Below are 110,000 nucleotides of genomic sequence, written 5' to 3' on the forward strand. Positions count from 1 at the left end.
AACCCATACCTCCCTCATAATGGGAGACAACCAATATCAGTCATATGCGCCGACAAGACTCGGCAGCTTCCTCTCCCCCCACACCGCCAAACCCCACTCTTCCAGTCCGCTTACCCCTTCCTCTCTCCCTTCCCCTCTACTCCACCTCTCGTTTCAACCCTTTTTTTTTAATTAAAAAAAAATATATATATATATATATATTTTTTTTTTAGCCCACACTTTCTTTATTCCATCCACATCATTTTCACTTCCCATTCTACCAACCAATGTCCCCTCACCTCCAGTTATCTATCTATCTATCTATCTTCCCCTTCCTTGCAACCCCCTGTTGCCCCAATCCTCACCTGTGATACATGTATACGTCATGAAACGACACTAAAAACAGTGTCTGTAAAAAGTAATCCAGTTCGTTTTGATTTACTTGAAGCATATTTTGTCATGTCAAGTGAAATAGTGTGTGGGCGTCGGGGGGGGGGGGGGGGGGGGGGGGGGGGGGGGGGGGTTCTTTTGCTTTTGCTTCAGGGGAAAACGATGGTTTGAAGAAAGTTGTCGACGAGGAAAAAGACGATGTTGATGACGAGGAAGAAGACGATATTGTTGACGAGGACGAAGATGATGTTGTTCAAGGATGAATACTATAATTGTTGACGAGGACGATACTGTTGACGCGGATAAAGACGATAATGTTGACGAGGACGATACTGTTGACGCGGATAAAGACGATAATGTTGACGAGGACGAAGACGATGTTGTTGACGAGGACAAGGACGAAGACTATGTTGCTGACGTGATGACGACGATGTTATTGACGATGACGAAGACGATGATGACGAGGACGAAGACTTTAATTGGTGATGAGGACGAGGACGGTACTGTTGACGGGGATACAGATGATACTGTTGAGGACGATGTTGTTGACGTGGACGAATGACGATGTTGTTGTAGTGGACGAAGACGATGTTGTTTGCGAGGAAGAAGGCGAAGTTATTCATGGGGGCGATGATTGTGTTTTTCAGTGATTTAGACGAAGATAACTCTGTGTTGTTGACGTGGCGACGGCGATAGCAGTTGCTGCATGACTGACTTGGTGACACTGGCAGTTGTTGACGACGTTTTTTGTTGTTGTTGTTGTTGGGGTTTTTTAATTATTGTTTTTGTTTTTCTTTTCTTTTCCCCCTAGCCCTGAGAAAAGGGCACTTTACATGCCTTCAATACCAGCCAAAATTGTCTTAACGCTGCTTTTGAACGTGAGCGGACACTGCTTGCTGATTTTATTTGTTTATTTTGCGTGTCACCTGATGTCAGGCCGTTACGTGCCTGTAGGTCTTTCTGACGACCGTAATGTAAACTGAATGAGGTTTTTGTGTGTGTGCGTGCGCGCGCTTGTGTGTGTGTTTGTTTGTGTGTGTGTGTGTGTTTCTGTCTGTGTGTCTGTGTCTGTTTGTGGTGGTGGTGATAATGGTGATGACCATTTTGATTAGGGTAGGTTCGTTAGGCTTATTACTTGTCCAATGAGAATTGAAAGCTTGCGTGCGCGGAAGGACGCCACTAATTAACACACACACACACACACACACACACACACACACACACACACACACAGAGGTTTTATGTGTAGTTTTTTCCCCCATTTTTAACTCCAGTTCTTTTCATGTTATTCCCCGTAGTGTCACACACGCAATTATTGTTTTATGGAGTCATCCTTGGACTTCACAATAGTTTGGGCTGCTGTACGTTAGGTGTATTATCCATGTCTGTTACTCTACAGGCCCTCGATCGCAGTCACTCCATAGAATTACGTTGCACTCGCTCAACTGTATCTACCATAAATGGATTGTTGTCACAGACTGGCATAAGTTTACAGTTGGTTTCTCTATTGCAATGGGAAATCATTTACAGTTTAGTCTTTTTTGAAGGACTGTGACTCTCAAACTAAGAGGCAGCATTGCACTGGCTCTTGGTGTTGCAGCCTTGGGGGCTAGTTGGCCTAAAGGACCCACCCCAACGCCGACTGTCCCAAAACCTGATCTTCAGTTGACCGAGAGAGGGGGGATGTAACTTGAGCAAGACGCGCGCTCTCTACTATGATCAAATTCTAGCCCAGATCGTCGGGACAGCAGTTGCCTCCTCTGCTGTTCGGATGGTCACAGTCAAACACGACTGACTATCATACATTATTGTTGAAGACGCCCGATCGACAGTCACCAACCAACGTTTTAATATATGGAATCCAAATATTCGATTGAGAGGAATACGGCCTACGACTGACGATGGAGACGGGTGGGGCAGTCATTTACTTATGCGGCACCGTAGAGAAAAGACATGCCCCGTACTGACACTAAGACACATGCAACACGTTCAAACCATGGGAGGGAGGCTGTCAAGCAGAGTTTGTGTTCCGCAGTCATTGTGTCATTCACCGGCTGGCTGACCGGTCAATCTCAATGTGGACGAGTAGATACCACTGCGGCGTGTTTCCATTGTAAATGTTTAAAAACGCGAGTGCTTAACGTATACTGTGCGACCATTGACAGTGACCACAGGTACGTTTCACTTTTGTGAAAGTTCTCTTCTGTTTGTTGTATTAGTGGTCCCCTTTTACTGACCGAACGTACGTTTTAACGTTTGTGGAATTTGTTTTATAGCCAGTATTTGGTGCTGGTAGTTTCATAAAAGTTGGTTTTTTGTTTAAATGGAGTGATGGCCTAGAGGTAACACGTCCGCATAGGAAGCGAGAGAATCTGAGCGCGCTGGTTCGAATCACCGCTCAGCCGCCGACATTTTCTCCCCCTCCACTAGACCTTGAGTGGTGGTCTGGACGCTAGTCATTCGGATGAGACGATAAACGGAGGTCCCGTATGCAGCATGCACCTAGCGCACGTAAAAGAACCCACGGCAAGGGTTGTTCCTGGCAAAATTATGTAGAAAAATCCACTTCGATAGGAAAAACAAACAAAACTGCACGCAGGAAAAAAATATTTAAAAAACAACAACAAAAAAAACCAGGGTGGCGCTGTAGTGTAGCCACGCGCTCTCCCTGGGGAGAGCAGCCCGAATTTCACACAGAGAAATCTGTTGTGATAAAAAGAAATACAAATACAAATGCAATTTGAATGGTGGAGACCGTCGCATTTGGATGTCCGTGAACGAAAAGGAAAGGTAAAGTAGGTTGGTGTTTACCAATTAAAAGTAATGTGAAAATGTTGCTGTTTGGAAGAAATGACTTTTCAACAAATAAGTCAGCACTTCTATATTACAAAGCCAGTGTCATAGAACTGTGTGAATCCTTTCAAAACCCTGTTAATGAAGATAAATTGGTTGTTTGTAGAATGATCAACAATTCTCAACAACAACAACAAAATAAAAAGCATGTGTGTCTGGGATTCTATCTGTCCATATCATTTTCGTATTTTACGGAAAACATGTCAAAAGTCAAATAAGAAATTGTATCTTTCAAGTGTGCTGTCATATGTGTTAGCAGCAGACATACTTTAAGAGTATGTATATAGATTTGTTTTAGGTCACTCTGATGCATGTCTCGATGATACGGGTCTGGCCATGGACCAGAGCTAAATGGCAGAGAGAGAAAGAGGAAGACTGGACACTTTTTCTTCGCTTGCAAAGTTTTGGGGCAGTGCTGACCTTTAGTTTTGAATCTGTACTGGGACATGACGATGATGGTGGAGGGTGGGGAGAAGGGTGCTTATGGTATTCAATTTCAAATATTGTCGATTTATGTTTCCAGTCGGGTGCTTTAAAATAAGTGAATAAGTGAATAAATAGTTTGTCTTTGTTGTGTTTTCTTCACTCCTCTGTCTTTACTGTCATCTTTCCCACGTAAGCTTTACATCTACTGAAGGTGAATGTGACAGGTTGCCATGCTCATCTGCACTGCATAGCCAATTGCATATGTTGTTTTGTTTTGATGACAGTTTTCTTGAGAAACAGAGCAGATTTCATATTCTCCATTTCAGAGAGAGACTGAGAGAGAGAGAGAGAGAGAGAGAGGGGGGGGGGGTGAAAAGTGATTGTATAGGTCATGAGTGACAGAAAGACAGAGAGGGATTGATCGTATGTTTGTGTTCACTTGTGATAGTGGGGTTTTTGGAAAGGGTTGTAACTTGTTGACTAGTGGTGATTGTGGCATTGCATGTGTGTGTGTGTGTGTGTGTGTGTGTGTGTGCGTGCATGCGTGCATGTGATCATTTGCCAGTAAGGGGAGGGGTGGGTGTGTGATGAGAGGTTATGTCCTTGATCACACACACCTTGTGTCCCAAGTTCAAACTATTCAGGTGTGATGTTGAGGATCAGTAGCCATAGTACATTGACTGCTTGTAGCCACAGCTGTTTCATGTTACTACTGTTGTTGCAAAGTTCTGTATTGTTCTATCAACTCATAAATGTGTTTATGGGCCAAGCCAACTCATTTGTCACCCTTTCCCCCCACTTCAGTCATTTTCTGGACTCCGTCCCCCGTCTCCCCCCCCCCTTTCCCTTCACATGCCCCATCTCTCCTCCACCTCATCCCTTTCTTCTGTCCCTGCCAACCACTCAGGTATGTTTCCTCTGGAGAACTCTGTGAATGGTGTATATGTGGGGCGGGTGTTGAGGGTGTGTCAGATTGGTCGTCTGTGTTGGTGTCTGTGAAGCGTGCCCTCCAAACAGTATGCAGATTATTTTGCCATCTGCATAATTTGTTTGTTTGTTTGTTTTTCTTATATCTTCTAGAAATTTTGAAAATCCAAAGCTTTGTTTGCAATTGTACAATAAAAACACCTTGAGCACTGTCTAATGTGTGGAGCACAAATGATGCATCACACAGCTTGCCTGAACATTCAGTCTTGTTGTCTTGGATACCTGCGTAAGACATGTCTGAATTCAATTGTTGAACTTGGATGCTCAGACAACTTTCATGGAATTGAGTAGCTGATGAAACAACACATTACCCCCACAACCTCTGTGCTTGTTTCCAGCAGAAGACTGGACACATTGCGAGTACAACTTTGTATTGAATGCTGATGTCTCCCACAGTGATTGCTATAAATGCCAGTGTATCCTGCAGTGTTTTAAATGCCAGTACCCACTCCTCCCCTTTTACAAATAATGCTTTTTTTTCTTAATTCCTTCAGTGATTTGACTTTGTGTGCCTATTCTGCACCCTCTTAAAACACTCATTGTGGACGTTTATGAATGTGTTTCACTGTAAAAGTTTATACTGTATGATCTTACTGCATACTATTAACAAGAGTATTATATTTGGCAACCGTGAGCAAAGGTGCGTAATATCAGCCTTGAAGAGAGAATCATGGTAAACTATTGCTGTTTGTTTGAGGTTGATGTTGATGCATATGTATCTGAGGTTTTCCTTTTGTCTCTGTCATTTCAGATGTTTTGTGTCCTTCCGTAGCCGCGCCTTCCTGCCTTCTTTCTCCTGTTCAACATCCCCACACCCCGTCCCTGCCCCTGCCCCCTCTTCATCCTATATATCTGATCTGTCACCCCTTCCCCCTTTCACTGCCCATTCTGGATTTAAAAGTGATCCTTATGTCAGTGTACTTTACATATAATTATAATTATATACATGTGGGTGCGTGCAAGTGTGGGTGAGTGAGGAAGAGGTGGAAAATGGGGAAGAGGGGGTCAGTGTTTTGTGAAAGTGTTGTCCTTCTGCACATGGGTGCGCATGCATGAGAGTTGGGGGGTGAGTAGGAGGTGGGGGGTAGAAAGAGGGGGTGGGATGGAGGTTTGATGTGTGCATCCTGCCAGATAGCTAAAGCTCACAGAGATTTCGCGAAAGATGTGGCACAAAACATACCATTCCAAACATACCGGTGTTGATGTTCCAGTGTGATACCCAAGTGAGAGAGAATGTGAACCCCAACAAAAAAGGTGATGTTAACAACCCCAAGGACCAGATGAGTTCGCTAACTGATCACTTGATTCCATTCCAGTAGATGGCTTGATCCCATTATATGGATGGTGTTATATCCTAAACTGAAAAAGTGATCCTCAACCATCATTGTGATCCCAGTGAAACAAGACCTTGTAATCTCCAGCAGTTAGATCCCAAACAGGTGGTGTGATCCTAAATTAACAGTGTGATCACCAATTATTAAGTGTGATTGTCAAATAATATATGGCATGATCTCCAATCTAAAGATGGCGAGATCCCAAACTGACGGACAGCAAGGCCCCATATTTAAAAGGTTGTGTGATCCCCAATTTAACATTGGTGTGATCGCCAATAAACAGATGGTTTGGTCCCCAGTTAACAGATGGTGTGATCCCCAGTTACAGATGGTGTGATCCCAGTTGCAGATGGTGTGATCCCCAGTTAACAGATGGTGTGATCCCCAATTTAACAGATGGTGTGATCCCCAATTTAACAGATGGTGTGATCCTTGATTTGAGATGGTGTGGTCCTCAAATTAACAGATGGTGTGTGATCCCCAGTTAACAGATTCCCAGTTAGCAGGTGGTGTTATCCCCAATTAAACAGATGGTGTGATCCCCGATTTGACAGATGGTGTGATCCCCAGTTAACAGATGTTGTGATCCCTGATTAACAGATGGTGTGATCACCAATTTAACAGTTGTTATCCCTGATTAACACATAGTGTGATGACCAATTTAATAGTTGTGATCCCTAACTAGCAGATCGTGCGATCCTCTGTTAAGTGTGATCCTCAGTTAACATGAAGGGCGGTCCCCAGTCAACAGATGTTGTGCTCCTGTTTTCATGCATGAATGTTGTGACCTCCAGTTAACAAACAAGGTGATGTGAAATGTATCGTATTTAATGTTACTGTCATGTTGAATCATGAACATCTGATGTGACTGTATCAGCCTATTTCATTGATGGACAAAAAGGGCTGTGCTCAAAACAAAATAAAAATCAAGATTGTTGATATGTTATATTGATTATATAGTTATTTGTTGTGTGTATGTATGTATGTATGTATGTATGTATGTATATATATATATATATATATATATATATATATATATATATATATATATATATATATATATATGTATGTATTTATGTATTTGATGGATTTGTTAAATCATTTTGGACAATTTGCACATGAAAGAGCAGATACAGTAAACATTTATTTTGTTAATGTGTTTAAAAAAAAAAAAAAGGTTAACATTGTTTCCAAAAAGCATTTAACTTTTGCACAAAATACTTTTACCCATTTGCACAATGCGTGTTTACTCAAAAAAACAAAACAAAACAAAACTATCTATATATTATGGCATTGTTGTTCCTGCGTCCTACCCAATTTGCTGCGTGTGCGTGCATGCATGTGTATACAGTGATTGTCAGGAGTGTGTGTTTGTTTTTGTGCATGTGCATGCACCTGCGCAAGAAAGAGAATGTGTGTGTGTGCTCATGTGAGAGTGTGGATGCGAGTTCTGTTTGCTTTGTATCTTTTCATCTTTCTTACCTCTCGTGCCATTATGTTCCAGTCAAGTCCAGAGAGAAGAAGAAATATGAATACAACTGAATACCACTGCATTTGTAGTAGATACACCCCAAACCTATTTCAGAAAGAAATAAAGAAAAAAAAAGACACAATCTTGAAGTGAAGTTTTTCTGTTGATGGATCATACAGAAAGTGATGGCGTAATATTAACTTGATGTCATCTGTTTCTGAATTGGAAGAGTGAATGAAGATCTGAACTAGTGGTAGAGGTGATTGGTGTGTGTGTGTGTGTGTGTGTGTGTGTGTGAATGGCTTATCAGTTAACAGAAGGGGGCTATTTGCCAGAGGAAGAAGGAAAGGATGAAGTGAAATATCAGTTGAAGATTCCCCCCTTTTTGTGTATTTGTTTCTCTTTTGGTGTTCTTTTGCTAACAATTCTGTGAACATGTTAATTGTTCTTTCTCTGTCTCTATATCTCTCTCTTTCTCTCTCTCTCCGTGTGTGTGTGTGTGTGTGTGTGTTGACAGGATAATGAAACATATCTGATTGCTTTAAGTCTGTGATGAAGTGGTGGATTGTCTGAAGAGGTGGTTGATTGATGGAGAAATTAAGTGTTGACGACGCTACTGTTTCTAAAATGTTGACCAGAATAATCAGCATTTGACAGTAAATATACCATAATGAATTGTTGTTGTTGTTTTTTTCCTGCATTTCATGAAGTACCAAATCCCCCCTCCCCCAACTACTTTCTAATCAGATTTCCCATATTGCGTGTGTTTTATTGTCGTTTTATTCTCTGCCTCAACCCTGTTGTCTGTGACTGTATTTCCATTGTACCAACATTGATATACTGTCTTGTATACCACTCAAGTGTTGTGATACTGCGAACTTACTATGTGGAAATGTATACTGATGATATTTGAATATTTTTTCTATACTTTAACCGAAGTTTTACTTCATATTCCCCAGCCATTACTTCAACGTCAAATACTTTTATCTTTTTTACACTTGACCTTTTTTTTTTTGTCACCCCATTTTTCCTTTGTGTATAGCGATTTGATGTCAGGCATTCAAACATCCACTCAGTGCTTCAAAGTAAAATCCAATATTCAACTGCCCACTTCGTGTTTGTGTGCTTCTTGCTTTAGTGATGTGAAAAGTGTTGAAAAAGAGAAAAAAAAGATGAAGGCGAGGACTGGAGACTGAGTGGGTGTGTATGAGTACTGTCTGCAAATAGGTGTGGGTATGGGTGTGTGTGAGTGTAGGTGTGTGTGTGTAGTGTGGGCGTATATAGGGGGCAGTGACGGAGGGAGGGGGGGGGGGGGGGGTTGCGTGTGAGAGAGTGTAACAGACGGAGACTAAGAGTCAAAGAAATTAAGTTTGAACATGGAACCAGCCGCCGTGGCGAAGGGGTTAGCGTCGCGGACTGACGGCCGGGAGGACGCGGGTTCAAATCTCAGCGGAGGTGGGTTTTTCGGCCCATGGCCGGCTCCTACCCAGAGTTGAGTGTGCTGTGGGCATAAATGGGGAGACTGGTACCACACAGTCAAGTGTCATCCACTTCAAGGATGCGTCTTTGGGTGTGTTGCTCTAATTACCTGACCAACACTACAAGTGTCTGTATCTCTCGGGCCTGGTTAACGCCGGGATATCATTATGACAGGAAGCGTAGAGTACAGCCTTGTCACGCAGTCCCAAACCAAAATGGACCTCCATAGCAACATCGTCATCGTCATCCACCTCCTCCATCATCATCAATAGTAAACAAAACGGTCTCAAAGTCTGTGGCCTTTCATGCCCTGCTCTCACGGTGACCTCAGTTTCGATACCCCTCCACTTCTGTGCTTGGGGTGAGTTCCGTCAATGTCTTCAGTGTCGGCAGATTCGTTGGGGGCCGTTGTTTGAGGGACGTGGTGGCGGTCTCCACTCTGGGGGGGGGGGGGGGGGGGGGACGCTCACTCAGTCTGGCTCCGCGACTAAGCCATTATTGTCGTTAGTAGGGGGCTTAGTAGGTGGTGTCCTAAGTACGTTGAATCAGAACAGGCACCAATGAACATTACCGAAGTGACTCAACAGCAGTGCAGGGTCTCCTCTGGTGTGTGGCCTCCTGGCGACCTAACATCGATGGTTCCCTGCGAACTGCCGACGCTGGAACTGTGACGGACGAACCCGGGTGTGGCCGTGTATGGGGGAATCCAAATGAGCGGCATGGGAGCAATGCCATTGAAACGGTACAGATGATGGGGCAGCAAAAAAAAAAAAAAAAAAAAAAAGTTCGAACATGCAGAATGAGAGCAGATCATCGCATGGGAAAGTGTCTAAACTGAAGTGATCTGAGTGTGTCACCGTGTGTGTGAAAAATGAGAGCAGATCTCTGTGTGTTGCGTGCGTCTGTGTCATTCTCGTTCCGGGTCTGTGTATCAACCATGGCTGTGAATGCACTTGGAAACAAACAGTTTGAATTTGGGTGTTGAGACACAAGAGTATTCTTGTTCCACATTCATGCAAATCAGCAAAACAACAGCCATATTCAAGAAAATGCATTTTACTGACATGACAAAAACTCGTGCATATACATAATACACTTTTCAGACATGGCGCAAAATTTTGTGCATCAAATCCACTCACACACACAAATATTATTGGGATGACAGTGAGATGGTTGACAAATAGGGTACACGGTCAGGAGTGGGATCTGGAAGGCTGGAGGAAGATCACAGAAAACATATTTTTATATGCAAGCAGAAGATCAAATACGCACGTTAAAGATCCTGTAATCCATGTCAGCGTTCGGTGGGTTATGGAAAAAAGAACATACCCAGCATGCACACCCCCGAAAACGGAGTATGGCTGCCTACATGGCGGGGTAAAAACGGTCATACACGTAAAAGCCCACTTGTGTACATACGAGTGAACGCAGAAGAAGAAGAAGAAGAAGGTCTTGCCGCAGATCGCCTGCTCCATCTCCCCACAAAATGTTGAAGCGGTTGATTGAAAGAAGAAAGGAATGTTAACATTTTCACCGAAAGTAACACACTGTAAAAATAACAGCAAGAGTTAGACAAGCCGTCGAAAGTTTTGTTTGGTTTGGGGTTGTTTTTTGTTTATCTATTATTTATTCCCCTTTTTTTTTCTTTTTTTTCTTCTTTTTCTCAAGGCCTGACTAGGCGCGTTGGGTTACGCTGCTGGTCAGGCATCTGCTTGGCAGATGTGGTGTAGCGTATATGGTTTTGTCCGAACGCAGTGACACCTCCTTGAGCTACTGAAACTGAAACTGAAACTTTTTTTGTTTGTTTGTTGTTGTTGTTGTTTAAACAAAACAAAAACAAACTGCCAAGTACGAACAACGAAAGAGTGCACGTGACAGAGAGTGTGAGTTGAGTTCATTGCTGCAGCAGAACCTGTTTGTGGAAATCCAACCGTTTTCAACAAGTTCAGAATACACATATTCAAAAGAAAACAGTTTGCTGTCCTTTCCGTGGACCAAAATACAGCTAGGTGAGTCAGTTACCATTGTCAATTATGGTCATCGTCAACATGGTCATAAATGCATAATTATTATTAGTCAGTAGTATAAGGTGTTTATTAAAAAATATATCACTGATCATATCATCATTGAACAAGTGCATGCAGCACATTGGGGCATGATTTATGAAGATATTCTGTACTTAGTTCAGAAAAGAAAACCACGTTGATGTGGCCACGTAACAAGATACGATGGCGCGGGGGGTGGAGGAATCCTCAGAGGAACTGTGGAGCAGGGAGGGAAACGAAGAGGAAAAAAATAACAAACGAAGAAAAAAAAAACCGGACAACATTGCAGAATGGACTGAAAGATCGTTAGGCTTTGACACAAAACCGACATACCTGGGGGAATCTGGTGAACTGTTCTGTGCGACGCCTCAATGACTTCACACACACACACACACACACACTAGTGCGTGCGCCTATAAAACAAAATGTACACATGTAACTACGTGTGCGCAGTTACAGTCACAAGGGAGGGGGGTGTAGTCCACTCCTTCATTGTTGACTGTGGTGATACTAAACTCTCTTCTCTCAGTGACTGGTCAATCTAATCACACGACTTATTCCGACACTCCATCTTAAAATCATTGTGAAACAACGTGACTTCATTCCATACCCCTCTTCTCGAGTCATCCCTGTCAGGGAATCCACAACTGACAAGGCGTGTGTGTGTGTGTGTGTGTGTGTCTGTCTGTCTGTGTTCAAGGGAACAACAATAAACACCGCAGTCTGACGACCATCCATCATAATCATCATGGTCAGTGACACCCTCCTTCAGTACAGCCCATCCTCCCACGGCCGCTACATAGGCTCGCCCATCTCCAGACTGGGAACACCTGTTCGCTGTGGACGAGTCCATCGGGATGAGGTGATCCTGGGTAGTCTTCTCGGCACAGGAGGGTTCGGGTCAGTGTACGTGGCCAGCATTCGGGGACGGACAGTGGCGGTGAAGACCTACCACAAACGGTGCGCCAACCCAAGGGCCGTGCGACAGTCGTACAGCAACGAGCTTCTGGCGTACAGGTAACGAAATATTTTCCTTTTTTAGTTCGCTATTTTGAATTGCAGTTTTCGTGTTCATGGTTTGGGTCATTTCCCATCGTTTTAATGAGCCTAACTCTTTCTATATGGATGGGTTACATGATACATGTTATTTCTCAGATGCCTACATTGCAGAACGCACGAACATTTTCGTTTGAATATGTCCCAGAAATTATTATACTAATTATAGGAACCCAATGAACCAGTTGTTTTCAGTGTTTGGAGGAAGATATATTTTTCTTACCTTCCGCTCCTCAGTCCGGTACCAGTTTGACCCCAAATTCATCATTTAGTGCCGACTGACTGATAACGCTGCAAGTTGGTTTCATTCAACTTTCAAATTATATGTGCTTTTTGGGGGGAGCTGGTATTCTAAATAATATTACCCTCGATATGTTTATGTATTTTTTAAATGCTGTAATTAAGACTAATTCAGGAAAGAAAGGCTGCGAAAGGATATTCAGTTCCCTCAGTGTTGCATGCAGCATCATTCTCAATTTTATCGTGTTTTTGGAATTGAGTTAACTGACCAGCTCCGCGTGGAGATTTTGGCTTCCTTTTGTAGTTTGTATGTTTTTCAGTGAGTCACGATCGAGTAGCATGTCTCAACACATCTTCATTGCATGTGTAATTCTGTTTTCAGAAAAAAACCCAGAAAAAATAGACACGGACAGAATAAATTTTTCTGTTTTTCTGTCTGTCTGTTGTTGTTAGGTTTTTTTATTCGTCCATCTACCCATCTATCTATCTGTATGTATCTGTTTGGTCAGGTCAGGTCATTAGATCTGCTACTGGTAACCTGTAATCCAGTACAACCTGTTCAGGGTCGGGTTGCCGGCGACTAAACCGGCACTCCCACCGCTCCCTTCCGGGACTGGTGAGGCGGGTGGCTAGACACCCTTATGAAGATCCATAAAAGGGCGTTGGCTCAGGAGAGCCACCAACGGCCATCTAGCTCCACTGTGCTGTGGGCATGCCACACGCAGTTGGCCCCCAGGGTGTGTCTACCCATGCATGCGAAGTCTAGATCCGGCAGAATCTGCGGAAGAAACCTATCGGTTCAACGGAGAGGAAGGCGGTTACAGCAACGCACTGTGGAGTGCAGAGAGCAAGATGAGACACCGAAAGGATATCTTGGTCATCCACTGCATCCGTGCTCATCCTCCAGTCGTCTCGACTTAGTCTTGCCACTGGAAATTGGTGGACCCGGACGAGAGAGTGAGGTCGACGTTGCGCAACTCCTCTTCACTTTAAACAAACTCATCGCGCAAGTCATCAGTCATCCAAAATGACCTTTCATCCTTCATCATTTCATCACCCCCAAGTCCTGTGGCGACAGGCGAGCGACGAAACGACAGGTGTGGGTACACTGGCAGTCGCAGTCACAGACCTGCACGCAGGCGGCTCAGGCCATAGGGTCGTTCTTCGTCGACAGGAGCAGCGATGGAGCTCGGCAGCCGTCTGAGCGTCTGAGCAGCCCTCTTTAGGAATGCACTGCTCACCTCCCTGGCATCAGGAAGGGGCTAGAAAAGGTGCCCTAAAAATTGCCTGCTCCATATCACCCTGGCCAGCATACCGTGGCTGGCGGGGACCCTACATCAGCGGTCGAAACAACAAGAAAGAAAAGAAAAAAACAAGGATCGTTCCTCTCACCATTGGTGCTTGGAACATAAGGACTCTCCTGGACAGAGATAACGCGGACAGACCCCAAAGGAGAACGGCACTAGTTGCATCCGAACTTGCCAGATACAACATTGACATCGCAGCCTTGAGTGAGACTCGGCTTGCAGGTGAAGGCGAGCTCTGTGAACGGGGATCTGGTTACACCTTCTTCTGGAGTGGACGAGGAAGCGAAGAGCGACGTGAGGCTGGCGTTGGTTTTGCAGTAAAAACAGCACTTGTCAGCAAGCTAGCTGGAATCCCAAAGGGAGTCAACGATAGGCTTATGACCATGAAACTCCTACTGGCATCTGGCCAGAAGCACCTCACCATTGTCAGTGCCTACACCCCAACCATGACCAACCCGGATGAAGTGAAGGCGAAGTTCTACGAGGACCTTCACTCTGTCATTGCTGCTATCCCTAAAGCAGACAAGCTCATCATTCTTGGGGACTTCAATGCCAGAGTTGGCCCTGACTACATCTCCTGGGATGGAGTGATTGGAAAGCACGGTGTGGGCCACTGCAACCCAAATGGATTGCTTTTGCTTCAGACCTGTGCAGAGCACGAACTGCTGATAACCAACAGTTTTCTGCCTCCCTACCCGTAACAGGACGTCATGGATGCACCCTCGCTCAAAGCATTGGCATCTCATCGATTATGTCATCGTCAGGAAAAGGGATAGGCAAGATGTACGTGTAACAAAGACCATGTGCAGCGCCGAGTGTTGGACAGACCATCGCCTTGTAGTCTCGAAGCTGAATATTCGAATCCAGCCCAAGAGACGCCCCCAAGGCCAGAAGGCTCCAAAACGGCTCAACGTCGCTAAGCTGAAAAATATCACCATCAAACAGTCTTTTGTGGAGCTGCTGGAAGATCGTCTGGAATCCGCCTCTCTGGACAACCAGAATGTGGAGTCTGACTGGAGGACCCTGCGTGAGCTGATCTATAGTACAGCTTCAGAGACCCTGGGACCCATGTCCAGAAAGCACAAAGACTGGTTTGATGAAAACTGTGATGAAATCAAGCAGCTTCTGGATGAGAAACGCCGTCTGCATCAAGCCTACCTGAGCAACCCAAAGTCCACATCAAAAAAGGATGTGTACGATGCCATCCGCAGGACTGTTCAGCAAAAGTTACACCAGATGCAGGATAAGTGGCTGAGTGACAAAGCTGATGAGATCCAGGGATATGCTGACAGGCACGATATGAAGAGGTTCTATGATGCCTTAAAAGAAGTCTACGGCCCCACATCCTCAGGATCATCCCCCCTCCTCAGTGCAGATGGGAATACCTTGATCACCGAGAAGGAGAAAATTCTCGAATGCTGGGCTGAGCACTTCAACAGTGTCTTAAATCGCCCTTCCTCCATAAATGATCAAGCCATAGACCGTCTCCCACAAGTCCCCATCAACGAAGCACTGGACGATCCGCCAACACCTCTTGAGACCCAGAAAGCAATACGTCTGCTATCCAGTGGCAAAGCACCTGGCTCAGACTCCATACCAGCAGAGGTCTACAAGGATGGAGGCACTGTGCTGACTGAAAAGCTCCATCAGCTGTACTCACTCATGTGGAAAGAAGAGACGATCCCCCAGGATTTCAAAGATGCATCTATCATTCACTTGTACAAGCGAAAGGGGAACCGGCAAGCCTGTGATAACCATCGGGGCATTTCCTTGCTCTCCATCGCAGGCAAGATACTTGCCAGGATCCTACCAAACCGCCTCACAGCACACCTTGACCAAGGTCATTTGCCTGAGAGCCAGTGTGGATTCCGGAAAGAGCGCGGAACCACCGACATGGTGTTTGCTGCAAGGCAGCTGCAAGAGAAATGTCAGGAGCAAAATGCTGATCTGTTCTCCACCTATGTCGACCTCACTAAGGCCTTCAACACCGTGAGTAGAGAGGGACTGTGGAAGATCATGGCCAAGTACGGATGCCCTCGGAAATTTATTTCCTTGGTCAGCCAATTCCATGAAGGCATGCAGGCTCAAGTCCAGGACAAAGGCGAAACATCTGCTCCTTTTGCTGTCACAAATGGTGTCAAGCAAGGCTGCGTCCTGGCTCCAACGCTGTTCAGCCTCATGTTCTCTGCAATGCTTACTGATGCCTTCAGAGATGGCGATGTTGGAATCGGCCTAAAGTACCGAACAGATGGTAAGTTGTTTAACCTCAGAAGGCTTCAAGCAAAAACGAAGGTCATGACCGACATCATCAGAGACTTTTTGTTTGCTGATGATTGTGCCCTCAACGCTGGATCTGAAGCTGACATGCAACTCAGCGTTGACAAGTTTGCCACTGCCAGCAGGAACTTCGGCCTTACCATCAGCACGAGGAAAACTGAAGTTCTCCATCAGCCAGCCCCAGGGAAACCCTACGTTGAGCCCAACATCACAGTCAACGGTCAGAGACTCAGTGCGGTGGAGCGGTTCACATACCTTGGCAGCACACTGTCACGAAATGCGACCATCGACGATGAAGTGAACGTCAGGATTGCAAGAGCAAGCGCAACTTTTGGTAGACTCAGTGCAAATGTCTGGAACAGAAGAGGCATTAGTCTTGAGACCAAGCTAAAGGTCTACAGAGCAGTAGTTCTCCCCACACTACTGTACGCCTGCGAAACTTGGACAGTGTACCAACGACATGCCAAGAAGCTGAACCACTTCCACACAACATGCCTCAGGAAGCTACTGAACATCAAGTGGCAAGACAAGACCCCAGACACAGAGGTGCTCGCAAAAGCCACCCTTCCCAGCATCTTCACCATCCTGATGCAGTCCCAGCTTCGCTGGGCTGGACACGTGGCGCGCATGCCAGACCATCGGCTGCCCAAAAGTCTCTTCTATGGCGAGCTGCAACAAGGGAAGAGATCACACGGAGGTCAGAAGAAGCGCTTCAGAGATACTCTGAAAGTCTCTCTTAAAGCGTTTGATATCAACCCTGACTCCTGGGAGGAATCTGCAGTGGACCGTGACAAATGGCGTGCTGCTGTGCACAAAGGCGCCAAGTTGTGCGAGGCCAACATGACTGCTGCAGCTGTTCAGAAGAGGCAGGCCAGAAAGTCACGGGCAAACAAGCTCCCTGACGATGGTATGCCTGTCTTTGTCTGCCCCAACTGTCAGCGAACATTTCGTGCGCAGATTGGACTATTCAGCCATCTGCGCATTCACGGATAGATTCATGAGCATCCTCCCACCCACCCCACCACCACCCTCCCCCCATCCCCCAGCTGGATGACAACGATGGTCATCATCGATCTCGATGGACACACACCAATTCTGTTTTCTGAAGGCTTAGTGAAGTTTTATTCATAATCTATGTTTTTTGGTGTGTTTTTTTTGTGTGGTTTTTTTGGGGTTTTTTCTCTCTCTCTCTCCCTCTCTTTGCAATAGAAATTTCATAAGTTTGAATTTCTCCTTTTTTTCTGTTTGCAAAGTGTAAAGTTTGAAAAGATTTCCTTTCTGTCCTCCACCCCCAAACGTTTTCCCCTCACATGCTTTTCTTCAAAGACATTCAGCATCTATAGCCAATATCAAGCCCTAAAATGTCAATGTTGCACACACATCTGATACTTGCAGGCTTGAAGGATGAAGTTAATTATCAGTGTTGCACATATGTCTGATACTAGCAGGTTTGAACAATGAAGTTTAATGGCTTGAAGGATGAAGTTAATTATCAGTGTTGCACATATGTCTGATACTAGCAGGTTTGAACAATGAAGTTTAATGGCTTGAAGGATGAAGTTAATTATCAGTGTTGCATGTGTCTGATACAAGCAGGTTTGAACAATGAAGTTTAATGGCTTATCTGTCTTGCACACACGTCTGATACTTGCAGGACAGGCCTGAAGCATAGCAATGTGGTCAGCATTCTGGGCGCCACAACCCTGCATGGCTTTGAGGACGGGGCCTGGATCTTCATGGACTATGTGGGGCCCAACACACTGCAGTCCCTCCTCAATGACCACCAGCAGGAACTGGACTGCACCACACGACTGAGGTACAGATAGACAGACAGCTGGACTGCACCACACAACTGAGATACAGACAGACAACATGACTGCACGGCATGACTGAAATACAGGGTAGGAGGTGTTACTGCGTTTGGACAAATCCATATACGCCACACCACATCTGCTAGGCAGATGCCTGACAGCAGCATAACCCAATGCACTTGTCAGGCCTTGAGTGCATGCTTGTATATTTGTGTTCCTGTTGGAGTGGATTTCTTTTTACATAATTTTTTCCAGAGGACAACACTTTCGTTGCAATGGGTTCTTTTTCAATGTGCCAAGTACCCTCCCCTCATGTAACTTTGAGTTGAAAAAACAGATTGCAGACCACAGCTACTACACGAATGCTAACACAGACAGACATACGGATGGACGGACAACACTTTCGTTGCAATGGGTTCTTTTTCAGTGTGCCAAGTACCTCAGTTTATCGTCTCATCCGAAAGACTAGATGCTCAATTTCATTTTCCAGTCAAACTTGTGAGAAAGGCATGGTGACCTCAGTTTCGATACCCCTCCACTTCCGTGCTTGGGGTGAGTCCTGTCAATGTCGGCAGTGTCGGCAGATTCATGGGCGGCTGTTTGAGGGACGTGGTGGCGGTCTCCACTCTGGGAGAGACGCTCACTCAGTCTGGCTCGGCGACTAAGCCATTATTGTCGTTAGTAGGGGGCTTAGTAGGTGGTGTCCTAAGTACGTTAAAACAGAACAGGCACCACTGAACACCACCGAAGTGACTCAGCAGCAGTGCAGGGTCTCCTCTGGTGTGTGGCCTCCAGGCGACCTAACATCGATGGTTCCCTGTGGACTGCCGACGCTGGAACTGCGACGGACGAACCCGGGTGTGGCCGTGTATGGGGGAATCTAAATGAGCGGCGTGGGAGTAATGCCACTGAAACGGCGCAGATGATGGGGCAGCAAAAAAAAAAAAAAAAAAAAAAAAAAAAAAAAACTTGTGAGAAAGGGTGAGAGTGGGATTCTAACCCTCAACCTCAGGGATTCTCTGTATTGGCAGCTGAGCGTCAACCATCCTGCCACCTTCCTCCTTTTGCACCACACGACTGAGGTACAGACAGCTGGACAGCACCACACGACTGAGGTACAGACACACAGACAGCTGGACAGCACCACACGACTGAGGTACAGACAGCTGGACAGCACCACACGACTGAGGTACAGACAGCTGGACAGCACCACACGACTGAGGTACAGACAGCTGGACTGCGCCACATGACTGAGGTACAGACAGCTGGACTGTGCCACACGACTGAGGTACAGACAGCTGGACTGTGCCACATGACTGAGGTACAGACAGCTGGACTGCGCCACATGACTGAGGTACAGACAGCTGGACTGTGCCACATGACTGAGGTACAGACAGCTGGACTGCGCCACATGACTGAGGTACAGACAGCTGGACTGTGCCACATGACTGAGGTACAGACAGCTGGACTGCGCCACACGACTGAGGTACAGACAGACAGACAGCTGGACTGCACCACATGACTGAGGTACAGACAGACAGCGCCACATGACTGAGGTACAGACAAACAGACAACTGGACTGCACCACATGACTGAGGTACAGACAGCTGGACAGCACCACACGACTGAGGTACAGACAGACAGCTGGACTGTGCCACACGACTGAGGTACAGACAGCTGGACTGCGCCACACGACTGAGGTACAGACAGACAGACAGCTGGACTGCACCACAACTGAGGTACAGACAGACAGCGCCACATGACTGAGGTACAGACAGACAGACAACTGGACTGCACCACATGACTGAGGTACAGACAGCTGGACAGCACCACACGACTGAGGTACAGACAGACAGCTGGACTGTGCCACACGACTGAGGTACAGACAGACAGCTGGACAGCACCACACGACTGAGGTACAGACAGCTGGACAGCACCACATGACTGAGGTACAGACAGCTGGACTGCACCACACGACTGAGGTACAGACAGACAGCTGGAATGCACCACATGACTGAGGTACAGACAGACAGCTGGAATGCACCACATGACTGAGGTACAGACAGACAGCTGGAATGCACCACATGACTGAGGTACAGACAGCTGGACTGCACCACACGACTGAGGTACAGACAGACAGCTGGAATGCACCACATGACTGAAGTATAGACAGACAGACAGTTGGACTGCACCACATGATTGAGGTACAGACAGCTGGAATGCACCACATGACTGAAGTATAGACAGACAGACAGCTGGACTGCGCCACACGACTGAGGTACAGACAGCTGGACTGTGCCACACAAATGAGGTACAGACAGACAGACAGCTGGACTGCGCCACACGACTGAGGTACAGACAGACAGACAGCTGGACTGTGCCACACAACTGAGGTACAGACAGACAGACAGCTGGACTGTGCCACACAACTGAGGTACAGACAGACAGACAGCTGGACTGTGCCACACAACTGAGGTACAGACAGACAGACAGCTGGACTGCGCCACATGACTGAGGTACAGACAGCTGGACTGCACCACATGACTGAGGTACAGACAGACAGCTGGACTGCGCCACATGACTGAGGTACAGACAGCTGGACTGCGCCACATGACTGAGGTACAGACAGACAGTTGGACTGCACCACATGACTGAGGTACAGACAGCAGGACTGCGCCACATGACTGAGGTACAGACAGACAGACAGCTGGACTGCACCACATGACTGAGGTACAGACAGCTGGACTGCACCACATGACTGAGGTACAGACAGACAGCTGGACTGCACCACATGACTGAGGTACAGACAGCTGGACTGCGCCACATGACTGAGGTACAGACAGACAGCTGGACTACTCCACATGACTGAGGTACAGACAGCTGGACTGCGCCACATGACTGAGGTACAGACAGACAGCTGGACTACTCCACATGACTGAGGTACAGACAGACAGCTGGACTGCACCACACAACTGAAGAACAGACAGACAACGTGACTGCACCACATAACTGAAGTACAGATAGAATATTGGACTGCACCACACAATTAAGGTGTAGATAGACAACTGGACTGCATGATACATTGATTGATATGGATACATATATCTTACATAGCACCTATAGGTCTGAGCGTTTTTGCAAACACAGTCATTTGTCTACCTGCAATGAACCAGCTGACGCCAGCCTTTTGGTGCTTGTCATTCGTTACCTGTGTCGTTCAGTTTGGCTTCAGTCATGCATGTACACACACACACACACACACACACACACACACACACACACACACAGAGGCATTCATACACATACACAACTCACAAGACATGCCAAGCGCACACCATTACACTATTCCCCCTCTCCCTTCCCCCATCCCCCTTCCCACATCTCCCTTCCCTATCCCATCTGTACTACCCACCCACCTTCACCCTTCCCTCATGTAACTTTGAGTTGAAAAAAAGATTGCAGACCACAACTACTACACAAATGCCAACACAGACAGACGTACGGATGGACAGACAATATAGACAGACTCAATATGACACGACTGAGGTGAAGATAAGATAGACATGGTGTGTGTGACTGTTTACGTGTTGTGCTGTGATGTGCTGTACTGTGTTGACAACACTGCTACAGTGCTAATGTCATGCATGTAGTATTGTTTGAGTGCGTGTTTGTGCCGTGCTTTTTCATGATAGGGTGGGTTCATTCTGTTTTGGCATGGTGTGGTGTATTTTTGGGAAAGGTACTTTTCTCCAGTTTTCCTCACTCTACCCAGGTATGAATGGACTTCAGTTGGGGATGGTTAAAATGGTGGAAGAAGAGGTTTTCAATTTCACCCACCTTACTGTGCCAAACCCTTGAGACAGGAATTCACTGGCTCAGTTGCCTTAAAATGCAATGGTACCTTTAACTTTTAACCTTTTTGTTGTGCATTAGTACATTTGCAGTACTGTCTGTGCCTTTGCTGTGCTATACTGTACAAGTTCGCTCACTTGAAATGTGGACAACACGTTCAGCCCTTTTCAGATATTAAAAAAAAAAGTTTTAAAGGTTTTCGGAAACTTTTAGAAAAGTATATAATGGGTAGAAAGTTAATGGTCAAGGTTTGGAAAAGTCTCGGAATTTTCATAAACCATTGACCAGTACCTTTCAACAAAGAGTTTATAAGCTATTTTTAAAAAATTCAACTCGGTTGAATACTCTTGAACATACATGTCATGAAATATGAACTTCCCATTCCCCTTCATCAGTGGTGTTGCAGACTTTGTTTTTATTTTATTTTACTTTATTTGGTTTGAAAAAAAAATTTGAAAAATATGGACATTTGTTTGTCACATTTGTGGGAACTTGTTTTATTTTAAAGAGTGTACCTGGTTGGTCTGGCATGGTGTAATGTACTGTATCAGGTGTTTTCAGTGTGTACCTGTAAGTCTGTGCTGATGTACTGTACAGTATCAGGTGTTTTTAGTGTGTACCTACACAGTCTGGGCTGATGTACTATACCTTATCAGTGTTTTCAGTGTGTACTGTAAGTCTGGGCTGATGTACTGTACAGTATCAGGTGTTTTTAGTGTGTACCTACAGTCTGATGCACTGTGTAATATCAGGTGTTTTTAGTGTGTACCTATACAGTCTTGGCTGATGTACTGTGTAGTATTAGGTGTTTTTAGTGTGTACCTATACAGTCTTGGCTGATGTACTATACCTTATTGGTATTTTTAGTGTGTACCTATACAGTCTTGGCTGATGTACTGTACCTTATTGGTATTTTTAGTGTGTACCTATACAGTCTTGGCTGATGTACTGTACCTTATTGGTATTTTTAGTGTGTACCTATACAGTCTTGGCTGATGTACTGTACCTTATCGGGTATTTTAGTGTGCATCTGTACAGTGTAGCCTAATCGGCTAATGTACTGTATCAGGTGTTTTCAGTGTGTACCTATACAGTCTTGGCTGATGTACTGTACCTTATCAGGTATTTCAGTGTGCATCTGTACAGTCTAGCCTAATGTACTGCATCAGGTGTTTTCAGTGTGTACCTATACAGTCTTGGCTGATGTACTGTACCTTATCAGGTATTTTAGTGTGCATCTGTACAGTCTAGCCTAATGTACTGCATCAGGTGTTTTCAGTGTGTACCTATAGTCTGGCGTTACAGATGGCGCGGGGCCTGCATTACCTGCACTCTTTCGGCCTGATGCACCTGGATCTGAAGCCCGCCAACTGTCTGGTCACCAATGAACTCCAACTCCGCATCGCTGACTTTGGATGCTGTCATCAGCTGGTGCCGGGGAGGGAGAGAGGGGGGCAGGAGGTGGTGGCAGAGGGGTTGAGTCCAGCACCAGGTTAGTGTGTTAATAATGATAATGATAATAATGAATAATGGATACTTTTTTAGCGCTTTCCTCCCTTAAAGGGAGTTCAAAATGCTTTACAATAAACATTAAACTGATACACACATATACGCGGTAACTTACAAAAGGAAGAAGAAAGAAAGAAAAAAAAGAGAAACTCAAAGAAAACACCTGGACAGATACAAATAATGATGATAGTAATTTCAACAACAATATGATACAGTGTTTTCCATCCTCTTATTGCGTTTTACCGTAGCATGTCAGTCTGACACGTATGCATGCTCACACGCACTCATGCATATCACACTCATACATATCAAAGAAAAGTTTGGATCCATGGAATAAATATATGGAAAGGGGTGCCTTAGTTATGCATAGACTACTTGAAAAGGAATGTCTTTAGATTTGTTTTTGGAGTAGTGAGAGGCTGTGACAGACTGGGAAACCCCCCCAGTTATTTCCAGGTATTTACACCTGCCAACACACCAGTCACAGTCGATGGAGAGCCCGTCAGGGAGGTGGAGTCTTTCATCTACTTGGGAAGCGTGGCTGACCAACAGGGAGGCATGGACCGAGACGTCACAGCCAGAATCGGCAAGGCAAGAACAGCTTTCATCATGCTCAAGAACATCTGGGCATCTGGAGCAATCAGTATGAAAACCAAACTCCGCATCTTCAACTCCAGTGTGAAGTCAGTTCTGCTCTACGGATGCCAGACATGGCGGACAACACAGACAATGCAGCAGAAGATTCAGACATTCTTCCACACCTATCTGAGGCGCATCTAGAAGATCTGATGGCAGGAGAAGATCCGAAACGAAGATCTGTGGGAGCGAGCGGGACAGGAACCAGTGGCCAGGCAGATACTGCGAAGGAAGTGGGGCTGGATCGGACACACCCTCAGGAAGCCACTGTTCAGCATCACACGCCAAGCCCTGATCTGGAACCTGCAGGGAAAGAGGAAGAGAGGCCAGCCTCGCAACAGCTGGAGGCGAGACATCGAGGCAGAGCTGAAGCAGCAAGGGACCAGAACAGCCCAGAACAGAGTGCAATGGCGAGAGGTCGTCGATGGCCTATGCTCCACCAGGAGCGATGGGCAAAATGATGAATGAATGACACCTGAAGAGGTAAAAACTCCCCCACCATATTTCTCTCTGTTGAATTTGGGAACTAAAAAAAAAAAAAAAAATCTGTGATCAGTGGAAGAGTGGAGAGACCTTAAAGGGACATATTTACTTCAAATATTTGCACAGTTGAAATGTGATCTGCTGCATTTGGTTCATGTAAAAAGAATTTGAATAAAAGGAGGGGGGTGGGGGTGTCATGGGAGAGTTGTTGGTTGGACTCAACTCATTCTGTCCCATGCATGGGAGTCAGTGTTACATATACTTACATGCAGTTTAAACTCCCGTGTGGGCTGCGATTTAAGTGGTTGTTTGTTTCTGAGAGTTGGATTTTTAAAGTGATGATCCACCTTTCTTCTTCTTCTTCTTCTGCGTTCGTGGGCTGCAACTCCCACGTTCACTCGTAGGCACACGAGTGGACTTTTATGTGTATGACTGTTTTTACCCCGCCATGTAGGCAGCCATACTCCGTTTTCGGGGGTGTGCATGCTGGGTATGTTCTCGTTTCCATAACCCACCGAACGCTGACATGGATTACGGGATCTTTAATGTACGTATTTGATCTTCTGCTTGCATATACACACGAAGGGGGTTCAGGCACTAGCAGGTTTGCACATATGTTGACCTGAGAGATCGTAAAAATCTCCACCCTTCGATCCACCTTCAGATTCCTCTGTAGCCCTTTCTTCTATCACTGTTTACTTTATGCTCCCACAACATTGGTCTTTTCTTTTGTTTGCAGGGAGAGCACGTTGAGTTGTTTGTGTTTTTTAATCAACCGGATGCTTGATCACTGAAAAGGATCTTTAACTCTGTGGGGATGTTGGGGGCTCTTTCAAGATGAATGATATCTTCACCAACTAGAAATTCTAGTTAGAAATTCCAACTTTTCTGCCTGTTTTGTTTGTGGCTTTTTGCTTTTCTTTCTGTCATCTGTTTCTCGTTTTCTGCCTTGCTGGTCTCTTCACCTGTTTTTTTGTTCCTTCTTTTTTAAAAGAAAGCCATGAATGTAATTATAGATATATATATATATATATTTTTTAACTTAATGAAAATGGGTGTTCTTACTTTTTATTCTTTTTATTTTATTTGTGAGGTGCCCATTTGCAATTTTCTGTTCTGTATAATAATTGATGTTAAAGTTCAGGATACTTCTGTCAATCCTGTGGTGAAAACTTGATGGAATGGTCAGTATCAGAGGCATGTCCTAAGCTCTGTGTGTATGAATATGACTGTACTTCTGCCTAATTTTCTGTTTTTGGTTGGTTGGTTGGTTTTTAATGGTTTCTTCAAGATCCATATTTAATTTTTTGCCCCAGATATGTTCCTGGGTGGGGTTGGACAATAATGGACAAAAGATAATCTTTGAATTATAAAATCTTTGATAATTGAAAGAGGAAAAAAAGCTGTTTATAACTGCTTTCTGTCTAATGATGATACAACACAGAATGGTCAGTTTGCAATGCTGTGTCTGATCCCTTGGGTCTGTGCTGGGGCCCACTTTGTCTATGCTGGCATTTTACAAAGTAAAATCCAGCTGATCAGTAACCATGTCTCATGTGCTAGATAACCAGAAAGAGCTGGGTTGCATGAGTGATCTTAGCAGTACTATGTTTGCTTCAATTTAAAATGTTCTATGCTAATTCTACAGACCTGGGAAAATTGATAATGCAGTGCAAACTGAACACTGCTAAGATCACTCATTTGTTAAGCATTAAGAATGTTCCTAATGCTAAGCAAACTGCTAAGATTGCTTATGCAACCTAGATCAGGACCAAAGATCAAGTTGGGTAACTAACTGAAATTCATATAATAATGATGACATTGATAATGATGACATTGATGATGATTTGTATCATTGCCAGTTCTGTAGGTTCCTATTTTATCATTGCAACAATTGTATAGGTGTGAGATGATGATAGTGAGTTTTTAATTGTTTCTGCTTTTGTAAAGGTGCCTGGAAGAATGAGCTGGTTGGAACCTTGGCATACAGAGCACCGGAGTTGTTGAAGGGACAGAAGCCCTCCTTGTGCTGTGACGTGTACTCGCTTGGCATCACACTGTGGCAAATGGTGAGTGCATTCTATGGGTATCGTGGTATGTTTTGACTGAAGCTCTACAGGGAGAGAAGGGAGAGAGGAGGAATTTTGTGTAATGTCCTGTCACACATGTCAGTGACTGAAGACATTTTGTCAGAGATTTAATATATTCATTTGAGTATTATTGTTTACAAGAGAAGGGAGAGACTTTTGAGCTAGTGTCTCAAATGTGTGAATGGTTGTGAAAATGTGATGAGAAAGTGTGATACATGCACACACACACACACACACAGAGAATTACATTGATAGAGAATTTTTTTCCTTGTTGAATTTATTTTGTCCATGTTTACACTTTGGAATATTCCAACTGACCTGAGTCATCCAGTGTCATAGTTTTCCTTTCAATGTCGTCAAAAGATTTGAGAAATTAATTTTGTGTGGTGGTTAGCGCACTTGCCAGGGACCGTATGAAGGGGTTCCTGCCCATGCAGTAATCTACCAGGTGGTCTCCAATGACCTCCGACCCCGGCTGCCATCTGAGGACGAGGACAACCCTTTTGAAGTCATCTTTGCTGACCTCTATACCCAGTGCTGGGCCAGTTCCGGGGATGACCGTCCCTCTTCCCTGGACATCGTGCATGCCATTGGTCTCTGGCTGGAATACATGTAGGCTGGCTTCCATTTGCTGATGACCATGTGTGCTTGGCAGGATGCCTTGTCCCAAGAAGTCCTCTGTGCCTATATGTCGTGACAGCTTTGGGCAGTTTTCAGTTAGATGTAGCCCATAAGTGGTCAGTTGAAGCATAATTTGAACACTTAGCATGGAAAGATTAAGTGGTCATGTCACACTTGGAATGCTTCCCTCAAATGGTCCATCATTTCCCTTTCACATCATTGATTTGTTTTGTGTGGTCCTTCCCTGTTTGTATGTGTGCATGTGTTTTCTTGGTGACTCAAATGGTATCTTCATCACCAGTGTGTTTCTGTGTTCCCCCTTCATGTATGTTCCTTCCCTCTTTTGTGTGTGGATTGCAAATGTGTATGTTCCTCCCCATTCAGGGCAAGTGTGCGTGTTCTTTCCCTCTTGTGTGCGTATACATGTGAATTTGGACCGTGCTGCTTACTCCCCACTGTGTCTGTGGTGTTCCTTTCCTCATTGTATCATTTCCATATTTCTCTCGTTGTTTCCCTTGGTGTGTGAGTGCCTTTTCCTCTTTTGTGCATACACATGTGTACTTGGAGCATGTAGCTTTCTCCCCACTGTGTGTGTGTGTCCCTTTCCTCTTTGTTTTCTTCTCTTAAAATCCTCAAGTTTTCCAGTATTTTCCTCTAGTATTGTCATGGGTGCAAATGCGTCTGGTCATTATGGAAATCTGATTTTCAAATGTTCGAGTCAGATATTTGCCAGTTTATTGAGTTTGAGTGCTTTCTGGAAAGGTTTCTGTGCAACAAGAATTTGTTCTTGTTTGGAAATATCCAAGTTTGTAACTCAAAGTAGATCAGACATTGGTGAGAGTATTATATACTATTAACCCTTTCGCTGCCAGGAAAATAAGATTTAAGTGAAATCTATTTGCCAGGGTTTTTTCCACAAAAAACGGGAAAAATTTTCCAAAAATTCTGTGCTCTTTGTTATTGGAGAAAGACCCATAAAAGTATATATTTTCTGAAAGGTAAATGAATAAAGAATACAAAACACATGCTGTTTTCCCATTTTATATATTTTTAGTGACATGCTGTTGTTTTGAAATCAGTGTTTTGTTTTTTGTCACATTTTCTACTTGTTCATTACAAACATTAGTCAGGTAATTTGCACAAAAACATCATATTTTCTGGACAAATGGATATCTGCAAACACAAAATCATACCAGAACAACCACAATATATATATATTTTTTAAGAGATAGATACACAATACATTGTGACTTCTCCAAGTGATAAGATGGATGTGAGGCCATGCCCCCTCAGTCTCCACCCCCCCTCCTCCTCACCCCTCTCACACGGTCACTTGATTCAGTTCTCATCAGACCGCGTTGGCTCTGCTGCTAATTCGGTCATCTGTCGTCTGCTAACATGTGTACAGCCGGCATCACTCACTGACAGTCGCATCTTGGCCACTCCCTTCATTATTCATTTATTTTCTATCAGATGGTCCTATAAATGTTCATCCCTATCTTCTCCTTTGAATTTACGCTTCAATTCTTTCTGAGCATCAGCTAAAGAAAGAAATCATGGTTGATTTAGTTCGTCACGATCGCATGTCTCGAGCACGGCGTCAGTCCGATATTTTGTTGAGCGAGCGAGGAGAGAAGTCAGGCAAACACTTGGACAGTGACCCAACCAAAACGTCCAAATAAAGGACTGCTTCATGACGTAGATGGGGTTTCTAGCTATAAATAGAATCTAGAGAGATTCCCCAAGCTAAAGCTACCACTATTTTTGCCAAGGAAGTGAGTGCAAACCAGGGAAAAGTCAGAATATTTCGATGAGTTATCTCGTCATGCAGGCAGCGAAGCATACATGCTTGCCATGACGAGTTATCTCGTCATGCAGGCAGCCTAGGGGTTAAACATATTTCCGTTTTGGTACTGCTTAGAAAAAGTTTTCCTTCATGTTCATTTTACTTTGTTTTGGTTTTAAGACCTGCACTTTAAGCAGAGACGGATGTATATTTCTTCCCCCTGTATTTCTCTGTTCAACAAAAGCAAAAACGTAGACTTCTCCCTGGCTTTTTCTTAAACGTAGCTTACCACAACCACCAGCATCCACTGTAACACAAGCACAACATTCTTCCACTTTTTACATCATCTTTTGGGACTGATAGTCTTCCATAGTTCTGTACAATGGCATGCAAAAAAGGAAAAAAAAATTCCATTCTTTAACTTTTTTTTTTTGGTACAACACAACCCCCCCCCCAAAAAAAATCATTTCCTTCTTTTAAAAAAAAACCCCCAAAAAACAACCACTTGACCATCTCAATGTCTGACACATACAAAGAGCAAAGATTGTAAAAGTACAATGAACACAGAGGCCAGTAAAGACTCAAATGACTGATGTACAATGACAAATAGTGTACAACAGAATCCATCATCCCCAACACAAAATCGTAGCTTTAAATCACTGTATTGTTGATGTATGTTGAAATAGTCTAAACTCGAGCTGCAACACCACCACTGCGGTAATCCTCCATACAGTGTGTAAGATTCAAAATATTAAAAAAAATAAAAAAAAATTTAACAAAAAAAATCTTATACAGTAAAAGTTAAATACATGCACAATTCAAAAAAAACAAAACAACCCAACCTTTTTCTATTTCCACACCACCAAATATAAATGACTGGATCATTTTGACAAAGTGCTCTTTCAATTTCACTAATGATACTTAACATTGAATATCAGAAAACAAAGAATTGTCTGATTTTTTTTCCAGGTTTATACTAATTAAAATGTGCGGTTTTTGGTGTTTTTTTTCAAACCTGTACTTCAATTTGAATAATAATGCCCTTTCATGTCAAATCCATCCTAGCTGAATGTAACATAACATACTGCACCTGGAGAATGCCAGTTCCTAACCAAAAACAAAATGGTCAGTCTCTATCTAAGGATACATACATGAATTAATGCTGGCTAAACATTTTTTCAACACCATGACAAAACACATGCACATGCAAACACACACAAACCACTGCAACATTAACATTATTTAGTAACATGTAATCTTGTTACAAGCACACAATCTCTTTAATTCTTCTCACTACTCAGAACTTTCCAGATCAAAGAAGCAAATACATATTTTACAGTGTAAGGATGGCAACTGATATATATTGGGGTTTGTTGTGGGGGGTTTTTTTCGAGGAAAAAAAATTACATTGTTCTGATGTTAATCATGAGATGTATTTCATTTTTTGAAAAAATATCACAATGTTAATTTATAAAAAAAAATTGTTATGGCCACCAGTTCAACCTTTGAAACAACAAAGTGTATACAAAACTTAATGAATAAATGCCTAGTCTATCAATTCTTCTGCATATAAGCAGTCCTCATGACAATCTCAACACCAAATGAAAGCAGTGTGCAAACAAAGGGCAACCAGCAGCATGCTGAATGCCATGTGACAATATCTGTACAACAGGGACCTGCTGTCGACATGGACAGTTTCCACGCGTACACAGCAGCTATCTATTTATAAAGGGGACAGCAGTGAATATGCTGCAGTCTCTGCAGAGAATTTTTATCCTCCCCTGCAGACAGATGGACTAAAACTTACGACAAGGGCAACTGAAAAATTTATTGTTTACTTAGATTGTTTACTTAGATTCAGTTTGAGATTACACTTACACTGCCAAGACAACAACAAATTTACACCCCACAAAATTAACTGAGATTAATAACAGGACAGCAGAAAAACAAATTGCCTGAAATTTCTTACAGGACAACAGAAAAATAATTTATTCCCCTTAATACTGATATTACACAAAAAGGACAACACAAAAATATATTTCCCTTACGACTGATTGAAATTACTCTTTCAGACTACAGAAAAATATATTTTATTTCCTTTAGGCTATTTACCTTATTACTGAGATTACTCTTGCAGAACAACAGAAAAATATATTAATTCTCATTAAGACTGAAAGATTCAGTTTACAATAACATGAAAGCAGAAAATAATTCATTCTCCTTCACTGCTTAAGACCAACATGAGATTACACTTAGATTGAGATTACACTGACAGCACAATAGAAAAATATTTACAGAATTTCCAGAAGGTAAGGATTCATTCATTTGGAAGCTGCAGGAATACTTGTAAATTTGTTCTATTTAATTCAAACAACAATTATCAAACAGGAACACCATTCCTGAAATGTTCAAGGTTTATGACTTTCACTGATGCATGGCATCTTCATAAACAACATTCCCATATTGTTCAAGGTTTATGCCTTCCGCTGATGCATAGCATCTTCAGTATGTTGGTGGACAGATACAGTCTTATCAAGATCTGTCGCCTGCTTAGTAAATTTCTATCAGTAGTTGTTCCTGAGAAAATCAGTGTAAAAGTTTACCACTGACACACACACACTCATTAGTAAATAAAGCACAATAACTGCAGATCCATCACCTTCAAAGCATACACATAAACAAAGCAACTGTGTGTATGGCTCTAGAAGGATCGAGACAGAACACAAAACATGCAAATTATAATTATTATTTGTGCCTGTGAAAAAAAAACAAAAAAAACATCTCAGTGCATTTGTGCTGGAAATAAAATATATTGTTCCAGGATATGATTGTTATCAAAAACAAAGGGCAGGACTTTTCAAAACATGTCTCCACCACCTTACTAAACATAAAAGCCATCCTGATTGCAATGCAATATACTTTCTTCAGACAATTTTTTTTCCAGGAGATTTTAAACAATGGGTGTAACAGTTTTAAAGCGAATGTTAAAACATCATCTTTGCAACACAATATCCTTTCATCTTTCCTTCTCAGGTCCTTGGCCCCCAAAGAAGCAAAGGCCATTGACCACTCTTCTCCATTGGACCTGACTCTGGGCAGTCTTATGCATCTGTCATGTTGGTCCCCCGTCTCTTCAGCTCCACCTCAATGTTTTGCCTCCAGCCGTTTCCCTGTTTCTTTTCCCATGTGGGTTTCCAGGTCAGATGCTGGATGTCGACTTCCTCAGGGTGTGTCCAATCCAGCCCCTCTTCTTCCTCTGGAACAGTTTGGTGACTGGCTCCTGTGTCAAACTTGAAGCAACTCCTTGTTACTGATTTTGTCTGACCAACCAGATGATAAAAAAAGCCGCCTCAGGCAGGTGTTAATGAATGCATCTTTTGCTGCGTTGTCTTGGTTGACTTACATGTCCCAGAGCCATGGAACAGGACTGATTTGATACTCGTGATGAATCATTTTTGTGGCTGTGTGGATTCTTTGGGAGTACCAGATGTTCTCCAGCATGACAGAGGCTCCTTATGCATTGGCCACCCTGGTAGTGACATCTCTGTCAGTATCCTTTGCAAGGCAACTGTTTTTTGTTTGTTTTTCTCCTCCCAGGGCTTTCTATACAATAGGTTTTAATCATTTCCAACTGAAAGTGAATTGCTCTCCATACCACCACTGGAACAAAATCAAAAAGATAAAATCATGCAGTACGTGTGTAAAACCAAATTTTGGTCCAAGGATTACTCAAAAAGTAAGTTTAAAGCCTTTGTGACACAAGCAATAAACATTTTAAGAACACCAAACCAAGCGTAATCAATAATGCACATAAGATGAAAGCAAAAAGCAGAATAACTGTTGGCAAATGCAATAATATCTGGATTATCTCAAATAATTCAAGCCAAAGAAAAGATAAAGAAAAAAGAAAATGGAGACCCAAAACTGACTGAAAAAAAAAAGAAAGAAAGAAAAAGGTCAAAAACAGACTTTAAAAAACACAAAAACACTGTTGTTCCCCCAATTTGTACAACCATATGGTTTCTACCAAAATACATCACTTGACATTGCAAAGATGAACAACTACCAAGTGTCAAAATAGAATTAAACAGACAGCCCTGAAGGCGAAAACAGATTTCAGACCATTCATGATTTTTAAAAGTATGTTAACAGGATCCTTTTCAAAGGATTTGTTTCCCCCATGGCTGTCAAATTAATGACCACAACAGTACAGTATGACCCAAATTCTCTGCCAATGCCAAGTTGCACCACACACATGAAAAACAACAGTGACTTTCATTGAAGGTTTCAAACAACAGGTAATGCACAGTTCCAGTTTCAAGGTGGTCTCAAAGCGTGCAGACTGACTGATAAATGCTATACCACATCTTCCACATCCACATAAAAAAAAGACCCGAGGAGGAGATGCTTGACCAACACACTGGTCAGGCCATGGCAATCTACCCTATATCCATTATAATGCACAATTCAAGGAAGATGTTAATGCCGAACTAGAACTCTGGAGGTACATGATGGTCATGTGAGAATGAGGTCCAAGGTCACAGACAGCAAATGGCTGCAGCAGCAGAGGTCACACAGTAACATTATTTAAAAGATTAAGACTATTTTTAAAATATCAAACATAAAATTAGATAATTAAAAAGGGATGAGGAAAGGTCATATCTTGCCCATCATTCAAACACTGGTCTGTGTTGTGAGAATAAGTTAACTTTTTCCTCCTCCTCTTCCTCCTCCCTGACTTGCCTGTCCACTCCTTCTCCCCTTTCATGTTGTCGTTTCAGTGTTCATGTGTGCGCTTCAAGACAGGCCCTGCATTCTACCCCCTCTCTTTATTCTTCTTCAAGTCCTTTTATACTGCAAAGAGCTGCACAGAACTGTTCACCAGAATCCCCAAGTCTGTCGGATGTGTATCCAAGCCTGGGTCTCTGCAGGTGCTTTTCCCATCCATTCTGTAATTGGCAGTCCATCATTTCTCAATACAAGCAGTTGGTGTATCTTGGGCAAGTCAAAACTGGTGTTGGGACCTAACCCTCTCCAGATCAGATTTTCTTGGGTTTACTCCCAACATGAGGCAGACAGTGCTGGGTTACAAGCTACCTGAGAACCTCTGACAAATACTGCCTAGAAATGCAAACAATCAAATGCATGGCCAGCACCTGATGCCAGTACTTGAATTTAACACAGAAAATGTGACGTCTGGGCTAACACCTGATGAAAACAACAGAAACTTCCAGGTAAATATCACACTTACATTGAAAAGCCTGTCATCAGACAGACTGGTACTGCTGTTAGTGTCAACATTTACACTTATGTTGAGAGGGAGACCACTGATTGTCATACTGTCAAAAAGTATTTCAAATTGTTTGAAGTTCAGAATGAACAATTCCAGACTTACACTTTAAGGTCACTACAGTTTCTCACAAAAGACCATGTCATCCTCTATCCTGTCAGTGAAACAACTACACACCATATCATCCTTCATCCTATCAGTAAGACATACTACCGGTACACACACCATCCTTTATCCAACCAGTGAAACGAACTTCACATGTCATCCTTTATACTATTATACTATCAGTGAAACACACTACACACCATATCCTTCATCCTATCAGTGAGACAAACTACACAACATGTCATCCTTCATCCTATCAGTGAGACAAACTACACAACATGTCATCCTTCATCCTATCAGTGAGACAAACTACACACCATATCATCCTTCATCCTATCACTATATCAGTGAGACAGACTACACACCATATCATCCTTTACCCTATCAGTGAGACAAACTACACACCATGTCATCCTTCATCCTATCAGTGAAACACACTACACACCATATCCTTCATCCTATCAGTGAGACAAACTACACAACATGTCATCCTTCATTCTATCACTATATCAGTGAGACAGACTACACACCATATCATCCTTTACCCTATCAGTGAGACAAACTACACACCATGTCATCCTTCATCCTATCAGTGAAACACACTACACACCATATCCTTCATCCTATCAGTGAGACAGACTACACACCATATCACCCTTCATCCTATCTGTGAGACAAACTACACACCATACCATCCTATCAGTGAGACAAACTATACACCATGTCATCATTTATCCTATCAGTGAAACAACTATACACCATATTGACTTTCACTAGTGTCAGCATCAGACTTACAATGAGACATTTTCTGGATTATATTTTCCTTTCACTGTGTTTGGACAATGTTCCCATTTTCTTTCCCACCATCATGTAAGCCTACACATATAGTTCTATTTTGACTCAATGTAGGGGCTGAGACTGTGGTAGTTTATTTTGAACTATGAATTTAGTGAGCCTACAGTCCAGAGCTCTGTAGCAGAAGCCGTTAGGTATTGGACTTCAGATCCAGTGTTCACACATTATCTGAGTTCAAGGCTCCGTTTTATCATGAGTACCTGACCATGGTCAGGAAAGTGAAAGAGGCAGTAGGAGAAGACTGGGCCCTGCCTTCCTCTGCTCAGCCTCAGAATATGAACTCACTGCTTCTACGGCTGTAAAAGGCTATGGGATCTGTAACAGCCCACAGTACCTTATGTATAGATTTCCCCTTCATGGGATCTTTAACAGCCCACAGTACCTTATGTATAGATTCCCCCTTCATGGGATCTGTAACAGCCCAGAGTACCTTATGTATAGATTCCCCCTCCATGGGATTTTAACAGCCCACAGTACCTTATGTATAGATTCCCCCTTCATGGGATCTGTAACAGCCCACAGTACCTTATGTATAGATTCCCCCTCCATGGGATCTTTAACAGCCCACAGTACCTTATGTATAGATTCCCCCTTCATGGGATCTTTAACAGCCCACAGTACCTTATGTATAGATTTCCCCTCCATGGGATCTTTAACAGCCCACAGTACCTTATGTATAGATTCCCCCTCCATGGGATCTTTAACAGCCCAGAGTACCTTACGTATAGATTCTCCCTCCATGGGATCTTTAACAGCCCAGAGTACCTTATGTAAAGATCCCCCCTTCATGGGATTTTTAACAGCCCATATTACCTTACGTATAGATTCTCCCTCCATGGGATCTGTAACAGCCCAGAGTACCTTATGTATAGATTCCCTCTCTATGGGATCTGTAACAGCCCACAGTACCTTATGTATAGATCCCCCCTTCATGGGATCTGTAACAGCCCAGAGTACCTTATGTATAGATTCCCACTCCATGGGATCTGTAACAGCCCAGAGTACCTTATGTATAGATTCCCCCTTCATGGGATCTTTAACAGCCCACAGTACCTTATGTATAGATTCCCCCTTCATGGGATCTTTAACAGCCCAGAGTACCTTATGTATAGATTCCCTCTCTATGGGATCTGTAAAAGCCCACAGTACCATATTTATAGATCCCCCCTTCATGGGATCTTTAACAGCCCACATTACCTTATGTATAGATTCTCCCTCCATGGGATCTGTAACAGCCCAGAGTACCTTGTGTATAGATTCCCTCTCTATGGGATCTGTAACAGCCCACAGTACCTTATGTACATATCCCCTCTTCATGGGATCTGTAACAGCCCAGAGTACCTTATGTATAGATTCCCCCTCCATGGGATCTGTAACAGCCCAGAGTACCTTATGTATAGATTCCCCCTCCATGGGATCTGTAACAGCCCAGAGTACCTTATGTATAGATTCCCCCTCCATGGGATCTGTAACAGCCCAGAGTACCTTATGTATAGATTCCCCCTCCATGGGATTTTAACAGCCCACAGTACCTTATGTATAGATTCCCCCTTCATGGGATCTGTAACAGCCCACAGTACCTTATGTATAGATTCCCCCTCCATGGGATCTTTAACAGCCCACAGTACCTTATGTATAGATTCCCCCTTCATGGGATCTTTAACAGCCCACAGTACCTTATGTATAGATTTCCCCTCCATGGGATCTTTAACAGCCCACAGTACCTTATGTATAGATTCCCCCTCCATGGGATCTTTAACAGCCCAGAGTACCTTACGTATAGATTCTCCCTCCATGGGATCTTTAACAGCCCAGAGTACCTTATGTAAAGATCCCCCCTTCATGGGATTTTTAACAGCCCATATTACCTTACGTATAGATTCTCCCTCCATGGGATCTGTAACAGCCCAGAGTACCTTATGTATAGATTCCCTCTCTATGGGATCTGTAACAGCCCACAGTACCTTATGTATAGATCCCCCCTTCATGGGATCTGTAACAGCCCAGAGTACCTTATGTATAGATTCCCACTCCATGGGATCTGTAACAGCCCAGAGTACCTTATGTATAGATTCCCCCTTCATGGGATCTTTAACAGCCCACAGTACCTTATGTATAGATTCCCCCTTCATGGGATCTTTAACAGCCCAGAGTACCTTATGTATAGATTCCCTCTCTATGGGATCTGTAAAAGCCCACAGTACCATATTTATAGATCCCCCCTTCATGGGATCTTTAACAGCCCACATTACCTTATGTATAGATTCTCCCTCCATGGGATCTGTAACAGCCCAGAGTACCTTATGTATAGATTCCCTCTCTATGGGATCTGTAACAGCCCACAGTACCTTATGTACATATCCCCTCTTCATGGGATCTGTAACAGCCCAGAGTACCTTATGTATAGATTCCCCCTCCATGGGATCTGTAACAGCCCAGAGTACCTTATGTATAGATTCTCTCTCCATGGGATCTGTAACAGCCCAGAGTACCTTATGTATAGATCCCCCCTCCAACCCTCCCAAAATCTTAAGTTGCAACATATAAACAGAAAAAAAATGGGAAATAGGAAAAATATAGGAAAGTTCAGGTCCCTTTTTACTCTTAAAAATATGTGGAGACATGAAATGCAACAGAAAAATAAAAGACTAAATTGACAACTGAGAAGAATATCAAGTCAAGTCGTCAAGTCAAGATTTTATTTCATGATGGTAAATTGAATAAGCAACAATTGCTTTTTTACATCAAGCCATCAATGAGAAAAGAAAATAAATAACTAAAAAATACAAATAAACAACTAAAAAATTAAAAAAACGGAAAAAAAAGAAAAAATATAGGGGAGAGAGAGAGAGAGAGAGAGAGAGAGAGAGAGAAGAAACAAGCAGATGAAGAGCAACAATAACAACAAAATGCATATACATATACAAGAATATTGTGATAAAGAAATACACAATTGCATTTCCATTTCACACACACACACACACACACACACACACCACTGAACACAAATTCTCGGACACAATTACACCATGCCCATCCCACCCACATGCACATGTTCCCTCGAGGATATAGTGCAAAATCCTTGCCAACACAAGCATATACAAAACATTTCACAATTAATAACAGGAATATTGGACTAACAGATCAAAATTTGTATTACTGTTAATTATTTTCAATGAGGTGATTATTCAGATTTTTCTTAAACACGTTTTTATTTATGATACTTTTCAGAGTGAGTGGGAGATTATTCCATAAATTTCCACCAGAATACAGAAAGCTGGATTTGTAAAGGTTGTTTCTTGGTCTGGGTATGCAGAGCATGTGGTCATGTCTGTGTTCATTAGTTTTAAAAGTGTCTGCAATCTTTTTTGAAGCATTTCCATACATAAACATTATGCATGCAAACAGCTGTGTTGAAGTACAGCCTGTTGTGAAAGGATAATATATTAAGTTGTTTATAGTCCATTGGGGTCAATGAGTTCGGTTTTAACAATACTATTTTCAGTGCTCTTTTATACATACGGTGAATAAACTTCAAGTTTGAGAGGCTACAGCTGTCCCATAAAGTTGACGCATAATCGATTACTGGCAGAATATGTGCACAGAAGAAGAGCTTTCGTGGATGGACATTAAGGATCTTTTTGATTTTTGCTTGTTGAAGTATTCTATTTGAGAGACGTTTAGTGTTTACTTAAGTACTTCGTATGATCAGTCCAAGATAGATCTTTAAGTGATTAATGAGCATACTAATCATCATACATACCACAAACTGTTAATGTTTTTTGTTTTTTTTAACTCACTCAGTACGGCCAGTCCTCTCTTCTCCTCTACACAGACCCCTCGGATGTCCAGTGGGTGTCTGAATGACCCAACCTTTAGCTTCCGTCGTCAGAATTGTGATATTCTTTGTCAACATTCACGTCTTCAGTATAAGAGCCTTCTGCTTGCAATATTTTGATGATGGTAATTGGGGTGAAACGCTGTTAATGTCGTCTCTTTCGCCGTTGGTATGGAAAGAGTTAAACCATACTTTTACATGCACAATATTTAATTTTAGACAACTGTTCCTTGGTCTACATTTAACACACATTTTTCCTTGTATATATTTAACACACATTTTTCATTTAACACACATTTTTTCCTTGTATATATTTAACACACATTTTCCTTGTATATATTTAACACACATTTTTCCTTGTACATATTTAACGCACATTTCGCTCTGCAATCAGTCATCATGTCAGCAGTCAGATCTCAGAGAATCAATAGCAACCATAAGCACCACAGGATGCTGATTAACATGCTGATGTAACCTTAAGTCCAGGATTAGGGTAAAACTACCTTCACTCTGCTGACAAGATGTGCTTATACCTTCTTCGCATTGTATATCCTGCTCCATTTACCTGTGCTTCCAGCCAAGTGGGGAAAGAATAACAAAAGTGAACACGCACACACCCAAAAAAAAAAAAAACAAACAAAAAAAATCAAAACAAAAAAACACCTGAAACAAAAACTAGAATCCCATCCACCCCCACCACATACCAGTAACCTCTGTAATGAAAACCAAAACTAACCTCAGCCAAAATCTTTTGCTTTTTTCTGCTTGGAAGGGAAAAGCAATACTGCTGATACGAATGAGAATGAAAAAAACTTTTCAGCAAGAGAAAATGAAAAAAAACCTTCATAAATAATTACTGATTATATGATATATATATATATATATATATATAATGAAAAAAAACAAAAAAACAGAACAAAACAAAAACACCTTATAAACATAAACCAATTAAATCTATATGTGTTTGTTTTTTTATTTTGTCTGTATCAAAAAAGTAAATTCAACTTTGTAAGATCATGTTCTACTGAACAAAAAATGGTTGTCCTTTAAACACAGACACAACATATTCCCTTGTTGCTCCAAGGTGTTCCCTTGGTCCTACATCAGATCTTTCATCACAGTATAACAAAATAAAAACAAGCAAAATTTCCCTCACTTTTATCAGTACCCAAGCATGTACACTGACTGCTATGCACCCAATATTATTTTCACCAGTCTCTTCAGCTCAAATAACACATGCTTATTTCAAAACTGGTATTGTTCAACCTAGCATCCCATAACATTTCCATCAGTTCAAATCACACAAGTGCTTATTTAAAAACTGGTATAATCCCACCGAGCAATATACACTAATTACAGGTTTTCAAACTCAGTGCTGTGGTGTTAGACTCTCAGTGATGCAGTGTGGTTGAAGTGAGTGTTTTTCAAAACTCAAACCTGAACAGAAAACGGCAGTGAACGGAACAATTCTGTCTAGTCAAACCTGGCAGTGGCAAGAGTTGAAGAGTCTCTGCTGTTGATCAACCCGGCAGGAAGGTCCACAGCAGGTGGAGGTCAGCATTGGTTCCTTTTTTCTTGCAGAATTTAATTTCTTTGGAACTGGGTACAGAAAGGCTGCGGGCTGTAGCTTTCTTTGCAGAGTGCAGCTGCCTGTGTCCCATGCAAAGCATATCCTGAGATCAGTCGGTCACCATGAAGTGAAGGGGTCAAGGCAATGAATTGTTTGGTCAGCAAAAGGGGAAATCAGCAAGAAGGGTTATGCCACACTCTCTGTGAAGTCTGTGCCAAAGAACCGGTCCCCAAAGTTTCCTGCAACACACGCATCAATAGCATCAGTCAGTATTATTATGAGCGTAGCGAAATTCAAGCACTGCGCACACACACACACTCACAAACATATATACACACGTGATCATCTTTACACAATGAGAATTAATCAATCCATACATTCCTTCTTTTCTTTTTCTTTTTTTGGTACTGTCTAATAATCACAATGTATCTGCACAAGATCCTACTCTAAAACCTTAAGGATCTCATCTAAAGAACATTAGTGGATTTGTTAACTATGCAATGTTCTTTTATCAGGTTTTTTTTTAATTTTTTTATTTATTCAATTCTAGTCTCTTCATGCATGTCAATAAATTAAGTTAAAAAAGGTTAATGGTCCCATGGCCTTCCACAGCAATTAGGGCAGTGAATTCATATCTACTGTGTGGCAGGTGAGACCCAATCCTCCACTTCCACTGTTTCAACCTTCCCTCACCAAAATCAGGTACCCATTCACACCGGGGTGGAGTGGGGAAAATCAGCGTAGAATGCCTTTCCCAGGAACACAGTTTCAGTTTCAGTAGCTCAAGGAGGCGTCACTGCGTTTGGACAAATCCATATACGCTACACCACATCTGCCAAGCAGATGCCTGACCAGCAGCGTAACCCAACGCGCTTAGTCAGGCCTTGAGAAAAAAAGAAAAAGAAAAAAAAAGAAAAAAAAGAAGAAAAAAGGTGAATAAATAATAGATAAGCTTACATAAATAAATAAATAAATAATAATTATAATATAAAAAGAGGAAGTAGTAATAATAATAATAATAATAATAAATAAATAAATAAATATATAAGACAACAATGATGATAAATAAGCAAATAAATGTAAAACATGAAGACACACATTCACACATACACCCACACATGCGTAACAGATATGCACCAAACCAGGAACACAACCATACTGCAAAGGAGCCTCTAACCCTGATCTCTGTTGAACACTGGATCACAAGTCAAATGCCTAACCGATTCTGCCACAGCACCTGGATACATCTTGGTTTAAAAGAAACGAAACATACACACATAGAGAACATGATATTTAATACACATGTGAAAAAAGTTCAAATCTCTTCTAAGTTCTTTCATGCAAATCCACAAATATATTGCTTAAATGTTTTTTTTCAAAAAGCCACCAACTCTACACACACACACATCAAACGTAACACAACATACACACAAGCACACACAAACAACACAACATAAGCAAACACAGAGAACACAAAGTTTTGAGAGAGATGAAAAAGAATGGCAGATCACTCACCTATGCCGGGGAGAATGTGGAATTTCTCATTGACCTCTTTGTCCACAGCAGTGGTCACTATCTTCACCTTGGGGAAGGCATACGCCACTGAGTGCACACCTGCCAACAAATCAAATCAAATGATGCCATTTTAAGCCAAGATGACCACAAAGGGGCCATTTCAGGGCTGAATACCTGTCAGTTCCAGTTGTAAATGTTAAAGGGAATTTAAACAATGTTAAAAAGACCAATCACCCACGTCTTGCTCTGTCCAGGTAAAATTAGAATCAAGTTAACTCTTTTACCATCAAGGTTCTGTGCGAAAAACACTTCCAAGCACCAAATAGACTCGATGCTCTTAGTCACACAATTTCATGACAAAATAATACAATGGACTTGTTCATTTCAAACTTGGTCGGGGGGTGGAGGTTAGTCATTGTTCTATTATGCAGGGGAAGTTTGCTGCAGCTGTCAAGCTTTGTTACAATGTGATCAAGTCTTTAAGATGACCCCTTGATGTCCACTTAAGTCGCCAGTGGTGGTGAACTGCCTGGTCAACTAAAGTCACTTATGGTGCTGAAAGAGTTAAACTTTTTGAAAAAAAAAAAAAAACCCAACAAAAAACAAAAATAACACCCATAAAATGGGGGTGTGGGAGGGACATCCCAGAGCTTGCCAACAGCAACAACATGAAAATGAATACTCAACCCTTTCAGTGCCAAGCCTATTCTATGCTCAGTGACAGATATTTGCCAAACAGATGTTTGGTCACCGAGAGTAAACCATGCGTTGACACCAATGCTGCTGGGCGTGGTTCCAACACCCACACCCCCACTACCATCCCCTTCACAACTCCATACTCTCCACCCCCCTGCTCCCAGCACCCCCCTTCTCCTCAACCCTCCAGCCCCTTCCCCTAACCTTCACAACTAGCCTCTTCCCCCACCTTCACAACTCCAGCCCATACCCTCAACCCCCTGCTCCCAGCACCCCCCTTCTCCTTAACCCTCCAGCCTCTTCCCCCACCTTCACAACTCCAACCCATACCCTCAACGCCCTGCTCCCAGCACCCCGAGTTCCCCTCAACCCTATAATCCTCCCTTCCCCCATCACAACCCCCCTCACCAGACTCGGCCATGAGCAGGGAGCAGAGAGTGATGTTCTCCTCGGGAACATCGTGATCCAGCAGCACGCGGATGGCCATCATGGCCGCGGCCCCCGTGGCCACAGTGGCGTCCATCAGGAAGATGTGGTAGTCCTTGATGTCCTTGGGCAGGCGCAGGTAATGCAGCTGTGGGCAGGGAACAACATTCACAGCTGTGCACAGGATTACCATTAACAAAGAGTTAACACATGCACACGCACACACACTCACGCACAAGCACACACACATGCACACAAAGACAGACACATGCACACACACAGTTGTTACACTCTATCTTAAACTGTAATATTATCTTACCTGAATGTCTTTCTTTTTACATAATTGATGTGTGCATGGTGATCAGGGAAGGGTGGGTCAGTTACTCATTCTGTTTTCTCTTTGATCTTTGCTGGTGGGCATTTTGAGCCAAAAGAGAATTTTCTGTTTTGGTTGAAGCAGTCAATAAATATTTTGAATTACTGAATTGAATTTGAACTGAATTAACACACCTGTGAACAGAAACAATGTTTACAGCTTGGAGTGTCAGTTAATGGCTTCAGCTGTGTAAAGAATACAGTTAACAGCTGTGTGAATGGTAATTTACCATCGTGTAAATACAACAGTTTACAACAGTGAACAAAGTCAGTTAACTGCTGTACAAAGAGAAAAGTGTACAACTGTGTAAAGGGTAAGTTAATCGCTCTGGCTGTGTAAAGTTAACAGCGAAGTAAGTTTGAAATGAACTTACTTTATCCTGTTCTTTATGTTTGCAAAGCAAAGTTGGCCATTACAGTACAAACACATACACATTCTTCAAAGTTAGATCATTTGTCTCAAAAGTGCACCAAAGTCTGTTTATCTTCAAATGCATCACAATGGTATTGTTGATGTTTTTGTGGATGGGTGTATATATGTGTGTGTGTGCACTTAAATGCTCAGGTAAATAAATCATAATAGACCAATAATGTACATATGTGTCAAAGACAACATCTAAGTTGATACTCTCAACATAGCATGTGCATGTCTTTTTTTTCTTTATCCGTTGTATAGGCTTCTGTTCTTTGTATAATGTAATAACTGAATAAAAAAGATGTTTTTTAATGCACCATAACAGGCCTGTTTTGCTTAAAAACTGCTTAACCTCTGCCCTGCTCCACATAAACAATGTTACCACATTTGGGCTGTTCCACCCAAGATCTGATGGAGAGTGGGATTTAACACACAAAAAAACAACAACAACAAAAAACAACAAAATCAACAACAACAGCAACAAAACAACAACAACAAAACAACTGCAACTAGAACCCACAATCTTCCATTTCCCAGTCGGGCAACTAGAACCCACAATCTTCCATTTCCCTGTCGGGCAACTAGAACCCACAATCTTCCATTTCCCAGTCGGTGTAACCACAGGGCTACAGCGTGCCCCTCCTCCCCAACACACACACGCAGAGATACACTCACACACACACACACTTTCACTCACACACACACACAGGGCACACTGACCTCAGGTTCCCCAGTGTCAAGGTTGGTCTGGATGAGGATTTTGCCGATGCTGACATCCTTGCTCACCTCACGCAGAGCCTGCTCCATTGTCTCCCCTGCCCTCAGGATCGACACGCCTGCTATCTGCACCGTCACACACACACATACATCATCATCATAATAATAAAGGTGTTTTATTATTTCATTTGTAATCTGTTTATATCTCTTTATTTTCTGCTCTATGCAGTCTTGATCACTGGACATAACACGACATGGCTTATATGACTTATGCTGTGATGGGCATACTATGAATGCGTTTTCTTGCTGAAATGTGAGAACATAGACTTTGTGCTGTTCTGTGGAGGTAATACATATGTTGCATTTTTGTCAAATGTACAATATCTCCTCTAGAAACAATAAAATATTTTGTATCTTGTATCTTTATGCAAGCTTGAATTCTTCAAGAGGAGTTCTGGTCATGGTTTGATGATATGTGTATATAAAATCTCTTACACTGAAATCCTTCCAGCATCACTTCACTCACCTTAATGTCTGACAACTTCTTCCCTGAATATTCATATCCCTGAGGTGTTTCAGCATTCACAGCCTGTCAAAAATAACATCCTGCTTTAGTTAAATTCAAAGTAAATACATGAATCCACCGTACATAAATCCATCACATACTTTGTGACAACATGAAATAATAAGGATCAACCATTCCAACTTTGTTTAAAAAGAAAAAAAAAATCATACACTGTATTGCCAATGTGACTGTCTAAACAATTATTCTTGCACACTGACGATTTTGAATTAACTATTCTGACTTCACTTCTGTTCAAACACCAATGCAATATGCTGATACTGTTGTGTGTAGCCATGGTCACTGATAACCTTCTGATTACGTCAGATTTCTCTGTATCATAATATGGCTGGTTTCTTTTAAGCGAGCCAATATCAAACCTTTGTTTATTGTGTTAAAACACCAGTACCCAAACCGCCACATAGTCTAGCGGGTGGTGAAGGAAAACAATCTGATGTGTTGTTTGAACCATGTTGTCTGCATATTTTCTAGGCAGATGTTATCATTAGCTGGATCGGCATTTTACATGTGTTCACAGCTCACTGATTTGCTTCAGTGGGAAATGAAAGAACTGGATGACAGTACTGGGAGTACTGGGAGTATATATGAGTGCATTCCACTTGTGTTTGTCTTTTTTTTTTTTTTTCAACATTTTGAAACACGCACACAATGAGTAACTGCAATGCTTATTTTCTTTACAAACAACAAAAGACAGAACAGAATGGAAAAAGAACATGAACAGACACACTTATTGTTGTACACACCTTAAAAGACACAAACACAAGATCTTGTACACACCTTAAAAGATGCAAACACTGTTGTACACACCTTAAAAGGCACAAATACAGATGTATGCACATTAAAAGATGCATATATTGTACACACCTCAAAAGATACAAACACTGTTGTACACATCTTAAAAGACACACATACTGTTGTACACACCTTAAAAGGCAACAAAGACATGGCACATTCAAACAGCAGACGCATCAGCCTTTTAGAGTAGAATATGAATTCATCCCTGTTTGTTTCTTGGTTTCTGAAACAACACAACACATGATAATACATGTCAGCATAATGTGCATTTATGCACCACTTACCCTTCTGCTCTAAGCAAGTTTAACAATACATGTGGTATGAAAAAATCACATGAATAAAATTAATATTATTAAATTAAAAAGTTGCTAACAATCCTATTTGAAAACAGAGTAACATCACTGACAACTCTCACACATCAATTACACACACAAGTACACCAAAATGGTCTGGGGGAAAAAAGGACCTACGGTTTAACTCACTCAGTACGGCCAGTCCTCTCTTCTCCTCTACACAGACCCCTCGGATGTCCAGTGGGTGTCTGAATGACCCAACCTTTAGCTTCCGTCGTCAGAATTGTGGTATTCTTTGTCAACATTCACCTCTTCAGTATAAGAGCCTTCCGCTTGCAATATTTTGATGATGGTAACTGGGGTGAAACGCTGTTAACATCGTCTCTTTCGCCGTTCATATGGAGAGAGTTAAACTATAAAAGATTAAGTTATTGAAAGGGCATCTCCTCGACTACAAGCAATGTCTAAAATTACAACCAGTTCTTAATTAAGAAAACTGAGCAGAACAGCTGTGTCCTTGTCTAATCAAATCATGTTACTTTAGCTCCACAAAACACAGAAAGCTCTAAATATTTGCTCAAAAACAAAGTCTGCACTAAACATAACTTAAGTGAACCCTCCCCTACCAACCTTTTTTTTTTTCTTTTTCAACAAATGACAAGAAATTATCCACTCAGCAACTATCCTAAAACCTGACTGTATAAATCCATGTATAAAAGATAACAGACCCAGTAACACACACATAATCAGAACCAGGTTATTTCATAGTCTCATTTCAACACACAAAAAGTCTTTTAAATGACCCTGTTTTGGTTCTTTACACATAACCAAAAACGAAAGCCACCCAGTTCACAAAAATTAAACTTCAGGTGTTTTCCTTCCTCACCTGATAAAGGTATGCAGGCCATGCACCTGGGGTGTTTTCTCCAACACGTGCAGCGAGTTGGGCATGGGGGCGTCCTTGTATTCCACATTGGCCAGCTTGTTACGCAGCTTGAAACCTCTCTGCAGCACACCACACATCAGGTCAAGTGGACTGGTATTCTAGTGGAAACACATCGCCCAAGAAAGTAAGAGAATCTGGGCACACAGGATTGAATCCCACACTCGCCAGTATTTACTCCCCCTCCACTAGACCTTAAGCGCTGGTTTGGAAGCTGGTCATTCAAGTGAGACGATAAACTGGGGTCCCATGTGCAGCATGTACCTAGTGCCTTATAAAAACCAATGTCAGCAAAAGGGTTGTCCCTAGCAAAAATTTGTGGAAAAATCCACTTTGATAGGAAAACAAATGCACTTACAGGCCGAAAAAAGAACAATGGAAGAAACAATGGGTGGCACTGCACTGTAGCAACATGCTCTCCTGGGAAGAGCAACCCAAATTTTACACAGAAAAATCTGCTGTGACAAAGAGTAATAAAATGTCACATTGCTTACTGAGTTTGTGACAAATGCAATCGCATGTGTGCTTCCAAAAACACATGCATGTCCATCAACATGGCACATCATGTCATCATCCTCGATTCCTGACAGACATGCAGGAATGTCATGAGAACATTATGCCATAATAACAAAAGATCTCATGTTGGCAGTGTGATCAGTATGACAAAGTAACCAATGAAATTTGACTGAGAATTAACATCAAAGATAAAGTGGTGCGAAAAAATGACATAACAAAATCACAGAATGACATTACTCGAAATTGTAGAACTCCCAAGGAGGATCAAGATAAGGACTGGTGTTCAGCATCTGGTTTATCTTATCCTTTTACACAGCGAAATCATGTCATAAAAAAAGAAATACATCAAATACAAATTCTCATTCTGTCTCAAGCATTTTATATATTCTTTTAATTGTACGCATGTCTCCTTCAGGGTGCCTGCAAATCTTCGTGTGTGAATCAGAATAGCTGGTAGTTGGTGAGAACTTCTAAAAAAAAAAAAAAAGTACCCTAAAAATAGTAATGCAGTTTGTTTTTGTTTCTTTCTTTTTTATTTCTTTCTTTTTTTCAAAACCTGGAAACAGCATCTTTTTTTTCTTTTCTAATATACAGTTTGGTTTTCTCTCTTATTATTGAGCTTTGGAACTGCACTTGCCACTCTTGTAACATGTACCATTAACCATGAAAACAAAGGCACACAAAATGCTATGTTTTATCTTTACAAAACCAAAGATGTTTTATAGTGTCTGTACTCAAGTCCACTTGCAGCAGTCAGATAAAACTTCAATCAATAAAAGCTACATCAACAAAGTCATCACACAAAAAGTGTTTAAAAATTCATTTATTTTGCACACAGATGCTCACACAACATTCACACACACTCATATATAAGAGTATAAATGCATATGCACACTCACACACACATAAATACATGCACTTAACCCATTCCCTGCCTTGGGATGTGAGACTCGCGTCCCTTTTGTTGCACTATGATGCGTCTACAAGATGCATCTCTCACATCCTATGTTCACCAGCAGTTCACAGATAGTTAAAGGGAAATTACTTCGTTTCTCTCTGTCTTCTAGAATGTTTGAAGATTGTTTACATCCCTTGGTCTTGTACAGTCTATACTGTATGACTCATAAGCAGTGGAAAATTTTGAATCACTTTCTGACATGGCCGGTCATGGTGTTATCTAGCAAAGATCCTTCTCTGCTCATTTTTCAAAGGTTTACAGCCTTATATCAGAAGTGGCTCAGGAAATACATAAAGTTATGGACAGTGGGGAAGAAACCATATGTAGTGGTGAGGGTGATGATTCCGGTGCAGATAGATTATAATAATAAGTCACAACCCACTTCATGACACAAGTGAAAGTAACAGTGATGTAAGTTTTGTGCCTGAGACTATCAGCCTGTGTCTTTAGCAGGCCAGGAGTGAAGTGACAGTGAACATGAATCAGCTGCCTGCACAATCACTGTCTATTCTACATGTGTTGAGGAAACGGAAGTGGGGCAAGGAGGGGGGTGGACAGTCAGACTCGCCACCAGCAGGGGACGGGAGAGGGGGGTGGGGGCATGGTATCTGTTGGCTGAGTGCCAACACACAGCTAGGCCAGTTTTCTCATCAAGCCCTGGTATAATACTGTGCCACAGGCACCTAATAAAAGTAAAATGGACTGGAAATCCTGGAATTAATTGTGATGCAGGGAATTTTTATTAGACACTTGTTTTCAAGGAAAGGGGTTAAACCGAGTTGTAAAAGAAGTACCAAAGATGACCACACAGGAACACATCACAAAAGGGTTCCCACAGTTCAGCAGATATCCCAGAAGAGATGATCAATTTTCACCATATTTTGTATTTTTGATTTTACTGCTTGTTGAACGGTACTGGTAAATAGTTTCATTAAAATTCTAAGACTTTTTCTTGACCTTGAAGGGCAAAACAGGTTTTCCAAAGACTGTTCCAGCCCTGGAAATGGTTCTCTTATTTTTCCATGACTTTTCCAAGACTTGAGTTGACAAATGACAATGAATATTGTTACTTATAGTCCAGCTGACCGCACAGAGCCATATCACGCACACGCACACGCACACACACACACATGCTTGAACAAAGTCACGCCAAACATCACCAAAGCAAACAACAAGGACTCACAGCCAGGAGCTGTGTGTGCACATGCAGCACGATGAGGTTGATGGCCACGTCATTCTCCCCTCCCCGGGGCACAATGATGTCAGCGCAACTCATCGTTGGCTCAATGTAGTGCTCGAATGATGGCTTCACAAACTTGTTGTACTGCTTCAACACGCCCTCCAGGTCACGACCCCGCTCTGAGATGTCACGCTTCAGACGACGGGCCAGGCGCACATCTGAATCTGTGTCCACAAACACTTTGAGGTCCATTTGCTGCACAACAACAACAAAAAGTAATTCACTAAACAACCAAATAAGTATAAAAACAAAAGAAAAGAATAACAAACAAAAGTCTTCAAAGAAATAATTCTCTAAACAACCAAAAAAGAACAAAAAAAAATGGTGTTTTTCTTCAAAGTCTACAATCAGTAACAGAAAAATTCCATTTTTCCCCTTCAAGTACAGATAAATCCAGATAATCTTTTGCTGGTTAACTCCATTATACGTTATGTTCTCCATCAGTGCAATAACTTAAATGAATCAGAATATGTATTTGACCTTTTCTATACATTTATCCATAAACTCTTCCCCCACCCAAGAACATTAATATTGAAAAAAAACAAAAAACACTGCCACATGGTAAATACTTTTTTCTTCTTTTTTATCTATCAACCTCACCTAAATCATAGCAGTCCTGGGCTTACCAAAATGTTAAGAAAAGTATAGGAGATACTGAAGTGCATTTTCAAAGGACAGTATTTTTTATAAACTGTAATTCAAATTTTCTCTAGCTTTCAAGGTGATCACCAAGCCAAGACTTATTTCACAATAATCTTATGTTTTTTTGTTGTTGGTTTTTTTTTTCATATAGAAAACTAACCAAGGGAAGAGGTGAGTAGGCAAACCAGGAATACACATGTTTCATGATGAAAATTATGCATCAAACAGAATCTGAATGGGAGTGTGAGGAGGGGGAGGGGGAAGAGTGGTGGGAGCGAATGACCTCACCTTCAACAAGTCCTTGCTTGTGAAGGCCATGATGCCTTCAAACACGACCACATTTGCGCCGTAAATTGTTTTCTGAAAACATAGCAAAGATATCCTCAGCATTTCTTAAAAACAAGTACAAAACAAAAATAAAAAATCTCTCTCTCTCACACACACACACACACACAAACACACACACACTGGGTCAACACATCAAAGACTAAAAAGCAGCAGCATGAAGGCACAACAAAAACAGAACACACCTTCCCCACACCCTCTTCTTAGTAAAATGTAACACCTTTTTTCCGTAATGGCAAGAAGAAACTAAATGTAAAGAGTGTTCACAACCATGAATCATCAAGAATTTTAAAGTATACACAGAAAGTGCAAGAACCTGCTGTTGTTGTGTGCACAGAACTAATGAACTTATCTCTGGAAAAACTGAAGTTATGTTCTATCATCTATACCTAACAAAGAATGAAAACATATACCATATTCACCGATCATGGGCCAGGAAAGAAAGGAAAACCGACTATACCCATTCAGGAAAAGTGACTTTGCACACTAATTTTGCTTTTTCACCATTATCACCTGTATTTTACACAAGGTATCCTGAAACAACCCAGCAAGCTTGCTCATGTGAACCCCCATGAACACATATGAACAACAATGTCAAACACAAAATACATTATTCCTGGGCCTGACACAACATCATCACTAGTAGTACTAATCCTGAGTTTATGGGCAGCAACTCCCATGTTCACTTGTATACAAGTACAGGTAAGGCTTTTACATGTAAGACCATTTTTATCCCACCTAATAGGCTATCAAACTTTTTCAGAGGTATAAGTTAATACCACAGACTGCTGTCTTCTTTATCCTGACACCCTGAAATACCACAGACTGCCATCACAGTCATTGTGACATCCTGAAACATCACAGACTACTTACTATCATGGTCATCATGACACCCTAAAATACCAGACTGCTGCCATGGTCATCATAATGCCCTAAAGTAACACAGACTCATCATGGTCATCGTGATGCCCCAAAATGACACAGACGGCTATCATCATGATGCCCCCAAATACCACTGCCTGCTGTCATGGTTATCATGCCCCAAAATAACACTGCCTGCTGTCATGGTCATCATGTCGCCCCAAAATACCAAAGACTGCTGTCATGGTCATCATGCCCCCAAATACCAAAGGCTGCTGTCATGGTCATCATGCCCCAAAATACCAAAGGCTGCTGTCATGGTCATCATGTCGCCCCAAAATACCAAAGACTGCTGTCATGGTCATCATGTCGCCCCAAAATACCAAAGACTGCTGTCATGGTCATCATGCCCCCAAATACCAAAGGCTGCTGTCATGGTCATCATGCGCCCAAATACCAAAGACTGCTGTCATGGTCATCATGCCCCAAAATAACACTGCCTGCTGTCATGGTCATCATGACACCCCAAAATACCAAAGACTGCTGTCATGGTCATCATGCCCCCAAATACCAAAGGCTGCTGTCATGGTCATCATGCCCCCAAATACCAAAGACTGCTGTCATGGTCATCATGCCCCAAAATAACACTGCCTGCTGTCATGGTCATCATGACACCCCAAAATACCAAAGGCTGCTGTCATGGTCATCATGCCCCCAAATACCAAAGACTGCTGTCATGGTCATCATGCCCCAAAATAACACTGCCTGCTGTCATGGTCATCATGCCCCCCAAATACCAAAGACTGCTGTCATGGTCATCATGCCCCAAAATAACACTGCCTGCTGTCATGGTCATCATGTCGCCCCAAAATACCAGACTGCTGTTATGGTCATCATGACACCCCAAAATACCACAAACTGCTATCATAATCATCATGGAGCCCAAAAATACCACAGACTCCTATCCTTGTGACACTCCAAAATACCAAACTCGGCTGTCATGGTCATCATGTCACCCCCAAATACCAGAGACTGCTGTTCTGGTTGTCATGACGCCCCAAAAAACCATAACTGTCATGATTATTATAACACCAACCATGTGCGGTTCCCTGGCGTGTGTGGAGAAGTTGTAGATAGGCACATCGATGTTCTTCCCTTCCTTCAGACGCTGCAGTGTGGCCGCCAGCAGGGGAATGTCAAAGGCATCAGGGTGGTCAAAGTTGTACTCATTGCATGCTGCTCTCTCGTGTTGCTCCTCATTTAATACCTGAAAGAAAAAAAACAATGAGGTCTAAGTTGCTGCACGTTACACAGTAACATACCTCTTCAACCCACCGAATGGGAAAATATACAGCAGATAAATATCTGTGCCCATCAAACCACACACACACACTCTCAACACTTGGAGAGCATTTTGATGTGTTTCTGCATATGATTCAGCCCTTTGTTTCGTTTTGTTTTTGTTGCTTATAGAAGAGCTGACCAAACAGGGCCTTATCAGGACTGTCAAAACATACAAATGCTTAACCGCGCAACACAACACTGTCACATCTACAAAAAACATACAGATGAACCCACAAAATACAGTTCATGACACAGTATCCCAACCATCTAGCTCCTTACGGCAAATAAGACTAGGCCATGCTGAGGACGCCAGCCAATCCTCTTAATTTATCCCCATATTACAAAAAATGGTAAAAAAGGAAAAAAACAATATTTCAATTTCAAAGCCAAACAAAAAATGCATCAAAAAGGCCATACAGGCAAATAACACCGAAGAATGGGCGGCTAGTGCCCATCCCACTGTTTACATCTTAATACCTAATCGCCAGAGTAAAACAGCACAGACAGTACATCATAGACTGTGGAAAAGAGAAAAAAAATGTCAAGGCTTGCTTGAAAAAAGAAAGGGGAATGGGCTGGGAAGGCAGAAAAAGGAGACAACAGCGAAGAAAGAAAAAAGGCAGAAACAAAGAGTGATAGAACAAAGGAAATTTCTAGCACAGAATTTCCAGAAGGCGGGGATGCTATTTATACTGAAAGACCAACGGCATCCCCACGGGCGGATGATTTAGCCCTTGATAATAATTGCACTCAATATAAAAATAAGTATTCCAGTTGCCAATCACAATGTGTTGTTGTTCTGGTGATGTCAATGTGGTGATAGATATGTCCCCTGTCCCCAGTTTCCTGGAATGTTTATCCCTATAAACTGTATCACTTGAGATGGGCGTCAGTGTAAAACCTGATTGCCACTTACCTCTGTGACTCACTGTATGGGGGGCGGGGGGTGTGAGGGTGTGTGTGTGTGGGGGGGTATATATATATATATATGTGTGTGTGTGTGTGTGTGTGTGTGTGTGTGTGTGTGTTGGTGTTGTGTTTTCTGTGTGTGTGTGTGTGTGTGTGTGTGTGTGTGTGTGTGTGTGTGTACTCCAGATGTGGCAAAACTTCTGCACACACACACAACTGTGCTTTTTGGAATAACATTTTCTTTCAACACCTCTTCCCTTTTGACAGCTTTCCCATGGACTGTCCTTAACACACACACATTTGTTGACACAGCGATGCCATTTCCACTTCGCTTTTATCAGACATACACCTAAGGCACACCAAAGTAAATATGCATACATGCCAAGGTGGGGGCTTTACAGTTCGAACTGAAAAAGCTATACACTGAAACACTATCTGCTGGCTAAAATAGCAGATACTGTTGCCTTTTTTAATATTTCACATATATTTGAAAGAATAAATGAATGAATGAATAACTAAGTGAATGAATGAATGAATGTACATGCGTGTGTGTGAGCATGTGTAGTGTGTGTGCATGCATGTGCGTGCTTGTTGTGTGTGTATGTATCATTCTCTCAATTATACCTTATAAAAAGAGTCCATGCTTAGCAAGCTGACCCATGGCACATCCAGCGCTTCAATTATCTTCTTGGCCACAGTTGTTTTTCCAGAGGCACTGCCCCCACATATACCTGCACATTAATAACAAACAACTCTTTTTTCTGTAGTCTATCACAGGATAAACTAAATCAAATGTTACATGAATGGAGATTTAAGCCATATAACTCATAATAATTGAAGCTAAAACACTGACAATATTTTATGTACATATACATTTATATATTACATTTCACTTTTCAGCTTCTCAGGAACCCCCACTGATGTCCCTGCACCAAAAAAAAAGAAAAAAAAGTATTAACGTAAATACACTTTGTTAGAGATAATTGTTCCCAAAACTGATGCTGAGCATATACATCAGAAACCTGACTTTTAAACAAGCAGTAACAGTTTCATGAAATTTTTTATTTCACTAATGTTATGCTAACAAATATTTCTTTTTTAACACAGGGCAAACTTCAGCCAAACACTACAATATGATCCTTGTTTTCTCACTGATCTCAAGGCCTGGGTTTATGCGAAGGTCAAGCATCTGATCTGTTCCTTTTTTTTTTTTTTTTTTTTTTTTTTAAACAGCAGATCTAGCATAGCATTTTTGGATCAGTCCACATGCTTTGACACCTCTTAAAGAAAACTTACCAATAACGAATGCATTTTTCAGCTGTCCATGTGAGTCGTACCAGGGTGGGCGACCCGCTGTGTACAATGTGCGTTTAGCAGTGTGCACAACACGTGTTGCTTTTGTGACGGTGCCAGCGTAGCCTTTTTTCTTGATGCTGCCAGACTTGGCAGGACTCTTGGGGGGCACAGCCTTGATAGTGGGGGAAATCAACCCCTGCCCTCCTCCCATGTGCGGTGAAGGGGTGTCACGATCATTGGCTACATCTTCCCCACTGCCACTGGAACATAGTAATACAATATCAATGATTAACCACTTCTTTGTCAGTTCTGGAAAATGTATCAAAAGGGGTTGAAAGGGTTAAATGTCCAGTAGCCTTTTATAGCAATTGCAGCAGTGAATTTGTTTCCATAGAGACTAGCGCTTAGCACTGGAAGGTGGGGCCTAATCCTCTCCTTCCGCTGTTTTAACCTTCCCCAACCGTAGTGAGGTACTCATTACCACCCTGGTTACTTGCTGCCCAATATGCCTTCTGGAATGTACAGCAGCAATGAAGATGTTGCTATTTCCGTAACAAAGCTTTTTAATGGAACTGGACTGTTAACCGTGTGCCCTATCTCCAACCCGAGGACCAGTGAATCGCACTTTTTCTGCTTTTACTGGCCTGGCTTGGGCAACCCTACCAGGAGCATAAGCTCCCACCGGCATAGCTCCTGGGAGTGAGGAAAATCACAGTAGAGTGTCTTTACCAAGGAGTAGGACACGACATCTTGCCAAAATGCAGCCTAAAAACTCTGATCACTGGTAAACACTGAATCAGAAATCCAACGCTTGATTCTGCCAAGCGCCTCTAGGAAACTGTATCATTCAAAACAAATAATGCACTTGACAGTGCCATGTGGACCATCAGTGACTCACACTGATGCAGACTGAAGGAAATGTTTTGACAGATGCTTTGAACCACTTAACTCACAGCTGTCACCTGATGTGGCATACAATTTTTGGTGATGGTTTTTATACTGACAGTGACAGTGGCAGGCAACTATGAAAACAACCAGTGGGGACAGGTTGCTTAGTTTGGGACAGAGATCAGAAAATCGATGCTCAAAAGATACACAGCACTCTGAGCACTGAGCTGAAACGAGAATTATTAACTTTCAGGTTCATGTTTCTTCCTCAGTCCATGTCTGTGTCTTCTTAGATATGGTAGCTAATTTCACCAGAGTAAAGGATCTGTTGTACAGTGATTGGGGGTTTCCAGAAAAAATGTGTATGCATTTCTCTCTTACAGAAAAACTTGCTGTCTTATAAATTTGAGTACTTACAAAACTTAACATCAAAATTATCAGAAAAGAACTAAACAGATCTACAGGTACTGATATTTAGATGCAGGTTATGGTAAACACAATAACAGAGTTCTATGTTAGAGAGGTGCTGTGGTCAAGTTGGTCTGGCACTGGACTTCGATCCAGTGATCACTAGTGATCAGGCCCCTTTCAGCCTGGTGTTGTGTCCTTGGGAAGGGCACTTAACTCTGATTTTCCTGAATTCACTCATGTGTGAATGGGTTCCTTTCTTCATGTGGAGAAGGTTAAAACACCAGAAAAAAGAGGATTGGGCCCCACCTTATGCCAAGCCCTGGACACAGTAGATATGTATTGTATGTATGGGACCTTTATTCTTTTCAACAACAACAAACAACTATATACATGTTATACTGGCCTCAACGACTCATCAGGAGTTTGTGAGGCCAATATAACATGTTTATAGAGTTTTATCAGTTTGGTTTTCCATGGGTGAGAGACTGGGACATATTAACCAGTTCAGTGCCAGAGAATTTTGTATAAAAAAACAAACAAAAAAAAAACAATAAAAAAATAATTTAAAAACTCATCCTTGCCAGAGGATACTGAGGATTCAGGGGTTTTTTTTTGTGTTTTTTTAAATTCTAGCACAAAAACTGTAGGAGATACACTGATACAGAACAAAAGTAAACATTCTTGTGAATAAAAATGAATGCCGATTTTAAATCCGGGCTTATGTCCCAATCTATATTTTGAACCCAGATAACTATTTAGGCAGATGAAAGCGAAGATATTAATTTTCAGGCATTAAAAGTCTATTTCCACCTCAAAATACAGCTGGAAATGCATGCTTACTGCCTGATATACACCTGCAAAATAAAACAGCAAATACGTTTATGATAACAGTCACAACACTTGTAGTCATGTAAGTGAATAACTATTCCAGCAACGACATACGTAGGTTTGGTCAAGATAAAAAATCAATCATATTCTCAGCACGTAAGCCATCAAACTTTTCTTGCACCTAAGAGCGCCCCCTTTAGAGGAGAGAGCACTTTGATGATTTTCCACTCCTCCTGGTAGCAACTGATCCAGTGTCTGTTGTGCATCTGGTTTGTCTCCTCTATAAAAACAACAAAACTCAGTGAACTGATCAGTGACAAAAAGTGTGAAAAAGCAACAACAACAACAAACCCCCCCCCCCCCCCCCCCCCAAAAAAAAAAAACCATGTGATTCACGTCTATCGTCTGTCAACCCTGAATTTAGAGAAAATCGTTGATCACTGTGAAAAGACAGCAAAGTGACAGGCAGGTACCACGCCCCCTCCCTGCCTTCTGTCTGGCCTTTGACCTATTGTCTTACATCACTCCTCTATCTCTCCTCCCCCTCTTCTCAAATTACATAAAGTCCCACACCTTCACTGTCAGTCATGGTCACTCAATCAGAAATGATGTCGGACTGGATAGATGGACTGAAGAAAGTGTCGAATGTTGCTGTCAATGTCATTGCCATCACCTTCAAGTTGGAACCAACCATAAGATCCATCACTCATCGTCATATTCATACACGATCAGCGCAGCTTGTGTAAATCCACTGACTGGGAGCTCTGTCTTCACTTAAAGAATCAGACGCCTTTTTGGCATGTGAGGCAAACCTCCTTTTACACGCATGCTCCAAGTGGTCCAATAAGCAAATCATTATTGAGAGAAAAAGGGGTCTTCCATCTAACGCATGCTCACTTAAATAGTATGTTTATAATCCAGACACATTAAACTAACCATTCAGAGTCTGTTTATGTTCATTGTACCAAACTCTGATGATGGAAAAATTGAAATACATGCAAGATGTCAGTGGATGTCTTACAGGCGCTGTGGCAACACTTTTTACAGGGTGTCATTTGACATCTTATAAGCAGTCAACTGGTTAATTATTGTTTACAATCAATCTTGTGTCGATCATGTAATTTTCATCTCCGAAGGCTAGCCTCAGTCAGACCCTACATAACAAAGAAAAATATGGCTCAGTTGGTTTCCTCATTTGTCCTGTCCAGACTGGATTACTGCAATTCCACTCTTGCAGGTTTACCATCTTCCTCTATCAACAGATTACAGAAAATCCTGAACAATGCTGCACGACTGGTTCTCGCCAAAAAGAAATCTGATCATGTTACACCTCTGCTGAATCAGTTACACTGGCTTACAATTGAGTCCCGCATTCACTATAAGTTAGCAACACTCGCCTTCAAACATTCTGACAAGTGTCTTCCATTGTATCTCTCCTCTGTATTGGAAACATATGAACCGCACAGAACATTAAGATCCAGTTCTGAAAAGCTGCTTAAACTAGTTAAAGTTCCAAGGACTAATCTGAAATGCGCTGGAAATAGGTCTTTCAGAGCTCAGGTTCCCAAAGTGTGGAACTCTCTACCTTCATCTCTTAGAAATTCCTCTATCTACACTCCTTTAAGTCAGATCTGAAAACTTACCTTTTCCATAAGCATTTTTGTTCTGGGCGGAATGGTTAAACCAAGGTATGCCTTTTGGCAAGTATCTTTGTGCTAGTATTTTTATAGACCTGTTTTAATGCATTGTCGATTGTGTAATTTCGGTCTTAGATGTAGTAGTATAAGGGATGGGGGTTCTATATGTAACGGATTTAAGCGCCCATAAGGCGCAACAACGCCTTAAACCATAAAAACGAAAAACCCGCGCGATCGTTTTTTTCGGCTTAAAAAGGTGAGCCAAATCACTAGATAAAAAAAAATGATGGTTAAATATGTGTATGGAGAGCCAAATGGTCATGGGGGTTCTGGTTCATAAGAGAGGAGGTATCAAGTGGGTCAACCGTTCACATATGAACGTTTGACCTAGTTAGCTTTTTGGATGGTATCAAGTGGGTCAACCGTTCACATATGAACGTTTGACCTAGTTAGTTTGAGTACGCGCGATCCTTAAATATGTGTATGGAGAGCGAAACGGTTGCCCCGTTCCCCGCGTGCTGGCAAGCTAGCGACCGCTCGGCGTGTGTGGCCCGAGCGGGATCAATAGCTAAGAGTGTGGTCCCGCCTGCCTCGCAGATCTTCCCGCCCGCGCGCACGGCTTGTGATCACCCTTTTAGAGAAATACATTATATTGTAAATATAGAAAAAATGCCTTTTCCGCATAACATTTGCGAGTACCCCAAAGTTAAAACAAGTGGAGTATGCGGCCAACCTTGCATGGGACTCTATTGCAAAGATCATATTAAATGCCATAGAAAAGGAATGCCACTTCCAGTACTTTGTTTAAAATGCAACCTTTATGTACGCACGAAGTATGCTATTTGTTGTACATGTAAGTATAAAAAAGAGAAGCCTCCTCCCGTGGAGAAAAAGATTGATCCTATACCCGATTGTGGAGAACATTCAAGCGACTCTGAGGATGAGGATTATGCTTCTGATGATGATGAAATTGACCCTTTTGAAGCCTATTCTAGAGGGTATATTCCACCCTTTGGTGGAGTTATCATTGGATTCAGAGATTGATCAGCTTATGAAATCCTATTAGAGAAAAGATTATATATAGAACATATTGAGAGTAAAAATGGCGCAACGATATTCTGAAAAGTATTACCGTGATCTTGCTTCTAAAAAAGAGATTCCTAATCATGAATCTATGAATAAAACTGAGTTGATTAAAGCACTGGGGTTTGATGCTTTGGAGGGGGAGACCAATGCTACGCTTAAAGATATTGCACGAAAGCTCAAAATTCGTGGTTTTAGTAGAATGAAAAAAGATGAACTTATTAAAATTATACGTAAACTACAACATAAAGCTGAATCCACGGAGGAGTTTGGTAGTATTATTAAAAATTATAAACTTGCGGCTCTTCCAAATGAAATAGATCCGCTTTCGTTTATGATGAGTAAAGTGGACACTATTAACCAAAGAGCTATTCCACTGACCAAACAAAATATTGTTTTAACGGTGGAGTTTGGTCAAATTAAAAATGATGATACTACTGTAGCTGTATTTCGATCGGAATATCAAAGTATTATTGATGTTGTTGATGATCAAGATATTGAAAAACAAATAAAATATATTTTGTTAAAAATAGAAAATTTTACAAATGAAGGTTCAGGATGGTTCATTAAAAGAATCTTTAGTTTATGGGTGAATAGAGTTTCTATTACATCTCCAGGATCCTTTATTGAATCACCACAGTGGTTAAAAAATAAAAGAGCTGTGATTAATATTAAAAATAAAGATGATCAATGTATAAGACATTGTTTACGTGCACACAAGTTTCCAACAAAAACGAATTCTAATTTAACTTCTGCCTATCCTTCTGATGATGGGTTAAATTTTGAAAATATTGACTTTCCTACACCTATAAAACAAATTACAAAGATTGAGACTCAAAATAATATTGCTATTAATGTATACTATTTAAAAAATAAAACGATTGAACGTGCAAGAATATCAAAACAACCCGCCAACATGGAGCGTATTAAACTTCTTATTATAGAAAATGAAAATGGTGGACAACATTATACTTATATTAAGAACTTTAACAGACTACTTAGTAATACAAACAAACACAAAGCAGCAATGTACTTTTGTGAGTATTGCTTGACAGGTACAACATCATCAGAACTTTTAGAAGAACATATTAAGCGATGCGCGCAGATCAACCACAAGAACTATTCTCGCGTTGAGATGCCATCGGAGAAGACAAAAATGATCAAATTTACCAATTTTCAAAATCAAATGCAAGTTAGTGATGTGATATATGCTGATTTTGAGGCGATTTGTAAAGAAATAAAAGACGATTCCCATTCGAATAATACCATCAAAGAAAGCGAACACATCATCTCGTCATACGGGTTTGTGCATGTTAGGTCTGATGGAAGGGCGTACAAACCGCAACTATTTCGTGGTGAGAATGCGGTCAGTCATTTTCTCGAAAAACTTCGAATAATATATTATCATACTGTCAAGGAATTGAAAAAACCAGTTCCAATAAAGGTGACCAAAAAAGATAACGAATCGTTTGAAAACGAACGAGTTTGTTGGATATGTAGAGGGGAACTACTCGCAAATGATAAAGTAAGAGATCATGACCATATCACAGGGAACTATAGAGGTGCCGCGCATGCATCGTGTAATCTTAAATTGAGAATAAAACCCGACGAATTTGTGTTGCCGATATTATTTCACAACCTCAAAGGTTACGACTCTCACGCGATCATTTCGGAGCTCGCGAACAAAGGTGGTGGTAGAATTATGTGTATCGCGAATAATAAAGAGAAGTACATCACATTCAGTTGGGGAAGGTTGAAGTTTTTAGATAGTTTCGCATTCTTGAGTTCGAGTCTCGACCAGCTTGCGAAGAACCTTCCGGATGATAAGAAGTTTTTAACGCGCGAACATTTCACAGATGAGGAGGAGTTCAAGCTCGTTACGAGAAAAGGAGTCTTTCCGTAAGAATATATTACCGATTGGAGTAAATACGAAGATACAAAACTACCAAAGAAAAGTCATTTCTTTAGTAAACTTAACAACACGGATATATCAGAAAGTGACCACAAGCATGCCAAGAATGTGTGGAAGAAGTTTAAATGTAAGAATCTAGGTGATTATAACGATCTGTACTTAGTCACTGATGTGCTGAAATGAAATGAAATGAAATTATGGTGCTTAGAGCCTCGCCGACCACTAAGGCCATCTCAAGGCTATCGCCGCGTCAATTACTACTACAAGGCTAAAAAAACAACCAATTAAAATGAGTCACCACTTCAAACTTTCCACTCCAAAGTTTAAAAAAAAACTTCCATAGTTTAAAACCTTCAAATCTGGTTAAAAAGGTTCACTTCTTTTAAGAAGTCCATCAGCGCCCACGGAGGGACATCACGAAACAAAGTCTTCAAAGAAACCGCCGTGTAATGTCTGCGTCTAACGTCATGCAGATCCCAACAGTCAAGGAGCACGTGTTTCACGGTGAGAGGCTCGTCACAGGGAACGCATCGCGGGGCCTCCTCCCCCTTCAACAAGTAAGAATGAGTAAAAAAAGTGTGCCCCGTACGCAGTCTGCACAGCACAGATTCCTCCTTTCTGTTCTTCACCCCCGAAGGGAGGGTCTCCCCCAGGTCCGGACGGATCTGGAAGAGTTTGTTGTCTATCTGGGTGTTCCATTTCTCTTGCCAAAGATCTTTAACGTAAGAATTGACCTTCCGCTTCATGTCTGTATAGGGTACCAAGGATCTGGACAATTCTTTCTTTACAGCGTTCCTGGCCAGCAGGTCCGCCCTTTCGTTACCACGAATGCCAACATGTCCGGGAACCCAGGCCAACACAACCTCGTATCCTTTCTTCGTTGCGAGAGTAAAAGTTTCATAAAATTCCAGCAGTTTGGGATGAGTGATATTCCTGCAGGCGATCGCCTCCAGGGCTGATAAGGAGTCGGAAAAGATCATGAATCTCTTCTGTTTGGAAGAGAGAACCATTTTTAACCCCAGGACCAGTGCGGTCAGTTCCGCGGTGTATACCGAGCTGTCAGACAGGATGTGTTCCGTTGAGGGCCGGTCAGGAAAGGCGGGACAGAACGCAGATGCGGCGACTCCGTCCTCTGACTTGGAACCGTCAGTGAAGATCCCTTGAAAGGTGGGGAATTTGTGGCACAGTTCCGAAAAGTAGGTTCTGTAGGCCAGAGAACTGGTGGTGTCCTTACGGTACGAGGCCAGATCGAATCGGACCTCAGGTGTTGTAAAGGTCCACGGGGGGCTGTCAGGGAACTTAGAGAAATCTGAGATGCCACCGACATCCAGATCGGCATTTTCCAAGTGCGGCTGAATGCGGAGTCCGAGAGGAGGTATGCAGTTTGGGTTGTCTGTAAATTTCTTATCGAAAGGGTTGTTGAATACAGCATCGTAAGCAGGGTTTGTAGGTTCCGAAAACAATTTCAAATAATAGTTCAGGGTCAGCTTCAGTCTGCGGTTGGAAAGAGGCGGTTCCCCCGCCTCTGCATACAGGCTGTGCACAGGGGTGGTGCGGAAAGCACCCAAGCTGAGACGGAGCCCTTGGTGGTGTACAGGGTCCAACAGTTTCAGGTAGGACGGTCTGGCCGAGCCGTATACAACACTTCCATAATCCAGTTTGGACCGGACCAGGGCTCTGTAGAGGTGCAAGAGAGTCCTCTTATCAGCACCCCAGTTCGTGTGTGCCACAACTCGGATGATGTTCAGGGCTTTTAGGCAAGATATTTTCAGCTGTTTAATGTGGCTGAGAAAATTCAGCTTCTGATCGAAGACGACCCCTAGAAATCTGGCTTCCTTGACCGCCGGGATGGTGGATGTTCCCAGACGGATTTCAGGGTCTTGATAGAATTGGCGAAAATTATGAAAGTGGATGCATTCAGTTTTGGAGGACGAAAATGTGAAGCCATTCTCCTCTGCCCAACACTGGATTTTGTTGACGCAGAGCTGAAGCCGTCGCTGGATGCTGGCGTACGTGCTGCCGGTTGCATATAAAGCAAAATCATCCACGAACAGCGAGCTGTCCGATCCTTTCTGAACGGATTGAACGATGTCATTAATTTTGATGCTGAACAGAGCAGGCGACAGGATGCTCCCCTGCGGGACACCCAGCTCCTGCTCGTGAATGTCGGACAAGGTGGTGCCGACTCTCACCTGGAATTGTCTGTCTTGTAAAAAATTGTGGATAAACTGAGGCAGGTGTCCTCGGAAGCCGAGCTTGTGCAAGTCGGAAAGAATACCAAATTTCCACGTGGTATCGTAAGCTTTCTCCAGGTCAAAAAATATGGCCACCACATGTTGTTTGTTGACGAAAGCATTTCTTATCGTGGTTTCCAGACGAACCAGATGGTCAACGGTAGAGCGATGCTTGCGGAAACCGCACTGTTCCTTCGCCAGAAGGCCGTCGGTCTCTAGTTTCCACATCAGTCTACCGTTGACCATCTTCTCCATCAGTTTGCAGACGCAGCTGGTCAGTGCAATTGGGCGGTAGTTGGAGGGGTTCGAGGGGTCTTTTCCCGGTTTCGGCAGCGGGATTATGAGGGCTTTCCGCCAGGAGGGTGGAAAGAAGCCTGTGACCCAGATGTGGTTATAAACTTTAAGCAGGGTGTCCAGACAGGTTTGGGGAAGGTGCTTTAGGAGTTTATAATGGACTTCGTCCATTCCTGGACAGGAATCCGTACAGGTCTGAAGGGCAGATTTAAGTTCGTTCATTGTGAAAGGAAGGTTGTAATTCTCTGTGTTGTCGGAAAAGAAGTTACATGGTGTTTTTTCTGACAGGTTTTTGGTTTTAAGAAAGCGAGCAGATTTGTTAGCAGATCTCGAGTTCTGTTCTATTGTGGAGGCAAGCAAATTGGCAACTGCTTTCTTCTCTGTGACCAGAGCGTCTGAAAGTTTAAGATGGTGGAAGGTCGGGCATGCGTTTTTGCCCTTAATTCTTTTTAAAACCCTCCACACTTTCTTCTTGGGTGTGTTGGAGGTTAAGGAAGAGCAGAAATCTCTCCAAGACTTCCTCTGGCTCTTTTTAAAAACATACCTGGCTTTCGCCCTCAGCTGTTGATGGGTTCGAACGCTATCGGACTCCGGTCTCCGAAAGACGCGTCGCTGCGCTCTCTTCCGAGACTTGCGGGCCTCCCGACATTCCGCGTTGAACCAGGGCGTTCTAGGGACCTGAGGCTTGGAGGTAGACGATGGGACTGCTGCTTTGGCGCAATCTAAAACGATCCGAGTCAGAGCGTCAGCAGGGTCCTTGCTTTTCAATACTGTTTCTTCCTGCAGCTCCGCTCTTATCTTGGTGGTAAAAAAACTCCAGTCTGCCTTGTCGTAGTACAGGCGGTCAGGCAGAGAGTCACCTTCTCCATCTGTGGGGCGGAGGACGACAGGAAAGTGGTCACTCCCGTGCAGATCGTCGTGCACTTTCCACTCGTAGTCCAGGACCAACGATGGATCGCAGACCGACAGATCTAAACACGAGAGCTTTCCAGAGGACAGATGCAGGTAAGTGGGAGACTTGTCGTTAAGACAACACAAGTCCATGTCAGAGAGAAGGTTTTCTAAGAGAAGACCTCGGGCTGATCTCATCTCACTTCCCCAGAGCGGGGAGTGTCCGTTGAAGTCGCCCAACAGTAAAAACGGACGTGGGAGCTGGTCGACCAGGTTCATGAGGTCCTGCCTCAGAACACGGACGGAAGGGGGAAGGTAGAGAGAGCAGACAGTGATGGTTTTCTCGAGCGTGACTCTGACTGCCACCGCCTGTAAAGGGGTGCTTAAAAGAACTGTACTGTATAAAAGGGACTTTCGAATAAAAAGAGCGACACCTCCCGTCAACCCCTCTTGCTTCGGTTGAGCGGGTTTAAAAACGGAGTTAAAACCAGAGAGAGATAAAACCTTGCCATCTCTTTGCAGAGTCTCCTGCAGTGCCAGCACTGAAGGTTTCAAAGCACGACAAAGCAGCTGGAGTTCCTGGAAGTTGGCATAGAATCCCCGGATATTCCAGTGGATCACTGCCATTAAAAAGGTTTTTTTTTTAAAAAAAAAATAAAGCAGCAGCCTATTCCATCGCTACCCCCTGCTCCTCCACTTGCGGTGGCTCAAGGTCCGCCAGGATGGAATATTTGTTCTTTGACATAAATTTTTCGGGTTCAGACCGGGTCGGAATATCCACCACCTCGGCCCCTCCCGATCCCGCCGTGGCCGCAGCCCTCCCCTCCTTGAGTTTTGGAGGTGCGGGGGGCTTCCGGCCACTTCCGCCAGCCCGAGGGCCAGGCAGACGAGAGGCGGGGCGAGGGGGCCCGGGGGGTGGGGTGGGGCGGGAGGCGGACAACGTGCCTCCGCCCGAGGCTTTTCTCTCCCGCCCAGCAGCCCCTGAGGACTGCCGCGCAGGATGGGAAGGGGTGGACACAGCGCCTCCACCCAAGGCCGACGGTTCCGACGAGGCGGTTAAGTCGTCCGTCTGCGTTCCTGTGGACGTCGTCTGGACTGCGACGTCCACCGTCCCGGATCTGACGACAGAGGCATACGACGTCCTAGGCGACGCGGCCTCCACCTGTTTCCTTGCCTCAAAGAAGGAAATTTTCTGTTCTGTCTTGACTTTCTGAATTTGTTTTTCTTTCTTCCAGGCGGGGCAGTCCTTCGATGAGGACGGGTGGCCACCTCCGCAGTTCGCACACAGGGCTGCACTGACGCAATCGCCCTGGTGCGCCGCCTTCGAACAGGTGCCACACGCCTCTTCCTCCTTACATCTGTCTCTCACGTGTCCGAATTTCTGACACTTAAAGCATCTCAGAGGGGACGGTACGTACAGGCTGACATTAACTAGCAGGTATCCGACCCGAATGTCCTTGGGGACATCCGGGCAGCAGAAGGTGAGGAAGAAAGTGTTGGTCGGGACTCTGTCCGACCCCTTCCTCACCGTCACCCTGTACACATCGGTCACTCCCTGAGAGGACAGTTCGCTCTTGATCTCGGCCTCAGACACACCTTTCAACTCCGGGCATCTGATGACTCCCTTAGAGCAGTTGAGACCTTTGTGAGGGGAAATCTTCACTGCCCTATCCACGAAAGTGGTCGCCTTCAGAAGGAGCTGTGTCTGTCTTTTGGATTCTGTCTGTACTAAAAACGCTCCGCTCCTCAGCCTCTTGATGGATCTGAGCGATCCTGCCAGGCACTGAAAGCCCTTCTGGACAGCGAAGGGGCTGAGAGCTGACAAGGGCTTGTCGTCATCAGCGCCCTCCATCACTAGCCATGATGGCCAAAAACCAGAGGTCTCGACGACCTCCGACTCAGAGTCTGAGTCGTCCGTTCCCTGTCGTCGTCTTTTTCCGAGTTTGGGGGGGTGTATTTGTTTAGGATTCATGTTGAAAGAAAAATGTGAATTCATCCCTCCCTTACCCACCCACCATGGGGTCCACTTAGGGGCCAGGGTCAAGGGAACACCAGCTTGACCCCTTCCAGGTTTCGGGAGGGATATACAACCAGCAGCCCAGCTCCAACGTGCTCCCCCCCGATCATGCCCAGCTCCCGGGGACAGAGAGCCGAGCACTACGGGGGTTACCTTCGTCAGCCACTAAACTGCCAGTCTTGACCCAGCCTCACGAAGGGGTAGCCGATTGACACACACGGGCCAATGTGTGCCGCCTGTCTTAGGAGAGGTCCGAGCCAAAGGGATGTGTTGAGAGCAGCGTGCTCTCTCAATCCCCAGGATCTCATTCCCCTCCATCACAGGTCGCGCCGCACGGCAAACACGGCGGGCCTAAAGAAGGCCGCAGAGAAAAAAAAGAATGTGGAAAAGAAGGCTTGATGGGGAGCTGAGGACAGAAAAGAGGCGGTAAAAAGAAGAACAAAGAATAGCGAAAGGGACAGTGGGTCACGTTTAGTTTGGGCCTCACTCACGACCTGTTCGGCATGGGAAGCCCTATCAGGGGCATCAGTACAAAACCACCACTTATTCAGCCCTAACAGCTACGATGGCTATGTAGGCTGTCAATTAAGACCTGGGACCAGAGCACCAAACCCCAAGAAGCACTGATGCCCCCGCCGACATAGCTCGCTCGATCACTGGCCACTAAGCCTCCCGACCACGACAACGTAGTGACCCTCCCGGGAGTGGGTCAGGAGAACACCAGCCTGACCCCCTCCAGGTTTCGGGAGGCACTGATGTGCTGTTACTTGCCGATGTGTTCCAGAATTTTAGAAATACGTGTTTGCGAACTCATAATCTCGATCCTGTTCATTATTACACGCTTCCCGGAATGTCTTGGGATGCTTTACTCAAGAGTACGGGAATAGAACTCGAACTGTTGACGGATATCGAACAATATAACATGATAGAGGCGGGAATACGCGGTGGAATCAGTATGACTGTAAGAAGATACGCGGAGGCTAATAACAAGTATATGAAAGATTACAGGCCTGAAAAAACGGATTCGTATATCATGTATCTCGACGCGAACAACTTGTATGGTTGGGCGATGTTACAAGCTTTACCCACGGGTGGATTTATCTGGGATAACGATGCCAATCTCGAAAAGATTCTAAATCACCCCGACGATGATGAGACGGGATATATTGTGGAGTGTGATATCGAGTACCCTAAGGAATTACACGACGAACATAACGATTATCCCCTAGCTCCTGAGAAAATAGAAATAAAACTCGAAAACCTCTCACCCTATCAACGACGCCTTCGTGAAAAACTCGAGATGCGCGGAAAGGAAACGAGAAAATTAGTTCCGAATCTATGGAATAAGGTTGGTTATGTCGTTCACTATAGAAATCTCAAGCTATACACGCAACTTGGCATGAAAGTAACTAAAATCACAAAAGTGTTAAAGTTTAATCAAAGTCCCTGGATGGCGCCCTATATACTGATGAACACCAAACTGAGACAAGCCGCTACTAACGATGCCGATAAAGATCTGTATAAATTAATGAACAACTCAGTATTTGGTAAAACTATGGAAAATATCAGAATGAGAACGAATATCAAATTATTCAAGTTAGATGAAGAGGACAAGGCACGCAAACTAATAAACAAACCGGCTTATGTCGATCATATGATCATCAACGAGAAACTTCTAGCGATTCACTACAAAAAAAATAAGCTTGTGCTCAATAAACCTATCTATATCGGGATGGCCATTCTCGACCTATCAAAGTATCTCATGTATGATTTGTATTACAACCACTACAAGAAAAAATATGGAAGTAGATGCAGGTTGTTATATACTGATACCGATTCATTCATTCTCCACGTAGAATGCGAGGATTTTATCACTGGTATGGATGATAATGTACATGACCGCAGTAATTTTCCAAAAGATCATCGATTGTACGATAAATCGATAGAGAAAGTGCCAGGATACATGAAAAGTGAGCTCGGATGTAAACCGATCTGACAATTCTGCGGCTTGCGCTCGAAGATGTATTCGGTTGTAGCGGATGATGGATCAGTTATCAAGAAAGTCAAGGGCATAAAAAAATGTGTGGTGAAGGATGAAATTGAACCCGATATGTATAAGGAGTGTATTGATCGATCTGTTCAATTTACTAATAGTATGAGAACGTTCAGATCGTATAAGCACAAGATGTACACGATCAAGCAAATGAAGACATCACTCTCACCGTACGATTCCAAACGCTATTGGCTAGATGATGGTATTACATCTTACGCCTACGGGCACTATGGTATTTCTGTATCGTGAGGAACAACCATAAGCTCTTCGTGTACAAACCCTCTGGATGGGCCATTTTGTAAATAATAAAGAATAGGATCGCTGGGCATCATACGCTTAATATTATAAACTTTAAGAGACCAAACGGGATCCGTTGCTCGTTTGCGAGCTCCACCCTCGAGCTCACCGGGCTCATACAAGTACCGAACTTGCGCATCACGCGGTAACTCTCCTTTATCATCTTTAGTCGGTGCAGAGGATTCGGCTTCTACCGATTTGGCCTTTATTGCGACCGACGGTTTCTTACCTATAAGTCTCGTCACCTCATTATTCAATGCAGCCACAACAGCCGGTAATCTAGTGACCCATTCTGTTGATCGATTCGGCGATTTCATTTCAGCCACATATTGATGACTAAACAATCGTTCTGCCAGCGTACGATTAAATCTTTCTACAATAGCCTGGCTTCTGTGTGTCTTTCCACGCCTTACTTTTTAAAAAATTTTGTTCACAGCACCCATAAACTCTCGGCCAGCATCTACCTGAAGAAGTTTGGGCAACTTCAATGGGCTACGGTCGTAAATACGTAAAAAAGCGGCCGCCACTTCGACGCTGTCTTTCGTTGTTAGGGGTTCGGCTTCTTTATATCGACTCGCAACATCAACAACAGTCAGTGCATACTTATACGTCTTACGCCCGATTCTGTCATAGGGTAAAAATAAAAGGTCAGCCTGATGAACCTCATTTGGGACAGTAATATCAAATTTTGCTCTCGGAATATACTTTGGAGGGGGTAGATAAATTTGCCATATAGCTTGTTTTTGTAACCATTTTCTAGCCTCATCCTCAGACACCTTGGCTGCTTTCGCGAGTTTTTTAATCGCCGAATAACCCTTCCAATAACCGCTTGGGCTGTAATAGATCTTTTCCATTTTATTTAAGAAAGTAAATGTTTAATATTTTGAAATCGCAAAACCAAAAATGACTATGGTCATGATAATAAATACGTATTCTCGATCTTTTTGTCCCTCTGAGGGTGTATAAAAATCTGAAAGTTGGGGTTTATAAGAAAGAGGGGGTAGTGGCTCCCCCATCACTTTATAATATTCTTGCATAGCCATATCCACATCCTTAAACGTGTTCACAGCATGTTGTTGTCGTCTTAGTTTTTCATTTATATAATCTAAACGTTGAATCCTCTCTTTCTGCCATTCTGCGGTCGCTGCCTGAAGTTGTTCTTGCGCTTTGTTGTGTCGTTTCTGTTCTTCTAACGCGTCTGAAGACCCCAGTTTACTAAATAAAAAATTACTTCCGGTAAATGCTAAAGCGTTTACTATTGCCCCACCAACGAGTAACGCTACTGATGCCATATTATAATGATGATATTATTATTACTTCAAAATATCATGTGGGAGAATACCTTGTTTTTCCAACATATCCTTCGTAGCCATAGCGAGGGCTATATCCAAAGTGACCATCCCGATATCTTCGAGGTTGAAAGCCAGTCTAGGTGTCGGGGCTTTCGTAAATATTAATTTTGTCAATCTCGAGTAACCAGCGGCCAATGCGCTGACCACAACCGCGTGGTATACAGTGTTTGCAATTTCTTTACCGTTTATATTTGGCGTGCCATTGTTTGTTGTTTATAAATAGTGTTCAAATTAATGTTCAAAACATGATAAATGGGTTGGGTTTTGTTACCACAGGTGGTGGTTTTTTCGACCGATTAAAATATATGTAAACACCACAACCTATTATCATCGTAGCAGCAGCAGCAATGTACAAGGGATTGATAAAAACGTGATCTAGTCTCCTCGATGATGGTTCTTCTTCTTGTTCTTCTTTCGCTTTTCGAAGTTTTTCGAGAAGTTCTTCATGTTTTGCTTTTCTAGCAGCAGCACCTTTTCGACCCGCTTCAACTTTCTTCTGATTCTTTGGTTTCGTTACTTCCTCCATTATATTTATTAAATTGACAATGTTTAACAGTAGTTACAGCTGTGGTGAGCGGAGCTAAGAACATGCCAAATCTGTGATATAGTTCGCAAGTAAAGCTGTTAAGCGCATGTCCCAGGAATGGATCTTGCTCGAGATCACTATTTAATTTTGTTTGGTCATCAATTGGGAGATGCATACAAACTGCTCTGGTATACAGTTGTATAATTGTATTACCGAGTGATTTTGTAATCATCGATCCTAAACTCGCTTCGTATCTCGTATAAAGCTTGTCTATATCCACATCTTTCATCGCTTCGATTTTATCAACACTAAACTCTTTCCCTAAATATTCTTTTGCTCCACCGGCTGAGACCACCGCCATAAGCCTGTCGCGTTTGGGATCCTCGGATAGTAATTGGTCCATCTTCTTATATTCTATATACCTCCTTTTAAGTTTAAAATAATGAAAAACTACAAATCCAACGACTAAAAGTGTTAAGAAATTGCTAACCAGTGCTAAGGAACTGTTAAGCAGTGTTAAGAAATTGTTAAGCATTGTTAAACAGCTGTTGATTATTACTAGCAAATTTTATATGCAACTGGTTGATCAGTTTTTAATATCAACTTGGAGTGTTTGGTATTTGCCAATGATTACGTTCATTTTGTGTTGGAATGACATCGTTTTCTCTTAAACACTCATCAAACGAGTCCCTATCCTTACAGTGAAATAAAGCCACCCATTTTGTTTGTTCGCGAAGGTCAGTAAGAACCGAGTTGTATTTCTGAGTCAACACCCACACAGACTGTTTCGCGTGTCTTCCAGAAAATGCGAGTTTACTCAACATTTGCTTCTTTTGAGTAAGAGCCTTTAAGTCACTACAGTCATCGATGATGTACAACGTTGGCTCCCCGGCAAATATTTCAAAAAACAGCCCAAGCCATTCGTGAAGTTTATCACCGGGATTAACGGTGTATACCCCGCGGTCCTTTCTTACCCACACTCGGGATCGATAGGCTTTATTATATTCGAGAGTAGGGCATAGAATTACAATATTCTCGAACACACCACGATATGTCGTTTGTAATAAATCTAAAATAAATTCGGTCTTACCGCACCCAGTTTGCCCGCAAATAATTGCGGAATGTGCTTCTTTAGTAAACAGCCTCGACAAATCTTCCATCTTCTATATTTAATTGTCCATCCATAATTACAAATACATACGAGTAGTATAAGGGATGGGGGTTCTATATGTGCCCATTTAAGCGTCCATAAGGCCCAACAACGCCTTCAACCATAAAAAAAAAAAACCCCACGCAATCGGTTTTTTTCGGCTTAAAAAGGTGTATGGAGAGCCAAATCACTAGATAAAAAAAAAAATGATGCTTAAATATGTGTATGGAGGGAGCCAAATGGTCATGTGGGTTCTATATGTAACGATTTAAGCGTCCATAAGGCCCAACAACCATAAAAATGGCTTAAAAAGGTGTATGGAGAGCGCAACGATCCCCGTGTGTGTGTGTGCCAGCAAGCTAGCGACCGGTCGGCGTGTGTGGGACGGGATCAATAGCTAAGAGTGTGGTCGCACGCAGATCTTCCCGCCCGCGCGCACGGCTTAGATTTTTCTTTCCGTTAAACAACTGAGTTTTGTGTTTCGATTTTATGTCTGTTTTCATTGCATTGAATTTTTCAACTTCAGCCAGAATGAGACTAAATTCTTCATCGCTTATTTTATCATCTTCTAATGCTTTTGAAATAAGATCATTTATAGTGTTCAGTTTTGACTCGGCCAACACGCGAATCTCGTTGTGCTTCATAGCTTGTGACATTAATTTTTTATGAATAAATTTACAAGTTAAACCAACCACACCAAGGAGACCAGCTCCCACTTCTATTCCAATAGCAGCGGCGACACTCAACAGTAATCCAACACCCGATGCCCCAAGGGCGAGACTAAGAGTCGTCAGCATTGTATCCGCGGCTGTAGCGATATTTACACCGCGTTTATATTTTTTATAAAATAAAGTTCTTTCATCACGCTCTTTTTCGAGGTTGTTTTTTATATTCGATATCTCTCGTAGGCGAAACTCCATTATTCTATAGTAATCATTTTTTGTTTTTAAATTATGGTAACAGGATGAGGAGAGTAGCGCAGTCTTTTAAGCTGAAGAGGTCCGATGTGAATAAAGTTGAGAGATATTTTATCTAACGATGGACGTTTGATGACACCTTCGAGCGAGAATTCTATAGAGGGATCGGGTTGATCAGATGGGCCAACCACTGGAATTTTGATGGTAATTCTCAAGAGTTTATTTTTAAGATTTCCAGGCCATTTTATCTGCAACCCTTTTAAAACTTCTACAAAATCATCTGGCACCCCACTAAGGAGTATATCTAAAACGATAGTTGACCCCTGAATAGGCGGCTCAAAATCAAACTCTTTAATTAACTGCAGTGTACCAGTCTTTTTACCTTTCATACCAATAACATATCCAAAGTCATCGCTGTTAACGACGATTAGATCTTTACGCGTATGATAGGAAGCCAACAGTTTACCACTATTTTGTATTTTTTGTAGAGCGTGATTTCTTCCAATACTAACATAGGGTTGTTTTATTTCAAAATCTATATCCCAGTTATCCACCGGATAAGGTACCCACGTATCATCGTCGGAAAGAACAAGATGATGTGGTTTGTTCACAACAACACCGTCAACGTTCACGTCTGCAAGTTCGCTGAATTTGTTGACACCACCATTACTCGTTATTTCTTTTCTTTTGTACGTTCCTTCAGAAAGTTGGAAGGCGTACAACTGATTTTCTTTTCCCGACACATCAAATCCGTCTGTATCTCCGAGATCAACCAAACCGAACAGTGCAGGGTTTGATATGTGTTCCTGGCCCTCCGGGATCAACCATTTCTAATATTTATAGTATATTCTAAATATTCAAATTGATGCAACGTAGTCTTCTAAAGGAAATATTTTGAGGAAGAAGGGGGTGGATCCATAAACTGAATGTGTTCTGTTTTGTGGCAATACCTTCAAGCGAGAATTCTATATGACTACCCTGTGGTATAATATTATAGGGCATATCATCTTGTTTTTCAATGGTGATTCTCAGGGGTTGATTTGCAAGATTCTTGGGCCATTTAATGTAAAACCCTTCAAAAACTTCTACAAAATCATCAGGCTCTTCACCGAGAATTACATCATAAATAATACGGAAATGACGGAAACTATCTAGATCATAAAAATTTATTTCAAATACAGATTCAACATTCGGGAGTGTCTTAAGCACATAACACCTCCCCTGGTAGTTTAGTAAATGTACATCCAACGCTATTAAATCAGCGAACATCCAACCACTGTTTTTTATTCTATAATTATTTTCTTCTTCTTTGCTAATGTAAGGTGATTCAATTTTAAAATCTAATATCCCCTTGTCAAGGGGTTTTAGCTGCCATGTACCGTTTAAACGAACAAGTTGATAGGGCTCATCATTGACAACATCATCCTCACTCACGATATCACCAATTTTTACTTCTTTTCTTTTGTATGTTCCTTCAGAAAGCTGGAATGCGTACAACTGATTTTCTTTTCCCGGCACATCAAATCCCTCTGTATCTCCGAGATCAACTAAACTGAGCGTAGTGCAGGGTTCAATCATATCTTATATGTAATGTAATATTTAAATAATCAATAGAAACGGGATTATGATTTTCATCTACTATAGAAAGTGTTAAACGTGGTAAATCTCCGTGAGAAAGTCTTTTGTATTGGGGTGATGTCAACGTGGTTGTTCGACCACCCCCGCATCTTTCATTTTCTACTGGGATTGATTGTAACAACGTAGAAGGCAATCCGTTATAGAAATTATCGGTGGTACTAATTTGAGAGAGGTGAATGTAAAGTGCTTTATGTATCGCGAGCCGCGGATGCCTGTTTCCTATGACCATTATTCCCCGCGCGATGAGTTTTTTGGGGAACCCCAGAGTATGTGCAAGACGCTCAGAAAGTTCAATCGATTTGGTGCTCTTTATTCTCAGATAGCCACTCGGAGCGTGCAAGTCTAACTCTGCACCGTGGGGGGTGAACACTTCTTTATTCAATTCACACACATTATAATAACCATCTGGGATTATTATCTTACGATCGGTAGTAAAGAAATTGTTTCCGAGCTCATCACTGATATTTTTCCAGTTGGGATAATAAGTTATTTCACGCAGCGCGATTTCTAGTCTTCCACTTTGATTAGGTATGCACCGCGGTAATTCGTCTTTTTGAGTATCGGTTGTTATTATATACATAGCTATGAATAAGAAAATTTACAGCTTCAACAAGGACGCATCCTATACAACCAGGTATAAAGAAAAAAGAATAAGTTGTACGCAAATGATCTACGTGAACAGCGAATATTCTTTTACCGCCAAGTTTCCCGATGTTTTTCAGTCTTATGCGAACCACACTATGACTGGGGATATTCGCGTGATGAATGCAGCCTGGCTTGCGTGGAGAAACAACCCGATAGTGTGGTGGCAGAATCAAATCAATTTTGTGGTATGGTGCGCGACTGCCGGGTGTGGAGTAACGGAAGAACATTTTCAAGCTTCTGATCTGTTTATTCGAGCCGTGTATAGGTTTCATTTTTACTATCAGATTCGGAGGTTATTGGACGAGTTAAAAATCCCGATACCCACCGACCAAGCATTTAACATGTATAATAATCCGTTTGATAAAGCAGTTTATCAGCGTTTGTGTGCCGAATTTGGGCAGAGGGATTGGAGACAGAAAATAGAAAAGCATGGCTTTGGTTTGGGAGAATTTATTCAGGCTGAGACCCCCGGTGGGGCTGCACGACAGGCAATGAGAAACAGAGGTCCTGTGTTCTTTAGCCCCCACGATAAAATCAGACATACGGTGGACATCACCCGGGCTTGGACAACATTTATTCCTGATAAGGGGTTGGGTTTTACACATGCGGGGATAGTTCGTCTCAACGATAGCATTCGCACTTATGTGTGGGCTCTAATAGGGTCACAAGCGCAAACGCGCACGAGTATAACAACAAAAGGAACTGGATTTGATGCGCAAAAACAATTTTTAGCCAATGTTGAAGATGCGATTAATGCCCCCGAAAACCTACAAACGGCGATAAAAAAATACCAGGACGTTCTCCAGTACGCGAGATCCGAAGTAAACTTTGCATTTGGTGTTGGCCTTTATATGGCCCCATCTGATATGGCATTGAGGGTTGGTACACGCATTAATTATAATAATAAAATTGTCATTGCGACAGAAGAACAGAATATTGGTGTTAATGATGGATTAAACGAACCACCTACCCAGAGTGTTTCACCCCAGAGTGTTCCACCTACTCAACATCCAAGTGTTCCACCAAATGTACATGCATACTATTTTGTTGCCCCATCAGGAAAAGCTCTTCAATGGTCTAGAGGTCACTGGGCTCTTGTGCCACCTTCTGATGCAGACTTGGCAATGCTTGATGCGAGTAATACGGTGCTCGATTATAAATCACACAAGCCTTTGACAACACCGAGGACAGGAGCGGGTGAAACGAGAGTTTTGTTAGGCATTCGCGGGTGGTTCACTCTTACCTATAGAAATAAAAAATTAATACAAACATCTCGACCAGGATTTGCAATAGCTACCGGTGCTGGTAATAGACCCTTTCTGTATGGTGCAGGTTCTTCGGATAACAAATTTAAACTCAAACCAGCGAAAGTATCGTACGAAGAAGAGCCAACAACTCACAAAGACTATAAAGTCGCTCTTACTTTAGGATTGATAGGTCTAGGTGGTGTTTACTTTCTCTTCTTTAAATAATCAAACAGGAGGAGGCCAGCACCGAGCATGAGTGCCCACAGGTTGTTGGCTAACCACCCAACCGCTTTACCCAACGTGCTTAATAACCACGAAACAATAGCCCCAATGACTCCTGGGAGGGCATCAATCGCCTTTAAACCTAATTTTTCAAGTAATTCTCCCAAATCTTTAAGTCTTTTTCTTATCCAGTTGTCATCTTTTTTACCCGGCACCCGTGGAGTGCCCCCTCCACCCGTGACGGCCAAAACGATTGTGCTGATAATCATACCAAAGGCAGTAAGAATGGAAACGATAGTAATGCCTTGTTCTCTAAAAAGCGTTCGGATACGTTCCGCTAGTGTTGTGTCCTCCTCAAGAATTCTGTGTATCGTTTCACGCATTCTGCTGATTTGAGATCGCAGCGCTTCTTTGTGTATTGAAGGCATTACGATTCAGATTCAGAAAAAAGCTGAAACGGCAGAACTGCTAAATGCGTATGTATTTGTAATTATGGATGGACAATTAAATATAGAAGATGGAAGATTTGTTGAGGCTGTTTACTAAAGAAGCACATTCCGCAATTATTTGCGGGCAAACTGGGTGTGGTAAGACCAAATTTATTTTATACAAACGACATATCGTGGTGTGTTCGAGAATATTGTAATTCTATGCCCTACTCTCGAATATAATAAAGCCTATCGATCCCGAGTGTGGGTAAGAAAGGACCGCGGGGTATATACCGTTAATCCCGGTGATAAACTTCACGAATGGCTTGGGCTGTTTTTTGAAATATTTGTCGGGGAGCCAACGTTGTTCATCATCGATGACTGTAGTGACTTAAAGGCTCTTACTCAAAAGAAGCAAATGTTGAGTAAACTCGCATTTTCTGGAAGACACGCGAAACAGTCTGTGTGGGTGTTGACTCAGAAATACAACTCGGTTCTTACTGACCTTCGCGAACAAACAAAATGGGTGGCTTTATTTCACTGTAAGGATAGGGACTCGTTTGATGAGTGTTTAAGAGAAAACGATGTCATTCCAACACAAAATGAACGTAAAGAGGTTAGGAAATCATTGGCAAATACCAAACACTCCAAGTTGATATTAAAAACTGATCAACCAGTTGCATATAAAATTTGCTAGTTTAACAATGCTTAACAATTTCTTAACACTGCTTAACAGTTCCTTAGCACTGGTTAGCAATTTCTTAACACTTTTAGTCGTTGGATTTGTAGTTTTTCATTATTTTAAACTTAAAAGGAGGTATATAGAATATAAGAAGATGGACCAATTACTATCCGAGGATCCCAAACGCGACAGGCTTATGGCAGTGGTCTCAGCCGGTGGAGCAAAAGAACATTTAGGGAAAGAGTTTAGTGTTGATAAAATCGAAGTGATGAAAGATGCGGATATAGACAAGCTTTATACGAGATACGAAGCGAGTTTAGGATCGATGATTACAAAATCACTCGGTAATACAATTATACAACTGTATACCAGAGCAGTTTGTATGTATCTCCCAATTGATGACCAAACAAAATTAAATAGTGATCTCGAGCAAGATCCATTCCTGGGACATGCGCTTAACAGCTTTACTTGCGAACTATATCACAGATTTGGCATGTTCTTAGCTCCGCTCACCACAGCTGTAACTACTGTTAAACATTGTCAATTTAATAAATATAATGGAGGAAGTAACGAAACCAAAGAATCAGAAGAAAGTTGAAGCGGGTCGAAAAGGTGCTGCTGCTAGAAAAGCAAAACATGAAGAACTTCTTGAAAAACTTCGAAAAGCGAAAGAACAAGAACAAGAAGAAGAACCATCATCGAGGGGACCAGATCACGTTTTTATCAATCCCTTGTACATTGCTGCTGCTGCTACGATGATAATAGGTTGTGGTGTTTACATATATTTTAATCGGTCGAAAAAACCAGTACAACCACCACCTGTGGTAACAAAACCCAACCCATTTATTATGTTTTGAACATTAATTTGAACACTATTTATAAACAATGGCAACACCAAATATAAACGGTAAAGAAATTGCAAACACTGTATACCACGCGGTTGTGGTCAGCGCATTGGCCGCTGGTTACTCGAGATTGACAAAATTAATATTTACGAAAGCCCCGACACCTAGACTGGCTTTCAACCTCGAAGATATCGGGATGGTCACTTTGGATATAGCCCTCGCTATGGCTACGAAGGATATGTTGGAAAAACAAGGTATTCTCCCACATGATATTTTGAAGTAATAATAATATCATCATTATAGTATGGCATCAGTAGCGTTACTCGTTGGTGGGGCAATAGTAAACGCTTTAGCATTTACCGGAAGTAATTTTTTATTTAGTAAACTGGGGTCTTCAGACGCGTTAGAAGAACAGAAACGACACAACAAAGCGCAAGAACAACTTCAGGCAGCGACCGCAGAATGGCAGAAAGAGAGGATTCAACGTTTAGATTATATAAATGAAAAACTAAGACAACAACAACATGCTGTGAACACGTTTAAGGATGTGGATATGGCTATGCAAGAATATTATAAAGTGATGGGGGAGTCACTACCCCCTCTTTCTCATAAACCCCAACTTTCAGATTTTTATACACCCTCAGAGGGACAAAAAGATCGAGAATACGTATTTATTATCATGACCATGACCATAGTCATTTTTGGTTTTGCGATTTCAAAATATTAAACATTTACTTTCTTAAATAAAATGGAAAAGATCTATTACAGCCCAAGCTGTTATTGGAAGGGTTATTCGGCGATTAAAAAACTCGCGAAAGCAGCCAAGGTGTCTGAGGATGAGGCTAGAAAATGGTTACAAAAACAAGCTATATGGCAAATTTATCTACCCCCTCCAAAGTATATTCCGAGAGCAAAATTTGATATTACTGTCCCAAATGAGGTTCATCAGGCTGACCTTTTATTTTTACCCTATGACAGAATCGGGCGTAAGACGTATAAGTATGCGCTGACTGTCGTTGATGTTGCGAGTCGATATAAAGAAGCCGAACCCCTAACAACGAAAGACAGCGTCGAAGTGGCGGCCGCTTTTTTACGTATTTACGACCGTAGCCCATTGAAGTTGCCCAAACTTCTTCAGGTAGATCCTGGCCGAGAGTTTGTGGGTGCTGTGAACAAAATTTTTTAAAAAGTAAGGCGTGGAAAGACACACAGAAGCCAGGCTATTGTAGAAAGATTTAATCGTATGCTGGCAGAACGATTGTTTAGTCATCAATATGTGGCTGAAATGAAATCGCCGAATCGATCAACAGAATGGGTCACTAGATTACCGGCTGTTGTGGCTGCATTGAATAATGAGGTGACGAGACTTATAGGTAAGAAACCGTCGGTCGCAATAAAGGCCAAATCGGTAGAAGCCGAATCCTCTGCACCGACTAAAGATGATAAAGGAGAGTTACCGCATGATGCGCAAGTTCGGTACTTGTATGAGCCCGGTGAGCTCGAGGGTGGAGCTCGCAAACGAGCAACGGATCCCGTTTGGTCTCTTAAAGTTTATAATATTAAGCGTATGATGCCCGGCGATCCTATTCTTTATTATTTACAAAATGGCCCATCCAGAGGGTTTGTACACGAAGAGCTTATGGTTGTTCCTCACGATACAGAAATACCATAGTGCCCGTAGGCGTAAGATGTAATACCATCATCTAGCCAATAGCGTTTGGAATCATACGGTGAGAGTGATGTCTTCATTTGCTTGATCGTGTACATCTTGTGCTTATACGATCTGAACGTTCTCATACTATTAGTAAATTGAACAGATCGATCAATACACTCCTTATACATATCGGGTTCAATTTCATCCTTCACCACACATTTTTTTATGCCCTTGACTTTCTTGATAACTGATCCATCATCCGCTACAACCGAATACATCTTCGAGCGCAAGCCGCAGAATTGTCAGATCGGTTTACATCCGAGCTCACTTTTCATGTATCCTGGCACTTTCTCTATCGATTTATCGTACAATGGATGATCTTTTGGAAAATTACTGCGGTCATGTACATTATCATCCATACCAGTGATAAAATCCTCGCATTCTACGTGGAGAATGAATGAATCGGTATCAGTATATAATAACCTACATCTACTTCCATATTTTTTCTTGTAGTGGTTGTAATACAAATCATACATGAGATACTTTGATAGGTCGAGAATGGCCATCCCGATATAGATAGGTTTATTGAGCACAAGCTTATTTTTTTTGTAGTGAATCGCTAGAAGTTTCTCGTTGATGATCATATGATCGACATAAGCCGGTTTGTTTATTAGTTTGCGTGCCTTGTCCTCTTCATCTAACTTGAATAATTTGATATTCGTTCTCATTCTGATATTTTCCATAGTTTTACCAAATACTGAGTTGTTCATTAATTTATACAGATCTTTATTGGCATCGTTAGTAGCGGCTTGTCTCAGTTTGGTGTTCATCAGTATATAGGGTGCCATCCAGGGACTTTGATTAAACTTTAACACTTTTGTGATTTTAGTTACTTTCATGCCAAGTTGCGTGTATAGCTTGAGATTTCTATAGTGAACGACATAACCAACCTTATTCCATAGATTCGGAACTAATTTTCTCGTTTCCTTTCCGCGCATCTCGAGTTTTTCACGAAGGCGTCGTTGATAGGGTGAGAGGTTTTCGAGTTTTATTTCTATTTTCTCAGGAGCTAGGGGATAATCGTTATGTTCGTCGTGTAATTCCTTAGGGTACTCGATATCACACTCCACAATATATCCCGTCTCATCATCGTCGGGGTGATTTAGAATCTTTTCGAGATTGGCATCGTTATCCCAGATAAATCCACCCGTGGGTAAAGCTTGTAACATCGCCCAACCATACAAGTTGTTCGCGTCGAGATACATGATATACGAATCCGTTTTTTCAGGCCTGTAATCTTTCATATACTTGTTATTAGCCTCCGCGTATCTTCTTACAGTCATACTGATTCCACCGCGTATTCCCGCCTCTATCATGTTATATTGTTCGATATCTGTCAACAGTTCAAGTTCTATTCCCGTACTCTTGAGTAAAGCATCCCAAGACATTCCGGGAAGCGTGTAATAATGAACAGGATCGAGATTATGAGTTCGCAAACACGTATTTCTAAAATTCTGGAACACATCGGCAAGTAACAGCACATCAGTGACTAAGTACAGATCGTTATAATCACCTAGATTCTTACATTTAAACTTCTTCCACACATTCAAGGCATGCTTGTGGTCACTTTCTGATATATCCGTGTTGTTAAGTTTACTAAAGAAATGACTTTTCTTTGGTAGTTTTGTATCTTCGTATTTACTCCAATCGGTAATATATTCGTACGGAAAGACTCCTTTTCTCCTAACGAGCTTGAACTCCTCCTCATCTGTGAAATGTTTGCGCGTTAAAAACTTCTTATCATCCGGAAGGTTCTTCGCAAGCTGGTCAAGACTCGAACTCAAGAATGCGAAACTATCTAAAAACTTCAACCTTCCCCAACTGAATGTGATGTACTTCTCTTTATTATTCGCGATACACGTAATTCTACCACCACCTTTGTTCGCGAGCTCCGAAATGATCGCGTGAGAGTCGTAACCTTTGAGGTTGTGAAATAATATCGACAACACAAATTCGTCGGGTTTTATTCTCAATTTAAGATTACACGATGCATGCGCGGCACCTATATAGTTCCCTGTGATATGGTCATGATCTCTTACTTTATCATTTGCGAGTAGTTCCCCTCTACATATCCAACAAACTCGTTCGTTTTCAAACGATTCGTTATCTTTTTTGGTCATCTTTATTGGAACTGGTTTTTTCAATTCCTTGACAGTATGATAATATATTATTCGAAGTTTATCGAGAAAATGACTGACCGCATTCTCACCACGAAATAGTTGCGGTTTGTACGCCCTTCCATCAGACCTAACATGCACAAACCCGTATGACGAGATGATGTGTTCGCTTTCTTTGATGGTCTTATTCGAATGGGAATCGTCTTTTATTTCTTTACAAATCGCCTCAAAATCAGCATATATCACATCACTAACTTGCATTTGATTTTGAAAATTGGTAAATTTGATCATTTTTGTCTTCTCCGATGGCATCTCAACTCGAGAATAGTTCTTGTGGTTGATCTGCGCGCATCGCTTAATATGTTCTAAAACTTCTGATGATGTTGTACCTGTCAAGCAATACTCACAAAAGTACATTGCTGCTTTGTGTTTGTTTGTATTACTAAGTAGTCTGTTAAATTTCTTAATATAAGTATAATGTTGTCCACCATTTTCATTTTCTATAATAAGTAGTTTAATACGCTCCATGTTGGCGGGTTGTTTTGATATTCTTGCACGTTCAATCGTTTTATTTTTTAAATAGTATACATTAATAGCAATATTATTTTGAGTCTCAATCTTTGTAATTTGTTTTATAGGTGTAGGAAAGTCAATATTTTCAAAATTTAACCCATCATCATAAGGATAGGCAGAAGTTAAATTAGAATTCGTTTTTGTTGGAAACTTGTGTGCACGTAAACAATGTCTTACACATTGATCATCTTTATTTTTTAATATTAATCACAGCTCTTTTATTTTTTAACCACTGTGGTGATTCAATAAAGGATCCTGGAGATGTAATAGAAACTCTATTCACCCATAAACTAAAGATTCTTTTAATGAACCATCCTGAACCTTCATTTGTAAAATTTTCTATTTTTAACAAAATATGTTTTATTTGTTTTTCAATATCTTGATCATCAACAACATCAATAATACTTTGATATTCCGATCGAAATACAGCTACAGTAGTATCATCATTTTTAATTTGACCAAACTCCACCGTTAAAACAATATTTTGTTTGGTCAGTGGAATAGCTTTTTGGTTAATAGTGTCCACTTTACTCATCATAAACGAAAGCGGATCTATTTCATTTGGAAGAGCCGCAAGTATATAATTTTTAATAATACTACCAAACTCCTCCGTGGATTCAGCTTTATGTTGTAGTTTACGTATATTTTTAATAAGTTCATCTTTTTTCATTCTACTAAAACCACGAATTTTGAGCTTTCGTGCAATATCTTTAAGCGTAGCATTGGTCTCCCCCTCCAAAGCATCAAACCCCAGTGCTTTAATCAACTCAGTTTTATTCATAGATTCATGATCAGGAATCTCTTTTTTAGAAGCAAGATCACGGTAATACTTTTCAGAATATCGTTGCGTCATTTTTACTCTCAATATGTTCTATATATAATCTTTTCTCTAATAGGATTTCACAAAGCTGATCAATCTCTGAATCCAATGATAACTCCACCAAAGGGTGGAATATACCCTCTAGAATAGGCTTCAAAAGGGTCAATTTCATCATCATCATCAGAAGCATAATCCTCATCCTCAGAGTCGCTTGAATGTTCTCCACAATCGGGTATAGGATCAATCTTTTTCTCCACGGGAGGAGGCATCTCTTTTTTATACTTACATGTACAACAAATAGCATACTTCGTGCGTACATAAAGGTTGCATTTTAAACAAAGTACTGGAAGTGGCATTCCTTTTCTATGGCATTTAATATGATCTTTGCAATAGAGTCCCATGCAAGGTCGACCGCATACTCCACTTGTTTTAACTTTGGGGTACTCGCAAATGTTACGCGGAAAAGGCATTTTTTCTATATTACAATATAATGTATTTCTCTAAAAGGGTGATCACAAGCCGTGCGCGCGGGCGGGAAGATCTGCGCGCGACCACACTCTTAGCTATTGATCCCGTCCCACACACGCCGAGCGGTTGCTAGGCATTTTTTCTATATAATGTTTCTCTAAAAGGGTGATCACAAGCCGTGCGCGCGGGCGGGAAGATCTGCGCGCGACCACACTCTTAGCTATTGATCCCGTCCCACACACGCCGACCGGTCGCTAGCTTGCTGGCACACACACACATGGGGATCGTTTCGCTCTCCATACACCTTTTTAAGCCGTTTTTATGGTTGTTGGGCCTTATGGACGCTTAAATCGTTACATATAGAACCCCCATCACCATTTGGCTCCCTCCATACACATATTTAACCATCATTTTTTTTTTTATCTAGTGATTTGGCTCTCCATACACCTTTTTAAGCCGAAAAAAACTGATTGCGTGGGTTTTTTTTTTTATGGTTTAAGGCGTTGTTGGGCCTTATGGACGCTTAAATGGGCACATATAGAACCCCCATCCCTTATACTACTCATACGCATTTAGCGGTTCTGCCGTTTCAGCTTTTTTCTGAATCTGAATTGTAATGCCTTCAGACGCATTTTCGATACGACATCCACTCCCGTAAAGAGAATTATCATCTGTGGTGCACATATCCAACCAAAGAGCATAATTATTCGTGAAATATTCGCGGACTGTGACATCCGCTAGTTCTAAATCTTTTACCACTTTGTCTACTTCGGGGTCGCGTTTTTGCGTTCCGAAAAACTTTCTGATTTCATCCCATTGTTGATAGGAACGCATACCTTGACTAAACAGTTGATTGGGCACACCTTCGATCGTCACTTCAACCTTATTGATCTTAGGATTGTAATACTCATCAAACAACAGCAGTACCCCCTTCATACTTTTTGCCGGCACGTTGAGATTAATATTCCAGAGTGTGTCAGATTTGTCCAGAGGAATTTTACGATGTCGTAGTATTCTATCATATAAAATAGCGAGCCTACCCGAATAATAACCGGCTATCTGTCTCGCAAGTTCGGGTTGTGTGACTTTCTCAAACTCGAGACTAATCCCTTCTATCGTATAGGATACATCCGGGTCTGTGCTGAGGATAACCTTGTTATAAGCGTTAAAGGTAAGTTCATACTCCAGGCGATCGCCGAGAGCACTCTGATAAAATGGTGCATGTGATTCTAGCAATTCGAAATCAAGCGGAATACAAAATCGATTACCATAAGCCTCCGCAATGGCGGCATCTCTAACGATAGTGTTATCTTTATTATCCGCGTTAATACGCAATCGTGTCACATTACGGTGTGTAGTTAAGTCAATACCTTGATAAACGGCGTTTCTTCGTTCTTGTCGAGTTCGCCAAAGATCTCCATAAGTATAAAATACATCACTATCTTCAACGCTCATGATTTCATTACCGGAAATGCGAATGGTTGTTTTACGTACTATGGCTCTACCAATATTATCAACGAGTGTTCTGTTCACATCTGTTGTAGAAGTCAAAGAAATTTTGAATGCTAGTCGAACACTCCCCGGAACGATCACATCGTCAACACCTAAATTAGGAAAGCGTACAAGAAGTTGTTGATTCTGATCGATAGTTGACGGATTGTTAGTAATCACGACAGTCTGCCGCACGCCCTTTATCCCCCGCGGCTCCCGCAAACTTCTCATTGGATTAAGCTTTCTTCCACTCATTTTTTGTTTTATATAGATATAATGAAACTTTATATTATAAGTTTAATATGGCGGAAGGGTTCGCAGAAGGTGGTGAGTCAATAATAGAATCTGGTTCCTTGCAAACAGAATTATTAAAGAGCGCGGTTGATGATTACTATGATGCATTTGGACAAGAGCCCGATGTTGGGCGAAATTATGCCAATTTTGAACTTGATAGTAGAGGTACACTACGATTAAAAAATAATCCAGATTTTAATATCATTAATGTCTGCACGAAACAACCCCTAGCACTTTCAACACTAGCGGGAAAACCTGGTGGAGCAAATATTATTCGCGAGGAACTTGGTTTTGTAGACTGGAGGAAAAACTTAAAACCCCAAACGGTCGCGGCTCTCCAAAAGGTTGAAACCAAACTGGGTGAAGAAATTGAGATGGATGATTTCTCGCCAAATACAATTGATGAAGTACTTAAAACTATAGATGATCCTCCCCTGGATGGCACCGATGAACTGGGTGGTTATATTCGTGAACTCGAAGGTTTAGACAAAGCCATGCAAAGACAGCGCGGTAATCTTTCTGACAACCTCTCAAAACTCTCTCACCTGGATGAAGAAATGTCAACTTTAAAAATAAGAATTCAGTCTGCGAAACTAGCTGATAAACATGAAAGCGAAATCAAACCCTTGCGTTTACAATTAGACGATCTAAACATCGAGCGTGCTGCACGACTAGAAGCGATATCAACACACAAAGAAGCGCTGCGATCTCAAATCAGCAGAATGCGTGAAACGATACGCAGAATTCTTGAGGAGGACACAACACTAGCGGAACGTATTCGAACGCTTTTTAGAGAACAAGGCATTACTATCGTTTCCATTCTTACTGCCTTTGGTATGATTATCAGCACTATCGTTTTGGCCGTCACGGGTGGAGGGGGCACTCCACGGGCGCCGGGTAAAAAAGATGACAACTGGATAAGAAAAAGACTTAAAGATTTGGGAGAATTACTTAAAAAATTAGGTTTAAAGGCGATTGATGCCCTCCCAGGAGTCATTGGGGCTATTGTTTCGTGGTTATTAAGCACGTTGGGTAAAGCGGTTGGGTGGTTAGCCAACAACCTGTGGGCACTCGTGCTCGGTGCTGGCCTCCGGCTCCTCCTGTTTGATTATTTAAAGAAGAGAAAGTAAACACCACCTAGACCTATCAATCCTAAAGTAAGAGCGACTTTATAGTCTTTGTGAGTTGTTGGCTCTTCTTCGTACGATACTTTCGCTGGTTTGAGTTTAAATTTGTTATCCGAAGAACCTGCACCATACAGAAAGGGTCTATTACCAGCACCGGTAGCTATTGCAAATCCTGGTCGAGATGTTTGTATTAATTTTTTATTTCTATAGGTAAGAGTGTACCACCTGCGAATGCCTAACAAAACTCTCGTTTCACCCGCTCCTGTCCTCGGTGTTGTCAAAGGCTTGTGTGATTTATAATCGAGCACCGTATTACTCGCATCAAGCATTGCCAAGTCTGCATCAGAAGGTGGCACAAGAGCCCAGTGACCTCTAGACCATTGAAGAGCTTTTCCTGATGGGGCAACAAAATAGTATGCATGTACATTTGGTGGAACACTTTGGGTAGGTGGAACACTTTGGGTATTGGGTGGTGGAACACTTGGATGTTGAGTAGGTGGTACAATGTGTGGTAGTTCGTTTAATCCATCATTAACACCAATATTCTGTTCTTCTGTCGCAATGACAATTTTATTATTATAATTAATGTGTGTACCAACCCTCAATGCCATATCAGATGGGGCCATATAAAGGCCAACACCAAATGCAAAGTTTACTTCGGATCTCGCGTACTGGAGAACGTCCTGGTATTTTTTTATCGCCGTTTGTAGGTTTTCGGGGGCATTAATCGCATCTTCAACATTGGCTAAAAATTGTTTTTGCGCATCAAATCCAGTTCCTTTTGTTGTTATACTCGTGCGCGTTTGCGCTTGTGACCCTATTAGAGCCCACACATAAGTGCGAATGCTATCGTTGAGACGAACTATCCCCGCATGTGTAAAACCCAACCCCTTATCAGGAATAAATGTTGTCCAAGCCCGGGTGATGTCCACCGTATGTCTGATTGTATCGTGGGGGCTAAAGAACACAGGTCCCTCTCCTCTGTTTCTCATTGCCTGTCGTGCAGCCCCACCGGGGGTCTCAGCCTGAATAAATTCTCCCAAACCAAAACCATGCTTTTCTATTTTCTGTCTCCAATCCCTCTGCCCAAATTCGGCACACAAACGCTGATAAACTGCTTTATCAAACGGATTATTATACATGTTAAATGCTTGGTCGGTGGGTAGCGGGATTTTTAACTCGTCCAATAACCTCCGAATCTGATAGTAAAAATGAAACCTATACACGGCTCGAATAAACGGATCAGAAGCTTGAAAATGTTCTTCCGTTACTCCACACCCGGCGGTCGTGCACCATGCCACAAAATTGATTTGATTCTGCCACCACACTATCGGGTTGTTTCTCCACGCAAGCCAGGCTGCATTCATCGCGCGAATATCCCCAGTCATAGTGGGGTTCGCATAAGACTGAAAAACATCGGGAAACTTGGCGGTAAAAGAATATTCGCTGTTCACGTAGATCATTTGCGTACAACTTATTCTTTTTTCTTTATACCCGGTTGTATAGGACGCGTCCTTGTTGAAGCTGTAAATTTTCTTATTCATAGCTATGTATATAATAACAACCGATATTCAAAAAGACGAATTACCGCGGTGCATATCTAATCAAAGTGGAAGACTAGAAATCGCGCTGCGTGAAATAACTTATTATCCCAACTGGAAAAATATCAGTGATGAGCTCGGAAACAATTTCTTTACTACTACCGATCGTAAGATAATAATCCCAGATGGTTATTATAATGTGTGTGAATTGAATAAAGAAGTGTTCACCCCCCACGGTGCAGAGTTAGACTTGCACGCTCCGAGTGGCTATCTGAGAATAAAGAGCACCAAATCGATTGAACTTTCTGAGCGTCTTGCACATACTCTGGGGTTCCCCAAAAAACTCATCGCGCCGGGAATAATGGTCATAGGAAACAGGCATCCGCGGCTCGCGATACATAAAGCACTTTACATTCACCTCTCTCAAATTAGTACCACCGATAATTTCTATAACGGATTGCCTTCTACGTTGTTACAATCAATCCCAGTAGAAAATGAAAGATGCGGGGGTGGTCGAACAACCACGTTGACATCACCCCAATACAAAAGACTTTCTCACGGAGATTTACCACGTTTAACACTTTCTATAGTAGATGAAAATCATAATCCTGTTTCTATTGATTATTTAAATATTACATTACATATAAGATATGGTTGAACCCTGCACTACGCTCAGTTTAGTTGATCTCGGAGATACAGAGGGATTTGATGTGCCGGGAAAAGAAAATCAGTTGTACGCATTCCAGCTTTCTGAAGGAACATACAAAAGAAAAGAAGTAAAAATGGGTGATATCGTGAGTGAGGATGATGTTGTCAATGATGAGCCCTATCAACTTGTTCGTTTAAACGGTACATGGCAGCTAAAACCCCTCGACAAGTGGATAATAGATTTTAAAATTGAATCACCTTACATTACCAAAGAAGAAAATAATAATTATAGAATAAAAAACAGTGGCTGGATGTTCGCTGATTTAAGAGCGTTTGATGTAAATTTAGTAAAATACCAGAAGAGGTGTTATGTGCTTAAGAAACACTCGAAGCTTGAATCTGTATTTGGAATACATTTTTATGAGCTAAATAGTTTGTGGGGCTTCCGTTTCCGTATTATTTATGATGTAATTTTCGGTGAAGAGCCTGATGATTTTGTAGAAGTTTTTCAATGGTTTTACATTAAATGGCCCAAAAATCTTGCAAATCAACCCCTGAGAATCACCATTGAAAAACAAGATGCTATGCCCTATGATATTATACAACAGGGTAGTCATATAGAATTCTCGCTTGAAGGTATTGCCACAAAACAGAAAGCAGTGAGTTTTTGGATCCACCCCCGTCTTCCTCAAAATATTTCCTTTAGAAGACTATGTTGCATCAATTTGAATATTTAGAATATACAATAAATATTAGAAATGGTTGATCCTGGAGGGCCAGGAACACATAATATCAAACCCTGCACTACGCTCGGTTTGGTTGATCTCGGAGATACAGACGGATTTGATGTGTCGGGAATAGAAAATCAGTTGTACGCCTTCCAACTTTCTGAAGGAACGTACAAAAGAAAAGAAAAAACGAGTAATGGTGGTGTCAACAAATTCAGCGAACTTGCAGACGTGAACGTTGACGGTGTTGTTGTGAACAAACCACATCATCTTGTTCTTTCCGACGATGATACGTGGGTACCTTATCTGGTGGATAACTGGGATTTAGATTCTGAAATAAAACAACCCTATGTTAGTACTGGAAGAAATCACGCTCTACAAAAAATACAAAATAGTGGTAAACTGTTGGCTTCCTATCATACGCGTAAAGATCTAATCGTCGTTAACAGCGATGACTTTGGATATGTTATTGGTATGAAAGGTAAAAAGACTGGTACACTGCAGTTAATTAAAGAGTTTGATTTTGAGCCGCCTATTCAGGGGTCAACTATCGTTTTAGATATACTCCTTAGTGGGGTGCCAGATGATTTTGTAGAAGTTTTAAAAGGGTTGCAGATAAAATGGCCTGGAAATCTTAAAAATAAACTCTTGAGAATTACCATCAAAATTCCAGTGGTTGGCCCATCTGATCAACCCGATCCCTCTATAGAATTCTCGCTCGAAGGTGTCATCAAACGTCCATCGTTAGATAAAATATCTCTCAACTTTATTCACATCGGACCTCTTCAGCTTAAAAGACTGCGCTACTCTCCTCATCCTGTTACCATAATTTAAAAACAAAAAATGATTACTATAGAATAATGGAGTTTCGCCTACGAGAGATATCGAATATAAAAAACCTCGAAAAAGAGCGTGATGAAAGAACTTTATTTTATAAAAAATATAAACGCGGTGTAAATATCGCTACAGCCGCGGATACAATGCTGACGACTCTTAGTCTCGCCCTTGGGGCATCGGGTGTTGGATTACTGTTGAGTGTCGCCGCTGCTATTGGAATAGAAGTGGGAGCTGGTCTCCTTGGTGTGGTTGGTTTAACTTGTAAATTTATTCATAAAAAATTAATGTCACAAGCTATGAAGCACAACGAGATTCGCGTGTTGGCCGAGTCAAAACTGAACACTATAAATGATCTTTTTTTTTTTTTTTTTTTTTTTTTTTTGGTCTTTTTTAATATCTTTTTGTCTCTCTCTCTTTTTTTTTTCTTTTTTTTTTTTTTGTTCCTTCCATCATCATTTTTCACTATAAATGATCTTATTTCAAAAGCATTAGAAGATGATAAAATAAGCGATGAAGAATTTAGTCTCATTCTGGCTGAAGTTGAAAAATTCAATGCAATGAAAACAGACATAAAATCGAAACACAAAACTCAGTTGTTCAACGGAAAGAAAAATCTATTTGATATTCAAGATGGTAAACCATCCAAAAAGCTAACTAGGTCAAACGTTCATATGTGAACGGTTGACCCACTTGATACCTCCTCTCTTATGAACCAGAACCCCCATGACCATTTGGCTCTCCATACACATATTTAACCATCATTTTTTTATCTAGTGATTTGGCTCTCCATACACCTTTTTAAGCCGAAAAAACACGATCGCGCGGGTTTTTCGTTTTTATGGTTTAAGGCGTTGTTGCGCCTTATGGGCGCTTAAATCCGTTACATATAGAACCCCCATCCCTTATACTACTGATGTGATGTCATTTTTTTCTATCTCGCTATTTTTAATGGGCATGTGTGTGTGTGTGTGTGTGTGTGTGTGTGTGTGTGTGTGTGTGTGTGTGTGTGTGTGTGCATGTTTGTTAGGTTACAATGCTTTGGTACGCGTGTGTAAGTGTGTAGGCATGTTAGTGTGTCCAAACAGAATTCTATGTTAGAAAATAAGAAATATTTTAATTCTTATGCAATTTTGTTTTTAATGCAGTTGATATTTAATGTCAGTGTGTGTGGGTCTGTAAGGGAGGGACATTTATATATCTCTGTGTGAGCATGTGTGTTTGTGTGTGTGTGTGTGTGTGTGTGTGTGTTCTATAAAATGCATTTTGTTTTAATCTAAGCCTTATTCATTTCATAGCTTTTATAATCTTTAGTGTGCTTTTGCATTCATATGAACACACTGGATGTTTTCCATTGTCAGATAGCGGTTGATATGTATTTTTTAAGGCATGTTTATAGTCAACTATGATAAGGCGCTTTGAGCAGCATTGGTGCTGGTTATCGCAACGTAGAAAAACTATGTATTATTATTATTATTATTATCAAGCATATATGTGCATGTAGATCTGGATGTTGAAAATTCTATACATTTTAAATGGCTTTCTAGAATGCCTGACCAATGCAGTGGGTTAATGCAAGGATCAGGCATCTGCTCCTTTCGTATTTTTTCTTTTTCTTTTTAAAAAAAATTTCTAAATTTTTATACTGCAGATGTGGTGCAGCACACATGGACCATTTTACATGCTTTAACATCTTGAAACGAAACTATCCAGAAGGTTTAATTATTAAGCAATACAAGACTTGAATTCTGATACTTACGTAAAACACATTGAATTATGTGACAACAGTAATACACCTGCTTGCATACTAAATTGCTTATTTCCTTTTGTTTTCATGATAACACCAAAATATATTTTTTAATGTACGAATATAGAGACAGATGTATATGTGTGTATATGTATGTGTATACTATATGTATATGTATGTATATGTGTGTGTGTGTGTGTATATATATATATATATATATATATCTGTGTGTGTGTGTGTGTGTGTGTGTGTATGTGTGTGTGTGTGTGTGTGTATGTGTGTGTATGTGTGTGTATGTATGTGTATGTATATATGTATGTATGTGTGTATATATATATGTTTCCGGTCCACATACAAAAATAGCATTTCATATGGAGCACTGTAGAGTAAAAGTGAAGAATCTCTTTTTTTCTCCCCCCCCCCCCCCCCCCCCCTCTCTCTCTCTCTGTGAGATTTCTCTCTGATCCTCTCTTCTTCCCTAATTTATTTATCTTTATTCATTTATTTACCTATCTATTCATCTACAACATTAATACATAAAATGTTGAATACACAGTTGATATATTCATGATGCATATATTCTTGTTGTGTAAATGTATTCTGTTATTTATGTAAAAAAATGTAAATGCAAAAATGAATTTAAAAAAAAAAAGTTTGAAAAAAAAGGTATTTTCCTAACAGGCAGGTCTGTAACAGTCCCCAGATTTCTTTCTAGAACTGATCAATTCAGATAAAATGGGACTTTGTGATACAAACTTGCAATTCGTTTGATACATAATACTGCATCTCACCCTTGTTAAAAACTGTTTAGATTTCTTTCAACAAATTTGTATTTAATTTTTTCTCTGGTTCTCAGATACCCGTTTGAAAACTGGACTGGACTGGTAACTTAGTTACATGTAGTTTTCTTCATTGTTTTCCATTCATTCGATAACGTTTTGAAAAACTAATTGTGATAAATTGTAATTTTTACGAGTATCCTCTTTAGATGACCCACTTACTAATGCCGCAAGGCACTTGCAACTGCGCGGCTGGGGCAGCGCCGAACAAAGAACTGTTCAAACAACAGCGACAATGTGAGAGAACAGCTTAAACGTTGCACGGTAAAGTGTGGCTGATATAAGTTCGAAGTTAAAACAACAAATAAATACCTATCTGCCAAATATCACTGAGACAGTGTGGCATTCACACACAGCGGCAGCATGAATCATTTCACGTGCGATGCAATATGAATATGCCATGTGGAGCACAGATGGAGAGAAAAAAACACAGCCTAAATCGGATTTCACAACATACACACTGGACTGATTAAACACACAATAAAGATAGTTTCCGTGTACTAATTTAAAAAAAATAATAAGTCATACCTGTCAGAGGCCGAACTGTTGGTGCTAAACTTGAAAACGCTGTCCGTCATTTTCCCAGTGATGTGAGCCTTTATTTTTGTGAGCAGACGACTCTGCAGTGAACAGTGCAAAAATAGATTTTTCAGATCTTTCTTTGTCAAAATTGTTCAATTTGAATATTTTTATATAAAGCCGTTTAAATTTTGATATCTGAAAAACAGATAATAATATATTTTGAAATATTTTTTAGAACTTAAAGATCGCCGGACTCACTGTTTGTACCAATTTGATTGGTTTACAGCAATCAGCAGACGAACCATGAGGTGATAGGCTGAAGATTTGCACGAGATTATGAAAGGTGGCCCTTTAAAAACGAATCGGTGTCCAGCGGGCAAGCGTGATCGAACACTTAATAAAAGGGAGAAATCACATTGTGATCTACCCATATTGCTCTGAAGCTAAACTGCTTTTTATTTGTTTGAATTGATTCAAAGACTGTGTCACCCCACCAAAGGGAGTGGAAAGCGAAACTACAGCAGACAAAATCATTCGATTGTGAGGATTGTGTAACCTGCTACCCCTTTCTATCGTTTCAGATTCTTCATCTTTCTGTGCAGTGTTTTGTGTCTCCAAAGAAAATGCACAGTAAAATCATTAGGTTTGGTGAAAAGATCTTGACTGGAGTGCCATGGCAACTGTCAACTTTTGCAGCACTTGGCGCATGCATTATAGGCACCTTCTACATGATCAGCTACTATAGAAAAAGAAAGGTAATTTTTTTCTTGATTCTAAGTACGTGTGATGAAAGACTTTTTATTCAATAATCAAACAAAAGACGTTTTTGTTCTTATTGCAACAGGCTTGCTTTTGATGCATGTGATGCTTGAAAACAATCTTGAATTGTCTTGAATGGATAATCGTGAAAAATAAATAAATAAATAAAATAAACGTTTAACTTTTGCGTTACAGAAAATATTACTAATTTTTTAAAAAAGGTTTTCCTTGTGAGAGAGTTATTTCAGTCCTAAATTCATGCTCGATTATGAAAGGGGTATATGGCAACTGACGTTATATGTTTAATTCTGACGCAAATTGCATAACACTGAAACGACTGATGCACAGAAACCTTTAAGAAATATATATTTACAAAACCAGAAAATTAGAATGGTGATTAAAAAAACACACAGTATAATGCATACAAATTAAAAATGGAAATTTGTACGCCTTACCCATCAACTGGTTCGATTTTTGTAGAATGATTATATCAGAGTGCAGTAATGAACCAATGCAGTTATCAACCAATTAAGCAACCATTCATTCAATCAGTCAACCAACTAATCAATCCTAATTTCCACTGTAACTGAATCCATTAACCCTTGTCTGCTGCTGATGAGTTTGCTTGTAAGTGAAGGGTGGTCACCTCACTGAGATAAACTGGAACTGAAGCAATACAGGTCACAGTCAGTATATGTCAGTCATCTTTCTTTATCTGGACTTTTTGGGATTGATAAGTACAGAAAAAGTTAGTGGCTATCTTTTCAAACTCGTGCCACACTGCTCCACACTGGTCTCACTTCAACAAGGTTCAGCAGTGAAAGGGTTAAACTGTCCTCAGAATGGATGTTCCATTGTTATAGTAGCTTTAGAAACACCACGTACACTTATCTCATTTCACCAAGGAAAAGTAGCTGTCCTCAGAATGGATGTTCCGTTGTTATAGTAGCTTTAGAAAAACCACGTACACTTATCTCATTTCACCAAGGATAAGTAGTCAAGGCCGGGGTTAAACTGTCCTCAGAATGGAAAAGTTCAACTGTCACAGCAGCTTTAGAAATACTACAAATGTGTACTGAAATTCAAAAATATAATTTACTGTTCATTATATAATTCAGTATGATATTTTTCACAGATCTTACACAAGCTCAAAGCCCCAAGCAAAGAGTTCAAGGACAGCGATCCAGAGATTGTCATCATTGGCTCTGGTGTTGCTGGCTCAGCTTTAGCTACGGTGCTGGCTCGTGATGGGCGGCGAGTGACGGTGATTGAGCGAGACCTGAAAGAGCCAGACAGAATTGTGGGAGAACTGCTGCAGCCTGGAGGACTGGATGTTTTGGAGAGACTAGGAATGAAAGGTTAGTGTTGTGTCACATTATATTGTACATCTTAATTTTCGTATTGTATTGAACTGAAGTTTATAACTGCTGCGTGTGGCTTTGAATGAGGAAGGCTGAATGAAGAGTAGTTTCAAAATTCTGGTGTCTTTGATGGAATCAGTTTGTAATTTTTCAAACTGAGTGTCAAAAAGTGCATGTTGATGAATTGTATCATTTTATTACGTGTTTTGAAGTTTTCATCACTGGCTGTTCTACTTTATGATGGCTGGATACAAGCCACTTGTTCAAAAAAAGTTGACATTTTGTGTGTGGAGGTGTGTGTTTATGTATGTACATATGTATGTGTGCATGTGTACTTGTGTGTGTGTGTGTCTGAGTGTGTCTGTGTGTGTGTGCATGTGTTAAGCTGTTCCTGCATTGTACATGTGCTTACATTATTGTATGTTTTCAGTATTTCTGTATTACTCAACCAGATTGTGTGGAAGGGTTTGATGCTCACATGGTCAAGGGATACGTCATCCACAACTTGGAGTCCAGCACACAAGTACATATACCTTACCCAGAAACAGCTAAGGAGCAGAAAGTAGGACGAGCATTCCATCATGGAAGGTTCATCATGGCCCTGAGACATGCAGCCAGGCAAGAAAAGAAGTAAGTTCCAGACAAACAAGAAAAAGTAAGGTCCAGACAGGCAAGAAAAAAAAGAAAGAACCAGACAGACAAGAGAAAAAAGTAAAGTCCAGACCTTTTTTGTTGTTCACTTAAGGAGCTGTAGAGCAGTATTGATTTGAACATAATATCTTGTATCTAGTGAAAGTAGATTTCTGTTACTATATTCAAGACTCAATTAAGACTCTTCATTGGCTGTAGATAGAAGAATTCTTATGCGCATAGGTTCGGGCAAGACTCTCCACTATAATCAAGTTCTATATGATATACTTGGTACAGCATTTGCCTCCTCAGCTGTTCTGATGGTCATAGTCTGACAGACTATCTTACATATAATATGATATATACATAACATGTAACTGCAACATGTTTTTTTTCTGTTCTGTTGCTTGCAGCATTCACTACATAGAGGGAACAGCAACACAGCTGATTGAAGACAATGGTGTTGTCGTAGGAGTGCAGTACAGACAGAAGGACAATGAAAAGAAGCAGGTAATTTAGATTTTATTGTCTCTGGCCTGTCTGTCTTCTTCACTCCTGTGTTCTCTCTTGACAGTTAAAAAGTTAAATGTCCCATAGTCTTTTATGGCCAAAAGGACAGTGAAGTTATATTCACTGTCATGCTGTGTCTATGGTTTGGCATAGGAAGGCATACCCTATAGATTTCTGTTGTTTATTTGTGACTTTTGTAAGAGCTTACCACATAGATTTTTGTTGCCCTTTAAAGACAGTTGTAAGAGCATACTATTTTTTTTCTTTCATGACTGTTGTAAGAGCATACTATATTGATTTTTGTTGTTGTTTTGTGACTGTTGTAAGAGCATGGTACCACATTGATGTCAATCATTGTTTCGAGACTATAGTAAGAGCATACTTTTTCTCTCTCTCTTTTTTTTGTAACTGTTGTAAGAGCATACCATATAGATTTAATTGTTGTTTTGTTAGTGTAGTAAGAGCCTACAAGATGTTTATGTCATTTGGTGACTGTCATAAGAGCATACCAAACAGGGGTTTTTTTTTCATTCCATGAATATATCATATATATTTTTCTTTTGGTTTCTTAACTGTTGTAAGAGCATGCAGTATAGGTTTTTGGTTTTGTTTCCTGACTTTCATGAGATTATACCTTTATTATTTCAGGACGTTTTTGCACCGCTGACCATCGTAGTGGATGGATGCTTCTCTAAATTCCGCAAGGAGTTGGTCAAGGAACCAGTCAGAGTGACCTCCCATTTTGTGGGGGCGCTCATGCACAACTGCCCACAGGTGAAAGCCAACCACGCAGAACTGGTCCTATCATCAGCTAGCCCAGTGCTGATCTACCAGATATCATCCAGTGACACGCGAGTGCTGGTGGACATCCGTGGTCAGATGCCTCGTGATCTGAAGGGTCATCTGCTGGAACATGTGCTCCCTCAGCTTCCAGGTATGCCAGTGAGATATTCTTTAATATGTCACCTTTTTTCAACTTTTAGATAAAAAAGACAAAACAATTTAAGCTATTTCTTCCACATCCTTGGTGGTTGAAGGGTTCCCCATTACTTCTGAGTCATTTTTGTTTCCGACATAAAAATCAATCATTACTTTGGAATTGAAGTATTTTTTCATGTCACGAGCAAAATTGTGTCAATTAATAAAACATCATGAAATTTATGTGATAGATACAGGAATAAAACAAAATGTAGATGACAACTAAAGCATTGCCGAACACTGTTAACTTCATTGCATGATTTATCTTTGGTAAAAAAACAGTAAAAAAAAAAATTCTAAAGAGGAAAAGAATATACCACTGCATGGTATAATTTGGTAAGAAAAATGGACTCTCATAATGTAATTAAAACTAAACCATCTGTATTACAGATCATATAAAGAATCCTTTCCAGGACAGCATAAAAAGAAAAACATCTTTGTAAGAGATCCAATATTTAAACCCCACCTATTTTGAAGTGCAAGATGTAAATAAACTTAAACATTTTTGTTGCAGGTCACATCAAAAAGAAGGAAAAAATTCAATCCATCATAACACATGTATTTTAGTATCCTTGCAGCAGATCACATAATGTCCCTCATTACCATGAACATGACCTAATCAGTATGTTTGATTAAGTTGTAAACTGTAATATCACATAAAGAATCCTATTCACCCCAGCATAAGATGTAAACTGACCATCATTGCTGCAGACCACATAAAGAACCCCATTCACGACACCATAAGATGTAAACTGACCATTGTTGTTGCAGACCACATAAAGAACCCCATTTACAACACCATAAGATGTAAACTGACCATCATTGCTGCAGACCACATAAACAACCCCATTAACGACACCATAAGATGTAAACTGACTATAGATGTTGCAGACTACATAAAGAACCCCATTCATGACACCATAAGATGTAAACTGACCATTGTTGTTGCAGACCACATAAAGAACCCCATTAACGACACCATAAGATGTAAACTGACTATAGATGTTGCAGACCACATAAAGAACCCCATTCACGACACCATAAGATGTAAACTGACCATTGTTGTTGCAGACCACATAAAGAACCCCATTCACGACACCATAAGATGTAAACTGACCATTGTTGTTGCAGACCACATAAAGAACCCCATTAACGACACCATAAGATGTAAACTGACTATAGATGTTGCAGACCACATAAAAAAGCCCATTCATGACAACGTAAGATGTAAACTGACCATCGTTGTTGCAAACTACATAAAAAAGCCCATTCATGACAACATAAGATGTAAACTGACCATCATTGTTGCAGACCACATATAGAACCCCATTCATGACAATATAATATGTAAACTGAGTGTTGTTGTTGCAGACCACATAAAGAACCCCATTAACGACACCATAAGATGTAAACTGACCATTGTTGTTGCAGACCACATAAAGAACCCCATTCACGACACCATAAGATGTAAACTGACCAGTGTTGTTGCAGTCCACATAAAGAACCCCATTCACGACACCATAAGATGTAAACTGACCATTGTTGTTGCAGACCACATAAAGAACCCCATTGACAACACCATAAGATGTAAACTGACCAGTGTTGTTGCAGACCACATAAAGAACCCCATTCACGACACCATAAGATGTAAACTGACCATTGTTGTTGCAGACCACATAAAGAACCCCATTCACAACACCATAAGATGTAAACTGACCATTGTTGTAGCAGACCACATGAAGAACCCCATTCACGACACCATAACATGTAAAGTGACTTTAGATGTTGCAGACCACATAAAGAACCCCATTCACAACAGCATAAGATGTAAACTGACCATCATTGCTGCAGACCACATAAAGAACCCCATTCACGACACCATAAGATGTAAACTGACCATTGTTGTTGCAGACCACATAAAGAACCCCATTCACAACACCATAAGATGTAAACTGACTATAGATGTTGCAGACCACATAAAAAAGCCCATTCATGACAACGTAAGATGTAAACTGACCATCGTTGTTGCAGACTACATAAAAAAGCCCATTCATGACAACATAAGATGTAAACTGACCATCATTGTTGCAGACCACATATAGAACCCCATTCATGACAATATAATATGTAAACTGAGTGTTGTTGTTGCAGACCACATAAAGAACCCCTTCCAAGACAGCATAGAGAAGGGGCGTGTGCGCAGCATGCCCAACAGCTTCCTCCCCCCTAGTCCAATGGAACGGCCCGGTGTGCTGGTGCTGGGCGATGCCTTCAACATGAGACACCCATTGACTGGAGGGGGGATGAGCGTGGCTCTTAATGACGTGGCCATCTGGAGGGAGCTACTCCGACCCATTGCTGACCTGAGGCACTACGAAGAGGTGTTGGGCGCCCTGCGTGTGTTCCACCTGCGTCGGAAGAACAACCACTCCTTCGTGGTGAATGTTTTGGCCCAGGCGCTCTACGAACTATTTGCAGCAAACAATGGTAAACAGTTGCTTTTTGTTTGTTTCTTTTTTTCATTTGTCTATTTGTCATGTTCAATCCGTCACTGCCAGTCGTGCGTACCACATATCTAATCAGACTCAACTCCTTCTTCTTTTGCTTCTTCTTCTTCTTCTCCCTGAACTTTGTGAAGAATCATTGGGGTGTTGCACAGAACTGTTCACCAGATTCCTCCAGCTTTAGTCAGTTATGTGTCGAAGTCTGGGCCTCTGCAAATGTCAGAGGTTCTCCTTTGCTGCTGGTAAACATGTAACCTAGTACTACCTGCTACATGTGGGGAAGTAAAACCTACAACTAATTTTAGGCTGTTTCATACATACCAATGGTAGACTCTCAAGGCCTGACCAGTGTGTTGAGTTAATGCATCGATTAGGCATCTGCTTCTTTTTCATTTTATTATTCAACGTAGGTGTGGTTTGGCATCAGTGGATCAGTCCACACTCTTTTACGCCTCCTTGAAACTGGTATTGAAACTAAGGATGTTTTATTATTCCAGAGCACCTGCAAAGTCTGAAGAGAGCCTGTTTTGATTACTTCAAACTCGGAGGCCAGTGTGTGTCGGGCCCAATTGGCCTTCTGTCTGTGTAAGTACATATATATTTATATACTTTTAGAAAATGTTTTATCAAACTATTGTATAATGACAGAAATAAGCAATCAAATGTAACAGAGAAAACTCACTGCTGAAACAGGAATCCAGAGATATGATAGGACCACATAAAAGAAATTGTTACTGTAGGCACTTAGCTCTAGTCAGGTAGTTTGCATGTTGTGCAAATGACCCCGTAAAGCACCTAGAGCTAGGTCTCTGATTGAGGACAGTTGCTATTTAAGTATCCAATTTAATCAGTCAAATTCAGAAGGTGTTGTAAAATAAATGTATCAGTAGATCAACATAGATGTTTGGTGACTTGTGGTTTTATAAGCCCAACAGTATGATTATTGTAATGATTTTATGTGTGCTTTGATTCTCTAATTTTTGTTTCACAATAGACAAGTAGCACAATCACATTCATATCATGAAACACCTTGTGAATGAATTGGAATACTTTCAGTTTCTCTTCCATTTCATTTAGATGTTATAATGGATTGTATTGTATTACGTTTTGTCACAGTACATTAAATTTCTCTGTGTGAAATTTGGGCTGCTAAATACAGGCAGCACACAGTTCCTCAGTTCATTGTCTCATCCAAATGATTATCACCAAGATCACCATACAAGGTCTGGTGGCTGGGTGAGTAAAATTCTCAGCTCATGCCTTGGAATCAAATCCATGGACAGTCGCTTCCAAGTCGGGTGCATTATCACTAGACCATCACTTCACCTGGGACTGGATGGTGATGAGAGAGAGAGGTTTATCTTTCCTTTCCAACCAGTCAGTCCAGTGCCAAGTCAGACCATGTGTCAGAGGGATTGAAAATTCTATCGATCTGTTACAGAGTGTGTTGCTTTTTGTGAATATCAGGCATGAGATTCTTCAGACTATAGGCTGAAATCAGACTAAAGAAAGATTTGGAAAGTGGCACTTTTTCTGTTTTATGAATAACAATGGAGGTGATGCAGCAATTTCTGAATGAAACAGAAAGTCTCAATCTGATCTGTGGTGTTGCAGCATGATTGATTTTATTCCTCTGTACAGTCTGATATAGCTGATAGGAAAAACAGTTGAAAAAAAAAAGCAGCTTGGATGCACAGCTTGCAGGAGTAGAAGATGGCTGCGAGAAAAGAGGGCACTGCAGAGGCATGCAGAAGGGAGGTAATATAGTAAGGAAGGTCACTAGTCGTTGCTTCTTTTTATTTATTTGCTTGGGCAGAGTAGTATTTTGCATAGGACACAATAAGACCCCAGCTGGAGTCAGCACTAGTGGGTCACATTATAGTATGTGTAATCAAATAATTTTATCAGTCTGTTAGAGAGTACATTGCTTTTCATGTCGCAGCGTGATTGGTTTTGTTCCTCTGTGCAGCCTGATAATGCTGATGACTGTAGTTCTGACTTTTACAGCCTGTCCCCGAAGCCTCACATTCTGATTGGTCACTTCTTCGCTGTGGCGCTGTACGCCATCTTCTCTGTGGTGAGGAGTGAAAGGGTGTGGGGCGTGCACCGAGCTGTCTATCGTTCCTTCATGATCTTCGCCTCCGCCCTTCAAGTCATTGTGCCCCTCATCTGGACCGAGGTCAAGTCTCTGCTGCTGTGATTGGTTGATGATTTTTGTGAGCTTGGCCATGATTGGTTGAAGAGGGCACAGTTTTATTTGTGTTTCAATTGTATGCTCTTTAGTTACACACTACTCTCTTTCTGTGGCACGGTGTGGACTTTATGATTCACAGCTCAGCTTTTGTGAGCTGCCTTATGCATTTGGGAAAGTGAGATTTAAGGTGTGGTCTTTTTTTGTTCTGGGGGTTGATCTTGTTTTTTTTTTTGTTTTTTTTTTTTTTGGGGGGGGGGGGGGGTCTTTTTCATTTGAAGGTGTTTGGGTTGTAACTGTTTAACTTTTTTGTTGCAGATAGTGTGTATGTGTGTGTGTGTGTGTGTGTGTGATTTATATTTGATCTAACATACAGTGAGAAATTGTGGAAATATGAAATGTGTTTTTTGTGCTTGTTTCATTTTATGTTGCTGAAATGAAGTTGTGATTCAATGTGTACATATTGTTATTGTATCCTCCACAACCCTTACGAGGCAAAAAGATTGATTTTTTGGAATCGTGCCTATGACTGATTTACTTTATCTAAAATACAATGAGAATTTGTGGAAAGTGTCTTGATCTAAACTACTGGATTTGTTTATGAAATATAATATTGATTTTTATATCATCAGCTGTTGCTAATTGTTACTGGAGGATGTTAATATGTATACACTGTGTTTTATGCAGACACACTATTGAATGCATTAGAATTTAGCTTCTCACGAGTCTTTGATGCTTGAATGATTTATAACTCACATCTTGCCTGCAGGGGTTGCAAATTCTTTTTTTTTATGAGCACAGCTGCTTGTACCCAGTGTGAAGTTTACATAGGCAGAGGACTGTGTTGCCATGAATATATATATATATATATATATATATGTGTGTGTGTGTGTGTGTGTGTATATGTGTGTGTGTGTGTATATATATATATATGTGTGTGTGTGTGTATCTTTTGTCAGGATGTTGGTCATTCCAACAAGGATATGTTTTTATCTGAACTTGTATCCCTGTTTACATTTCCTATTGATCATTTCATCATTCCAAGGAAAAAGAATGTGGTAAAAACTGAGGGGGGGGGGGGTTTGTTTGTTTTTTAATGTGTTTTTTCTCTTATATGTGTGTTAAAAAATTAATTAAAATGTTTGGAAAGAATCATGAAAATTATATATAACTTTGAGTTGTTGTTTTTTTTTCGAATATACTGGTTTGTCTTTTTTTTCCTTGTGATCATAACACTTTATTTACATTTGCCAGTTTTAGAATATTATAATAGGTTTCATGTTAGTATGGAGCAGATGATTTAGACATGTCCTGTCTGTACACAAACATATTTCTATTCCCTCATTTATCTCAGATTTATTCTCTTTTGGATTTGTTTATCACTTTGTGTTTATTTTGATGTTTCTCAGGGTCTTTTGATACAAGTGATATATTATGATTTATTTTAGGTTTGTCTCATGGACTGGTGTTAACTCTTTGTTTTTTGCTACTACATTTAAAATATTTTAAGGACAGTGTTTGTGTGTCTAGTAATAGAATGGTGTGTGTTCATCTGAAATCCATTCAAATACAGTAACTATGAAGTTTTCTTTTTTTCATTTCATCTGTCACAGTAAGTGCTTGATTGTATAAAGAAAAACTGCTAAATTTTCACTGTGAAGGTTTGAGAAAGAAAAAAAAAATCATTCAGTATTTTCACATGAACATTGAATTGTGAGTAAATGTTCTGTTGACTGAAATGCATTGTTTCAGTGTTCTATTTTGGATGGTTGTCCTCATCCTGTCTGTCTCTTTCTCTCCAGCCTGTCTTACCTAAGGGGTACATGTGCACTAGTTGATAGCTTGCTATACTGAACATTTAATCTTATCTCACAAATTTAAAAGCCTGAGAGATCTATTCACTTACATGTGTGTTCGTTTATTTATTTATAGTCTGTTCATCTAAGATGATGATATTAGATTACATGTGTGTGTGTGTGTGTGTGTGTGTGTGTTTTAACATATTTTCCCCATATCACTTAAATTCTGCTTGTATAGGACATAAAGAAGGGTCAGGAAAAACAAAAGACAAGATGCGTTTATTTCAGGAACCCTGAAGGCGTATATGAAAATGTTTCATGTAACTAATACAAAATATGAAACAAATTTGGCATGGTGCTCGCAAACAATTACAATGCACATACCAACTGTGCAGGTGAGAGATTCATTTAGTAGGGGGGCCAACACTCGGCTTACATCACAGATTAACATAAGTTTACATTGGGGCCAGCAGGAAAGTGAGAGCTGTATTATCAATGGTTTCTCCAGTCAATGGGAAACCATTTACAGCTTAGTCTTTTTGTGAAGGACTATGACTCTCAAATTAGGAGACAAAATTGCACTGGCTCTCAGTGCAGCAGCCTTGTGGGCTAGTTGGCCTTTGGGAACCATCCCAACGCCGACTGTCCTAAAACCCTCTTGGCCAAGAGAGTGGGGATGTACTTGGGCAAGACACTCTCCATTATAATCAAATTCTAGCCCAAATGGTCGGAACAGCAGTTGCCTCCTCTGCTGTTCTGATGGTCATAGTTGGACATGACTGACTATCATATAGGAGGTGAATATATATATAAATACAACCTCCAAAAGATTCAGCATTATTCATTGCACTCATGCTTGAAGCAAATGGGCATTTATCCCAAACACAAGACAAATTATTCGCATTTAGGATTTGTAAGCAAGTCGACTTTGAGAGATGTGCCTTGTTTGTCAAGGTACATCAGAACGCATTCATCATAATTTAAAAGAAAACAAACTGGTCAACATACATTAAAATTTTATTTCTACTCTAGAATAATGAATGGAAGTTCTTTACTACCAAAGATAGCTACTTTTTTTTTTTTTTTTTTTAGCTGTTATTTTTTTCTTGCTTCTTCAAAGGTTGAACTCGTCCCCAAATCTTTATGGCCGCACTTTGTATCATGTGTCTATCTGTCCTTAGGACTATGCTGTGGACAAGACTCAAGGGTCATTTGTATGTGTGTGTGTGTGTGTGTGTGTGTGTGTGTGATTTGTGTTTGGTGGGGGGTCATTTGTGTGTGTGCACATGTGCACACATGTGTACACCTATACAGGCATGCATGTGCATGAAAGCAAGTGTGCCTTATTCTTTGGCATCAAACACATGGGAAGTGAATTAAGCGAGTGATATGTGTGTGTACCAATTTGCGTCCCGCGTGTGTCTACACCTATAAATTAATTTGTGTACATGTACCTGTGCACAAATGTGACATAGTAGTTCTGTCATTCAATCCCTTGGCATGCAATGGTTTTGAATACAGGAGAGAGGGAGGGGGTTGGGGGGGGGATGTGTGGGGAAGGACGTGGGGGGTGTGGGGAGGAGAAGGGAAGGGGGCGGATGGAAGGACGGACGAGTTTGTTTCCTTGGACTTCAAAATGAAGTCAGGTTGTGGACACTGGAGGGGCGTTGGTGGTGTGAACTTTGGCCTAAGAGCCTGAGGAGGCACATGAAATAAACTTCTTGCCTTGCCTCTGTGATCGGCTCGTTGCTTAGGCCTGTTATTATCATTATCATTACTATTATTATTATTATCATTTGCTACTTTATTATGCGTGTTAATTAAGTTGTGACTGTCTCGATCGTGCCTGCATGCTTGAACATCGAGGAAGGAAAGGTCTACTACCATGACAAGATACGTGGGGGATGTGGAAGGTGATTTAGGAGGAGAGGATGAAAGGGGAAATGCATGTGTGTATATGTGTGTTTTTGTGTTTGTCAGTTTGTGTGTAAGCGTGTGCACGGTCTGCCGGTGTGTGTGTTTATACTTACTTAAATATGTGCATATATACTACAGATAATTATGCATGTGCCCCCACCCCTACACACACACATTTGACAATCATATGACCTATAATGTGTTTACAATACACACGTTGAGCTTGTTACTTCGACAGGATCGTTCACAGTTAGGCCTACCAACCCTATACCTTCTCCTAAATTGTGCCTTTGGCCGTCCCTTGCATGATCTGGTAACTCAGTTCACTTGTACAGGCCCGCACACCACACCACAAAATGGTGGGAATATTGCAAAAAGGATAAGGATAAGCACTTTCGAGGTTTTATTTTTGGTGTGTGTGTTTTGGGTTTTTTTTGGTTTTTGGGTTGTTGTTTTTTCTAACTGATCATGCTTAGAATTCTGCGGTGTGACCCGTGCTTTTAATTGCGACAAATGTGGTGTGAATTATCGGAAACTTTAACATTGCAATAAAAACAAATGAGGAACATTATAGTTCCTGTAACTGATCGAAGATGAGATGGCAACATATGCTGTTCAGTTGGCTTATTTTTTTTTGCAGAGAATGTGTCACTGCACCACAAAAAGTATGCAATATTGGACCGGTGGTATGATTCACCAGCCCTGGGTACTAATTTACTCATGTCATCCCGATCACTCATTGTACACACACACACACACACACACACACACACTAACATACACACACCCACACATTGGCACACACACAAACACACGTCACACACACACACACACAGACACACACTACGTGCGTGCCTGTATTCAAAGTGCACACTAACACACACACACACACACACATGTACACACACACACGCGTGCGTGCGCGCGCACTGACGCACGCACACACTAATTGACACGCGCGCACACACACACACACACACATAACACACACACACGCACACTCGTGCCCGCATTCACTCTAACCCACACACACACACACACACACACCGGAACAATCATTACAGGACCAAATGAAAAATGGTTGATAGCCGCGGTGGTTTCAATACTCGATCTCTCTCTCCCTCTCTCTCTCCCCCGTCTCTCTCTCTCAAGAGTGCAGTCCACGTGGGAAAAAAGGAAGAAATGGAGATAGTGTCAATATCTATCTCTCTCTCTCTCTCTCTCTCTCTCTCTCTTCTCTCTATGTATGTTATCCATTGTTAGCCCCAACGAATTCAGATTCACAACTGGTTAAATTTCATTAAGCCCAGAAACTTTCAAAAGATATTCACTCTTCAAATCAAACGAAAAACTACAAGGAATTAACGCTAAAAATTAAATGCATGGTTTTATTCCTTAAAAGTTTAATTATCTTTAAAAATCGCATCAGTAAAAAAAAAGCAACACATGTGGAAACGAAAAACAAGCAAACAAAGAAAAGCAACATCATTCCACTATATATATATATATATATATATATATATAGTGTTGTTTGTCGCCTTTCCTTTCATCCCCACCCTATCCCCTAAAGAGACACACGGAGAAAGAGAGGAGGGATAGAGAGAGAAGGGGAACTTGAGAGAGTGAAAGAGAGGGAGCTGGGAGGGAGACCGGAGAGAAGTGGAGAGGGAGGGAGAGAGGGGATTTTTTTTTTTTTATCGGAAGATTAATATATTAAAGGTATAACCTACAACGATACAACAGAAAAGATTGACATTTTGCACACAGTATATATACTCTGTCATGAACGAGCTATGCAGCATACACTTTTGGCTTTTTAATTCTCTCTCTTTCCACACCATAGACAGAAATCCAGTACCCCAAACCTCCCCCCACCCCCACCCTCTTAAAAAACAACAACAAAAAACAAAACAAACAAACAACAAAAAAGGGTAAAAAAAAAAAAACCCCTGACAAACAGTTCATGGGTGAGAGTTATATAGATCTATATTCCACTCCAAACGGTTAGCTAAGCGCAAGTGTTCGTAAATGTCACAAATACTGACACTAAAATTGCTGTACAGTTTGGCACTTCGGATTAAGTCCTTTCTTCGTCCATGTCACTAGCTTGCGCGCATGCCCAAATATAATTTTATCATGTGACGAGTGTCACATGACGCTGAAAACTGCATGTGACTGATGAGAACTGATTAGTGCGACTGACTACACAGAACCGCAACGAATAAAAGAAAATACACCAGACAGACCGCCGGAGAGTTCCGTGGTTACATGACTGAAAAGAGGCGCGTCACATGATCTGTGCTCTCGAAGCTGATTGGCTCTCCAAACGTGCGAGCAATAAAGGCGATCGTGAGGGGTAGAACGTGCGAAACACCAGGCTCTTTTTTTTTTTTCGACTTTTTGCTTCATTTTTGTCTTTTATTGCGCACAAAATAAACTCCTTTGTACAGAGTTTGGTTGTGGTAATGGATGCTGTCAGCTGAAGAAAATTAATAGAGGACAACACATGTTTGCTGCTCTTTTCTGTGTCCG

General features: G+C 41.4%; 5 protein-coding genes across 5 annotated transcripts in view; 3 read left to right on the forward strand and 2 right to left on the reverse strand.

Annotated features, from left to right (window-relative positions):
* Positions 1-6,578, forward strand: part of LOC143280304 (uncharacterized) — a 75,594-nt gene extending 69,016 nt beyond the window's left edge. Inside the window, exons 7-9 of the mRNA XM_076584935.1 lie at positions 628-787; positions 6,366-6,368; positions 6,570-6,578. Of these exons, the coding sequence (XP_076441050.1) occupies positions 628-787; positions 6,366-6,368; positions 6,570-6,578 (172 nt within the window). The remainder of the gene's footprint in view (positions 1-627; positions 788-6,365; positions 6,369-6,569) is intronic.
* Positions 6,579-11,712: 5,134 nt separating this feature from the next.
* LOC143280305 (serine/threonine-protein kinase mos-like) lies at positions 11,713-26,990 on the forward strand. Its single transcript, XM_076584937.1, has 5 exons — positions 11,713-11,981; positions 17,499-17,660; positions 22,800-22,999; positions 26,086-26,204; positions 26,620-26,990. The coding sequence occupies exons 1-5, from the start codon at positions 11,713-11,715 to the stop codon at positions 26,839-26,841; spliced, it is 972 nt and encodes a 323-aa protein (XP_076441052.1). The 3' UTR covers positions 26,842-26,990.
* Positions 26,991-33,050: 6,060 nt separating this feature from the next.
* On the reverse strand, positions 33,051-94,898 carry LOC143279965 (uridine-cytidine kinase-like 1). Its single transcript, XM_076584353.1, has 13 exons — positions 94,826-94,898; positions 55,160-55,419; positions 54,488-54,594; positions 52,707-52,877; positions 50,693-50,764; positions 49,706-49,957; positions 46,992-47,110; positions 45,942-46,035; positions 44,961-45,023; positions 44,438-44,560; positions 42,910-43,075; positions 41,806-41,904; positions 33,051-40,529 (listed from the first exon to the last, which is right to left on the reverse strand). Exons 1-13 carry the CDS (start codon positions 94,873-94,875, stop codon positions 40,477-40,479), a joined length of 1,629 nt encoding a protein of 542 aa, XP_076440468.1. The 5' UTR covers positions 94,876-94,898; the 3' UTR covers positions 33,051-40,476.
* A 233-nt stretch (positions 94,899-95,131) lies between these two features.
* Positions 95,132-103,936, forward strand: LOC143280557 (squalene monooxygenase-like). Its single transcript, XM_076585251.1, has 8 exons — positions 95,132-95,574; positions 96,714-96,936; positions 97,392-97,569; positions 97,983-98,079; positions 98,728-99,013; positions 101,209-101,544; positions 102,059-102,146; positions 103,569-103,936. The coding sequence occupies exons 1-8, from the start codon at positions 95,443-95,445 to the stop codon at positions 103,759-103,761; spliced, it is 1,533 nt and encodes a 510-aa protein (XP_076441366.1). The 5' UTR covers positions 95,132-95,442; the 3' UTR covers positions 103,762-103,936.
* A 4,770-nt stretch (positions 103,937-108,706) lies between these two features.
* LOC143280558 (ankyrin repeat domain-containing protein 66-like) overlaps positions 108,707-110,000 on the reverse strand; it is an 18,139-nt gene continuing 16,845 nt past the window's right edge. The window contains exon 4 of the mRNA XM_076585252.1: positions 108,707-110,000. This exon is cut by the window's right edge and continues 1,466 nt beyond it. The gene's annotated coding sequence lies outside the window, so the exon portion shown is untranslated.

This window comes from Babylonia areolata, chromosome 3 (assembly GCF_041734735.1).
Source record: "Babylonia areolata isolate BAREFJ2019XMU chromosome 3, ASM4173473v1, whole genome shotgun sequence".
In the NCBI taxonomy this organism is placed as follows: Eukaryota; Metazoa; Mollusca; class Gastropoda; order Neogastropoda; family Buccinidae; genus Babylonia; species Babylonia areolata.

Coding starts and splice junctions, on each gene's coding strand:
- LOC143280305 (XM_076584937.1), top strand. CDS start 11,713: ATGGTCAGTGACACCCTCCTTCAGTACAGCCCATCCTCCCACGGCCGC. Junction 11,982..17,498: donor AACGAGCTTCTGGCGTACAG/GTAACGAAATAT, acceptor TGATACTTGCAG/GACAGGCCTGAAGCATAGCA. Junction 26,205..26,619: donor GCATCACACTGTGGCAAATG/GTGAGTGCATTC, acceptor TGTGGTGGTTAG/CGCACTTGCCAGGGACCGTA.
- LOC143279965 (XM_076584353.1), bottom strand. CDS start 94,875: ATGACGGACAGCGTTTTCAAGTTTAGCACCAACAGTTCGGCCTCTGAC. Junction 55,420..94,825: donor AACAGTTCGGCCTCTGACAG/GTATGACTTATT, acceptor ACTATGTTCCAG/TGGCAGTGGGGAAGATGTAG. Junction 46,036..46,991: donor GGCCTGCATACCTTTATCAG/GTGAGGAAGGAA, acceptor GTGTTGTTTCAG/AAACCAAGAAACAAACAGGG.
- LOC143280557 (XM_076585251.1), top strand. CDS start 95,443: ATGCACAGTAAAATCATTAGGTTTGGTGAAAAGATCTTGACTGGAGTG. Junction 99,014..101,208: donor TGTGCTCCCTCAGCTTCCAG/GTATGCCAGTGA, acceptor TTGTTGTTGCAG/ACCACATAAAGAACCCCTTC. Junction 102,147..103,568: donor CCAATTGGCCTTCTGTCTGT/GTAAGTACATAT, acceptor TGACTTTTACAG/CCTGTCCCCGAAGCCTCACA.